A 144,179-nucleotide genomic window follows, 5' to 3' on the forward strand; every position below is an offset into this window, starting at 1 on the left:
TTACTGTAAGTGTTGCCGTTGTTTTTTAATAATTTTTTTTTATTTTGATAATTTTTTTTAGAAAAATGCCCCTCCCACCTAAACGGGGGGAGATAGACCCCCCTCCCAAAGAAAAAAAATGTTTGTATTCAGCTCCTCTACAAAAACCCTTCATCAAATCCTGGCGCCCAACTTATCCTACTACGTGCCGAAACAACATTTTTGTTCTATACCTAAAAGTTCGAATTTCTGTATCTGGGTTGAAATCGAAAATTTTTTTTTTCTAAGCCAATATTGAAGTGATTTTCATAAAAAATACTTCGATCAATTGGAAAATAGATATAGTTTTAGAATATATTTTTTAAATAGCATGTTGTTTTGAAAACATATACTTTAAATTGATGCCGAAGTTGGGCAAATGACAAAAAAAATTGAATTTTTGAACTTTGACATCTTATAAATTCTAAGTGGTTTAACCGAGTTACATGTTTTATACATTGTTAAAAAGGTATATTTATCTTCTATCAGAAACTGTAAAAAAATCGAAAATGGGTAAAAAATTGTCGAAGCTAGAATTTTTTCAATGGGCGAAGGTCCAAAAAACCGTTTTTTGCCCGTAACTCCAGATTTTGGGGGTGTTAGGGGATTTTTAAATACCGTTTCGTATTCAGTGCGACTAGCTCTACAAAACCTGATAGGTCTCCGCCCGCGTATTTTTTGAGTGTTACACCGTGTAATTATTATACCTACCGCTTACTTTTTGAAATTTGGTATGCATGATGCGTTGTAAAAGTTATAAAAAAAAAAACATAAGCATTTAAAAATTATTATGTTTTGACAGTAATCTAAAGGGGCTACCATAATAATGAAAAAAGTAAACACCACAACAAATATCTAAAAATTCGTAGTCAGGGCCGTCTTTAACTATCCTGGGGCCCTTGGGCACACATGAATTTGGGGCCCTTTTGGTAAGTAAAATAAGTACAATGGTTGGCTTAAACCTTAAAGGCAATGGTTATGGTTAAAAAGGGGTGCCAATATATCGTTTCATATAAAGTAAAGGGGCTGCCAATAATACGTGCATCGAGACATCAATCGTTGCCACTACCAATAATTGTACCCTGTATCCGTTATAAGTTTCAGTTTGAAGAATTGGAAAAAGGAGCTCAAACGGATTGATAGATTTGCTAAAAACTCGGTACATACGATTTCTACGTAATTTTCAAGAGCCGTTTTTTTATTTTTTGCCTTTTTATTTTAATGTCTCTTTTTCAACGGATATCTCCAATATAAAGTTTTCGAGATATTGCAATTTTCTCAAAAACGGATAACGATTTTGCTTTGAAAAAAAAATATGTTTTGCTGCAAATAAGGCTGCACTTTGGAAAGAAGAAAAATATTTTTTGGACCGTTATTAACGGTACCTACTTGCCATAGAACGATTTCTTAATGAAAACGACACAACCGATTTTAATGAAAATTTTTACATAAAAAGGTTTATACTGATATTAAAACTAAGAAAACTTAAAAAAAAAAATTATTTTGGAAATTTTTTTTTTGTGTGCCGGGGATGACAGCAACATGTCGCGACAGTGCCAGCACACAAAAAAAAAGTTGTATGTACTAGGAACCAGACCTATCTTTCTAGTGCTTGGACCCGCTGAATCCGAATTTCAAGTACGTTTTTCTCGGTCACCCTCCAGTTTTGAGAAAAATGCAACAATGACCCCAAAAAAGGTAAAAAAAACTTCCTTTTTTTGAGTTTTTTGCATTTTACTCAAAACTGGAGGGTGACAGGGCCAAACAGACTTGAAATTCCAATTCATAGAACATATAGAAAGATAGGTCTGGTTCCTGGTACATGACACTTTTTTTTGTGTGCCGGTGTTATTTTTGGATTTAAAAAATAAATTTTTTTTTTTTTTGAAAAACAATTTTTTTAAAAGTTATTTAATGAATTTTATGTGTCAATCTTTAAATACGAGAGCAATTCGCAATTCAAATTAAAACCATTGTACCATGGCGTTTTCCATTGAACCAAAACATTGATGTACCGTCGACGAGCCGACAATAGTTTTTTCGTAAACATTTTCCAACGGAAAATGTATTGATGTTTTTTTGCCGACGAATTGATTCTTTTTCGTCTTTTAATACGAATTACTCATATTTTTACACTGATTTTAACACGCACTACAAATTTGACAGTTTTGCAAACTTCAAACGAAATTATTATTTAAGGAAAAAGATAATGGAAGAGAATTCGTTGTTTTTATTAATAAATAATAAATAATCTTACCTACAGTGGAAAAAAAGGTATTTTTCTTGTTTTTTGAAAATATTATTGTCTTATTTTTTTTTTGAAAATTGAATTTGGGTTTGGTGGTTTGGATTTAAAATTTTGTCCGCATACAACGCCACATAGTTTGTTTTCTTTTTGAAAACATATATTTTCCGTATAGGTGTAGAAAAAAATTTATTTGATTGTTTGGTTGCCATATAAAAACTAAAATTTTTTGGTAGATGGTCTGACCGACAAAAATGTTTTGAGAATATAATATTCGTTCCTTCGGGGCCCCCCTGAGAATGGGGGCCCTGGGCACGGGCCCCGTGTGCCCTTATGGTAAAGACGGCATTGTTCGTAGTGAAATATTATGTTCACTTCAATACCTACTTAAACCACCTGAACGTTTTACTAATTAAACAAAATCGATGTGGCTCGGTGTATTGTGTGTTATTCCACACTTTCGTCCATATTCGAAAAAGTAAATATTTATATACTTACCATTATTATCTCTGTTGAGAGATCTTTAACAGGTAGGTACTTTAAGTTTGTTTTCATTGCATGACAATATTGTTGATAAACGACTGAACAGTATAATTTAATTTAGCCATTGATTGTAGATATAAATCGTTTTTGCATAAATCAAGCCGCAATGAGCTTTACGTGCTTCTTTCAATATTTTGTTTGTTTGTATTTTTTTTTTTTCTAAGAAATATGCGGTCTTGTCTGATTTTTTAAAACAAAAACTGAACTGATTAATTTGACAGATTTGAACAGAGCTTGAAATAATGATCAACGAATACTTGTTTTCAGGAATATTTTGTTACACATTCGCATAGCAATAAATAAAATGGTATAATTGATAAAAATGTAGTTAATTCATGAATAAATAACCACTTAACAAAAGAGTAAGTGAGAGGGGAAAAAAGAATAATAATTTCGTCATTCGGACAACGCCAAAGTAAGACTTACATATATATGAACCAATATTACAAGCTGAAATAATGATGATCCAAATTTGGACGATTGAAAAATATAACTTTTATATAGTAGTAAAAAAAATCAATGCACATTAAATATTATTTGTTTAATATTTGTCCAATTTCTTATAATTTTGATTATTTGGCTTTATATACATTTGCTTCAATGTATATAGCTAATATAGGATCTAAAACCTAGTACGCTGCTGAAGCGAAACGAAAAATGTTTAAGTCTCCAAAGTCAACAGCGAACCTGTTAACAAAAATACCATCGGGTATTATAGCAAAGTAAAAATAATAAATGTACAAATCGAAAAATTCAAGAAAAACCATCAGAAAATAATAAATTTAATTTCGTTCAAGATTTCGTTAAAGAAATTTTGTATGGAAAATTTCGTTTCGCTTCAGCTGCGTACTAGGCTTGATAGTGAAAATGTATAAAACTCGACGAATATTAAAAAAAAAATTAATGCACGCATTTTGTTTTGATTTTTTTTTTTCAATACAGAAATTTTTAAAATTTTAGAATGGATTTTTTGAATTTATATTTTACAAACCTTATTGGAATAATAACCGTTGGTGCAGATGGACTATCGGGCGATGTATTTAAATCTAGTGGGACGTCCGTCGGCTAGTCAGGAAAAGTGCTACCCTCCTACATTTTGGGTACCTACTTTCTCTTATGGTTAAAATTTCTTATGTCCAATTTCAAAAGAAACAGTAAAAGCACTTTTATCAATATAATCTTCTAAAAATTACCTTGAACCTTTTTGGTTACACGAATCTGTGAAAGGAACATTTTAGAGATTTTTTTTCTTAAAATTATTTTCTCTTCACATCCAGAGAAAAATAAATTGTGTTTTTTTTTCTTTGAGCAAAATGCAAAATTTTACAAGCTTCAAAAAAAAAAAAAAAAGAAATCGTATGTTATTTTTAAGAAATTGAAACATTAAATAAAAAAAAATTCAAAAAAAAAAAATTAACCAGTTTTTCAAAAACTGATTTTTCAAAAAAAAAGCCCTTTGATTTGAAATTATGAGCTTAGCTTCTCAATACAATGGGTAACAGTCAGGGGCGGATCCAGGATTTTTTTCTGGGGGGGCACAAGGGATGGATTGGCAAAAAAAATTAGCAATAACAGTTAGAAATAAAGTGAAGTATCATACGACTGACTAACAAGCAGAAAATTTTAACGACCCACAGTGGTCTAAAACCTGGCCATAAATATTTAGGCACATTTCCCACATCAAATAGGTACCAAATGACCAAAAAGTTATTCGGAAGGAAAAATTTTCATTTTCTTGTTACAGTAAAAACCACTTAAGTGCTTACCCACTTACCCCTGGATTAGCCGGGAGAAAAAAAATATAAAAAATCAGAAAATGCACTTACAATCCTGTGCTATATTAAAGTTAGTAATCTATTCTTTATTTTATTTTTTGACTTAAGTTGTTTCATCAAGTAGTTTTTGAGAAATTAAGTTTTAAAGATGAAATTTTGAAAAAAAAAATGTTTATGTTTTTTAATTGATTTTGTATAAAATTTTGCAATATTATGTACATAATTATACCATTAGGTAATGACCTAGTAGTTTTTAGTCAAATACTAAAGACTTCATTCTAATAAATATTAAAGTTCCTAAGAATAACAAAAAAAACTGAATCATACTTTTTTGCTGGGAAACGTAGTTTTGTTTTTTTTATTTGCATTAACCTATTGTAACCCAAGGTCGTAAATTTAAAAATTAATAAGTCAATCGATTGGCCTTTATCTTTAATAAAACACGTATTTTTTAAAAATTCAATAAAGTCATTATTTACTTAGTTATTTTGATATTTAGGGAGTAAAAAAAAGTTTAAATAATTTATTTTTATATAAAAATGCAAAAATTCAGGCAAAAAACTATCTAATATTAATTTTTAGGCACTTTCCTAAAATCCAAAAATAAAATAAAATAAAATAAACTAATAAAAACTTTTTTTTCTGAATTTCGTAGTTTTACACAAATTAGCTTATTTTCAAAAAAAGCCCAACTTTCAACATTAACTGTCAATTAAAAACTATTGGTGCTATTTATTAGAAATTTGAAGTACTATTTCGATAAAGCAATACTTAAAGATTATATTAGAAGCTTCAAAAGAAAAAAAAATAGTTTGTAGAGCTTTTATGCAATCTTTTTCGGTTTGTTATACAGAAATGTCACATGGGGCTACAAGGGGTTAAATTGTTTTATATCTCAACAATATTGTGTTCAAATTGTAGGTCTCTTGGAGCCAAATTGACCAATTTCTGAGTATTTTAATACTTCCCTTAGGAACGTTTTAGTCTTTTAGTCCAGAGTTCAAAACTTTAAATCGTTATCCCCACAACTAATGTTTTCAACGCCTGTGCTCCTCATAACTTCAAAACTACTGCACCGATTCTTTTAAAATTTGAAACACTATTTTTTTTACATATTTTTAAAGGTATCCCTGGAGAAATTTTCTCAATACAATAATATTTATAAAAATCTATAAGTAAGGGTCGCTTTTGAGAAGTTTTTTTCAAGGGGTCTTTATTTTCAGGGTGCAAACTTAAGCAAACTTCTAAAATGCAAGTTTGTTCTACATATCCAGTAGTTCTATAAAATATAGTTTATGCAATGTTGTGGCGTGTTCCGCTATTTTGAAAACACTAATGTTAAAAAAAAAACAACGAGAAAAGTGCAAATTTTTTAACCCCTCCGTATGAAAAAATAGAGTTGCATATACAATAATTTTTTTTTTATTCAATGTCATTCGATGTCCGTCCATATCAAAATTTTTCACCAAAATCACTTTGAAAATTCACTTTTTTTTAAATCGAAAAAAAATTCGTGTGTACCCAACAAATAGCCGTTTATTTATTTGTGAAGTGGAGCTTTTCATGGGAAAGGGATGCAACAAACAATAAAATTCGCATTTTCAGCCAGAAATAGACAAGAGTTTCACTCAAGTTCTTTCTGTTATTATTCATATATTTTAAAAACTCTTATAGTTTGATTTCCTTTAAGTATGAACTTTAAGTTCTGGGGGGGGGGGGCACGTGCCCCCGTGCCCCCCCCCCCCTGGATCCGCCGTTTATTCGTGAAAATTAGGCTTGAAAGTTGGTTCATTTCAACAGCTGATAGAAATATGAAGTCCTATTTTAATTTTCGTATGAATTCGGTTGACGATTAAAAACACTACGTAGCTTTTGATGTCGAAATTTTTTTTTAATAATTACTCTATATTTGAAGGTTAAGAACCTCAATTAATATTAAATTATCACCATTGCAACTATTAAAAAAAAAAAATAAATTCTGTCAGAATTTTTGAAAATTAAAAAAAAAATTATTGTAGTTTTTCAAATAGAGTTAAAGTTATTTTTTCCCCATTTTTCCGGCCTAAAACTACTTAATTATTATTTTTTGTAGTGTTCTTACTAATGTTGTTTTTGATTGGTTTCACTCAAGGATTCACTCATTTTGAAATCCAATAAAACAGTTTGAATCGCTTCCACTCAATTTTGTTTTTTTTTTTTGTTTATGTTTGTTTTTATTTGAAATTCAAAATGTCAAATATGGCATAGGATTTGAAAAATAATTTATATTAAAAGAAAATTGTGCCTAATGTTCAACAAATTAATGTGGAATTCGTTTTTTAAGCGTTTTTAAAATATTTTTAAAGCATAATTGAATTGTTTGAAAGTAAATTAACAAATTAATTTCAAAAAATAAAAAAAAAAGTGAATGAAAAACAATAAAAAACATGATTGAGTGTTTATTTGACATGTGAGTATATATGTATTAGTGCTTTTTGATTGAATTCTGTTTTGAAATCGAGAAGAGAATTTCTCTTCTCAGAAGCGTTCTGTCTGTCAGTTTTGTGCGAATAAAACACTTTCAGAAGGCTTCTGAATGATTCCGGACGCTTCCGGAGAGCCAATCGAAAACGCCATAAGATTAGCTATTAACATATTTTGCGTTTTCTCGACCGCCATACAACTTTTTTCACTTTTCAAAATGATATAAAAAAAAAAAACAAATTTTCGAAACATGTGTCAAAAAAGCCAAATTAGATCGAAAAGACAGCTTTTTTATTGGGCAAGTATGTATATCATCTTTGGAACATTTTTAAAGATAAAAAAAAATTAAAAACATATATGTATAATATACATATATATATATATATATACATTGTATATGTATATAAAAGTTTTGTGCTTCAAGTTAAGCGAAAAAAAACAGCAAAAAAAGGTGGAAGACACATTGGACCGCTCTTTCTACATGAATTTCATCTTGCTTGACCAATATTATGTGGTGTCTAAATAAACAAAAACAGTAGATAGTTGCAACGCTGAGAATTTTGAAAATTTTAAGACATTTAAAAAAAAGCTTTTGTCTAAAAATTTTCATTTAAATCGGTTAGGAGTTAGTCAGAAACGAAGAAAACGGTTCTATGACATTTACCGTTAATTATGGTCCAAAAAATATTTTTATTATAAAAGAAGTCCCTTTTGTTCGGCATTACACCTATTTTTTCAAAGTTTACGTATCTTTTGTTGGACAAAAAATATGACAGTGGACAAGTCTAAAGAATTTGGAAATGGAACCGTTTTGTGCAATTGTACATGCTCCATTTTATGTCTTACCTTTCATTAAAGACACCAGTAATTTTTGATGTTTAGAAGTCTGATGTTTATATGCCTAAAGGTGATTACGCTGCAAGAATTTACCAATTCAATTCTCCATTGAAACTTAAGCTCAAGATAAACTATTTTGTCATACCTAAAATAATGTAGGTAGGTACCTTTTAAATATATCCCAATTTAGTTCTATCATAATTTTCATAAATTCATAGGCAACAAATCGTCATCCCTCCATCAATTCCATTCTATTTATTAATCGTCATATCCTTCAAAAATTTAACGGAAATTCTATCACACCTTGTTCCAACCAAAAGTCATTATCTTCGAAATGAAATTTTCCCTATCCGACCATTTTCTATAAAGAGCCTCTCATTTTTCAACACTTAAATCACAAATTTTCCTAATTTCCCGGGGAAATAATTCAACGAGAACAAGTTCAGCAATTTTAATAAATCTTCTCTTATAATGTAGTCCAAAATGTCCATTGTTGCGCATCCTTCCCTCTCTGTTTTATTGTCCTTGTTCCATGTGCTCAATTTCTTCTTCAGCTTGTTCTTGTTCTCTACCTCTATACTCCTTTTTCTTTTGTCAATTTCAATTTTTCTATAGAATATACAACTTCCTTCGACTGCTACAAACCAAAATAAAAAATAGATATAAAAAATAAAATACAAAGTTCAAGAAAACTGCCAAACAACACAAACCTGTCGAGTGGCAGTGGTGTGGTGATGTTAAGAATGAAAAAGCGTCCTGTACGCGTATGTTTGTAAGTTGTTTCGTTTCATGTTTCCGTTTGTTTGTCTATGTAGCCAGTTGTGTGTTGGTCGGTAGTTTGTAGACTTCGACTTTGTGTTTCATTGTCTCATCTACACCCTCACTCCCTATGCAGCAATTCCCCCACCTCAAAAAATAATGTATATGAACATATACAGACATATAAATATATTTATTTGGCGAAAGTGCCACCCAACAAGCTTCGCTCCGACAACAAGCTGCTTGTTTGAAAGTCAATTTAACTTTTCAATTCGGGCGAAAACTTTGGGAACTATTCATTTGTGGCGTGTTATCCTAAATATTCGTCCTTGGTGTCCTCAACTCTCATTCCTATATATACATTTTGCCAGTTGCCTACGGTGTACAATGTACAAACATTTATATCTACGTTTATCTTTCGATATACAACTTTAAACCAAATGATCGTACTTGCAACATAAGAAAAATTATTTAGATATTGCCAACTGAGTCTAAATTATTGAATTTTATTGCATTCAGAATAATATGACCATGAAATTCAATATAAACAAATCGTACAGGGGTTGCCACCCCACTTCTTTGCATATTTATTAAAAATTAGTGGAGTGGTTTGAAAGTAGTTAGAAAGTGGTTTTAAAGTGGTTTTAAAGTGGTTTGGAAGTGGTTTAGAAGTCGGTCAATAGTGGTTTGGAAGTGCTTTGAAGATTGGTTGGAAAATGTTTTGAAAATGAATTGGAAGTAGGTAGTTTGGAATTGGATTGAAAGTGGACTGAGAGTGGATTGGAAGTGGTTTTTAAGTCACTTGAAAGTGGACTAGAAATGGTTTGGAAGTGGTTTGATAGTGGTTTGAAACTGTTTTGGAATTAAATTGGAAGTGGTTTGAGAGCAGCTTGAGGATAGCTTGAGAAGGGTTTGGAAGTGGTTTCGAAATCGTTTGAAAGTTGTTTAAAAATGGCTTGGAAGTTGCCTGAAAGTGAATTGAAAATACATATTTAAAAAATATATAAGAATAGTTTCCGAGTAGTGGGATTGTTTTCATTGTTAAAGTTGAGAGTGGTTTGAAGAAGCTTTGCAAATGGTTTGTTTTTAGTTTGCGAATCGTTTTTGAGTGAAAAAAGTATTAACACCTTTTACAACATTAAAAAAACTTTTGAAAAATCAATTTTCAATGTTTCTTCGTGAAATTTGTAAAAGTTAAGAGCATATTTTTCGCAAATTTTAATTTTTCAAAAAGTTATTTTATTTATATCTTAAATTTCGTTGGCAGCATTGTTATCATAGCCTTTGAATTATGTTTACGTCGTCTATCTATTTAAGGTGCTTGCTTAAATATGCTTTTTCATCAGTGGAATTGGTTCAGCCGCAAGGATTATCATTGTACAGAGAAAAGTACAATAGCTCTAGCATGGACGAACGCACACTAACAGTCGAGTCGTCGAGAGAATGCGACTGAAAGAGAATCCAATATAATCTTCTTTTCCCTTTCGATGCAAAACACATAAAATCAAGGAAAACCGTTGAGAAAGCCATAGAACATAGGACTAGGACATCAAGTAGGTTTGGTAGATTTTTTGGGTATTAAAAATACCTACCTTATTGGATAGACATCGTTCCGCCTCTACCACAAATCTGCTTAGATTAGATTTCGTGTTACGTTTGCGGTATTTAAATTAACTAGGTGTTTCAATTAAAATGCAGAATTTCTGTTTTTGTTTGAAATCATTTTTAAAAAAGATTTTGAAATAAATAAGAGGCAAATTTGTTAAATAAGATTTGGAAAAAAAATAGGCCCAAAACAAACTTTGGGAGTATTAACGAAAAATTTGAGTATGCAGATTTATAGCCTTATGCACTTTTATAACGAATTCAAAAGTCTGACAGCTTTAAATCGTGGATTTATATGGTTTTTTGGAGGTTAAACAACGCGAGTTCTCCAAATAATATTGAGGGCTGATGCTCTGTCATTTACCCTGAAGGCATTATTCTTGACGATGCAATCAATAGAACTAAAAATATTTTACATTAAAATTCTATAGACACAAATGTTACGTATACGCCGCAGAGCACTGTGGATAGATTTGAGTTTGCTAATTTTCTTTAAACAAAAATAAAAACTCTTTATTTCAAAATAAAAATACGAATTATCTTTGTGGTAGAATTAAGTGAAATTTTGAAATAATATTCACGTTGCACTCATAACAGGGGATTTTAACATACATTATACATATGCTTCAAATACTTACTGGCTATTTTTAATAGCCTGTTTTCGCACACAATTACTTTATTTCAAAATCGATATCCTCGCCTGAAAAGTTTATATTTTATTTTTATTCCAATTGAAACAATATTTCTCTTAAACTCAATTTCGATAAGCTCCTGACTGAAAATAATAATACGAAAAAAAAAAAAAAATAAAACTTTGACCTGTAGGTAGGTACCTGACGATTGCATTTTAATGGCGCCACTTGCAACACTTTTAATGCCTCTCTTGGCTGCCTGATTGCAGGCAGTTTTTTAATATCTTTATATTATTTTTATTCAGTAGGATATTTTTTTTGTATCTCTTATAAAATACATATTTAACTTGCATATGAATGAAAGGCTTGAGGTATAACTGTATAGGTATACACTGTGTTGTATTATGAGAAGGCTCGTAAAAGTTTTATATTGCACAGAATGTCAGAAGGAGAAATGGAATGGAGATGAGGTAAAGATTATTATTACGTGGTTTTAACCATTTACTCCACGTACACGTATACGTAGACACACAAACACACGCACACACGAAAAAAAAACACGCATAGTAACTAAGATGAGGTTACGAGAAAATCACCTCCTACCATATACAATGTCCTTAAAAATTTACCCCACAAATGCCGAGTGGTAGCGGTATCGGTGGCGGCGGCAAATCAGGGCTTTTAACTTTTTCGATTAAATTCTAAAATAAACACACCTGAACGCAATTTTCCAACATTTACATTATTTATACTTTCACGCAGTGTAACGCGCTCCAGCTCCGCCAAAGAAGAGTATTCCCAATGTGTCCTTGTTATAATGAGTATGGTATGCCAGGATCACCAAACCACCACCATCAGGACGAGGGCATTCCTTTGCAACTTTGAGGCTGTTGTTCTACTTTTCATTTTATACGTACCTATATGAGGTTGGGCTAAGGATTCATATGAATAAATACACTGCTGTGCGGAAAGCAAAGTAAAAAATTAAAAAAATTTTTAATGATTTAAACGCAATTTGTTTTTGGTTATAAAAATAGATGTTTTAAAAAATTTTGAAATGTTGAAAAAAAAGGTATATGGGGAATAAATACTAACTGGCTGTTTAACTGCGACTATCGAAAAATTGGCCCTTAATAAGACATTTCTTCTTCAAAATTTTGTTTTTGATATATTTTTTGGCTTTAAAAAAATTAATCCAAAAAAACTTCTAAAAAAAAACACTTAATTCAAGGTTTGAACTAGATCGACATAGCCGTTTAGGGTATACCTTCTTATACTGATAGACAAGTAGACAGGCAAGCTGATTCGTAACGTAGTGTCGACATTAGAGCTAATTTCATCATTCATAACATCCCTTTGAGCAATTTTGCTTCTATAATACTTTACAGAAGCAACAGTAGCATCTTTAAAGCGTCATAGAATCAAAATTGTTTGTCGGGATAGTAGTAGTTCTAATGTTAAGTTTTTTATAAAAAAAATTAGCAAATAGATATTACTTATACAATAGCCCCGTATCAAAATTTGGTGTTACAAAATGGTCATAAGTAGGTACCAATAGGGCCACTGTGGCGTATGTGTAACTTTCTTTATTTGACAATTTTAACGGCTAATGCGTATTGTTGAAGGTACATTGTCCAGGGTATTTATAATTTTACCCAGCAGTTTTTTTTCCACCCCCCTCCCCCATTCATCCCCCCTTATTTTTTTTTCTCATTTTTTAAAGAATTCGCTCAATATCATAACTCAGAATTTTCGCACTACTGAAATTCACCTTTTGACCGCCATCTTTGATATTAGTTTTTATTAAATATCTCGACTTATGTTCACGGTGGGCAGGAAGCATCGATAGGTATCACAAAAATGTCGACAAAAACTGCAAGTTGGATTGTATTCGTTGATGATTATACGTCCAAAATCCGTTGGAATTGAAATCCTAGCTGCTCCTTTTCAAAAGTTATTCATATTTTTGTATTTCTAATCGGGACAATTTGGAATAAAAATCTTGGGGAGAGTACGATAACTAAGGCGACAAGAATTGATAACTGTATTTTGTAGAGGAGTTTAATGCAATAATTTTTTACTATGGGAGGGAGGGGTCCATCTCGCCCCGTTTATCCGGGAGGGGCAATTTTCTAAAATATCACGTTAAATACAAAAAAAAATATTTAAAAACAACGGCAACACTTACAGTTATGAATGATACCTTTTTCAAAAGCCAGAATTGTACACTGGATTCTTATTTTTAAGTCAAATTATTGCAATTAACTGTTCTCGAAATAATCAACTTCAAAGTCAAACTTTGGGAAAAAAGTTGAAAAAAAAACACGTTAAATACAATTTTTACCAAGATTGTAAATTTAAATATGAAATAAATCAATAAAATAAACTGCCTCAATCAATTTCTTATCAAATACTAAAAACCATATGCTTCTATGCCCTATAATTTCCGAGAAAATTGAAAATAAGAAAATTACCTTTTTATCAGATTTTCATTTTCTTAACTATTTTCACCAATATGAACACATGAACAGCTTTTTAACTTAAAAGTATCATGCCTGGCTCACTTCGCGGGTTCTCAGGATTCAAATTTTTTTTTTTGTCCTCTGTCCCGCTAAGACAACTTCGTTGCTTCGCTTAGGCCATTTGAAATTGGTCCTAAGAATCTCGCGTTTTTTTTATAAAATAAAAATGGTTAAGATATGAAGTTCAAATCGTATCAAAGTGAGATGGCTAAGCGGGGGGGGGGGGGATTGTTGCTCCCCTGCAACCCCCCAGCTTGGGTAAACTATAGGATTGATTTGAGGTGGGGTCAAGGTAGGGTATGTACAAAGTTTCTTTTGAATTCGAAACAAACTTTTAAATTCTGAAGAAAATTTGCCTTCACCCAAACTCGCACCCACCCCAAATCCTATAAAAGTGAGCTCAACCAGGGGGGTTGTAAGGGGGCATACTGCTTGCAAGCATTATGTTTATGTAAACAAGAAAACAGCTAAAAAATAGAAATCCGATAAAAAGGAAGTTTTTTAATTTCCAATTTTCTCAAAAACTAGAAAGCATAGAAGCATATAATTTTTAGAATTTGATTATAAATTGATTGATGCAGTTTATTTCATTGATTTATTTCGTATTTAAATTCACATTCTTGGTAAAAATAGTATTTAAAGTGTTTTTTTTTCAACTTTTTTCCCAAATTTTGACTTTGAAGTTGATTATTTCGAGAACAATTAATTGCAATAATTTGATTTAAAAATTAGAATTAAGTGTACAATTCTGGCTTTTGAAAAAGGTATCATTCATAACTGTAAGTGTTGCCGTTGTTTTTAAATAATTTTTTTTTTTTGTATTAAAAGTGATATTTTAGAAAATAGCCCCTCCCGCCTAAACGGGGTGAGATGGACCCCCCCTCCTATAGTAAAAAATTATTGCATTAAACTCCTCTACAAAATACAGTTATCAATTCTTGTCGCCTAAGTTATCGTACTCTCCCCAAGATTTTTATTCCAAATTGTCCCGATTAGAAATACAAAAATATGAATAACTTTTGAAAAGGAGCAGCTAGGATTTCAATTCCAAAGGATTTTGGACGTATAATCACCAACGAATACAACCCAACTTGTAGTTTTTGTCGACATTTTTGTGATACCTATCGATGCTTCCTGCACACCGTGTGTTCATCTTAGGTACCTAATAACAGAGGCGGATTTACCAGAAGGCTGAGCCTAGGGCGGCAGATTTTAGGGGCGGCAAATTTGGGGACCGATCTGTTCACCTCATAGAAGTCAAAAAAATTTTTCCATGACGACTTTCTGATGTCTTGCAGATGGAATTCTGTAAATAATTCCATATCGTTCCTCGCAATTGTTGCCAACCCAAAAATCACATGTCATAGCTTAACATTACTTTAGAATTCGTAACTCTAGTTTTTCGTAACTTCGGTTTCACGTAACTTTGACGGCCGTAACTCTGTCGCGCGTAACTCTGTTATTCGTAACTCCGTTACCATTTCCTAAAAAAAAGTGCACTAAAAAAACTGAACAATTACACGTAACAAATCATATTTTAACCTTCGTGTGATTATAATCACGTTCCTTAGAAGTTTTCACGTGAGAATGAGAAGGACTAATGAAGCTATCATATATGTACATATTTAAAAAGTTGAGGTGATTTTACTTGGGAAAAACATGGTTGTACATAAAAAACCAGCGATTTACCAAAGGTATCAGTGTTTTACTGGCGAAAATACAGCAAAGATTCGGGTGAAAACCGTGACTTTTAAAGAGGAATCACGTGATTTTAAGGGGGCAACCAAATCATTAATTTAACCGAACTAACCCTACCATTGGTTTAAGTGGCCAACCCGTGCTTTAAACGACACGTTCCATGATTTATTTTTTTCCCGGCTACCGAAGATTTTGCCAAAGCAATACGTAATTTGAAGATGATTTTAGCAAAAAAAAAAACACAATCGTACAGCAGCGACCTATTCTTTAGGTGTAGAGATTATGTAATTTTTCCAAAGTAATTCGAGATGTTTTCGGAGTGATCCGTTTATCACGGAAACCCGTGATTTTACTGACGCGACATTGTGATTTTATACAAGATTTTCATGATGTTAAGAACAAACCTGTGGTTTAACCGAACTGACTCCTGGTTTTCGGGCAACCCATCATTTTATTGCGGAACTCAAACTCATTGAAATAAAATGCCGTTTTTTCTAAAATTTTAATATTATTTTTATCTAAACGCTTTTGCATAAAAATTTTCGTTGAAATCGGGTTAATTTTGTACGAGATATTCAGAAACAAAAATAACCGTTCTATGACAGGTACCGTTAATAACGGTACAAAAAATATTTTTATTATTTCAAAAGTTGGCTTCTATGTATAATACTATACAAAAAAAATTTAATCAAAATCGTTAGAGCCGTTTTTGAAAAAAAAAATTACTTTTCTATTTTACCGTTAGTTTTGGTCATACAACAAATTTCAATTTCCTCTCTAGGGAATCACCAAAAACTGCTAACAACCAAATTTGAAGAAAATCACTTCACTCGTTTAGGCTGTAGCTCGAGGTATATACAGACAGACAGAATTGCCGGCACTTTTTTGGCATTCTCTATCATCGTAATGTCATGTAAAATTGTTATCTCGAGTTCGATTTTTTTTACGAATCCTAAGCAAGGGCGGCAAAAACTGAAAAGCCTATACCTTGAAAATTTGTAAATCCGCCTCTGCCTAATAGTTGGTTATAACAACATAGTAGACAGTTAAATTTCCCGTCTTTTATGTTAAGTACCTACATTTGTTCGATATTCTAATTTTCACAAAAACACATTTTTGGTTTAGAAAAAAAAAAATTTTTTTGGGAATAGGTATCATTTTTTGGGAATGGATTGATATTTTTTGAAACCTTGTTTTAATATGTATATTATTAATTTAAAAAATAGAAAATTCAAATCTAGTATCAAAACTTGAGCAAGGTTTAACTCAATTAAGATATGTCATTAGTTTGGTCAAAAAGTGTTTCGTTTCAAATTGTCATTTTTTCGAAAAAAATTTTCCCCCATAAGATTCAATGGTAGAGTACTTACTTTAACTTGTTATATCTCCGACTTCACTTTTTGTGACTTGGTTCGCTTCAGCTCTTAGCCCTTCATATAAAACAGTGTTTTAATATTTTTTTTTAAATTGGTGTATCGTTTTTTCCTAATTGGTTTTAATTTTTGGATGAATTGATAAATTTGATAAATTTGCCTTTCAAAAGGTAAAATTATTCCAATTTTGTACATGCTTATGGTCTTTCGGATAAAAGAGCGTAAAAAAATTAGAGCCAGAGGAGGACATGTAACAGTTGCACCTTCTTTTGAAGGTGCCTATAATATCGCCTTTTGGTCGAATTCCAGGTTATACCTACACTGAGGGAAAAAACGCAACGTAAAATGTAATATGTTCAACGTTGATTTAATGTTGAAAAAACTAACATGAAACATCTTTAAAATAAAATTGAAACAACGTAATTTTTTTTATTTATTTTTGTCGGACATTAGCTTTTGTTGCATTTTATCACCCTTATTTCCAACAGTGATCCGATATTTAAAACAGTAGGTTCGATCCCCAGCGGCTGCCAATTTTTTCTTTTTTTTTTAACAAATTGATGCTTTTTTTTCAAAGTTGAAACAACTTTGATTTAAAGATGTTTTATAACGGAAAACCACTTTAAACTAACGATGTTCTACTTTGATTTTAAAATTTTCGTCTTCAACGCAAAATCATTCCGAAAAATAGTTGGATCAAAGTGGTTTTCGTTGATTTTAAATTGTTTTTTCCCTTAGTGTATGTACTAGTACTATAGTAAAAATTGCATTTAACAACCTTCTTTTCGTTTTTTTTTACAGCAAAAGTTATGCATTTTCCCTCGACAAACAACGTGATGAATTGTTTACACTTTTTTTTTATATTAAATCTAAATATTTTGCACAACATTGTATTAATAATTTTTCTTCCTTTTAGTTTTAACTTTTTTTTTTTAATATTATACTTTCTTTGTTCGTACCCTTTCGTTTTATTATAATTTTGCATATCTATAGCCTTTACAGAAACAACAACAACAACAACACATTGCTGTTGTTTCACATGCTTCAAACTGTTTGTGCCTGCGGCAATACCATTTATATCGAGGTAAATAAAAACCAATTTCATTGCAGTCACTGATTGAAGGGATATGCCTGACAGGGATGGTAGCTGGGCTGGCTGTAGCTATATAGCTGGTTAAAAAAGGTGGGTGGTTAGACGATGAAATTACGCATTTGATTGAGGGTTGTTGATGACGACTATAAGGATAACTGGGTTTTCTGAACTGAAGTGCTCCTTCATTCATCGATGTGTTTTTTTGTTTCACCGCTCGTTTTTGTTGTTGTTGTTTTTCTCATTATTGTCTTTTTATTATTTTTTTGGAAATATACCTATGCGATGCCTTCATCATTTTGGGGTGCCGAAAGGTACACTTTTGGAGTATATGGTTATGGTATCGTATTTGTTGCGCCTGAATCTGGCATAAATTTACAGCTATATGAAGGCATAACTGTTAAAACAGTTTTAATATTTTATGAACGAAATAAATCTACGGAGGTTTTCGCATCCTGTGAGTTTTTGTTTTATGAGTTTGTAGAGGATTTCGACAATCAACAATAAAATATTCGCTAAAAGTTTAAAAAAGAGCAGAGGAGGCTTTTGGTGTGCTCATATAAAAGGTAAAAACGTTCGAAAACTTAACAAATGAAAATATCGTTGCTAGTGAAAGCAAGGCCGTAGTCGAAATGATGTTAATAGATCTCTTATCTCCCTTTGAATGGGTACTCTATACAAAAGTGAATACTAATTGCGGCAAAAAGTGTACGTTTATCTGCTTTATGACAGTGTATAGTACAATCAGGCTATATCGTACTATGAAAATATAGTAGAAAATAGCATCAGATTCACACTAATTTGATTAAGCAACGAAAAAATTGTTGTAAATTACTTGTAGGGCTCTATTGAAGCAACCATTTATTTAAGAAGAACCTGAGACTGAATTTTGGGCTCTAATTATAATTCTATATAAGGTGAGTAGCAGAGGCATACCTTGGATCTCAGGGGCAATTAGGTAAAAAAAATAAATTTTTTCTTTTTTAATTGTTTTGGAGAAAAAAATAAAGTATTTTAAAAAATTACCTCCAAATTCATCAAGTGGGATATCAAAAGAAATGTCTCTTCATAACTGAAAACTAAAAATTTCTTGGAAGTCTTCTTGCTGAAGAATTATTTTCTTGCTGAATTATTTTCCCTCGATAATGTGAACTAATTAAAACAATTCGTTTTCGGATTTTAGAGGGATTCACATTACTGGAACTTTTGCCAATTGCCATTTAACTGATTAAAACATTCTTAAAACCAATCAATATTACAGTTATTTTTAGCTCAGTTTAAGCCTTTACTGAATAAAGAGAAAAATCAATTAAAGGTAAACTCCATTTCAAAAACTGAAAAAAAAAAAAAATCATAAGAATCCTTGAAATCAATTCTTCATAAAAAAAACGTTAAAAAACTTTGTATAAAAAGATGTAAAATGTTAGCACATAAATCTCCAGACTGCAGCTGCAATTAGGGTGGGTCAAAATACAATTTTTTGGATTTTCAAAAAGGCTCAGCGATTAAAAGGTGCTAAATGGTTCGGTTAGCTTATAAGTAAAATTTGATTTCATTATTTTAAGCCTAAGTGCCTCCGGATTGTGGTTTCATTTTTGAAAAAGCTGATTTTTGATTTTCAAATCACACATGCTTTGCTTAATTTATTATTATCTCATTTCTTATACAAGCTAATTCAGGGGGATGGGCCAAAAAGCTTAAGCGTGTAGGTTGGGTCGGGACAAGACAAAAATCGTATTGGAGGGGGTTAATATTCGCCCCCGTTTAGCCAAGAGGGGCAATTTTCTAAAAAAAAATGATTTAATTAGGAAAAAATATTATTAAAAATCAACGGTTATACCTACAACAACATGTTATACCTTTTTGTTAAGCCCAAAATCTCTGTTTTATTTTGCTTTCAAATAAAGCTGTTTTATAAAACAGTTTTTGAAATGTTAATTTTCAAAATCAAAATTTGAAAAAAAAAAAAAAATTTTATTTGGGAACTAATTTTTCTTCAAAATTGTATGTGATTAAGTACTATTTAAGCTTTCAAAATTCAATTCTCTTATTTGTTTTTAATCAAAAACAGAAAACCCAATGCAAAAATGTTTTGTCGTTTTTGAGAAATTAAAAAAAAATAACAAAACTACATTTTTCTAAGACTTGTTAATTAATTTATGAAACATTATATCTTTCTTTCATTATTTTCTAGGGGATACCACGCCTCCAAGGTAAAAAAAACTTGAGTTTGAATATGTTTCCTTTGCATTAACTACAATTCTACCAAGTTTCAAGATTTTAGGGTATTCAGAAGTATACTTTTTAATAATTGATATTAATTCTACCAAAATGGGCGGTTACCACGCCCCCTGAATGTAAAATCTCAATTTTTCGATTTTTTTCTTTTTATGTACTTCAAGATCCATCACCATAACAAGTTTCTATGAAAACTAGAAGTTTGCCATAAATTTTAGCATATGTTAGTTAGTGTGCTGAGAAAACACCTCAACAACATTGGCCTGGCAGACAGTGCCACCTGTAGATTCTGCAACAATAATGAAGAGACACCAGAACACATACTGGGCAACTGTGAAGCACTAATGCACAATCGACACAGATACCTGGGCCAGCACCAGGTAACAAGTAAAGATCTACCGTCGATAGAAATACTCCAGTTAATAAAATACCTAAAAAGTATCAAACTGGAGACTGTACTGTAAGTAGTTAATTGCAGCCAAATTTGGGGGCACAATAGACCTTTAAGGTCGCAGTGCAACTTTCCCTCACAACACATTCATTCATTCAATTAGTGTGTTAGTGAGTAAATCAGCTACTCTTTTGCGATTTTTGAAGGCCTTTTTCTCAGAAACTACTAATCCTACGTAGCTGAAAGTTTTTGAGGAGCTTAATTTTGGCTATGTTAACAAATTAAAAGAGTTTGAAATGTTTGACATTATTGAAATAAAAGTTAGAATGGTTTGAAAAAGGCCTGAGTTGTTTCCTAAGGGAGTAGGACCAAAGTTCATAGAGAACTTGGCTGGGCAACCGGAGGCAGAAGATAAAGTCTGATTATAACCAAACTTTATAATATTATTGTTCTATTCACAGTTTGGCACCTTTTCATCACTGTGCCCGTAAAAAAATCAGCAAAAAAAAATGTCTCCATACATTTGTGACCCAGCCTAAGCTGCATTCAATATCTTAAGAAATGGCAAGACAAATAACAGTTATCCACTTTTCAGACCTATACAAAGATTGCGTGCACGAACGAGAAAAACATGCAAGCTTTTGCAAAGGAAATTCACATTATAGAGCCTAAAAAATTCACATTACAGAGATAACAATGAAATTTTTTGGCGATTCATATTTTAGAGAAATTCCCATTATCGGTAATTCACATTATCGAGGGACTACTGTATTTTGTTTCTTATTTTTTTCACATTCGGAACCAGATATTTTCGGATCAAAGTCTCCAAACAAGTTTTGGTTTACAGATATGAGTTCCCAATGAACAGCCCTATCCATTTAGGTCAAAAAATTAAAAGTTTATTCTTTTTCACATTTTCAATCCACCCCTTGCTAAAAAAAAATCATTTAAAAAAATTTCTTATACATAAATTCATCGAGTTACACATCAAAAGAAAAGTCTCTTTAAGTTCTATTCATAACTGAAAACCCAAAGTTTCTTGGAGGTTTGGGTGCTGATTTATTTGCAGCCAAACATTTCTCCCATTTATTTGGAGGCAGATATTTGCCAACCAAGGTCTCAAAACAAGTTTTGGTTTGCAAATATGAGTTCACAATGAACAGGGTTATATAATTCAGTAAAAGAATTAAAGATTTATTTTTTTTTTCAGATTTTGGTAAAAAATCCAAGGTTTGCCTCTAGCCAAAAAAATGCACTTTAAAAAATGTCTTCCATATTCATCCAATGAGAGTCGAAAAAAGGGGTCTTAAAGTGTTTTCCATTAATGAAACCCAAGTTTCTTTGGGACCTGCTATGTTGTATTTTATTTATCTACATATGTACATTAGAGTGGGCCGAAAAACACTTTTTTTCGAATTTCAAATCGCAATAGCGCGAAAAAGTTGCGAATGGTGAAGACTAATAAGGGTTTAAAAAATAATCAAAATCAGTTCATATCTTCCGGTCGCGCATCGGCTCTGAAGTATGAAAAAAATTTTAAAAAATGGTATTTTTCCCAAAAAAAAAATTTACCACCCTAACATATTATATTTTGAACATAATAGCTTTAGAAAACTTTCATATGAGCTAAATATTAAGTAGAAAATTGTCTCAAATTGGTTAAGGACTTCGGTGGCGCATGTGTTCAAATTTTTTTTAAAAATGACAAAAATCATATTTTTACGATATTTGTTTTCTTTTTTATAAACGTTTTGTAAATTTATTATTTTTACCAAATAAGAATTAAAAATGAAGTTGACACAATCAGTTAAAGCCATGAAGTCGCTGAAGTTATAAAAATCTTTCGGTCAAGAACGCTTTGGCTATTTATTATTCTCTTTGTCGCACAGTGGTGCCTTTGGTGCTTTTTGGCTTCAAAAATCATTTTCACGGCCATTTCTTGATGAAAAGTAATGAAATTTAGTACACTGAAGTGTATAAGTATAAGAAATACGAAAAAGCTACCAACTTTTTTTTTACTCAAAATGGTGGTCCTAAAATGGTGGTCAGAATAAGCGTTTATAGAATCTTATTGTACATTGTACATATATACCTAAACTACATACCTAACTTCTCTTAGGGTCCTGGCATCCGTTGGGTGCCTCGGGGAACTAAGTCGGCTGCCCCAATGGTATGTATGCCCCTGTTTAGAAATGGATAACTTAACATACAGAAACATTTACTCAAGTAAAAATTGGAATAGAATCTAAGCAGTCTATTATATAGCAATCACAGGTCAAAATTTGGCACTGGTGAATTTTACTTTTATTGCCTTTGAAAAATAGATTATTTTTTTCTCAATTTTCAATCTAAAATAAACTAATGTATATTTGTTATTTTATTTCATATAACTTTCCTTATTATTATTCAAGTGTTCATCGTTTTACTTTTTTTTCTATTTTCAATCCTAGATGTTACCAATTTTCCATTAATTGCATGGACCTCTGCCAAACTTATAGGCCGATGTTTAAAATTATATCGAGCAGGAAAGTCCTTTTGTAGCTTTATAAAACGATTCCCATTGCCATACCATAGGGGCAGAGTTCTAAAGTTCAAACGACTTTTTTGCCACTTATTAAAATTATTATTTTCTCTTCGTTGGTTATTCTCTGCAATCTTTAATAATTCCACATCACGCCAGTAGAATATTGTTGTAGGACCATTCAGTTCTTGGTTTGTGAATTTCTTTTTCCAAGTTTTGTTTGGGATTCGACACGTTTTCTCCCAGGGATTAAGCACTTCTGTATAGAAATCAGGATATCTTGTTTCGTAAAATCGCATTGCAAGATAATAGGAAATATTATGATTGTTGTTCAAAATAAAATCTAAAGTAATTTCTGATGGTATTTTTTTTTTTTTTTTTTTTTTATTTGAAAAAGAGATTAATTTTGAGTTTTTTAAACCGAAATAATATTTTAAATTTTGAAGACTGTTTAAAATGAAATAAAATAAAAAATAAACTTAAAACTCAAAGTTTTTAGTATTTAAAAAACTGAAAAGAAAAGTACTTTTATGTTCTTATTCATGATAGTCTCTTGTGAAGATGAAGAGGAAGATATAATAGTGACTTTTAAGAAAAAACCTGGACGGAAAGCTATGTTATAAATGAGTTGAAAATGATAACCGTCGCACTAGAGTAATATTTCAAATCTGATGGAATTCCAACGAGGTTCAATAATCTCGGTTTTTAATTAATATTACTGTTGTTGTGCTATATAGTTCGCTTCTGTAACAAAAAGGAAACTAACATTCGATTGCTCAAGTCAATTCAAGTCGTGGTGGTTTCAAAAACTTGCCTAAGATTTTAAAATATTTCAAAAATAAGATTTTAGTATTATTATTAACCCTCTGTAGGCACACCTCTTTTTTGTTACGTGATAGGCACACGGGTGCGAATTTGGTTTATACTTTTTCATGTCGCTAGAACTTTTTCCGGTCAAAATATTTTATAGAGAATCAAGTATGAAATTGATGTAGAATATTCCGAGGAATTCGAATATTGTATTCACAATTCCGAAAAAAAATATTTTCACCCTTATAAAGAGACTTTTTTGTGACCACATTTTTGAAAAATCGTAATTTTTTTAATTTTGTCCTGCCATATTCGCACCCGTGTGCCGACAGAGGGTTAATCCATTATTTTTAGAAGATGGGATTTAAAGTGGGCATCATCTTATTTGTAGGTGCGTATTTTTCTCCGTGTACAGGCAAAATTGTTATTCGAGACATTCGCACCAAAACCGCACCTCCTTCTCCCAATAGTGGGATACAAAATATTCCTTTTTCTATTTAGTTTTTTTGATATTACATATTTTTTGAGACAAATTATTCAGAAATTTGCAAAAAAATATGACAAATATGACCAGTTTGTATATGAAATTCATGTTTTAGCAGTTTCCATTAAAGGCAAAATTGTGTAGTTATGCCTTAAAAAGTAGATTTCACTAAAAATAAAATGCACGACTGGGTAGCACGAACTTGCTCTTAGAGTAAAAGTTGCTTAAATTTTTTAAATTTTTTAAATAGAATTTTGGAAAAAAAATAAAATTCGTTAAAAAAAAAAAAATAAAATAAAATCTGAAATCAAATTGCCCTCCAAAACAAGTATGCAGTTTTGATTGATATATTAAGATGCATTTTTACAAAAAAAACTAATTTTTTATAAATAATTTTTTGTAAAAAAATTTAAAATAAAATTGGTATTCCATTTTGTAGAAATAAACATTTAAAAACAAAATTTCAAAAAAATTCAATGTCATGATTTCGAAATTTTTTTAAAAATCCAAAAAAGATTTTTTTTTTTAATTTTATTTATATGATAACGAAGAAAAAAATAACAAAAATAATAAAAAATTATTAAAATTATTTTAATTTTAAGTGGAGTGATTGAATATAATTCAATATAAGTTCAAGTGACTTCAACTCCAAACGCTTTATAAATTTTTGGAGTTGAGGTCACTTGAACTTATATTGAATTTTATTTATATGGTTTATATTTAAATTATATAAATGCTTCTTCACAAAAAGTTTCGTTGAAATCGAATAAGCAGTTTCGGAGACAATCGGATTAAAAAAAAAAAAAACGGTTCTATGGCAGGCACCGTTAATAATGATTTTCGAATAAAAATTAAGTAGAGATGAAATGTTAGCTTTGAATGAATTGCGCAGAAAAGAGAACATACTCATTCTATCTGCTGATAAAGGTAACGCAACGGTCGTATTAAATCGTTGGGATTACACGGTACTACACTGAAAATACACCCGACGAATTATATAGTGTAGGCTGTTCGTATGGTCGAATAATGCATACAAATATTTTTGTGATATTTTTGGAACTATCCATTTTTGAAAGTGATTAAATTTAAATTTTTAATACACATAGGTACTACGCTTATTTGTGAATAAAAATGTATGTTTTTTAATTTTTTGGCATTAAAAGTGTAAAAAGCGATTTTTTAAAAAGTCTGAAAAAATGACTTTTTTAACCCTTTGCTCCCGGCAAAAAAAACAAATATTTTGAAAAAAAGTTTTGATATTTTCTAATTACACACTAAAATGAAAAAATAATGATTGTACTAGTAATAACATTGTCTATGGAATGTTTTTAGCTGAGAGTACAAAAGAAGAAGTCCATTTTTAGTAAAAAAAAACTATCAAAGTAATTAATAGGTGGTTTCATGCTGAAACCACTAGGAAGCAAAGGGTTAACAAGCTAAATCTCTAAAATTATAACAATTAAAAATCTGAAAAATGTTCACATGATAGCTACACTTATTAAATTTGAGCCTGTAAAGTTTTAAATTTATTGAGCAAATGGTTTGGCTGGAATTTAAGATTGATCGAACAAGGTCCAAGAGACCCCATGTTATTCCCATAAGAAACTTCAACCGCGGCACGGGTTAGAATTAAGTTAGAGACTTGAAACTTGGGGAATTTTTTTTTTAGTTTATTTCCAACCATATAAGGTCCTAGGAGCATAGAAATTCTTATTATTTTAAAATAACGAACACCCTATTGTGCAGCTTGCAATTCATATCATGAAAAGCCACATTTTCTATTTACGAAAAAGTAGCATAGATTCCGCAGTTGGGTCAAATTCAATACGCCAATTTGTGCTTAAATGTATATTATTTCAGAATATAACCTTACTTTATTTTTTTGTTTGGTTTATTTTCCAAAAAAAATTGGGTAAAGTTAAAAAAATTGAGAAAAAACTCACTTTTTCAAGATTTTTGGGATAAAAAAATACACTTAATTCAAAAGGTCTGGAAATCCTCTTTCCAAAAACATATAACATATTGAGAATTGTTGAAAAAATGACTTAGATATTGATAGATTACATCGTAAAGTCTGTAAAAATGGTTTTTTGTAAATTAAAAAAAAATGGAGGGTTCCAAAAATAGCCTACACTATGTAATTTCTCGGGTGTATTTTTATTTTGTAGCACAGTGTTATTTGTCAAAAATGAATGTTTTGGTAGGAGTAAATATTTGTTTACCTGTTAATTACGACCCAACAGCGCGTGTTTTAAGAAAAGAGACAAAATTGATTATTGAAAATAAAGCGATTTTACCACCCAAACGATTTATTCCATCAAGTACGCAGCCACCCAAGTTGTATGGGTTACCAAAAATACATAAAAATGGGAATTCAATGCGGCCAATTTTGAGTCAAACATAAATTCACCTTGTTATCTGATATCAAGGCATTTAGTTGACGTTTTTAAACCTTTGGTTGGCTCGTCTGAACATCACATAAAGGATTCCGCATGACAATTTAAATACTTTTATGGACTTGAAGACTAAATTTTAAATAATGCACTCCTACAAGGTATAATAATTTAAAAAAACGTTTCGTTAGAGTATTCCAATCGAAACCTCATTATCATGACATCATGCCAAAACACCAACTGGGGAAAAAATGTTATTCGATTCATCTGTCAGGTGTATGGACGCGGATAATTCTATAATTAGGGTAAATTAGGGCATTATGGCATACCTAAGCACAAACTCAAATAACTTTACTACGGACTACAATTTTTACTTCAATCATTTTTTTTAATTAAATTTCATAAAAACGTAACATGAATAAATTATTTAAGAATAAAAATTCAAGCTTTTTAACAAAAAATAAATTAAATTAAAAATAGTCCAAAAAAAACCATATTGCCCTATGTACGGGCAATATGGCGAACCCCATTTACTTCGGAACCCTTTACTTTTTTTACGTATATTCAGCATTTCTGAAATATAATTGTAAATAAGTTTCATAAAATTAACGTTAAATTGAGGTTATTTTCAAATTTAAAAAAATGCAGAGATACTTTTGAAATTAGTTTTACATAAGGGCATTATGGCGCAGTCGGGTATAATATAGCGCCATAATGCCCTTATTACATCTGCGCCATATTGCAAAATATATACATATTCACAAAACTCCAAAAACTAAACACAATTCTTACTTCAGTTAAAATATAACAAGTGATATAACCAAACCAAAACTGTACTCTGCATTCCACTCTTCACAACAAACACGTGCACTGTATAGTTACCGAGATACACACAAACAAAAACAAAGCGATATTATATTGGAACCCAGAACCAGTATATTTTTTTTGTTTTCTTTTTTGTTTGGCACAAAAATAATAGCACTGACCTGCGATCTTCACAAGGCTAGTGTTCGACGAAGGCCAAAGTTTCTGCATTGGTTTTATTTAAATGCGAGTATTGGAAGTATGGTAGTTGAGAGGTGCGCCATAATGCCCGGTGCGCCATAATGCCCGAAGTTACCCTAGTGAAAGGATTCAATTTTATTTGAGTGGCTTAGAAAAATTTTACATTTGATGGATTTTTTCGTTATCACAATGAATGGGACTAACATATATTAATGAATTACCTCTCACGCAAAAAAAAACTGCTGCCAGCCCTCGGTCAGTAAAAAATAATGAAATTAACAAGTTTTATTTTTTTTAATTACTCTCTCAGCCTGCGTCTTCTTTTTTTTTCAAATTCTTACTTTTGAATTTAAGATTTCAAAACAATAGCATCGAAAGCCGCAGTCATACTATATTTTATTTATTTATTATTTATTAACTTTATTTATTCATACCATTCTCAAGTATATTGAAGGCAATGACCGTTGATGTCATTTGCACAAGATGGTCGCTCCTCTACGAACAAAAAAAAAAAAACAATTGAAAAACAAAACAAAAACTAACAAACAAAAAACGAAGTGGTTAGATCCACATTCAAAGAAGTGTTATCCTTAAATCCCTCTTCTTTCTAAAATGTTCTTTGCACTTCTTCCCAATTCGCATTCGCCTAAGCCGTCGAAAATACCCATTCAAATTGTTCACAGAATACCTAACCTATGCTTCCTAATGATCCCCAAAAATGTCTGTTCTTACCGCTTCACTCAGCCACAATCTTTCACTTCCAAAACTAACTTATCGTTTTGCGGTTCTTTCAAATGCAGTCGGAACTTTCGTTCTATTTTTCTATGACAAAGTAGGAATCTATAGGTATCCCCTCAAATTCATGTTGATGCTTTCAAAAACAGACACAGAGTCAATTCTAAATCCTTCAATCCCGCCCAACTCTGGATAAAGTCCGTCAAAAAATAAAGAGGGTAACAGTATTGAAGGAGATTCAAAAATGTTTAAAGCTACATCTACTCTAACCATACACTATATGACTAGACTAGCTATATATCTTAACTTTTACTCTTGCCATATAAAGTCAAACCTTTATTTGGGCCATGGAGAAAAGTTTCAACATTCAAGATCCTTGCGAAACGTTGTCCATTTAAATATGGGAAACTTGGTCCTCCTTTTCCTTTCCTTTCGGCTCGTTTTTGTGTTTACTATTTTCAACACACTCGGTCGTAAAGAGGCAAACAGTGCAATTGAATTTTGAGTTTGCGGTTCCTTTGCCGGGCCACGAAAATGGATTCGCTCCATATATCATACGATGGTACACACAAGTGCATCCAAAAGGCACCCATACTCCATACCATTGATGGACTAGGTATGTGTACCATAAATATATGTATGTCAATATCCTTGAAATCGATGAGACGTGGATGCTGCTAGCGTTGGGCACATCATGAAAAACGATTGCAACGTAAATGCGGCACTCAGATCGACTCAGAATGTGCCTTGCAGCTTTGGACAGGCCATATATGTTTTGATGGCCGATTCGGGGTCCAAATTGATTGGTTTTTGAGTTGCATTTGCACAAGGACACACTTAGTCTTTTCTTAATAGCTCAGGGCGCCATATGAAAGGGCAAAGAGAGTAAATATTTGAGTTGAAATGAGAGAATAAAATTCAGGGCTGTATTAGGAATCACCGGATTTCTAGGCGCAGTAATATATAATTGTAATTGTAATTGTAATTGTAATTGTAATTGTAATTGTAATTGTAATTGTAATTGTAATTGTAATTGTAATTGTAATTGTAATTGTAATTGTAATTGTAATTGTAATTGTAATTGTAATTGTAATTGTAATTGTAATTGTAATTGTAATTGTAATTGTAATTGTAATTGTAATTGTAATTGTAATTGTAATTGTAATTGTAATTGTAATTGTAATTGTAATTGTAATTGTAATTGTAATTGTAATTGTAATTGTAATTGTAATTGTAATTGTAATTGTAATTGTAATTGTAATTGTAATTGTAATTGTAATTGTAATTGTAATTGTAATTGTAATTGTAATTGTAATTGTAATTGTAATTGTAATTGTAATTGTAATTGTAATTGTAATTGTAATTGTAATTGTAATTGTAATTGTAATTGTAATTGTAATTGTAATTGTAATTGTAATTGTAATTGTAATTGTAATTGTAATTGTAATTGTAATTGTAATTGTAATTGTAATTGTAATTGTAATTGTAATTGTAATTGTAATTGTAATTGTAATTGTAATTGTAATTGTAATTGTAATTGTAATTGTAATTGTAATTGTAATTGTAATTGTAATTGTAATTGTAATTGTAATTGTAATTGTAATTGTAATTGTAATTGTAATTGTAATTGTAATTGTAATTGTAATTGTAATTGTAATTGTAATTGTAATTGTAATTGTAATTGTAATTGTAATTGTAATTGTAATTGTAATTGTAATTGTAATTGTAATTGTAATTGTAATTGTAATTGTAATTGTAATTGTAATTGTAATTGTAATTGTAATTGTAATTGTAATTGTAATTGTAATTGTAATTGTAATTGTAATTGTAATTGTAATTGTAATTGTAATTGTAATTGTAATTGTAATTGTAATTGTAATTGTAATTGTAATTGTAACTGTAATTGTAAGTGTTACCGTAAGCTGTAGCCTAAAAGGACTCTGCATAGGTCGTATAAGCATATTCCCTAATCATAACGCCTCGGGGTACCACGAGAAACTTGCAGCCCTCTTCATGTATAATGTTAATATAATATTTAAACATGGTATAATTTAAACATATATAAGCCATAAAAATACAAATTCCGAAAGTTCAAAATTAAATGCAAAATGAAAATAAAAAAAGTTGAGTTAACTAGGTTTTTGCATGCTCGTTTATAAAAAAAAACTTGTTTAAGTTTATAACCACACAACAATATTCTCCAAAAAAAAAAATTCCACAAACTCTTAATGAGTCGTCTACAAAATCCATCCTTGTGTTGTCTCTACATACTCAAATAGCAACTATATTATTATTTCGTTTGTGGTCTCTTATGTATGTATGCGTCGATATGTGTGCAAGTATGAGTGGTATAACTTGGTGGCTGCGAGGATATGTCAATTGATTGCCTCGAACAAACGGACGTGCGGTCTGATGTTTTTTGGGGCTCGGCCGATTGTGCGGTGTTTCCTAAATTGGTTAGTCAACTTTTTCTGCAGACATCAAAGCCACCCTTCAAAAAAGGCTTGGCCCGGGATATTCCGTTTCGTTCATCTAGATCCGGTAACATGCCAAAGCCACCCCCCAATGCGTTGTACCACACCCAATTGATGTTATTTTTGAGGAAGCTCTTTCCAAAAGTTAGCTTAGAAACTTTTCCGGTGTTTGACCAGCACTTCGCCTGGCTATATCTCATATGGAACATACTACATTCATGTGATGTCTCATGCTCATGCACTACGATGACACTCTGTGGTGGCAACGAAGCATTGGTAGCGCGCAATGGTGATGGCAGTGGTTCTTGTTGGTGGCAATGGTGTGGCCCGCTGTCAATATTGAATCCTCGATGGTTTATTAGGCTCTTGTCAGATGTGATTTAGATTTCGCAGAGAGATACCGTTTTCTGAGCAGTAATTGGGCGGAATTAAATTTTGAATAGTGGTTTAGTTTTGGCTCGATATGGCAGAGCAGCTTTGTCTTCGTTGAATGTGGCGGTCATTTTGTGGTTTAATGATTTTTTATTTGCAAGAAATACGATACCTCTGTCGAGAAAATATAAATTTGTTATTTTTCTTAATACTTATAAAAAAGTTAATTGATGAATGGCTGGTGTCTAGCTTAAAAATGTATTTAATGTTATAAATAAAACGTTTATCCAAATGAATTGAATAATACGAATGCACTAAATAAATTCTTTCACTTGATTGATTTGTATAGACTTTAATTTAATGACCTATACATTTACGAGAAAAGAGAAAAAAATAGAATCTTCAATACTATAATAGCCTTTTCAGAATAATGTGTACGAAAAGGTTTAAGGCCTTGCCACAGAAAGAGCGTTTTTGACGTCAAGTCTAGATTTTTGTTCCTTTTGGGAAGGATTATTTGTACGTAAAGTTCTAACTTTTGAATTGGACCATTGCTAAATTGTTAATTTCAATTTATTAAAGCTCCCATACGTTACGGTAACTGAATGTCACATGAATATAAACTTACTGAAAAAAAAAGTACCTACTGATTTTTTTTTTAAATTTTCCTACGGTTTTTGGGCATAGGCAATTTGTCGTTAAAAAAATTGATTTATAGAAGAGTAACTAAAGCAAATTATTAGGGAACCCGGCCGAACAGCTCTGATTTTAACGATTTTTTTTTTTCAAACGTAGGTAATTAAAAATACTTTAAAGTCTATAGATTAAAAATTGCCGATGTTGCCGTATTGTTTTTTAAAATTAAAATTAAATTTTTTTTTCAACAAAACCATTTTTTTTGCTTAAATTTCATAAAACAAATGATGGCAAAAGATTCTCTAGGGAATTTAAGGAAAAAAAATATAAAGTAAGCGATAAATGCAATTTTCTAACATTCTGACTTCAAACACAAAAAAAATATTTTGAAAACAACGGCAACACCTACAATATTTTAAAATACATTTCTAAAAAGCCAGAAGCTCATTCTTATCTCTTAAATTTATATCTACTAAATTTAATTAAGAGTTTTTGAAAAAATCGTCCTCAAACTCAGAATTAAAAAAAAAAATGTTATTAAAAAAATTTAAAATGACTTTTTTCCAAACTTTTTCTAAAAAAATGTGAATTAATTTTAAAAAAATTTTTGGCCATAAATACTATCAGTTGAATTCCGAAGCAGAAAAGGTAATATATATCACACTTTTGAAAAAAAAAATTAAAAATTACTTCAATTTCAATGGGTTTTTTTTTTAATAAAAAATGAAAAAATAATTAATTTTCTCAAAGATTTTGGTAAATAAGAACTTAAAATTTTTGCTTTTAACTTTCAACAGTAAGAGTTATTAAATGAATAAAAAATAATTTTTTTGTGTTGATGTTGAACATTAAAAAAAATAAGTTAAATTTGTTTTCAAAACTTTTATTAAAAAAAGTTCTTCGAAAATGAAATACTTTTTAATTTTTTTCATAAACCGTAATACATATTGACATTTCCTTTGTTAGTTTCAAATCATAATAAATGTGGCCAAAAAAAATTGAAAATAAATGCATTTTATGTTACTGACTTCAGTTACCATTCTTTCAAAAGCCCTTAATTCAATTAACTTAATTTTAATTTTAAAAATATGACTAGGCTTCCAGCTTTTTAAAAATGTATATTTTAATATTGTAGGTTTGTGTTGCCGTTGTGTTCAAATATTTTTTTTTGTGTTTGAAGTCAATTAATAAGAAAAGTGCATCTATCGCTTGAACGATGGAAGATTGTCTCTCACTCCCATATATTTTTTTCCTTGAATTGCCTAGACAATCTTCTGGCTTTATTAAATTTATGAAATTTAAGAAAAATTTTTGAAAAAAAAATTTTTTTGTTCACAAAAATCTTCAACTAAATTTAAAAATTCAAAACGGCAACACCGGCAATTTTTAATCTATAGACTTTAAAGTATTTTTAATTACCGACGTTTAAAAAAAAAAGATTAGCAAAATCTAAGCTGTTCGGCCGGGTTCCCTAATATTGCCAATTTTTGAGCTTTAGTTACTCCACTATTAGGCCTCTCTCTTCTTTCGATTTTGTAAAAAAGCTCACTTAATAATAATTATACTCCAAATACAAAATAATTGTAGAAAAAAAAAACAAGTTTTTTTAGTAGGCATCCCTGACGTTTTTAAAGATTTTTCGTAGGTATTCATAATTATTCGTTTTCTCTTTGTTCGCTCGATATTATTTAAATTAATTTTAAAGAAATAATAATTTCAACATGTATTAAAAGTTATAATAATATTGCATACAGAAACAGGCACGCCAATTTAAAACATTCTATATTTCAATTAGTGTTACCATGCGCAAAACTTAAATGAATTTGGTCAACTCATTAAGCGAAGAGAATCTAAAAGAAAAATTGAAACATGTAACATGTCAGGTAAGAGATATTTGATATTGGAAAACCAAATTTGTCTTATCGACAATATGTTATGATTTTAGGTTTAGATACTCTTATTTCCCAAACCTTTTTCAATTAAAACCTTATGACAAGATATTTGCACTAATTTTCAAAGGATTAAGTTCTGGCTGATTTCAAGTTTAAGAATCAGCACAAAGAAGTGAAAGTTAATATATTCCATACTATCATCTGCTATGAGTCATAAAATTCATCATTCTGATTCTTAGAAAAGGAATCAGAAAAAATAAATCATTTTCATTAGAAAGGTACTGGGATTTTTTTTGCCGATTACATGTGTCATTTCTTCAATGATTAAATTCAGGTGATATCACTGGCTCTAATTAAGAAAAATAGCTCAAGGCTTAATTAGTGTGCCCTTGCGTATTTGTTATATTAATTAAAATACAAAATAATACTCGGAACTTGGTCGCAAAAACTTGTTATTCTTTCCTAAATAGCTTCAGCCCCTGCCGAATGGAAATTGTTGTTTAACAGTGTGTAGCCCTTGAGCAAGTCTCAATATCCTAAAACTCTTGAAGTACTGATTTTGTATAAATCCTTCAAGAAACTTAAGAATTTAGGTATTACATAAAACTTTATTTGATAAAATTAACTCAAATGAAAAAGTAGAGAGCTTACATAATGTTAAATATTTAAGTTTCGTTTCAGCAAATGACTCTAAATCATTTGTTTTTTTTTTTTTTCAAGCCAATACTTAGTCCTCGCAGTATGTATCATTTTTCAGGCCCATGTTAACAAAGTTGTAATTCAATTAGATAAAAATCAATTTTAACCACAGTCAATCTTAATATGATTACAAATTGAATGACTAACTTGAAGTTTTAATTTATCATCAGTTCAAAGTTGTTGTCACCTCAAATTAATTAATTGTATAGGTACTTTTATAATTCAAATTCTATTTCTGGTTGATTAATAATAATGTGAACCATGCACATTGGACACGTAGGTCCGTTTTGGTTACATTAACGTGACTACATGGAGACAATTTTGTATGATCAAGGGGCACGGTAGTGCCCAGCCAAGTTCTCTAGCAACTTTGGCACTACACCCTTATTTACAGGAAACAACTCAGGCCATTTTCGACCCCCCTCTAACTTCCACACCAAAGATGCTAGAAATTTCAAACTCGCTACATTTATTGAGCTTGTCAAAACCATACTCCTCACAAAATTTCAGCCTTTTACGATGAGTAGTTTCTGAGATATAGGGCTTCAAAAATCGCAAAAACCGTAACTGACTGACTGACTGACTGACTGACTCACTCACTCACTCACTGACAGATCATCAAAATTATGGAGAACTTCTTGTTAACGTAGAAACTTGAAATTTTACACGGTGATAGGGCTTGTGGTGTATACAAAGGGAAAAATCGAAAATTTGAGATTTTCAATTCAGGGGGCGTGGCATCCGCCCATTTCCGCTGAATTATCATCAAATATTATAGAGCACTTCTGATTATCGTAGAATCTTGAAATTTGGTAGAATGGTAGAGATAATAGTTTATACAAAGGAAAAAATTTAAAATTTAAGAATTTCAGCCAGGGGGCGTGGCATCCGCCCATTTCCGCTGAATTTTCATTAAATATAATAGAGCACTTCTGATTATCGTAGAATCTTGAAATTTGGTAGAATGGTAGAGATGGTAGTTTATACAAAGGAAAAAATTTAAAATTTGGGAATTTCAGCCAGGGGGCGTGGCAACCGCCCATTTCCGCTGAATTTTCATTAATTATAAAAGAGCACTTCTGATTATCGTAGAATCTTGAAATTTGGTAGAATGGTAGAGATGGTAGTTTATACAAAGGAAAAAATTTAAAATTTGAGAATTTCAGCCAGGGGGCGTGGCAACCGCCCATTTCCGCTGAATTTTCATTAAATATAAAAGAGCACTTCTGATTATCGTAGAATCTTGAAATTTGGTAGAATGGTAGAGATGGTAGTTTATACAAAGGAAAAAATTTTAAGTTTGAGAGTTTCAGCCAGGGGGCGTGGCAACCGCCCATTTTCACTGAATTTTCATCAAATATACCTAGAGATTTTCAATTCTACAGCCATACCTTGCAAAAAGTAGTGAAATCACAACAAAAACATTACTGTTAAAAAAGGAGCCAAGTTCTCCTATGTTGAAATTATGCTGGCACAAAAAGTACTGAGATGTAAAAGTGTACCAAGTTCTAAAGTTTGGGTTCAAATTCGTATCAATAAAATTTTGATTGTTTACTTGGCAATTTTTGAAATAACTTTAAAAATCGGTAATTAAAAGAAAAATTGTCAAGAGAACAATCAAAATTTTATTGATACGAATTTGAACCCAAACTTTAGAACTTGGTACACTTTTACATCTCAGTACTTTTTGTGCCAGCATAATTTCAACATAGGAGAACTTGGCTCCTTTTTTAACAGTAATGTTTTTGTTGTGATTTCTTTTTCTAAGAAAAATGTATAAAATACAACAACTCATCGTTCTTGGTAATGTTTTAAGACACTCCTGGCCAACTACTTCACTAAATTGTGATTAACAGGATATATCAACTGCTTTTATAAATTGTTTAGTAAGTTCCATATAAAAAGGAATCTGGGCGTTCAGAAGTTGTATCTAAACCTGGATGATTAATATAGAAAGATCTCTAACTATTCGATCAAAACCATATCAAATAATCTACTCGAGTAAAGCTATCTTATCGTGTTTGACGGGAATGCACAATATTTGACAAAGAAGCTTCAACAAAGGACTATCCAATCTGTCATCTTTTTAGTCGAGATATGTCTTATATAATAATGATATCTTAAGCATTTCCTCAAGTGAATCCTTAGAGCCCCCGAACACTACAAACTTTCTATCGACCGACAGTTTAGTCGGTCTCTTAATGAGTATGAAAATGTATGACAAATCAGTCAAATTTTATTGTGTGTTTGATTATAGTTAAGCTTGCATTTAATCCTAACTATTTAATATTTTTTTTCAATCAATTTTAAAAATGTTGCCAAATTGTCTATATAAAAATTAAAACTATAACTGATATTAAAACAATTCTTGATAAATTACCATACGTTCCTTTTGTCAATCTTTGGTCATTTCACTTAATGAATTGACAAAAATATCAGCACTTTTTTTTTTTGGGAGCTGGTCAAAATTCTGATTTACAAAATTCTGCTTTTTTTCAAGAAAATTCTGCTTTTTTTCTATTCTATTTTCTATAATTCTGACAGCATTTTTTTAACAAAAAAATTCTGCTAATTCTGATTTCTTTTCATAGTATAATGCGTTTACTTTACCAAAATACATCTCATTAATGTTTTCTTAGGTTAGTATTTTTTTAACTGCTTGCTGTTTAACCATCACATAATTAACATTATAATTAACTATAAATAATTTTCAAACTGCTTAGAGTACTGACTTTCTTATAACTCACATCTATACGAGTATACCGTGTTGAAAACTAATAATAAAAACGATTTTATGTGATAAAGTACATATATTCGTTTTCTTATTCAATGTTTTGAATATCAATTTTTATTTGACTAATTAAATAATGTTGAATTATTATTTTTCGAATATATTTACCATAAAAACCTTTTCTCAATATTTTTAAATTTATTGATTTAACAAAAAATATAAATATTACAAAACGTATTGTAATCAAGTTATTTCAAATAGGCAGCAAAATCAGCTAGAAGATGATTTTACAAAATTCTGCCAAAAATTAAAAAATGATAAAAAGCGCGCGCTTTTTAACATTTTCCAAATCCTTTTTTAATTTTTGGCAGAATTTTGTAAAACAGAATTATTAAAAACTTTAAAAAGCAAAATTTTGAAAAGCAGAATTTTGAAAGCAGAATTTTGACAAAATAATTTTGACCCCGGCAGAATTTTGACCCCAACCCTTTTTTTTATTTTAATTACTTTTTAGTTTTTTTTTTTTTGTTTATTAGTTTTAAGTTGTATATACGTTTGTGTATATATCTTATAGTTTTAAGAAAACCTACACATTTTGTAAATTCTGTAAGTGCCTTTGAGCAGCACTAAAATTGTTCCTATTAATATATAAGTTTCTTACCATAACATATTATAGAATTAACAAGTCTATTAATTGAAATATTCAAACGTTAAAGCTAGACCAATTCTTAGTCAGTTTTTTTTTTTAATACTAAGGTATTTTAAATATAAGTACCTACTTTATTATAATCCAAAATAAGTCTCAATAAATCTAATTTTGAATTTAAATTTGATTAAGAAAAAACTATTATCGAGATCAGTTTTAAATCAATTTATAGCGAGTGATATGAATGAATTTTCGGAGAAAAAAAAATACAAAAGTGATAGAAATCCCTTTAAAATAAAATGCATTACATACTTACTCGAATAATAAAAATACCTAAAAAACTTAAAATTTTTCAATAATGAAGTAGGTACCTTAGGGTGGGTCAAAAAAATGGAAATTCGTTTTTTTGATTTGTTACTTCGAAAACTCGATTGCTAGACACCTCTAGAATATACTCACCAAATATGAGCTCTTTATCTTAATAGGAAGTTCCTCCGCTTTTCAATTTTCCATTTTTACATCAAGCTTCTACCAAAAAAAATATTTTTTTTATTAATTGACTTTTTAGCCAATTTTTTTTACATATTCTTGTAGAAAATTGAACGCTCTACAAAAAAGGTTAAATACACTTTTTTGAATTATCTAACCGTTTAGTAGATATTTGAGGTCCAAAAATCGAGAAAATCTTTAAAAATTCCTTTTTTTTCCTTAATTTTGTAACAAATTGAAAAATTATAATAATCAAACGCGTATGACATATTCTTGTAGGAAACAGATTGCTCCACAAAAAAGGTTTTAATAATTTTTTTCAATAATCTAACCATTCTAAAGATATTCGAGGTCAAAGTTAAAAAAAAATATGAAAACATTTTTTATTTCAAAATTTTCTAATTCACTGAAAATTCAATATTTTCAAATTAGCAAGATGTTTTCTTGTAGGGACTTAAACGTTCTATAAAAAGTTCCTTGGCAGCAAATTAATTGCTTTAACCGTTTAGAAGATAATCGTATTCAAATCGCAATGCATACGGGTCATAAGAAAACTATTGAAATCAGTGGGCATTGGTTTGGATACAAATATCTTCTTAACGGTTAAAGCAATTAATTTGCTGCCAAGGAACTTTTTATAGAACGTTTAAGTCCCTACAAGAAAACATATTGCTAATTTGAAAATATTGAATTTTCAGTGAATTAGAAAATTTTGAAAAGTAAAAAATGTTTTCATATTTTTTTTTAACTTTGACCTCGAATATCTTTAGAATGGTTAGATTATTGAAAAAAATTATTAAGACCTTTTTTTGTGGAGCAATCTGTTTCCTACAAGAATATGTCATACGCGTTTGATTATTATAATTTTTCAATTTGTTACAAAATTAAGAACAAAAAACGAATTTTTAAAGATTTTCTCGATTTTTGGACCTCAAATATCTACTAAATGGTTAGATAAACGAAAAAAGAGTATGAAGTCTTTTTTGTAGAGCGTTCAGTTTCCTACAAGAATAGCATAGAAATTTGCAAAAAAGTCGATTTATAAAAAAAATAATTTTTTTTTGTAGAAGCTTGATGCAAAAATGGAAAATTTAAAAGCGGAGGACCTTCCCATTAATATAAAGAGCTCATATTTGGTGTGTATATTCTAGAGGTGTCTAGCAATCGATTTTTTATAGTACGAAATCAAAAAAAAGAATTTCGATTTTTTTGACCCACCCTAAGGTACCTATTCATAAATGAACATTTTTAATACATTTATTTAATTACAAATTTAAAAATAAAAAAAGAGTGTGTGTACATGTACACGCGACTGATGTTATACTTCTCACTCAGTATATTAAATGAATTTCATTTGATATTTTAAATATTTTTGTTTTATATTATTATTAAAATAATCAAACAGCGTATTTTTTTAACAATCTCAGTTTATGGTATTCTCTGGAAAATTTTTTATGCTATCTCCGTACCTTAACCCAAGACAATCTGACTTCCCTGAACATAGTTATGCATGAAAAAATCTTTATAATTGGAAATTAAGAATCTTCATACCAATTTTCGTTGCTAAATTTTTGAGCAAAAAAAATTAAATTGATGGCCTTTATATCAATACAAGTTTAGTTTTAGTCTATGTTGTTTTCTTTTCCTTTTATTTATGAGTATTTACCTTTTTGTTTTTTTGTGTTAAGTTGCATATATGGCAAGTTGCCACAAAAAACAAAGCATGTGGCAAGTTGCCACATGCCACTTGCCACACGCAACTTGCCACATGCAACTTGCCACATGCAACTTGCCACATGCTACTTGCTACATGCAACTTGCCACATGCAACTTGCGACATGAATTCTGCCACATGATACTTGCCAAACGCAACTTCCCACATAGAACTTGCCACATTTTACATACTGAATGCCACATGCCTCGTGCTACTTGCCACATGACACATGCAACTTGCGACATGAAATATGCAACTTGCCACGTATTGTGTGTTTTTTTTTATCGTACTGCGGCGTACTGCATTTTTTAATACTAAAGTACTATCAACTCTAAAGGTAAAACGACAGCTCTGCTGCCCAATTGTCTCGGAGATGGCGATCGCGTCATAATCCCTTTGACATTCTTGTCAAAAAAACAAATTTTCATACCCACCGTCCCATAAGAAGTATAACTTCAAAAATTATCATGGTTCAGAAAAAATCATCTGAGCAACCAATCCAAATTTTGCTGACTTTTAATATTTGTTTACTCAATTATTGCTAAAAATATTAAAAGCACATCTCAAGTTTCAACCCGAGTAGTTAATGATAGGTGAAATAACGTGTCACACACGTCTAATAAATGTTGAATACAGGTTTCTTTTAAAATAATACTCTTTAAATAATTGTTAAGAAACTTCTTTAACCGAGTTTTCAATCCAAAACATTAAATTAAGGTAGATTTACAAGAAATTGTTATCAAACCATTGCGTTCATGTTAATATCATGTGGAAGAAGGTGATAAATTACCAAGAACAAAGGGCTTTACATTATACCTATAGTGTATCTCGATTGTAAAATCCACATCAAATCGACCAAGCGTTTACATTAAACCAGTCATCCGAATCGACAAGCTGTCATCGAGTAAATAGCCGTTCAAAGGTACCTACTGATGATGGCGCAATGTTGTTCCGAGATCAATATTAATTGACCAACACTGTGTAGTACGAGTTTTGTTGTAGGTATACACCTTTGACTGTTAAGAGCTATTAGCTGCTGTTACTGTTGTGTTTTGGAATGATGATAGTATCTTTCTTGGAAGTAAACACATTTCGAACAAACAGGACCTTTATGACATCGGCTATTACACATGTTCTATTCCGTTTATATAACACATTAGATACAGATAGGTATAGAGAGTGCATCAGTGGCAGTGTTTTGTAGTAACAACTAACAACTTTACAAGTTTACTCAGCTGTAATTTTGTGTGAAACAAGTTGAGATTTAATTGCAATCAATTGTGTTGAAAAGTATTATAGCCAGGTTAACAATGTAAGGTGCTTTCGTCAATTTATCAAGATCAAGGTCGTTTTTACGTTTGTTTGTCTAATTTGAAGAAACAATGAGTGATTGACACGTTTTTATATTTGATTAGAACTTAGATGCTTAATTTTTCAAATCAAGTATCGTTAAATATGGTGATAATTAGTATAATCAGATGTACTGAAATGAAATAGTATTTAACATTAGTAGTAGGGGAGCCCAGGAAGGGATTTCGCGCGTTACTCGAGCGCGTCAGAAAATCATATGGGGAGAAAGCTTGTACTTAGTAATGTACTCCTACCAAATATAAAAGCTTGATACAGTGGTCTGTGTTCTGGGCAGCCCGTCAGACTAGTAAAAAAAAATCGATCCTCGGAAATACTCGAGCGCGTCAGATTAAGAAATGGTAGGTTAAGTACGTCCAGAAAAGTGTTTATTTCAATAATCTGACAATTTGAGTGAGGCATAAGAAAATGGCGGAGGCACGAAGTTGTAAAAAAAAACGTCACCTCGAAATACTCGAGCGCGATTAATTTTTTTTTTATTCTGAAGGGAATTTTATCAGGAACACGAAAAACATATAATCTGACGGTTTTCATGGGGCAATATAGCAAAAATTATCGATAAAGCATGAAGGTACAGTAAAAAAAAAAATACAATTTTTTTGTTCATAATGCCGAGTTTTTAAGGTTTTTGTCGAAATATCTTAATTTTTTTATCTAATTTACCTACACTTATTATGTGGATACAGATTGACATAAAAAAATCATACAGAATTCATTAAAGTTGATAAAAAATAACGTGCCAAAGGGAATAAGCCCCAAAAGACATTTTATATGTAATTCACTATCGGAAAATTTCCAAACCGGTCCAACACTCAAATTTGTGTATCGAGGAATAACGTGACATTCTAAACTTTATAGCAAAAGCCCCATCTTTAATAAATATAGAAGCTCTGATCGTCTGGTCATTACGTAATGTTCTTAGACTCGGGGTATTTTTTTCTTTCGTTAACCAGACGAGCAAAACTTACCTATGACTTTAATTACGTTTACTTTTTAATAATAATTTATCGTTCGAAGGAAAGATTATCAAGTAAGTATCATAACCATTTTTGCTTACAGAAACACGAGATGACGACAAAGTTGAAAAACAACCTGGAAGACGAATCCAGTGATTATCAATATTAAATTATTGATTTACCTTTGTAGGTATATAATATGTATATAATATAAATTTTGTGTAACATCCAGTAGGTAATAACCAGAAGAAACGAAAATATTGTTTTATATTCAAAAACTGTCTAATTTTTTTTTTTTAATTGTCAGATTAGCAATACACCTTAACATAATTGTCAGATTATCATTTAGGGTGACTCTGACATCGAGCTGAACTTACAGTAGAAAAATCTGACGCGCTCGAGTAACTTAAGTTAACAATTTTTTTTTACATTTTCAAAAATAATTTATAAGTGTAGGACACGTCCAAATCGTCAGTTATTCAAATTGAACACTATTTGGAGTTTACTGAACGTACCCTCTCAAAATCTGACACGCTCGAATAACTTTTTTTTTTTAATTTTTTCTACCGCTTTTTGTAGCCACCCACCACTGTCTTATCGTCAGATTAATATATATCGGTTATCACAAAGCCAATGCGAGTATACCCTATTAATATCTGACGCGCTCGAGTATTTCAATGCGACAGTTTTTTTTTACATTTCCTTAACGTGTTTATAAGCTCTTATCCCCACTTAAATGAAAAACTTCCATATACTTTTTTTCGTTTTAGAACCTAATCTTCGCAATCCAATAGGTCCCCATGGCGCTCGAGTAACTGCAAATTTAGTATCTCGGGCTCCCCTACTATAGTACAAAAAGTTTGACGCAAGCTTGAAAAGCACGCAGGGTTAATTTTTATTTAGTTAAAATGCTTCAACGATAATTCAGCATCAAAGATGCAAAATTAGAAAATAATTGGAAAATATTATATAGTCTGGGTTATTATTTTCAATAGTACGGATAACCTTTACGTATAACATAATCAATGTCCTGATGACAGGACCCTGGACCTGGCAATAGGGGAGTAGTGAAAAGTTTCCGCTTTAAGGTATTTTCTAAATATGTAAGTATTTGAAAACCAAGCAAATGACGGAAAATCATATTTTACAAAATAAATGCGAATCCCTTAGTGTCTCAACCATATAAAAGCAAGCTACTCAGTAGAGTATATATTCTATTTCATCAATAGCCCCATTTAAAGTTTGTCATAATAGCAATACCTTATTAAACCTTGGTTAAATTTCTTATCTAAACATGTGTATGTCTAGTAATTATAGATTGATTTATTTCTATTTATCGGTCAACCTCAAATGTATTTGATTGACTGGAGCAGAATAATAATTTTGATATGTTTTAAGAAACATTATTCAGATCAGGTAAATTGTTCCTCAAAGGGAAGTTATATGTGTTAAATTATATGCGAGTAAAATAAGTAAGAAAAATTCTGATTAACTTCAATAATTTTTTGACTTAGGAAGAAGATTGTATATCACGTCATTTCTGTATTTTGTATGACATCAATTTACATATTTCCGGATATTTTTATCAGATTAGTAAATTAGATACTTATTAATTTTTTTTTAGAATTATTCACTGTAAAAGTGTAGGTACGTCAAAAAATAATCCATCCATCTCCAAAAGCCATATTGCTGAGAAAAAAATATAACTATTACAAAAGTGGTTTATTATGATGATACACACAATTTTTTTAAGAAAAATTATTTTAATTAAATAAAATGCACAACTGGATTGCACATACTTCTCATATAGAAAAAAAAAATGTTTGGAATTTGGAATATTAAAGCGTGATATGTAAAAATTTACAAAACAAATAATAAAATAAAGAAAACTTGTTTTTAAAATTGCAAAAACCTTCTTTTGAACTGTTTAGACCTACAAATTTAGTATATAATTTAATTTTTTGTATAACAAAGAATTAATTTTTTTTTGGGAAAATCGTTAGAGTCGTTTTTTAAAAAATTGTTTTTTTGTTAATTAAAATTTTCAAAATTAAAAAAAAATTGAATGCAATTCTTTGGAAATAATTTCTTTGACAAATTGAAAAAAAAAAAAATTAAGAACATCGGAGCGTTTTAAAAAATTTGTAAAAAAAAATTTGATAAATCTGTTAAATATCAAAAAAAAAAAAGTTAATACTACAGCTACTCAACCGCTTTTGTATATCCTCACAGAAAAATTCTCGATGAAATCATTAAAGTTATTTAGAAAAAAGTCAGATATCAAGAAACGGTTTTCAGATAGGTAACGTTAAAGTGGAATTTTATTTGCCAAAACCCACTGACTTTTTTAATCTAAATTATTAGAGATGTTTTCGAGAAAAAAGTTTTTTCTATTTTAGTCATATGGCAGGTACATTTAATTTTGGTCCAAAAAATTATATTTCCATTTCACTTTATGGAATCAGCACCAAGTTTGAACAAAATTGCTTCAGTAGTATTTGGTCTGTAGCTCTAAATAGAGACAGAGGCACAGACACACAGAATTGCGGAACCCATTTTTTTCACAATTTCATATGATCATAATGTCAAGCCTGATTAATATCGAGTGCGATGTTTTTTAAGAATCGAAACAATCCTCTAAAGTACTTACCTTTTTGGTAAGTAAAAAAAGTAAGTATACGCCCCAGTGAATGTATTCTTCTAATTTTTTTAGTTTTTTTTTATATTTATGCCTTGACGTTTCTCACATCAACAAGGATTTGTCCTATGACACATTTTCTCTCTTTCATTTCAAATCGCCTTTTTTCCATAAAAGCTAGCCACAGTGAGCCTGAACAAGTTTAAGGTTGACCTAAAATGACGACAAAAACCAAAGATGAGGCTTTGTTCCTAAAGGCCTCAGCAATAATAATCCGTTTTTAATAAAATCGGATTAGCTTCCTTTTTCGAGATACCCCCCGTAAACTGTTTTTTTTTTTTCGAGAAAAATTCATATCAACGCAAGGCTCGAGTACGATAACTTAGCCAAGAGTTGAAAACGGTTTTTAGTAGAGGTATTCAATACAATCATTTTTTGTTATGGGAAGGAGGTTCTATGCCCCCCCCCCACCCCTTAAGGCGGGAGGGGCAATTTTCTAAAAAATCATACAAAAAATTATTAAAAAACAATGGCAACACTTACAGTTATGAATGATACTTTTTTCAAAAGCTAGAATTGTACACTTAATTATAGTTTTTAAATCAAGTTATTTTAATCAGTTGTTTTTGAAATAATCGATTTTAAAGTCAACAATTGTGAAAAAGAAGCTTAAAAAAATACATTGAATACTATTTTTGTCAAGACTTTGGGTTTCATTACGGGATAAATTGATAAAGTAAACTACCTCAATAAATTCCTTATCAAATACTGAAAACCATATGTTTCTATGCCTTCTAGTTTTTGAGAAAATTGAAAAATAGGAAAACTACTTTCTTATTTGTTTTTAAGCGCCTACAATTTTCATCTCACATGAGATAAATTTTAGACTGTACTAGCTATCAAGTTTAAACAAAATTACTTCAGTGATTATGTACTAATATACTGGTTGTTTTTATGTATTGAAAAAGACTAGCAGAAATAATGATGTATATCTTTTTTATCAAAAAACAAAACCGACTTCCATGGATCAAAACAATGTTTTATGGTTTTTCTATAATAGTTTTTTTTTTTGCTTGCAAGACTTGTTTTATTAATAGGTACATTATCGGAAGTAAAAAATACACTAGTAAATTAATGTCAAAATTTACAACTAGTTTGCCTGTCGCATTTGTGCATATACCTACATAAATGTTTTTCTGTCCCACTGTAACTTTTATTAATAAAATTAAAGCAGAAAAAACTACCGTATTTTTTTTTTAAATTATGGGTTCAATGCAAGTTATTAGTCTTTGTGTTGATATTTCTTTATGCGTGTAAAATGCAACACAATATGGTAACTATTTGTTTTGAAAAAGCTCTATGCCTACCTCAACTCTTATGAATATATGAAGGTACGTATTGTAGAAAACTTGTGCATTTCTAGTAAAAAAAAATATGTATAGCTAATAAAAATATTAATCACGACCACGTGAAAACGAAAGTGAAATAAATAACAACATGACAATAATTTTTTTCTCTCCTCAAAAAACATCGACAAAACACACAACAAAACTCACAAAATTCCACATCAATATTCTACAACCAGCACACATGTAACCGAAAAGAATTATCTAGTAAAACGAAGAGAACTTATTTGTAGCCTCAGTTACTCAAAGCCTCTCAAGATTGACAGTCGAGTCATAACTCTGTCGTATTTGTCCCCACCAACACCGAACATACTTCAAAGTCAATTTAACAACTAGACAACACTAGCTACCCCTATCGATCGCCCCTCAAACTCGAAGTCAATATATAACCTTTTTATTTGTGTTCTTCAATCTAGTTTTCTTAAGCTTATATGTCGGCCTTTCCGGAAACAACAAACCGGATACACCGTGAAGATATAAATATTAACCCATGTTTTGTATCGAACTTATGTGGTGTAAAACAGTATCAAGTTGTAAGCACAAATTGCCGAACAACAACTATCACATCAATTAAGCTTAATCGCAGCTAAACAACGGTTAGATACTTCAACACGCCCGCGAACAAGATTCAAGCGTCAGAATACGAGTCAAAGCTGCAAGCATATTAAAAAAAAAAAAAAAACTACAAATATACCTACCTACTTGTGAATGCTAATTGACTTTGGCCGTAGTTGTTTTTAGTTGATGTCAGTTTTGTATCGTTTTCATTGTCGTCGCTACGACCTACGAGCATGATGTTCTTGCTATTGCTTGTGGTGCTTCTACACTAATCCGCGCGACTACAACGACCCCTGATACAATTTTTTTTTTTTTGAGATACCTACCTACTAGTTTATTTTTTATTTTTATATTTTTAGTTCTATTAAAGTTAAAAGTGTTTAATAGTGAAAAAGCCTAGTGCCAGTTACAAAAATAGCAGCAACTTACAAAAGTAGCTATCATTTACGGTCCGTATCAACAATAATAAAACGCCGGCTTCCATTTCGTATCAAGAATCCGTCAAGTCGATCGGTCAGTCTTATTTATATTGAAATGTCTTCTAGTTTGTTGTTGCTGAGTGCATTAGTGAGTTGTTTTTTAGCGGTCTTCGTTAATGGCAGCCTTGAAATGGTGCATAATTTCAGGTTAGTAGATATCTAATAGATACAACACTATCCCATAGATAGTCAGAGCTAACGACAATGCAATCGGTATATTTAGCATTTCGATGATTTATTGAACCTTGTACACACTTAATTCTAAGTGCAAATGTTTTCAAAATATGCGTGCGCGTGTTTATACAAATTGGAGGTGGCACAGCGGTGATGGTGACGACTATTCTGTGGCGGTAGTGGAGCTTTTCAGATTCTGTTTCTGCAGTTTTGATAAGAATAAAACCTCTGGTTGGTTTGGTGCGTGCCATGACTATCAATCAGAAACAGAAATTTTGTTTATTTTGGGTTTTCTGGTGATGCACATTTTGCATGTGATGGTGGTTGTTGCGTCTGTTTGGTGAGAATCTGTCCATAAATGAACTAGGTATATTGGTCATTTACAGAAGGCGCCATCATAGTTACTATACTTGCCATCAGTCACCGAACTTTATCTATTATATGTTTTTGGATATATTTAAACCGTTTTGTATTTGACAGTTTTATGTATGTTGTGTATAGGCTAACTCTGGCAAGCAGGAAATATTTCATTTTCAAATTGATTCTCATAGATATTTGCATATTTTTGTATGTGGGCGTTGCACTGGTGATGGAGGGGGTAGTTTAGTCTTTTGAAATTTTGTTTTCGTTTGAATAAGTAACTATACACTAGCAAGTAGTGTTTTTTTTTTTTTTATTCTTAGAATCGCATTGAAAAGAGGGGTGACAGTAATGAACAACACAACATATTAATCCAATTATTTAAGTTGAAATTTGTGTCAAGTGTGTGTGATATACTCATTTGATTAATCAATTTATAGTCACTTGTGACCTCTATATTGCTATTTCTTTAAACGGGTACACATTTAAGTTAATTTTAAGTGCATACTACGGAGAAAAAGAACATCTAAAAACAAGTGGATTTCTGCATGGTTTTTTGGATTGACTTCCGTTTTAAATTAAGTGGAAATCCGCTTAGTTTAAGATGAAAATCTATGTATATTTTCACATAAAAATGAGATGATTTTCATCTTAAATTTTCGCTTAATTTAAGACGGAATCCAATTGTTTTTAGGTGGAATTTTTTCTCCGTGTACGAACCAAAACAGATCTAATTTTTTGTTTTGTTCACATACGATTTTGTAATTTTCGGGTGAAGAATTTAAATTATTAAAATATTAAAATTATTCGTGACTAAAAACTGAGTCCCACTCTTGGCTCTTAAGTCTTAAGGTTATACAATCACTTTTTAAGTAATAATTGGTTTATCAACATTATAAGTCCAAATAAACGTGTTTTTTTTTAAGAGGCTTTTAATTAAATAAATGCATAGAATATTATATATGTACTTGTACATATTGTCGGAAAATAAAATGTAAGTAACATTTGTAAGTTTTTCGTATTTTTAGTCAATTTTTAAAATAATTTTTATGTAGGTTATAGTTAGCAGGTTTACTCTCTAGGACGATAATATAGCGAATTTAATGAATTTAAAGAATCCGCGATGAAATAATAAATATTTTGGGTTCCGTTGTTAATGTAGTTTGTAATAGATACCTATCCTAAGGGAGCTACACAAAAATGGTGCCGTGAAATAACGCCGAGCGAAATAAGGCCGAATTCCAAAATTCGGCGTTATTTCACTTTACAAAAGCGAAATAACGCCGAATTTCAACATTCGGCCTTATTGCGCTTTGTCAAAGTGAAATAACGCCGAGTCCCAAGTGAGAAATAAGGGCGAATGCAAGAAAAGTGAGCATAGAAGTGGACCTAAGTTAACCCGTATATTAAAATGCTAACCTTTTTTATTTTCAAAGGCATATAAGGCCCTAATTTATTAAGGCAGAATGGCCCCAATACCAATTTGGGACTTATGTCCATCCAATCGAGGTATACGTTCCAAAAAAGTTTTTTGTCTTATTTATTCATTAACAGATTAGTCTCAAGAAGATACAAAAACATGTCGCAGGGACAAAAGGCCCAGGGATATAGCACCCACTTTTTATTTATGGGAGTTATGTTCCACTTGAGTGGGTTGACATTTAATTTAAGAATTATATCCCACTTGAGCGGGACATAAGCTCCATATATTTTTCATTTAAGTGGGACATAAGCCCCACACTTTTCGAAATATAAAACAATAATGAACAATTATAACTTTTGTTATATTTATAAATGCAAAAGAAAATTTGAATAAGATAATGATAAGAAACAAATAGATCCCACCAGTTTTAATTGGTGGAAAGCAAAGCGGAAAAAAATTTCTAACATGAGAATCTATTTAATTTTTGGAACCCAAACGCGAAGCTGAAAAAAATTTTGCCCACGGGAAAATCAATTTTGAGGTGTGAAAATAAAAATTCGCGCGAATTTTATTAAAATTACTTAAAGAAAAGAAAAGGGCTTAATTTCGAGTTAAATTAGATTAAAAAATTTTTCCTCGCGTACGTTTTTGTCGGTATCAAGTACTTAGAAGATATTTGTTCGCGCGAATTTTTATTTTCACACCTCAAAATTGATTCTCCCGTGGGCAAAATTTTTTTCAGCTTCGCGTTTGGGTTCCAAAAATTAAATAGATTCTCATGTTAGAAATTTTTTTCCGCTTCGCGTTTGCCAAGTTATAACACAAACATATCTTTGTTGTTTGGTATACACATAAATAAAACAATAAAACCCAGGACTTAGGTTTATAAACAGTGAAATATGTTTGGAGGCTGGGAGCATGCTGCTCTGCTGCAATCCCCTTGATTGGATACACTATTGAATCGGCTTATTTGCCAATAAGGTGGGAGATAAGTGCAAAATCGAATTATGTAACTATCCCAAATACAGTTATCCAGTCCCACATTTAATTTGGAACTTATGTCTCACTCAAGCGGGACGTAAGCCCCACAAATAAATAGTGGCTGTTATTCCATGGGCCTTATGTCCCTGTGCCACAAATATGGCATTTCAATACCAAACTGACTGCAGGTGGTTACATAGAAATTTTTCCTTAGCTCCACTTAGCAGGATTTGCCTCACTGAAAAAGTGAAATAACGCCGAATCGGCGTAATTTCACTTTATCATTGTGAAATAAGGCCGAATGTTGAAATTCGGCGTTATTTCGCTTTTGTAAAGTGAAATAACGCCGAATTGTGGAATTCGGCCTTATTTCGCTCGGCGTTATTTCACGGCACCCACAAAAATATGTCTAGATGTGAGAAAGTGATCTCTGATCCAAACTATTTGAAGTAAAAATAAACAAAAGATTCCTTTTTAACAAAGATGAATAGGTACAAGTAATGATCGATGGAATAGTCTTGGAAATTTTTTTGACAAAATAGCGGCTTCCCGAAGAAAAAAATAGTTTTTTTTAAGAAGATTTACATTTGTAAGTGCAGTCACGTTTTGCGCAAAAATTGAGTGAAAACACACCAATTTTTTTATCATTCAAAACATGCAAAAAAAAAAATTGATCTTTTAGACTACAAATGAATATAACCCCTCAAAAGGAATTTTAAGCGAAATATAAAGGTATGGAAAAAAAATATTATTTTTTTTTTTTTTTTTGAATCATTTATTAAGGTCATAAGGCCGGTTTCTTAATTGACTTTTTCATAAAGAATGAAAGGGATTTAAACGAGAACTATTGTCAGCAAATGCTTTAGAGATCTTAATGTTAAAATACAAAAAAAAACTTGGATTACAAAAAAAATTTAATTTGTTTTTTGGAACAATCAATTTTTTGAAAAACCAACGAATTTTGTACAATCTTAAGAGAAATTTTTTGCCAAAAAATAGGAAAAATCAGGGTTCTTAAAAAAAAAAAATCATGTGTGCAATTCACACGTGGTAGAAGTGAAACCTTTTTTTTTAACACCTTCAAATCCATGTTTTTTATATGACAACCTATATAATTTTTTATATCATCTGAAAGCTTATTGTCTAAGCTCAAAATATATACATATATTGATCAAGTCTATGAGACATCTACAAAAAGAGTTAGAATTTTTTGAACTCGATCAGTTTCCATCAAGAAAAGCGAAAAACACGTATTTTTATCTTCTCACGCTATTAAATCCATTTTCTTCCCTAACAACCTATAACAACCTACACCATCTGAGCGCTTATTGTCTTAGCTCAAAATATATATATCGATCAAGTCTATGAGACATCTACAAAAAGAGCTAGAACTCGATGAAATTTCATCAAAAAAAGCAAAAAAAACATTTATTTTTATGTTCTCATGCTATTAATTCAATTTTTTTGTTTGACAACCTATAAAAAATTTTATACCTTGTGAAAGCTTATTGTTTCACCTTGTATAATGATGCATAAATCTTATTTCAAAGATGTCTACAAGAGAAGTTAGAATTTTTTAAAGTCAACCATGTCGAATTTCCAGACTGAGATTACGATACTTCCTACACTGGTGGCCACAGGTGTTTTGAGGTATTTTTCAATTTTTTCAATTTAAGATTGTGTAACTTGTAGAGCAAGTACCGTTATGTGTGATATATCAAATAAAAGGTTATGTTATCAAGATGCATATTAAAGTTAAATCAAATTTGTATGTGCACTAGATCAAAAGATATAACGTGTGTTGGAAAAGAACATCTTTTTACCGTTATCTCCGAATTTTGAATATGAAATTAATTGAAATTTTGTACAATTATAATTTATTTAATTACCTATCTACAGTACAAATTTCATTCATCTATCTATTAAAACAAAGTTATAACAAGTTGAAGTCGTGTCGCGTTTTTGTTTCATCTTGTTTCAAATCACTACGATAAAAGAAGTTTTCACTTCAAAAAAAAATTTCTTGAACCATTTAAAATAAATGTAAGCAAACGTTATATGGATCTTAAAATTAAATTTTTTATTATTATTTTTTTTTTATTTCGTGTGTTTTTTCATTAAATAATCTTTGTTGAATGATGATGCGAACCATCTATAATTTAAAATTATGTGGTGAACTCAGTACAATAATTGACAGACAACGTCACCAGGATTCATGTTCAGCTTTTCTGAATTTTAAGTTCTTAGAGTCAAAACAAAGACATGAAATGTTGAATAGTTCTTAGGCTTTTTACTTAATCCGAACCGGTATAATTTTTCGGGAATTTTGGGTTTTCTGGATTTTTGGATTTCTGATGGGTTTCTGAGACTTTGGGTTTTCGAGATTATGGATTTTCGGGTTTTCTGGATTTAATAAAGCGTACAACTTACTTTGTCGGATTGAAAGACCAAACCGTAATGCAAAAAGAAAAAGGGATGTGAACTTTTTTCCATCGACTTTTTTTGAACCGTAAAAAGACTATAAATATCATTTTTATAGAGAATTCCTCAGACTGTATAGTGTTATTTGATCCAATTATGTGGGTTCGGTACTGTTCCTTTTTTTAAATCCCAGTTACTTTGGAGCCTTTGTTAAAATAATCCGGTTTTTTTATTAAATCTGGCTTCTTATAAACATGTCTCTTAAAATTCCGTTTGTTTAATCTCGGAATGAGAAAATAAGAAAACAAATATCTTCTTAGTATTTGATACCGACAAAAACGTACGCGAGGAAAGATTTTTTAATCTAATTTAACTCGAAATTAAGCCCTTTTCTTTTTTTAAGTAATTTACACTTACAAATTTTAAATTAATTAAAAAAATATACATTTAAAAATGGTTGCTAGCTTATACATAGAATCGGTGATTGTTAAAACAACATAAGTAACATTTTTATTTTATTTTTTTCAGGAGAGACAAAAAACTCTGTAATTTTGACGACGCGGCCGCATTGACAATTTTAACTTTAAATTCAGTTTAGAGGCCTTGTTGAGAGTTGAAACTAACTAAAAGTTTTTAAAAAATATCTTTATCAAAGAAGATTTAACAAAAAATAAATAAATTTTATATGTTGTTTTAACACCCAACGTTTTGTTGGGCGTCAAAACAACTTTATTACTTGAAGATAATGTTGTTTTGACACTAATTTTACATCCAAAGTAATAGCCAATTTAATGGAAATGAATAAAAGGCCATTATAATTCAGCAATTTTATTAATACATATATTAAAAAACAAGAACATTAAACAAAAAGGCGAGAGTGGACGTTCCACGGACAAAAATGAATTTGTTATTTTTTGACGTAGTTAAGTCTTACTACTATTGTGCAAAAGTTTTATTATTGTGACGTACCTACTTCAAAAACGGATAAAATGCATTTTTGCATTTTACACTTTTTATTGATTGCCTCAATGTTGTCAAAATTTTAATGTTTATTTGGAGTGCAAAATATCATGGTTTGTATTTTTCCATGAGTTTGAAGACCTTGATCTTGAATATAAAACCAAGAGAACCCAAAATAGAAGCCTTTTAAGACAAGATTTACGATTTTTTTTGTATAGTTTGCATTTTCAATTCTTTGCTGATATTAATAGCTTGAAATCTCTATAACAAAATGTCAAAGTTAATGGCTCAGGGAAAATAATAGAGCATCATATTTTATATTAAAAATAAAATTTAAATTCAAAATGTCCTTCACACAGTGCAATTGCATTACCATTACTAATATTGCAATATCTTAGATTCTTAATCCATATGCAGTGAAAAATTCATAGTAAAACTTTTTCCTAAGATATAGTTTTTTTCATTTGATACCAATTTAATTTATTAACAAGATACAAGAACATTTTGAAAGATGCAATTCCACTCGAACGACCACAAACAACTGACTGACACCAAATCATCGAAAAACTGTAAGAAACAACAGTTTACTTACTTCGTTTTTCCAGCGTTGAATGTAAAAAAACAAATTAACATGAAGTACCTACTTAAGGTGTTTTAACGCTCAATTTCAAAATTGGCAAAAGAGATATGTTGTTTTAGCACTCAATGCGTATTTTAACCTCGAAATTTTATATGATCCAAATATCAAATCATGTTGGTTTTGCTCTCAACGCTAGGTGTACCCATAAGCAATGCAAAACAGTTATAATAGTGGTTTCAAAAAATTTGTCACTTATGTTGTTTTAACAATCACCGATTCAAGTATGGCGAAGTTTAGCTATGAAACTCGTTTGACATTGCGACAAGAGGCAAGCTAATAACTATAAAAAAAAATACTATTTACGAGTTCTCTAATAGGACGTAAGAAACCTACATCTTTTTTAATTGTTTTTATTTTGTTTATTTATGTCGCTGGCTAATTTTACAGTAAATACGTGCATTTTCGTCTTCTTTCTCTTCCCAAAACAAATTCAATCCTCTGTAATTATATTTCACACCACTCTTATCAAATTCGACCAAAAGACCATTAATATTTTCATCAAACACAAAACAAAACGTGCAAATACAAAATTCCTTAATTTGATTGAATCATTCCTACAGGTTTCCTTATATACCTACTATTACCTTCTCAGCTACATGCTGGAAATTCTTTGTTTTATTTTGATTATTCTTATAATTACATTTTTCCTTAATCAAAGACCCACCATTTTGTTCATGACTTGAACAACGGTTTATTTTGTTCCATAAACCCAATACGAAAAATGAACGCACAAGTCCTCAATGCAAAAACATATCCGAGCTTATCTCTCATCTGTTGGGAGCTTAATTGCAGGAAATACTACACTTTTTCCCCATTTTTCTTTTCATGGAATGGCAATTAAATTGATAACCATAACCGCACTTAAACAGGCTTTGAGCTGTCCCATACAAAAAATTATGATTTCTAGACACGCAACTCATTCCGCCTCCAATTGCCATCAAACCAGACACCCATCATATCCACCCACGCTTCCCGCCCGTACCTTACCCCATTTACCTAACTCAAGATAAACAAATTTATTGTCTAGCAATGTTTGTTCGACTCGACAGTCAACACCCCTTCCGTATTCAGATTTCCATTGTATACATTCCTCGTTCCTCGTACGTCAACCCTTACAGTCGTCGTCGTCGGTAAATATTATCCAAAGTGTGAAAAAAGCTTCTCCCAAAAATGGGCTTGTTTATCAATTTATGCTCAGTAGCTCCTGTAGTTGAAATGATTTTACGATTTCTTTGCGTGCCTAGAGAATTGACAGTGTTCTTTAAAAAGAGGGTGATTTTTGTATATCTTTGTCATTCACAATAAAGGAGTTGGGGGAAATTTTTGTGGCAAAAAAGTGCTGCAAAAGCGGATAAATAAAATTACAGATCAATTTGGATATAGAGAGGATAAGGAAGACTTATTTATTTTTTGTTCATTCATTTATTGCTATTAACTTTGTTCGCCCTCTCGCCAAAGGCCACTTTAGGCACGGCAGCGCACACTTTTGTGTCAGCCTTATCATCTGATGCCACTTTGTTCAGAAGTGGGATAATATCACTTTGAAACAGGTGACAAAAAGTGTATATTTTGACTTGTCAGTGTGGTGTGCTTCCCAGCCAGCAAAAAGAGGGTATATACAGAAATGTTCTATATTTATCCTTGACACACACACACAGACTTGAGGGAGGGGATGAAAATCGTTTCAAAAAAAGAAAATATAAAAATGGGGCATTTCTGAAGTGTGGAACGTGATTACGTTTAAATGCCGAGACAGCAATCAGCATTCAAATTAAAGTCGTAATGGGAGAGGAGTAGAGTGGGTTTGTAGGTGAGTATATTTCAGTGTCAGGAACAGCAACATACGAAAATTGTAAGAGATAATCTTAATTTGGTCTTCTTTTTAATTCTTGGAAAAAGGTTTTCAGGTGATTTTTTTTTTAATAACATTCAGACCAAAAACAGAAGTAGGTCAAGAACTTGAATTTTTTAAGTTCTGTAAATATTTGAACATGTTTAGTAAGGAAACAAAAAATATGATTTAGCTAATTGGGCATATTTTGGACAGTGGAAAATATTTTAATTAAAGGTAGGTCAATATGGACGACACATGAGGAAGCATAAAATTAGCAGCAAAAGAAGTATGCTTAGCTTCGTAAGGTGCTAATCAGATGTTACCTACTTTGAAAATGTTTAGCGTGGTTTGCATATGAGCTATTAAACAACAAACAATGGACACTTAGTAGTTCAGTAACCTTATAAGAACACCAGACCCCTCGTCTTATTTGTCCAGAGTACTTGTACCATTTTAGGGAGCAACATCAATTTCAGTATGCTGTAAGTACCTATTTTGTTCGACGTCTATCTACAGCCTGAATGCATTCAAATATATACAGTATACCGCTGGTTGTTCTACTAGACTGGTGGGAGATAGGTTGGTGAACCTTAATAATAAGGTGAGCTGAGAAAGAAGGCCAGGGTTGATGGTGTTCTTGGATAGGATAGTTTCAGTTAGACAAATGGAACAAACGATTGTGGAGAATCGTTGATATTCAACCAGTCAGCTTGGGACAGTTCGGTGGCTATGAATAAAAGTTGTCTGTTTAATGGAAATGTCTGCAGACAAACAAGCCTATAGTTTTCAAGCAATGAGGCACTGCCGAAAATCCATACACCGAAAAAAAAACCAATATCAATTTAACATTTTTACTTGCGATATAGGTACTATAGGGCAAGTTTAGGATTCGTAAAAAAAATCGAACTCGAGATAACAATTTTACATGACATTACGATGATGGAGAATGCCAAAAAAGTGGGTCCGGCAATTCTGTCTGTCTGTCTGTCTGTCTGTGTGTCTGTCTCTATCTGGAGCTGCAGCCTAAACGAGCGAAGTGATTTTCTTCAAACTTGGTGGTTAGCAGTTTTTGGTGATTCCCTAGAGGGGAAATTGAAATTTTTTTTTATGACCAAAACTAACGGTACCTGCCATATAACGGAAATAGAAAAGTTAATTTTTTTCAAAAACGGCTCTAACGATTTTGATTAAAATTTTTGTGTGTAGTACTACACATAATAGCCAACTTTTTAAATAAAAAAAATATTTTTTGTACCGTTATTAACGGTACCTGTCATAGAACGGTTTTTTTCGTTTCTGAATATCTCGTACAACATTATCCCGATTTAAATGAAAATTTTTATACAAAAGTGTGTAAGTAAAGATAATATTAAAATTTTAGAAAATTTTCAAAAAACGCATTTTTGGTTTTTTTAAAAATATTTCAAAATTTTTTTTTGAAAAATCAATTTTTTGAAAACGAATCAATGAAAAATTTTGAAATTTAGTTTTTATGTGTAAATTAATTATTTCTTCAAAATGGCATATTAACTTTTTTTTTGAAAAATGTTAAAAAATTTTTATATATAAAAAATTGTTTTTTTTTTAAAAACGGCTCCTACAATTTTCGAAATTTTTTTTCTAAAAATACCTTTTTATACAAGAAATAAAATGGCATATTTTTTATTTTTTTTAAGATAATTTAAAACGGAGTTTAATTAATTATAGCTGCGTTCCTTTGGAAATATTTATCTACTTTTTAGTACTTAAAACTACTTTGATCTACTTTGCTATACTGAAAAAGTAGTTCAAAGCAGCTTTAAGTACTAAAAAGTAGATAAATATTTAAAAAGGAACGCAGCTTATAAAAACAGATTTAATTTTTTTATACTACTTATGAAATTTCTTCAAAATATCAAATTTTAAATTTCTTGAATGAAAAGCTTTAACATTATAGTTACTTTAAGCATAAGAGCAAGTACGTGCGACCCCAGTCGTGCAATTTATTTAAATATCAAATTAACATTTTTTAAATATCAGCTAAAAATGCTCTATAAAATGTGTTTCATCTTTCATGATATTTAAAATGTTAAAACAACATTTTTATTATCAGGATGATATTTAAATGTCACATTTTGGAAATTTTTTTTTGATATTTTATCATCATTTTTTCATATCATTTTCTCATTCCAAATTATTGAAAAATATTAAATAAAAAATTCTTAATGTGTACTAATTTAAAGGCGCTTTGTGTTTTTTCGAAGTAAAATGTATGATTTACTGAGAAAATTTGATCGGCACTAAGATTTTACTTCACATAGTTTGGGAGAAAATAACAAAACAATTATATCACCTTTAATAGAAATAAAAAGGTATTTTTAGAAAAAATTTTTCGAAAATTGTAGGAGCCGTTTTTTAAAAAAATAGTTTTTTATATATAAAAAATTTTTAACATTTTTCAAAAAAAAAGTTGGGATGCCATTTTGAAGAAATAATTAATTTACACATAAAAACTAAATTTCAAAATTTTTCATTAATCCGTTTTCAAAAAATTGATTTTTCAAAAAAAAATTTTGAAATATTTTTTAAAAAACCAAAAATGCGTTTTTTGAAAATTTTCTAAAATTTTAATATTATCTTTACTTACACACTTTTGTATAAAAATTTTCATTTGAATCGGGTTAATGTTGTACGAGATATTCAGAAACGAAAAAAACCGTTCTATGACAGGTACCGTTAATAACGGTACAAAAAATATTTTTTTTATTTAAAAAGTTGGCTCTTATGTGTTGTACTACACACAAAAATTTTAATCAAAATCGTTAGAGCCGTTTTTGAAAAAAATTAACTTTTCTATTTCCGTTATATGGCAGGTACCGTTAGTTTTGGTCATAAAAAAAAAATTTCAATTTCCCCTCTAGGGAATCACCAAAAACTGCTAACTACCAAGTTTGAAGAAAATCACTTCACTCGTTTAGGCTGCAGCTCCAGATAGAGACAGACAGACAGACAGACAGACAGACAGAATTGCCGGACCCACTTTTTTGGCATTCTCCATCATCGTAATGTCATGTAAAATTGTTATCTCGAGTTCGATTTTTTTTACGAATCCTAAACTTGCCCTATAGTACCTATATCGCAAGTAAAAATAATATCACCATTATTTTGTAAAGAATATTCCCTCTCAGTAATGTTTTGAAAAAAGAAAGAAAATTCTTAAAATAATAAAAAATAATAAAAATGAAAAGGAAAGAAATAGGTTTCATTATAATAAACTAAAACGTAAAATCTAGTCAACATTGATATTTTAATTGTCAAAGTGAAATTTCCACTATCCACTTAAACTTAAAAAAATGTCAAAATGATATTTTAATTGTCAAAGTGAAATTTTCACTATTCCACCTGAAAGTAAAAAATGTCAAAATGATATGATAAAATATCAAAATTGATATTTTAATTGTTGGACGACTTTTGTCACTGAAAAATGTTAATTTGATAGCTGTTATTATCAATTTTTTTTTCGGTGTACGTGATTCTTAGAAGATTCCGTTGAAAGTTTGCAGATCGCTTTTAATTTTTCTGACGTTGGAAATTGGTACTTGAAATAAACGCTTTATTTTCTCTCATGTTTAAGTTAATGGCGATGATGGTTTTGCTGGTGGTTGGTTTTTCTTTGGCAAATAAAATATTGCTATCCATTTACCGTTCTCCGATTTATCCTGTCAATAACTGTTGAATACTTGAATATCGATGTATAGTTTCTCCATGCCACGTTGTTTTTGTGCTGCATTATTTTGAAGTTAAAAGGACTTGATACAGTTTTATCATTTTTGAAGCAATATAAATGCATTAGAGTCAATTAACACAAATAAACTCTTGTCAAAAATTATGTGCTTGTTTTTTGTGTTTGCCTTATTTTTTCGAAACGTAAGACATTTGATATTCACCTTAACCATTTTTTATCTACAAATGAACGCAAATGTTCTTTGTTTAATTTTTTCAAACATAAGTCGTATGATACATTTTTGCCCATATTAATATAACGCCAATGCACTTTTGTTAAAATGTTTTCTTGTGTTTCATTTTTCGATGTTAGAGGGGGTTTGATCTAAAAACAGGCAATACATTTACTTACCAGCTTTAGAATGGAATTCTATTAACAGAACGATTTTTGTTCACTAAATAGTAAAAAACAAGCCTACACTTTGCTTCCCTTAGCTAGCCTTTATTATGTCTTGTAATGTTTTATTCAAAACAATGATCTGATCTCGATCACGAGGAAAATAAAACACAGCTAGTATTCATCAGAAAAAATGAAACTTTCAATGCCATACTTTGTGATGTTGATGTATAGGTTACCAGTTACTGGTAACACCTTTAACTACTGTATGAGTAGTTTACCAGTATATTTCCGGCAAAACACTCAATATTTCACATACTTTAGGAAATGAGAGATTTCAGAGTTGATTTCATCAGGAGAAATTGATTGATCTTTAACTTTACTATAGGTACTATTTTTTGAATGAACTTATGAAAATCTACTCTTGTGAAATCAACAGTTTTGAAATAACTAAGTAATTATAAAGCGGTTTTTAACTCCTTATTTCTACTTTAAGTAACATGTTAAAGAAAACGTATAAATTGGTTTTTACATAATTATTTTGTTGAAGTTTTCATATTTGTATAGGTTTGCATAATATTCAATCACATACTAGCTACCCAGCCTTCTATTATATTTGTACGACCTATTTTATCTATAGTTTTAACATTCTACATTATTGGTTTTTACTTTATAACCCTTCTTTTACTGCTCAATGTCCTTCCAACGCCCATTTGTTTTTACTGTCTATATGTCGAGTGTACCATATCCAAATGAAGAGTAAAATTTCAAAGTTAAAATTTTAAATTATCATCAATCACTACACCCCCACCCTCTAAACCTTCCAATTCTACAAACTATAAAATCACAGTGGATCATATATAAGAAATTTGACTACGTTTTCAAACCAGAGGTGTATAGTTGTTGCCCAAATGTTCAACATTGATACCTCACTCTATTTGAAATTTCGGTTTCATGAACACAAAGTCATCAATTTCCAACATCATCCTGCCTGTCGTTCACTTCCGTAAATTCATATATCTACCGAACTCAATTAAATTCTCAAAGAACATCAACACCAAACCACCAACAGGCTGTCCTGTCCTGCTGCCATGCTCTATGCTTTGCTTCCAAAATTTTGGGAGAATGCTTAAATCCTTTTTCTGAGATTTAATCAAATCCTCTGCCAGAAATAAAATCGACATATGTTAGAGAATCATCCATACAGCTTGAGTGCAATAGTAGTTTTAGAAATAGAACATACACACGTTCCTCTTTATGCTATATCCACCCACTCATTGTTTCCATTTTCTGTCTCTTTAAAGCCAGAATGAGAACCATCAACTAACAAGCTCTCAGCTTCCGTTAGATCCGATGAGGGTTATTAGAGACGGTGGAACGAAAGTCAATAATGACATAGTCCAGCTCTTCGTACAATCAATGAACACATCTGCATCAATGGTTACAACAGGAACATCAGCAGCAGCAGCAGCAGGAAAGCCATCATCAACGTTGTTCGAAAACGACCATCATCGCCAACTGCGGCGATTACGACGAGATGACAATGTGAAGCCAGATCCGAACCCGATGACAGATGATGAGGATGCCACCACCAACACCAGTTCCAGTTCTAGCTTTTCATCGGATGAAGTTGGTTGGTCGAACATAAACGAAGAAGTCGATATGGTAATTCCAATGGTATTAGCACATTTGCAAGAGCTTGGCCTAGCGCATCTCGACTTGCCCGACATGCAGGAGAGTCTATCTGTGGTATGTATTGTATATATGGATGATGGATTCAAATAGTTATCTTTCTATGTATGTTTTAATATATAAATGTTCCAATACATATATTGATAAGATTAATGAGAGTTAAGCTTTTGTGTCGTCTTCCTGCTTGTTCCCGTTTTTACAGAGACCCCTCTTCATTACCTATTCAGCAGGATTATTCCTCAATAACGGTCTAGTGTACAATCTAGGTGGCATTCAGAGGAATGGGAACGCATTGATGACATATTCCGATAGGTCATTTGTATGCCGATTTTATCTGCTCATCAAGAGCCTTCAGGTAAGTTTGAACACTTAGCGTTTGCATGTGGATGTATGTATTTATGTTTGGTTTAATTTAGGTATACATAATCTTTGTTAGCATACTTTTTTGCAAGCATTATTGCGTTTTGGTTTTTTTTATGTTGATCTTGTTTGTTTTAAACTTAAAAAAAAATCAAATTAGATTTTTAGCCAAGAAAATTTTTGGCAAAAATTGTTTGTTTTTAAATGAGACAGACACAATCCCCGAATTCTGAATCCACAAACCCCAGAATCTATAAAATGCAATGTAACTAAAACCCGGAATCCCGAAAATCCAAAACCCTGAAACCACAGATTTTGCAAAATCCAAGATCCAGAACCCCAACACTTTATTGTTTATACCCACTTAATTTTTCACTTAGGATAATTTTTTCCGAAATCGAAATCTCGAAAAGTTATATAAAATGAAAAACTTTAGGAATTTCGTCAAATCGGGATTTTGGTTTCTTGGGAGGAGGGGTTTTCGAAATTTTGTTTTGTCTGGATTTTGCATGTTCGAGATAAGTGGCTTTCGGGATTAAGAATTTACTGGACTGCGAGTTTTCTGGATTTTGGATTTTCGGAATTTTTGGTTGTTTAAAACGGGATACTACATTTTAAAATAAAAGAATCTAGAATATAGAAAAATGTTCTATAGCAAATAGTTCATAAAATATTGGCTTTTTTTTGCTTCAATATTCTTAACCATTGAAGAACGAAATTCCAGCTAAAAAAATTATGAAATTTCGGTAACTTTTCAGTTGGAAGTTATTTTTTCAGAATAGGCCTGATTATGACGATTACAACTCAACTTCAACTTTTTGAATCGTTATACCTAAGAAACGGTGGGTCTTAGAAAAAAAAGTGTCGTGACACTTTTTATATACAATAATCTGGTCTACAATTCTTGCATTGAAAATTTTTTGATAAGACCTACCATTTTGCTGAATATCATGAAAAAAACAGTTTTTGTGACCTATGACCCCAAGTAAATTTTTTCCAGTTCTCGGATCGATGAGGACTTTTTAGATTTAATTTATGATGGTGTTTCCAACAATCCTACCAATTTTCAGCTTGTTGGGAATTAATGTAACCTCGGATGTCTAAATTGACCGGACTAAGTAACTCACATTAACGCATATAGTCATAGTCTCAGTATAAAATACACTTTTAAATTATGTATTTCGTCAGATTACTTGCTAGCTTGATCAAGCGTCTTCTGTTCCCCCACATACAGTTAAAGAAAATTTAATAAATAAATACAAAAAAGAGCACGTATACACCACAGTGTACGTGGACAACGTTCCAATAATGTGAATTACAACTTTGGACTAGGTGCCAACACATCCAATATTAAATATATTAAATAACACTTTTACTTATTAAATGAACAAAATCTTGATCCTCTTTGTAGACCTTGACAGTATTGATAAATAAACCGAAAAACTAAATCCTTTGAAATAAGACCTTGTTTGAAATATTGTTTTTTTTTTTTTCTGGTAAAACTTCTGAGCTTCATTCCTATTAGGTATATTATTTCTCTATGTTCTTGATCGCTCTTTCTTAAAAGTTAGTCTCCGATCAATAAAAGCTTCTCTTTAATGAAGCTGTAGTCAAAATCAACATGCATAGTTTTCAGGTCGTACTTCGGCCTTCAGGCGCACACCCTACCTGTTCTTCAGAAGATCACAGTTTGCTCTTCGTTGGGGCATCTTTATCCTCTCTTCAGGCGTGGGCACAGATCAATGTATTGTGTTGAAGTTTTCTGATATGTGGATTGTGATTCTCGTTTATAATAAAACCTCTATTTGTCTTATTATTTTTTACAAAGCTCATGGATTTGCTTCACTTAAGGTGGGTTTACCATATAGAAATCAAGCTCCTGAATCATAGTGTTATTTCGTCGTTCCATTAAATAATATATAGCAACTCCTTAGGTTTTATTGTTGTTGTTAATTCTATTGAAGTGTATACCTAATGAATATTAAATTATACCACAGAGTGAATTTGCCTCAAACTATCCAATAGGCTAAATCAGATATGAGGCGGCTTCCCTTGGGAGCTGTGTTCACAATAATTAGTTAATACTTTGATTACTGATTGCATTGTTATATCCATACTTGGAGAAATTCGTATTTATCGATGATGATAATGTTGTCGATAGTATCATATCATATCTTTATTGAATACATCTATTGCTGGGAACGACGACGACGACGACGACGACGACGACGACGACGACGACGACGACGACGACGACGACGACGACGACGACGACGACGACGACGACGACGACGACGGCACAAAGACGTCCATGGTCAGTATATGAGTATGTTGTTCAGGGAATTGGACATCAATGTACAATATCCAAAGGAAGGATTATTTTGTTGAGAATTTATTAGAATGCCTCGTTTATGTTCCACTTTCAATATATTCATTCATGACATTTATACCAGATAGAAGAAATGTTTATATAAATTTTGTGTCGGATTAAGGTTTCTTATTGATATTTATATTATTATAACTACTTATGTGGCTTTTTGTGGATGAGATATTATTCTTTTTTTTTTTTTTTTTCTTTGTCTTAAATACTCTATATTGTCGGTCGTTATGTCAATTAAAAGAGAATTATATTGATATATAAATATTTATTGAACGATTTTGATATTTATTCACATACAAAACAAATAAATAAAGATTTTCTTACTTTATGCGAAAACTACTCATGTTTAAATATTCTTGATATTTTGATTAAAATTGAAGAATTTTGTAAATGAGATTGTTTTGCTTTTCGGGAAATTATAAAATAAAGTTAAGTTATAGGTTACTTTTAGTATTTTGGATACATTTTAATGTAAAATAATAATAAACAACACTACTGGTACTTCAAAAGATGGGAAAAGCTAAAAAGTAAAAAGCTTAGATGTGGAAACGTGTTTTCCCCTTTTTTTCTAAAGGAGAGAAACGACACCAAAACTAGTCAAGAAACAGGCCTAAATCAGATTAGAAATACTCCACAACCAGACCAGAACCAGACCAGAACCAAACCAGAACCAGACCAGTACCAGACCAGAACCAGACCAGAACCAGACCAGAACCAGACCAGAACCAGACCAGAACCAGACCAGAACCAGACCAGAACCAGACCAGAACCAGACCAGAACCAGACCAGAACCAGACCAGAACCAGACCAGAACCAGACCAGAACCAGACCAGAACCAGACCAGAACCAGACCAGAACCAGACCAGAACCAGACCAGAACCAGGCCAGAACCAGACCAGAACCAGACCAGAACCAGACCAGAACCAGACCAGAACCATTTTCTACTTTCAATTATTAAACAATGAGAATCCTTTATTTTTGTATAAGTAATAAGTATGCATCAGAACTTAATCTTATAGCACATACCTTATCCATCACATACATATATACCGTGATTACTATATTAATTTATAACAAAATTTATATCAAAACACCATCTTCGTTTCGTGCAGTATATTGTGTGTATTCTAAACATCACCATTACTTTGCATTCTTTACATTCACTTAAGCAGCTTATTAAAAAGCAACAAAAACAAAAACTTGTTGATGTCCTTAAAATTCCAAAACAATCTGCTGCACCATCAATGAAGCACATCCATCCCGATCACAAGACCCAAGGACTTCGATTCACTGCATAATGCTCTATAACAGAAAACGACACTGCCATTAAAATTGATTCGTATCTTCCCGCCCGTCCATCGTGCTATTTAATGACCTTTTACAAAAAAATGCCAAACAACTAGCGCATTCTTGGAAGTTCCTTTTTCAATTTTTTTCTGTTTTTCATCTTTTTCATCTACTTTGCATAATATTTTAAAATATTAAATTCCTAACTCTTGAGGAAACTTAAAATACACAACAACAAAAACAACAACAACAAAACATAAGCTATAAGTTTAAAATTAAATCCTTGTTAGACGATGAGTAAGAATGATGGCTGTTTTATCATCATCATCATCTTACTGAAAATCGATTTGGAACTGTGAAGCTAATTTTAAAAAGAAAATCACACAATGTCAAATAGAATCATGTGAAACGGTGAATAGAAAAAAAAGTATATATAAAAAAACTAAAAACAAAAACATAAATTAACGTAGAAAGACAATATTTAAGAATTTCTGCAGTGAGTTTTATGATAAAATTAGAAGTCGAACAATTTTTTGGAAATAAAGAATTAATAATGAGCAATGATTTCTGATCGATACAAAATAGTTGTCAGCATTATAATAATGGAAAATGAAAATTGTTGGCTTCAATGTCCTGTCAATACCCACGTTGAAAGACTGTTCGAGAATTCACAACTTATTTGAATAAATGCAGCATTAGTCTGGCAATTCGAAATCTCCAAAAAAAAACATAACAGTAGAAATAAATTGCACGACTGGGGTCGCACGTACTTGCTCTTATGCTTAAAGTAACTATAATGTTAAAGCTTTTTATTCAAGAAATTTAAAATTCGATATTTTGAAGAAATTTCATAAGTAGTATAAAAAATTAAATCTGTTTTTATAATTTTTAAAAATCCCTTTTAAAATATCTTAAAAAAAAAAAACAAATATGCCATTTTATTTCTCGTATAAAAAGGTGTATTTAGAAAAAAAAATTTGAAAATTGTAGGAGCCGTTTTTTAAAAAAATAATTTTTTATATATACAATTTTTTAACATTTTTCAAAAAAAAAGTTGGTATGCCATTTTGAAGAAATAATTAATTTACACATAAAAACTAAGTTTCAAAATTTTTCATTGATCCGTTTTCAAAAAATTGATTTTTCAAAAAAAAATTTTGAAATATTTTTTAAAACACCAAAAATGCGTTTTTTGAAAATTTTCTAAAATTTTAATATTATCTTTACTTACACACTTTTGTATAAAAATTTTCATTTAAATCGGGTTAATTTTGTACGAGATATTCAGAAACGAAAAAAACCGTTCTATGACAGGTACCGTTAATAACGGTACAAAAAATATTTTTTTTATTTAAAAAGTTGGCCCTTATGTGTAGTATTACACACAAAAATTTTAATCAAAATCGTTAGAGCCGTTTTTGAAAAAAATTAAATTTTCTATTTCCGTTATATGGCAGGTACCGTTAGTTTTGGTCATAAAAAAAAATTTCAATTTCCCCTCTAGGGAATCACCAAAAACTGCTAACTACCAAGTTTGAAGAAAATCACTTCACTCGTTTAGGCTGCAGCTCCAGATAGAGACAGACGGACAGACAGACAGACAGACAGACAGACAGACAGAATTGCCGGACCCACTTTTTTGGCATTCTCCATCATCGTAATGTCATGTAAAATTGTTATCTCGAGTTCGATTTTTTTTACGAATCCTAAACTTGCCCTATAGTACCTATATCGCAAGTAAAAAGGAGTCTAGTTCTTTTATATTTGAACTAAGTCTGGCACAAAAAGCTTAGACGATACATGGTGACTAACAGTTAGATATGCTTGTGTAGAAATTATGGGTGTGCTAAAGAGCGATTTTTAAAGAGCATTGATTGCAGTGAGCAACATTTTAAAAGAGTAGTTAATAATAGCTGCTATTTAATCACTCTTTGAATAGCAGTTAACGCAGCAAATCACTCTTTAAATTTCTTCCTGATTTAAAATATGATTGGAATATGGAATAAAAAAAAAAGCGTGTGTGTACACATGTACACGCGATTGAAGTTATACTTCTGTCTCACAGAAATTCACTAAGGGTCAGACCATAATTGATTTACTGATTTACTTTGATATTTCTTGTTAAAAAGTAAATGTTTGGTCGCGACGCGTCGTAAAAGAAATATAACTTCAAAAAGGCAAAATCCACAAGATCATATCCCTGCACTATCAAATATGGCAATGTTATATCACCCTTAGCTTAATGGTAGGTCAGCTATTACATGAAGCCTCAAGAGGCGCGCCTCTTTTCAAAACTAATGAGTGCAAAAGAGAAAGAAGATAAAACGAAAAATTATCCGACCGGAGAGTCGTGGGCCAAAATTCTGAGACTCTTTTTTGACGTTTCTTTTTCCACTCTTTCTTTCTTCAACATTCCCTTTCATTTCTTTTTGCTTCTTGTAGAATACAACAACAACAATACTTAAATCAAAAGAGAAATGTCAAATTTGAGTCTTTGACTCAAGAGGCATCGTGTAATAGTACGCGCCTCACAGAATGATTATCAAAAGAAAATTCGAAAAAAGAGTCAAGCCTCTTGAGGCTTCATGTAATAGCTGACTAGGAAATAAAATAAGGATGATGTAAAAAAAAATGTCTTATTACATAATTTCTAAAGAAGCAAATGTCGGTGGTTTTTCGTTTTGTGGAAAATTAATTATTAAATTATAAAAATTGAATAATAAATGTGATCGATAAGTGTGCCCATGATTATGAAAGTGGACTAAGTCACTTTTTGCATTGTTTAAAGAAAAACTTACATAATAATTTTCTTATAACGATTTAATTATGTTTCTTTTATAAAATCACTAGAGGAGCAATAAAGAAGTTTATTTACTGCAATTATGCTTTCAAATAAACTTTACCCCTTAAATAATAATTATTTTAAGGCTAGATTTGAGACCATTTTTGAAAGTGACTTAGTCCACTTTCATAATTAAGGGCACAAGTGAAAAATATTATGTATTTAAAGTGTTAAAATGTTTTTTTTTTTTGTGTGTGAACATTGTTAAATGTTGTGTTCCATTGGCTATTTTGTTGTTTTTCATTTTTTGTTTTCAGAAACATTTAGGCTTGCCATGTGAATTAGTGCTGATTAAATTGCGTTTGTGTGAATCTTGAAAAAAAATTCGGGCTTTATACTTTATTTGTAAAATTTAAAAATTCGTAGGTATTCCATTTCAAGACAGACTTTGTATTTTTTGTTCAATATTCACACAACAACAATTAAATCAGCATCAGCACTGATTCCCATGGCAAGCCTGAATGGTTCTGAAAACAAATAATGAAAAACAAAATAAAAAAGCCAATGGAAACAACATTTTACAATGTTGACACACACAAAAAAAAACATTTTAACACTTTGAATAATATTTTTCACTAGCACAACACTTATCATTCAGTTTTATTATTTAATTGTTATTATCTAAAACTAACTTTCCACAAAACGAAAAACCACCGACATTTTTTTTTATCTTGTGCGATAAATAATGCCCTCTCCCTTCCAAAAAATTTAAACTTCTACAGGTACAGGCTAAATGAAAGAAAAAAGAAGTGTGTTGTGTGAATGACAAATTTGAGTGAAGTTGGTGGAGGTTGAATGATTGAATGATGGAATTTAAACGAATGGAACATGAAACAGGTTGAATTGAATCCCAAAATGCAAGGTGCAAACACAATGCCCTTGAGGCGATTACACTTTGCATTTTCTTTTTCGATACTTTTTTTACGTAGTTGAGCTTAGTTTAAACGTAGTTCAACAAATATATAAATCAGGTTTGAAATATATCAAAAAGTAGGAATATTATATATTCCTGTGTATTTTGTCTTCAAAAAGTGTAGTTAATCGAAAGAAAACAACAACAAATACAATAAAAAATAAAGAAACTATTTTGGTATAATTGTGTTCAAAATTTTTGCAAATAAAAACAAAAAAAAAGAAATTGGCACTCGAATTTCGAAGGCTGGGTCGGCTTGTACATACAAATGCACAAGCACATACATAAATCTTGAAAAACTCACTTTTCTCACTTTTCTTCGGAGATTTCTGAGACGAACATTTTTTGGATTCATTTCTCAGTTTTCTTTCCCTTTCTTTAAATTGTTTCCTTTTTGTTTTGACGTTTGTTTTTAGGTGGTGTGCAGTTATAAAAGTGTTAAAAACATGAAAAAATTTAAGAAAATGTTATTATTTTGCGCATGATTCACGAAATACTTTATTTTGAAATAATTTTTATCACAAATGAGTGTTTAAACAAACTTTGCATTTTTGTGAAGTTTGAGTTGAAGTGTTGGATTAGAAAAATATTGGATTCATTCTAGAAACTTGTCTCACAAAATTATTTTGTTTCAAAATGACATTTAGCCCTCAGAGATTTTTTCTTGGTGGGACGCGCCTATTCTATAAATATTTATACAATTTACAAACTTCCACCAACACCAAGTGTGAATTATATTTTTATGTTTACATTCACTAACAATTTTTTTTCATCATCATCAATTAATAGTCAAAAATATTGAGTTTCCCTAATACACACTCATAAGTTATAACTACATTGGCTCAAAAAGTGAAAAAGTACAAAAGTGAAAATTTTCAAATGCAATTTTGTATAGTTTTTCCTACTCGAAAATTAAAACAAATGATGCAGAAAGCTTTTTTTTTTGTCTGAAAAACAATTTGCATACTCTTTTTTACAAACAAATTACGCTACCCAGAAAAAAAATCTTTTCACTTTTGTACTTTTTCAAAAAGTGGCCAATGTAGTTAAGGCTATACTGTTGTATTTACTTTCCTAATTTTCTTTCTTTATTTTCAGTTTTTGATTATTATTTTTATCAAAAAAAAAAAAAAACATAAAGGCTTGGCCACACCGGAGGGTATACAATGTATACTATACATACGGTAGCGGTACGGGTATTTATATGAAAAAAAGAGTGTGTGTACACATGTACACGCGACTGAAGTTATACTTCGCATTCAGTATATGTAAATGAATTTCATTTGATATTTTTAATTTCTATTATTAAATTAATTAATCCACACTTCGTTTTTTTACATTTTTATCAAGTGAACAATAAATTAATTCTTTCATCCTCCTGGCGTCCATGTAGTTTTCAATTTATTCTGTGAAATTTACTCATGTTGTGCGGTTCAGAACGTACGGTATATGCTTAACGAAAGTAAATGAATTGCGCATAAAATGTGCGATATGGTAATTTTATGAGAATTGTGTGTGCTTCAGCACTAGTAGTAGCAATATGGAACTTGCAGGGTTGCTACAAAGCTCAAAAGTGAGCTGAGCTCAGCTCACAGCTCAGCTCAAATTTTGAGCTGAGCTGAAAGTGAGCTGAGCTGATGGTTGAGCTGAGCTGTTGGGTGAGCTCAGCTGTCGGTGAGCTGAGCTGTTGGGTGAGCTAAGGTAAAGTGAGCTGAGCTGTGATGGGTGAGAGGATACATTGATTTTTATTTGGAAAGTATAATGAAATATAAAGATATTTTAAACTTTTATAAAACACCATAGCTTAAGATGTTTGGTTCTAGTTATTAATGGAATTATTTTAACACATGGATATTTTTATAAATAAAACAGATAATTTTTCGTGATCTTTTCTCTTAGTTTTTTTTAATAGTAAATATTATATCTATTTTTTTTAGAGCCAATTTTTCAATCTTCTAATAAACAGTCAGTTAACTGTTCGACGAATAAAGTTATTAGGCTCATAAACAATCAGATAAAAACATTGAATTTTTCAATCAAAAATAATTTTTTCTACAGAATAACAAACAAAAATTGTCAAATTCAAAAATATTTAAAATTAAACGTCATTTTTATTCATGATTGTTTTTGTTTTCTTGTGTTCCACTGTATTTTTTTTAAAAATTCTTTCAAAACAGCTTTGACAACTGACACAATATTTTTGTTGAGACTATTCCTTAGAATAATTTTTATTCGTCTCTGAAAGAAGCAGATAGTTTTATTCTTAGAAATAAGCTATATCTGCTTGTTGAAAAATTGATTTTTTCTCTATCCTTAGGAATAAGTACTAACTGACTGTTTAACTGACTGTTGAAAAATTGGCCCTTAGTAAAATATTTCTTTTTTTATCATAAAAAAAATTCCGGTACAATCCGGTTTTTCGACTTTTTTCAAAATTCCGAGAAAATCGCGTTTGAAAGTTGGGGTAAATTTTTTTTTTTTCGAAAAATCCCCGAATCTTTGAACGCTCCTGGAAGCTAAACCGCTTGAGAGCAATTTTTGGGAGTGATGCCAAATGATAGCTTGTGTCATGGGCCTACGCTTTGCACATTATCAGATTTTTAAAAAATCGCCTTCCATGTGAAACCGGCACATCATGCCTTTTTTCAGAATCGTGCCTTTTTTTTTTACTTTTAAGTTCTCCCGGTTTGAGAACGCGTGGACCTAGAGGGATGAGAGTTGTACAAAAATGTAGGTTAGAGTCCCCCCTACCTTTTGGCATCAAACATTTTTTTTCATTTTCTTCAAAATTCCGCGATATAGGCGTTGGAACGCTTTGATCTGGAGACAGGGGAGTGGTGCCATATGAAAGCTTATATTCTCAGCTACCCGATAGTGGTATAATCCGGTTTTTCGATTTTTTTTTCAAAATTCCGAGAAAATCGCGTTTGAAAGTTGGGGTAAAATTTTTTTTCGAAAAATCCCCGAATCTTTGAACGCTCCTGGAAGCTAAACCGCTTGAGAGCAATTTTTGGGAGTGATGCTAAATGATAGCTTGTGTCATGGGCCCACGCTTTGCACCTTGCCAGATTTTTAAAAAATCGCCTTCCATGTTAAACCGCCACATCATGCCTATTTTTTCAGAATCATGCCTATTTTTTTTTTACTCTTAAGTTCTCCCGGTTTGAGAACGCGTGGACCTACAGGGATGGGAGTTGTACCCAAATGTAGGTTAGAGTCCCCGCTACCTTTTGGCATCAAAACATTTTTTTTTCATTTGCTTCAAAATTCCGAGATATAGGCGTTGGAAGTGGGGGCGCTCACTTTCAGCTCAGCTGAAAGTGAGCAACTTGCCACATGTAACTTTCCACATGCAACTTGCCACACGCAACTTGCCACATGCAATTTGCCACACGCAACTTGCCACACGCAACTTGCCACATACAACCTGCCACATGCAACTTGCCACATGCAACTTGCCACATACAACTTGCCACATGCAACTTGCCACATGAAACATGTAACTTGTTGTGTGTTTTATGTTTGCCGTACTGCGGCGTACTGCATTTTTAAATACTAAAGTACTGCCTACTCTAAAGGTGAAACGACGGCCCTGCTACCCAGGGTGATCGCGTCATAATCCCTTTGACATTCTTGTCAAAAAGTAAATTTTCATACCCACCCTCCCATAAGAAGTATAACTTCAAAAATCCACATCTGAACGTTGATGTGTCAGTTTGGAATTTTTTTCATACACCTACCCGTACCGCTACCGCATGTACCCTCCGGTCTCCGGTGTGGCCAAGCCTTAAATCCTTCTGCAAAAAAATTATCCTCTGAACATAAAAACTTAACCGCGTCCCAGAGCAGGGTAACTTTTTAACAGCTGCATTTTTTTTATTAACCACAATAGTGTCACAAACTTAGCCTCGGCTAAATATTTAACCCGATTCACACACTGCCTTAAATCGCAGTGTGTAATGAACACTAGAAATTTTTTCAAATGCGTTTACAGCTTAATCATTGAAACATCCAGATGTTCTTATCACGCACCCTTTGTTCCATATTCCATATTAGTCCATGGGGTTTCCAACTTTTGCATCTAGATGGCGCACCTAATTAGATAATCCCTTTGACAGTTCTTGTCAAAAAGAAAATTTTTATACCCACCCTCGCAAAAGAAGTATAACTTCAAAAATAAAGAAAATGTTTATTTCCGATTTCTTAAATAAGAAATGGTTGAACTTCTCCGTTTCATCATCATGGTAAACTTTTCTCTAAGTCTTTACTATTTTCAAAGTTAATCAAATCATTAGATATGAAGAACAGAATGCTCTTAAAAAGCAATGAAATTTTAAAGAACCGAGGTTATTTTCTGAAGAAAAGCAGTTAGATTGCAAAGAACAGAGAGCAGTTTTGCTTACTAGAGCAGTTAAGTCATTAAGAGCATAGAACATTTTACTGTTCTCCCTGTTTACTTTATCGGTTCATGTTCAATGTTCACCATTGTATAGGAAAAAAATAAGATAGCAAATTCGATTGGTTGGAATTTTTGTAAGGATGAGGACTGAGCAGTGAGCAGCTAACTGTTGTCTGCTCAGTGGAAAAACAGAGTGATTGAAAGCAGCTATCAAAATAGCAGCCTCAGCCCTAGTAGAAATTTCAGAACAATTTACAAGTTAGTGCTACAGAAAAAATTTAACAAATTTCAACCTCCAAACTAAGTATGTATTTATTGTACCTATAACAAAGAATTGTTAAAATTTTGTTTTGAAAATTTTAGGAGTTGTTTAAAAAAAATAATTTATTGTAGGTATACAAATTTTCAAAAATATTAAACAAAACCACATTCTGAAGAGATTTTTAAACCACACCTTAAAATTATTGATTCGTTTTGATTTTTGTTTTTTTTTTTTTATTTTTTTTTTTTTTGTTATCTAAAATTGATATTGTTAAAAAATTTAAATTAGGACTTCTAAATAGTTTTTTTTTTATTTCGTTGAAATCGGTTAGATGTCTTTCGAGAAAGTCAGAGAACACAAAAGATTTTTTTAAAATCAAAATCATAACAGCCGTTTTTGAGCCAAATGAGGTTTTCAATTTTGGTCATATGGTGTATACTGTTAAAAATTTAGCACTAAATATCGGTCCCGAACAGTTTGTGGCAGAATAAAAAAAATTAATTTCCAGTAATTGTAGCTAATTTAATGCTTAATCAAAAACTTGTATATCTCGCATGATTTTTGTGTTATTGAATTTTTCGCCAAAATGATTCTGAAGTTAGCAACGTTTAAAAACAAAAGGTTTTTCTGACATCCATATTTGTAGTTTTTAAATGCTTTTCAATTCCACAAAATTTTATTTTATCAATTTCGTTCTTTAAAATGTTTTTAAAATCAGTTTTTTTCTTACGAACCAGAGGTTTCACGTCCGTTAAAAGTTCTCGTTTAGAATGCAACTCAAATTGCATACTAGCAACAGACTAGCTACATGGTTTTCTTAAAAGAACTCAGGAACACTTGTGTTTCTAGATTTCTTGAAGGCATAACTCTAGTTTGAAAATTTATGCAGTTCCTTTTTCTATATTATGTTCAAAAACTAGTATAACAGTTCCAAAAGTTGAATTTGCTGAAAAACGTTTTCTCAGTTCTTGTCAAAGAGTAAAGAGGGTCTCTTACGTCCTCAATAAGATGCTTGTCTAATGTCATTACTTTAATATTTATTGCACACTTTTTGAAATTAAATAGACAATAGTGTAAAATCTATTGTCCATGTGATTTGTGTTTTAATGATCTATTTTTATCCCCAATATTGATTAAGTCCTTTTAAGTCTAGTATTCTACATTTGATATGTTTTAGCGTATACAAAAAAATCCGAATTTAAATAAAAGTACTTTGCAAAACATAAAGATTGAAAAAGTTTATTCAATTAACAGGATGAAAAATCTCAGAAAAAGTATAGGTAACCCTGTCAGCTTTTACCTATATTGAAAATTTTAGTGTAAATATTCTAAGAATACAGTAAAAGGGCATCACAATCTTTAAATTAAAGAAATTGCATACATTAAAACTAGAACTAATTCTGTTCACACAAATAAGGATTATGGAATAAGCTCTTACTCAGTTTAACACAGCTTTATACTTTTCCATCGGTGAAATATACCTTTCATAAGCTTTATTAATAAATATTCGTTATTTGTGCCATTTTTCAAATGAGTACCGTATACACACGTAGCTTCTCCGACAAGACAATTGGACATCCTACACTTGTACTAAATTCCACTTCGTGAAAGAAGTAGAGCGTACTAGAGACTTATATAGTATATGGTATCCTGCCACACACACACACTACCCCCTTCGCTTTGCCTCTTCATTATTCTTCTTGATGATTTCGGTAGAAAGAAGAAAAATTGAAAAATGCCTTTTGTATGTATAATACCCCCAATTTCAGGTCTCTCTGTTATATTAAATGTACACATCATACACAGAGAAAGAATTTGCATTTTTGTTTTCATATTCATAATTGCGTTTGTATATATGTATCTATATATGAGTTACTAGGACAGCCACACAGCAGTCAGGACTAGTTGTGTGATGGTTAAAAGCTAAAAGGAAGATGAGCTACATTCCCCCGGCTTCCAGTGATAGGCAGAAATATGCTAAGTAAAGCTACCTCCTATACAGCTCTTAGAAGGGTTTTCACCTGAAATGTAGGTATCTCTACTATACCTATAGATATGAAGAACATCCTTAGACCTCACATGCATGTTGCAGGATTTGCTCTTAATTAAGTTCCATGAATCGAGGTACTTCGGTTATGTTGGTGGCATCAAGAAGAAAAAAAAAAAAAAACACACAAACAAAATACATATAGAATGATAGTTGAGTTGAATTCAGGGAAGCCACGATAGCACACAGGTAGGTAAAGAGGACTTGATTAAGTGGTCTCTTGGAGGTTCGTATTTTTTTTTTCTATATTTTTTTTATATTCCTGTATTTATTTATTTTCTCCATTTTGCCTCCAATGTAGGTAATGCATGTTAAAATGCGTTTTCAACTTAAGTTACTCCTGAATATTCAAGTTGGGGTGGCATCCTTTGAATCGTTGTTGTTGAGTTAAGCGTCGAATGCATGGGAAAATAGTGATCCTCCTTTCGGCGTAGGTATAAAAAAAAAAAAACGGTTTACAAAACAGTTTATGTAAATAACGATAAATGAGAGCAAGAACGCCCCGTTGTCGTTCGTCGACAACGACGTCTAATAGTCATAGTATAGTCAGTCGTCGTCGTTGCTCTCAAGAAGGGGCTGGTGCTCTTCTGACGCTATGGCTGGATGCTCCTGGATTTTGAGTGTTTGATAGAACTGAATTATATACACTCACTACTATGTGTATAGTGTTTTTTTTAATCCGCTTAATTGCAGGTAAACTAGGTGGTATACAAAACCTTACACTTGAAGTGACGACTAATTGGTTTAGAGGCTTTTGCCAACAAGCTTTTTGAGTGCTGCTTCTTTTGGGGAGAAAATTCAAACGTTTTGCAAAATTACTTCTGAGCTCTTTATTTTATTCAAGTTTAAAATAAGTTATAAAAAAAGACTGTCACTTGGAACCTATAGTAATTACGTAATTGAGAACACTGTGAACGCTAATTTCGTTGAAGAGAACAGCAATCCTATAAAATAAAACCGAAGAGTTGTCAGTTTTTGTAATATTGTAAATTTTATTTTCTTACTATAATAGTTAAAAAAAAAACTAAAATATGCTTTTATTACGCACTAAAAACTATTAAATAATTTATCATATAGTTAAATCAAAAAGAGTCGAATACTTTGTTTAAACTTTATCAAAGTTCACACAACTAAAAGTCGCTCTTCGCTTTTTTATCTAACCATTTGATATAAATCAGATAAATTATTTTATAGTTTTTAGTGCGTGATAGATTTTTTTTAAAACCGTGGTTTGTTTGCCCAAAGATAGCCCAACTTTATTTTTACTATCCTACCCTTAGTGTTAAACATATAGCAACATTATTTTTTTTGTTCAGTGTAAAAATCGTTGGTTTGTCACTGTGGCTCTTTTGCCCAAGTTATGTTCAGGCTAAACCACCATTTATTTTGGACATCCCAACTTAAGTTAGTTACTAAGGACAACTAATTTCATTATTTTTTTTTAGAAAAAAAAAAATAGTGCGTATACACCACAGTGACCTTTTTAAATCATAATTTGAAAAAAAGTAAATCCACTTGTGTGGGCACTGCGCCTCAAATGTTTTTTGTTTGAATTAGAATTCTTACTTGATTGAATGTAGTCCATAATAACATTCTGTTAAGAAGCTTAGGTTGATTTGTTTTATTTTAACATAAAAACCACAAAATACAAATCATTTTTTCAAGTGTAAAATCATTGATTATTTTGGTTTGCCATATGAGTACCTAGAAAGACTACATTCTTAGTATAATCCATCCAAACATTTTTAAAATTTTAAAATTAACAGCAAATATAAAATGGTATCTATGTGATGTGATTTCGTTTTTAGTACATGAATAGTACTTTTTAAACTAAAAAAGTTTAATATTTTAATAAAGTATAATTAATTTTGTTCAATGCGACATCTTTTATTAGTAATACAGTAAAATAAGTAGAAAAAAGGGGTAAATCTCGGAATGAATATTAGTAGACATTTTTTTTGATCAATATCTTCCTTTTGCCATTCTATAACATATCTCAAAAGTCTAGAAAAATCTCATGTCCGCTTGTCGCGATTTCAAGGTCAAATCGCGAAATGGAGATTTTCAAAATTAGAAAAAATAGGCTATGGTATCATATACACATATGATTTCAAGGTATTTTTTAATGCTGATTCGAAAAAATCTAAAATCAAGACAATCTGACGTCTCTGGAAAAAGTTATACCTGTTTTTCATCTTTCAAACCATATTATTATAACAGTTGCTAACTTACTACCGAATAACCCTTAAAAGTAATGGTAGCGGAATCATATTTTGCATGAAGGTTTTCATATCCATTATCATTAAGAATCAAAACAATGCAATGCAAAAAAAAAACATTTATATCTATGACAAAATGGTATTTTTTGAGAAAAGGAGAAATTTTGGGATGTGCACTAAAAAACATCCTGGTACAATCTTGGAATTAGTGCTAATAGGCTAATTTTTTTGTTTCTATCTTTGTTTGGATATTCTATAACTTATGTCAAAAATCTAAAAAATCTCATGTCCGCAAGTTCTAATTTTCCAGGTTAAACTAAGTTAGGTGCAGATTTAAGAAAAATAATAAGAAAACTTTAGATTCTTATATGTATACCAACATAACCCATATCATTTCAAGATATTTTTTAACGCTGATTCTAACAAAACCCACAAACAAATCAATATGACCATCCCTGAAAAGTAATGTACCGTATTCATGTTGATCTGACACAAATATCTGAAGAGCAGTTTTTCAATTTTTTCAAATCTGCACCTTATCTTCAAACCAAGAAAATTAGGACTTGCGGACATGAGATTTTTTTAGATTTTTGAGGGTAGTTAAAGAATATCCAAACAAAGATTAAAATGAAAAAATTAGCCTATTAGCACCTATTCTTAAGATGAACAAGAATCTTCTTTAGTGCATATCCTAAAATTTGCCCCTCCATCAAAAAATACCATTATTTCGTAGGTATATATATTTTTTGTAATGGATTGTTTTGATTTTTAATAAAGATGGATTCTAAAATCTTCATGCAAAATTTGGTTCATCTACCATAACTTTTAAGGGTTTTTCGGCAGTAAGTTTGCAACTGTTATAATAATATGATTTGATATATGAAAAAACAGGTATAACTTTTTCCAAAGACGTCAGATTGTCTTGATTTTAGATTTTTTGGAATCAGCATTAAAAAATACCTTGAAATCATGTATCATATGTGTATATGATACCATAGCCTATTTTTGTTAATTTTGAAAATCTCCATTTCGCGATTTGACCTTGAAATCGCGACAAGCGGACATGAGATTTTTCTAGACTTTTGAGATATGTTATAGAATGGCAAAAGGAAGATATTGAGCAAAAAAAATTTCTACTAACATTCATTCCGAGGTTAAACCCTTATTTGACTGGATTATAGGTAATAAATCAAACGAATAATAATTATTTACACAAAATTTACAGACAAATAAACTGAATATTTATTAAGAAATGACAAAATGTATCATTTAGTACTATTTAGTACAAACTTTGACATTTATCATTTTATCATTTGACATAAAATAAAAACTCTCTGTGAAAACTGAAATGATAAATGTTTTATCATTTCACAGTTTAACAGGTTGGGCATTGATCTTCAGTAAAAAGGGATTATTTTTAGGGAAAAAATTAGGTCCTTTTAAATTTTTTTTTCTTTTATTTAAAAAAGAGTATTTTTAAGATAAAAACTATCAACAAACTTGAAGCTAACCATATTTTACAAAAAAAAATTGCCATACTAAGGTTTTCTTCTTACACCCACCATTTAGAAATTTCAGCATAAAATAATATTAATTTAAAAAAAGAGTGTGTGTACAGTAGGGCGTTCGTTTTTAAGGTTTTTTTTTCGAGAATAAAGTTCCTAAGGGCCAATTTTTCAACAGTCAGTTAAACAGTCAGTTAGTACTTATTCTCCTGATAGAGAAAAAATCATTTTTTCAACAGGCAGATTTAGCTTATTCCTATGAATAAAACTATCTGCTTCTTTCAGAGACGAATAAAAATTATTCTAAGGAATAATATCAATAAAAATACTGTGTCAATTGTCAAAGCTGCTTTGAAATAATTTTGACAAAGAATACAGAGGAACACAAGAAAACAAAAACAATTATAAATAAAAAAGACGTTTAGTTTTGAATATTATTTAATTTGACAATTTTTTTTTGTTATTCTGTAGAATAAATTATTTTTGATTGAAAAATTCAATGTTGTTATCCGATTGTTTATGAGCCTAATAAATTTATTAGTCGAACAGTTAACTGACTGTTTATTAGAAGATGGAAAAATCGGCTCTAAGTGGAAAAACTGTTTCTAAATAATAAAAAAAAAAATCCTCTAATTATTTCATTTTTTTTTTACACTAGATGGCGCCCCAAGAAGGTTAAAGTTTTTTTATTATTTGAAATACATAGGTATGTGTTGACTGACTAAACCCCTGGTCCTAGAAAAATGATTTATACCTTTTTGAAAACCTTGTTTAATGTAGACAAAAATTTCATCAAAAAGTCTATATTTAAAAAAAATGGAGCATCAGTCAACACATACCTATTTTAAATGAGAAGAAAGAAATGCCCTAGTGTACAGGTTTACACATGTGCACGCGATTGAAGTTATACTTCTACTCACATAAATTAAATTAGCACAAGATACAAAAACGGTTTTACAAGATGGTTCTAATATCGTTCGTTAATCCCTTTGACATAATTGTCAAAAAATAAATTTTCACTCTGGACAAATGCCGAAAAAGAACTATAACTTCAAAAAGCATGTGAAAGTTTCAATTGATACAATGTGTCCTTCTATAGCATGACTGAACCGTTAACGAGAACTCCAATTTTTCAATGAAAGTATAAACTTGTGGAAACCTTCTAATTTTTGCATTAAAAACCTGAAAAATGTAAAAAAAATGCATTTAATTCCATTAGCTATGCATAATATGCATCCATGACATATGCAATGCATTATAATATGCGTCTACTATTTCCCTATTTCATAAAACACAAAAAAAAAAAACTCCTTAATCCGACACACAAGGACAAGGACCCAACCATTAATCCTTAAAGTTTATTTAAAAACAAAATGGCATCATCACTCACTTGTTGTCACTCCCAAGCGAAACGACAAAAAGATGGAAATGAAAACTTTATCAAATTTTTCTTCACAATCTTTTCATTTCTTAATACTGCGTGTTTTTTGTTTTTTTTTGTCTCCCAATTCTTAGAAGTCCTCTTATATATTCCTTCTGTCTCTGTTGCTTCGAAAGCAAATTGAAGGTAATCTTTTATATGGAAATCTCAGCGACTTTCTACTCTGTAATTCGTAACGATAGATATTAAAAAAAAAAAAAATAATAAAAATTCAAGATAAGTATAAAGCTTGCAGCAGTGAGTTTTGAGTATATGTATTTGCAGTAGTATGTTCAGTAAGAGTTTACTAAAAGTTCTTCACTCTTTCTCTCTATAAGAATAGGAAGGAAGGAAGGAAACACATTTTTTTTTGCATTTTTTATCAGTCACCATACTACTCTACCTATCACCACCTTCACCCTTTTATATCCATGCCATTTGCTGCACCAAAGTTGTTCCAAAGTCGTGAAGGACAAAAATAATCTTTCCATGAGAATTTTTTTTTTTTGCAAACATAATGCTCTACTCTGCTCCTTCCAGGAACCATACTTACGCCATCGTTTGTTGGTTGGCGTTTTGCATTACACACTCAATTTCCCATTTTGCTTTTTAAAAAAGGACAAAGTCCTTAAAAAAATGGACACTATAAGAAATGAGTTTTTTTCCAGGAATAGGTAAGTAAGTATGTAACCAAAAGCTACAATATTGTTTTAATAATATTTTTTTATCTTTGTCGTAGATTCTTAGAAATTAATCTAATCAAATAAAATATTATTTTTAGAATTTTTTAGAAAAAAAAACATTTTTCCTCTTGTTGTTTTCAAATCTGGCCTATGTCTCCCGCTTGTAATTTCTGTGAAACTGTTCAGTTTTCTATTTGTAAGTGAAATAGCCTGTGGCACCTTGACAAACACAAATCTTTCCCCAAGTTATTTCTTAAACAGGTGTTTAAAATGTATTTATTAATGTGTAATGACTTTTTTCCTTACTCGAAGTTTTGATTTGTATATGCACAACTTTTGCATTATACAGATTAGGTTGTCAGTTTCATATACGTTAACCTACGTAATGGGTAGATTTAACGCAATGCAAACCCAAGTGACCATTTGTAAACATACACAATCAAAAGTATATCACAACAACAAAAAATCAGAATAGTATACATATTTTATTTGAAAAAAAGTCAGTATATGCATTTCAAAAAATATTTGGGACACTTAAATAAAAAAATTTAGGAAAGAACCAATGTTGAACTACATTAATGAGGTGTATTTTTCTTTAGCCAGCGCATATGCTATAAAAAAAAAACAGAATTAGCAGAATTTTTTTGTTCAAATATAGGTAATGCTGGCAGAATTTTGAAAAGCAGAATTTTAAAAAGCAGAATAGAAAAAAAGCAGAATTTTGAAAAACAGAATTTTCGCTGAAAAAGCAGAATTTTGAAGCCAGAATTTTGACCCGATCCCGATTTGGATATGTCGAAATCCCTTAGCAAACAGAAGTAACTTAGTTGCAAACTCTCAGAAGTGTCTCACTCCATGAAAAAATGATTACCAAATATGAATATACATATACACGCAAAATTTCTAGTTTAAATGGTAATTTTGATTTTATACACAAAGAGTTACGTATACGCCACAGTGACCAATCTTGAAATATAAAATTATATAGGTACAGTAAACAAAATATCTAAACAGATTTGCCACTTACCTGTCATGTCAATAAATGCAAAACAAAGCAGAAAAATAAAATAAAAATAACTTTTTTGAAAAATGTCGACCAAACAATTTCAAAATTCTTCATAGCCTTAAGGTCCGGAAATGAACAGTGTAATCAAGGACAGAGAGTATAGTTGGAATATGAGATTTTTTTTTTTGAAATTTGAAAAATCTAAAAAAAATTTCAAATCCTATGAAATAATACTTACTTTTTTTAATCCACATCTCGAAACTTCTGTCATCCACATATGTTCCACAAGTTTCTCAGGGTTTTTTTTGGGTATGACTTAGACCTTTTTGAAAAGGTTTCAAAGAGATCTTTGTATTATTACCATTCGCTTGGTTGTGCTGTTTTATTAAGTATAGGTACTGTTACGATTTAAGTGGAAATCAAAAAATGGCAATATATAAGGGAACCAGGCCGAAAGGCTCCGATTTTGATGATCTTTTTTTCAAACGTCGGTAATTAAAAATACTTTAACCTCTACGAATTAAAAATTTGTGTTGCTTTTTTAAATTTTATTGAAGTCTTTTGGGAACAAAAATTAAATGACACCAAAAGATTGTGTTGGTTGTTTAAGGGAACAAATCATTAAAGCGATAACAGATGCAATATTCTCACAAATTTACATCAAACAAAAAAAAAAAAAAATATTTGACCATGAAAACATTTTTAAAAAGCTAGAAGCTTATTTTTATTTCTTAAATTAAAATTATGTAAATGAATGAAATGTTTTTGAAAAACTATTCCTCAAACTCAGAATTAAAAAAAAAAAAAAACGTGTTGAAGAAATTTTAACTTTTCTTAGAAAAAAAAAATCCTAGTAAAATAATAATTAATTTTTAATTTTTTTATAGTTTCTTCAGTGTATTACAGTTAATAAGAAATAATTAAAAAATTGTTTAATTTTCAAAAACCTTTAAGTTAATGTTTAACATTGAAACATAAAGTTATTTTTTCATTTTGAGAAAATTTTAAGGTCTTGTTTGTCAAAATCTTAGAGAAAATCAATTAAAAAATAAATCCAATCAAATTGAAGTAATTTTTATTCTTCTTCAAAACTGTAATATATACCGTTTTATCTTCTGAATTCAAACAACAATTTTTAAAGATAAATTCATAATTTTGTTAAAAATACGTTTGAAAAAAATCATCTAAAATGTTATTAATAATTCTTTAAATTTTTTAATTTTACTAATAGCTTTTCAAAAATATTAATTTTTTAAGTGTTGCCGTTGTGTTCAAAATATTTTGTTTGTGTTTGAAGTCAATTTTTGATAAAATTACATAAGCTTGCGTTGTGTTCGTTTCATAAGCTAGCCTAGGAGACTTTAGGAGTAAATCTTCACAGAATTCAGAGACTGCTTCTATTTTTAAGCTTAAATATGACGGATGTTTTAAACTCTGTAAAGTTACGAGGATCTATATCTTTTTTTAGAGTATTTTTTTTATTGATTAACTTAGGTGCAGGGAACTAAGTCCACGGGAACTAAGTCCACTGAGGGACTTCGTTCTCATTGAGTGGGAACGAAATCCACTTTAGTGAAGTGGTTTTCTTTCCCATTCAATGTGGGATTGAATTCCACTCTCTAATGGGAACCTAGTACACACTCAAAAAAATAAAAGAGAATTTATTTCCAACAACGATTTAATAACGAAAAACGAAAGTAATTAAATAAGCATGATTGTTCGTAAAAGTACTTTTTAGTAAAAAAAAACGCGCAACGGCATGAGTCCCGATTTTTCGGAATTTATGTCCCACTTTACTAGAATCCAATTCGGGATTATGTCTCTACTGAGACATAAGTCCCAAAAAAACAATTTCGGCACTCATTTCCCACATGTACTTTTTTTTTTACTTTTGCGTATAAGTACCTGAAGAGACAAGTTAATATGACCACTGCTGATGAAATAGTAGAACTGAAATAGTAGAACCGGTCTTGATTCATTTTTGTCGGTAGTACCTAGTCCAATGCAAAGCACAATTACAAGATGTTGAAAAACAAAAAAGAAGTTGGCAAACTTAATGGTTAGTCCAAATAGCATCGTGACAAAATAAGATCATGGAAAGTGAAAGTCTTTTCGAAAATATTTTTGATATGTATTCTTTTTGAGTTAATAACAGGGTGAAGTGAAAAAACTTTTGCTCACATGAGAATCTTTTTAATTTGTAAAGTTTGTTGTACAAATTAAAAAGATTCTCATGTTAGCAAATGTTTTTCCACTTCCCGTTTGTCAAATTATAACACTTCACTAACATACAAACATTTGCGTCTGCCTGGCGATCTAACATTACCTAAACAGAGGAACGAACTAGCGTTAGCGGCCATTGTTGGCTGCTTTTTAACTAACTGAAACCTTGCCTGGGTCGCTTCATGGGTTCTCAGTATTTTCAATCCCTTTTAGGGTTCTCTGTCCCGCTCACGTAACTTCGTTGCTCCGCTAAGGGTATGTAAAGTCGCCAGCCAATAACAACACTTTTTTAACTAAAATTGTGCCTCGTCCCGTGGATGTTAATTCCAAATTAAATGGAACTAACATCCAATTGGGTTAGTTCCGTGGGTGTTACACTCTTTTCAGTTTCTTGAAAACTGGATCTCAAAATGAAAAAGTCAAATTAAAAACTCGCGACTCTTTTTCTTCTTATTTAACTTCTTCTTGGTGAAATGGGAATTAAGTTAACATTCAGAGGGAACGAAAACCACACGTTTTTTTCCGAAATTAGATTCCCACCTATCATGGGAACTTACTTCACTTTACTAAAGTGGGTTTCGTTCCCACTGAGTGGGAACTAACTACTTCAGTGGACTTAGTTCCCGTGGACTTAGTTCCCCGCACCATTAACTTAATAGTTATCTTTAAATTTAGCCCGAAAATAATTCAACGATTTATTTTTTTATTTCAGAATTAAAATAAACATCCATCGGAAAGATTTTAACGTGGATTAAGTTCTCCATCTATTTTTATTTTCCTTTTAAAATGTTTTTTTTTTTTTTTTTTTTGATGAGTTCTTAAGGTTTTCTATGTGTATTATTTCCCCTGCAATTCATATTTGGATGAAATTTAGTTTTCATTTTTTTAGAACGTGTTCCAACAATCAAGGTTTACCCATCCAACTCCGTATAATAAGTGCAGAGTAGGGTACCAACAACTGCTTATCTTTTGTTGGTAAGCGATCCGTCTAACATTTGTCCATATTCTCATTATCCTTGGGTGTGTTCCTTTCAAAACCAAAAACCTAAGTGCCAAACTAGAATAGATGAATGTACAGTATTGTGTTGCGGTGCACATTTACTGTATATGGAGTAAGATACTCCTCCTGCTAACTGCTAGTAGCAGTGCACTTGGGTTGTCCGCAGTGCACTTGTCCTTTGTAGTAGGTGGTATATGTCTGGGATTTGTTTTCAAGCGAAGAAGAAAAAACCAAAGTATATATTCAAGGAATAGCTTTTAGCATTTTTAAGAATAAGTAAAGTCTTTTCTTTTAATGGCTTCAGCCATCTCTAAAGGGTAGCATATATGGATAAAATTTCATTGTTTTAATCCTTGAAAGGTAGAAAGAAAGGTGCACACAGTTCAGGTTAGAGAACAATACTCTTAAGTATGGGCTTTAAGAAACATGTTCATTATCAACTTTACAAAGCTACTATAGGTGTAATATAATGGAAAAGACTTGCTATCGTGAAACTGAAAGTAACAAAAGATTTTTTATTTTATTTTTGTGTAAAGATATGCGCCTTTGCAATTTTATATGAAGACAATCAGTCAGTGTCAATCTGGGGACATAAACAAGACGCCGTTGACGTCGAATCGATCAATTTAATGCTACTTCTCTCACACACACACACAAAGTTGTTCACAAGGAAGGATACCTACCGCATCAATCAGAAGAAGGAAGGAATCATTGGGGATTTTGTATTGCGTTCTTTTAAATAGGGAAAAGTACTCGACACTTGTCAATGTGGTAAAGTAATGAAAGACGTGTGTTAGTGTGGTTGGTTGTATGGCGGCTGGATGACTGTTCTGTTTGACAAGTGAATTGTGTAAATAGAGTAAAATTTGATTTGGCTTGGTAGATTGCACACAGCAGAAGAATCCTTGTTTACAACTTGAATGCGTTTGTCATGTTTTTGAGTTAAAAAGTTAAACTAGTTTTATGCACAAAAGAAGATTAGGAGAAAATTAAAGTTTTCCAGACTATCTACAAAGAAAGGGAGATTGAAACCAGAGATTTTATGTTGTTGACATTTTTGAGATATTTCATTGAAGTTTAAGAAAAAAAATTGTTCATATTTTGGTTGTTTTGGAAATCATTTGAGATTTCACAGGAACAACTTTAAGTAAAAAAGGAGTTAAGAGTAGGGTCAACAACTTTTTGGAATAAATTGTAGACACAAAAATTAAAAAATTGCATAGTGAAATTTATTGCAGGTTTAGTAGACCATTCTCCCAAAACAAAGAGGCTATTATAGCAATTATGGAGTTTTTTTTTCGTGGTTAGGTGTTGAAATCTTCAAAATATTCTATGAGAACCGGACACGCAGGCTCATAGATATGTGGGACTCTTATCATACTAATGCAGCGGATTGCTGCATTAAATTAAGCAGATTTTCGCTTGGTTTTATTCCAAGATGACTTCCGGCTTAAATTAAGGGGACAAATTGTCTTTATTTAATTTTTTAAATGTGATAGGAAATATTTCTTTGATTATTAAAATTCACAGTATGTTCATGCGAAATGCTTTTGAGTAAAGGTCACTATATTCAATCACTCTACTTAAAATAAAAATATTCAAAATCCATTTAATTTAAAAAGAAAATCATTTTATTTTTATGTGAAAACACTTTAATTTAAAAAAAAAACAATGGCAGGGTAGCGATCCTACAACTGTTGGGTCACTAAGCGGGAGCTTAACCCTCAGAATATCACACTGTTGGAAATAAGTAGGTATAATAAACTGCAACTAAAGCTGAAGTCTGACTATAATTTTTAAATATTTATTTTTGGTCGTTTTTTATTTTTAAGATAAAAATTCATACTAAAATTCTCACCAAAATTGACAGAATTTAAGCGGATTCCTCTTGTTTTAAGCGGGAACGGGAATCGTGTTGTTACAAGAAGACTGAATTTAAAAAGGTCATCATCTTATTTTACCGTGTCTCTTTATCTCCGTGTATAATTTGATTATAAATCAAAAATATAATTTTGAAAAAAACTAACTTTAGGATTTAAAAAAATAATAATTAATATTTTTTTTTTTTTTGAAAAATCAAGTTTTCGAAAGTGCGCTCATTGAATAAAAATACAAATAGGTACCTAATTTTTTTTAGATTTTCGAAAAAAAATCCATTTTAAAAAAATTCCCCCAAATTTTTCCAGCAAGACATAAAAAAAGTCATGCCATTTTTATGAAAAAGAAGCATCGCAAAAAAATGGTCCACCATATTTGAATGTATTTTTTGGAACACATTTTTGGGTGTATTTATCATTAGGATATGAAAATGCAGAAAAAAAATAACACTGGTCTGCAAGGAAATTTTCCTTTAAATAAATCTATACTTTTATAAAGGATTTTTGTATGCTGATTCCGAATCCGAAGTCAGAATTGACCTAGCACGTCACGTTTTTTAGTTATTCCCGTTAGAACATCTGAAAAAGCTATTTTTTTTTGCTGTTTTCTAAGAAATATTTTGGCATAGTATAATCTTCTTCAATTAAAATTGTTACGGTTTATGAAAGAACTTATTTTTTTCTTTCAAATTCAGTTTCAATCTTCTCAATATCTCTTTTCATCTCCGAGATATCTTAATTTAAGTAAGTTTAGTAGGTTTGGCATATCTTACCATAAAAAAACTGATCTCTTAAAATTAATATATCTTTCTCCTTAGAACAAAAGTATACTTTTCTAATGGACATTAGTGTGCTGATTTTGAATCCGTACTTAAAAAATTTCGGTCAGCTCTGGTTTTTGAGATATAGTAGTTTTTTTTGTTGAGATTTTATAAAAAAAACTTGATTTTGTGATTTGTGAATATCTCAAAATCCTGACGTGATAGAATTTTTTTGACTTTGGATTCTAACTCAGCACAAAAATTATAAGAAAAATATACTTTTGTTTCTAGGAGAAACAAATCTGAAGCCTTACAAGTCAGTTTATTGAATAATTTATTACAAATAACATATTTCTAAATAGAAAAATAGTATATAAAATTACAAAACACGTAAAAATTTTGTTTAATGTATTTTATTATGGTTTTCTTTACATATTTGACTTTTTAAATATAATGGGCATTGATATTTTACATTTTCCTTAATTAGGGTGCTTTTTTTCATGTAGGATTTACTAAAAAGTGAAGGCATTCGATATTTCTGCTTTTTTTGTCAATCAGTATTTTAAAATATGAGTAAACATTAATGTAAAAGGACATATTTGGTTTCAATCGATAGGTTATATTATGATGAATAAGTCCTCCAAATTTGAGCTCAATGTGACAAATAGTTTTAATTTTATACAAGTTCAAATGAATCTAAAAGGGTAATTTTTTAGAAACTACCCACATTATTCAAAAATCATTTTTACAAAAATGGTACCTGATAGAATTTTTCTTAAACCAGATTTAGATTCCGGAAAGTCTAATCTTTAATAATATCGAAAAATTATTTGAAGGAGAAAAAAAAGTTAAATTTTGCAGACCAGTGTAATCAGTCTTTTAAAATATTTTTCGTTTAAAAAATTAATTGCTATTGAACTACTGTTAAATTTTGTTGTTTAATGTTCATAGACCAATTCCATGTTGAACAACTAAACTGAATACAAAATTGTTAAAAGATCATGGTAATTGCTAGGTATAAAGGTCGACTCGGTACGTGGTTTTAGTAGTTCACTGGAACTTTTTTACATTTATGATTATTTTTACCTAAGATATATATTTACTATTCAAATTGTTTTATAACTATAAATAACTTTTAAACCTATCTTTATTTACAGTTTGATTATGACTTCGTACTTAAACTTATGGCTGTGGTTGGTTATGGCAAAGTGAATGGATCCTTAGACGATACTGTTATATATGCAGATCTTTCAATCAACGTAGAAGATACTCGACTACGTTTGAATGATTTCCGGATAATTAAATTTCGGTAAGTGTCTAAAATCAATCCTTAAGTTCTTCCGTTTTATAGTTTACATATATAAATTCTCTCTCTTTATTTGTGACTTAAACCCACTACACTATAATCTATCTTTCTTATCCTTAAATAACAATCGTATTGAAAGCCCAGGAATTGAACAAATCATGTTGCTTGATTTCTTCTGATCTCTAGACATTTTCATATAAATGATGATGAATGCATATTTTGGTTTAACGACAAAGTTTGTTATTTACCAAATGAAAATGCTCACTCTCTGACTCTGTACTATATCTATCTACTATCGAAAAGGATAACAAAATCTCAATAAAATGTATGTATACGAGTATATAGAAAGACAAATTCACATAGCTTCTTGAGAGAGTAGCAAAATCATTCTTCAAAATAGGAAGTTTTCCAAGTCAATGCAGGATAATCGAATCATTTCCCAATTTTCCTTCGTAACCACAAAGCCATTCAATAATGTACCAACAAAAAAAAAAAAAAAAAACAAAAAAACAACTACTAACAAAACACAAACCTCTTTTTCGTCATGAGGTTGGCAAAATGTCCTTCAGATAACCCAGTCAAACTTGTAGGTACATTATTGTGTCACCTGGTGGAGAGGTTTTCCTGGGTCTTTTGAACGACTGAATAAACGAGTTTCCTTTTCCTGCTGCACCTCTTCTACGTACATACTTTATGCCTGCTTTCAAATCATCCAAACTACACTACATATATATCGATATCTAAAAAAAAAAAAACTCTGTAATCTATTGTATGTCCCATGATGAATAATGAATATTATACGTATGTATCCTTCCAGAAATATCCAAGTTCAATTGAGTCAAAGGAGATTCATTCAAGAGCTGACCGGAGTCATTTTGAGTCCAATTACGAATCTGTTTCGAGACAGAATAACAACATCCATTTCAGATGGACTCAAGGAACAAATGCAAGGAGTAATGGACGATTTCAATAACAAGGATCCTTTGGAACTGAGGACATTTGCAAAACAAATGTTGGCCGGTCTAACTGGTCAAAGTTAGAAATAAGACCAATCGGAGTTAACTAGATTTGTGTGCCAAATATTTATAAATGTATGAAAGAGGGTTGGGAAATAGAAAGAGGGGGGATGAAGAAATAAAGTGATTTAGATTGTCTACTCTATTGTTAAATAATAAAACAAAACAAAAAAAAAATAAAAAACTCATCCTTTAATAGTCCTTAAATGATGACAAATGTAAGATTTCAAGCGAAGTGAGACAATTGACCGTCCATAATGTCCTGCAACACTTTGACGTTAAACGAAGGATACTTTTGAGGACTTGAAAAGATAAAAGGAAATCCAAACAATAGGTGCTGCACTTTGGGCGAAAGATAATGAGAAAGTATCCTCCTGCAGCTGGTTTTCTATAGAGATACTTTATATCCTACTGCAGTTCAGAATGAATGAAATTGTGTGAGTGTGTTTGTCCAGTATTTCAGAATGAGATTTGCCAGAAGGACCATGGTTTTGTTGGTTCGATTAAATGTGGTTTGATGGTAGATGAAAGCACGTCTGTCTGAGCTTTTTGTTGTTGCCGCTTAAGGCAGTGAGACATTTTGTTTACTTGCGCTAACAAAATGTGGTTGCACAGTATAGTAAAGTGAGTATACATATGTGTGTGTGGGGGAGTACCTATAGAAGTGAATGGGAGAGTAAGTTTCCTCCGGCTACCAGCAAAAGTACACAAACTGTTTTTCAGAACGATCACCAACAATGACGACGACCGCAACGCCATGGATTAATATTCTGCGATATTTATCTTTTTTTTCATAGATGTGTGCGTCATTTGATTGCCCTTAATGACAAAGAAGATAAGGATGTGCAAAATTGAAAAGGATACTTTATTTTTTTTTTTTGCTTAACCCTCTGTGTGTGTGAAGATAGGTACACAAAGAGTTAAAAGTTTTGAATCCCATAGCAAAATGACTTAAATATGGTATGGTAGCTAGAACTTAGGGTCTGGAAAAGATACCCTAAGTCTAGACTTTATAGGTAGTCAAAGGTTTTATTTAAAAGATTATCCACCCGTGAATGGTAGGTATTTATAAAGTCAAAACTTTTTACAATCCACATTTATGTATTCTGTCTGAATGTAGGTAATGGAAATAAACTTACTTCAAAGGGATTGTTACTTGTTACTGATTGTTTTTTAACAGAAGATTAAAAGTTACAAGCATTTTTAATATCACAAGAAAAACCAATGCTTTGGATAAGGTTTTCATCTTACCTTGATTTTTCATAGAGTATTGGAATATAAGAATCATTTTAATCGACTTGTGTCCTTGAAATCATAAAAGGACCAGTTCTTCAAGTTGGTTTCTTCTGTCACTAAAGTAGCTGCCCGACTAGTTACGGGTATGTACCAATAAAAAGTTTAGTATAAAAATGGATGATTCAAATATTGACGAATAATGGAAGAAGAAGGACAAAGAAACTTGAGGCTAAAATCACTACGTGCATCCGAAATATTAGTGAAGAACATTGATAACTGGAATGGAGAGTGCATGCAGGAGAAGATACAGCTACAATTTCGTTCTGAGCGCAAAGGGAATAAGGGCCTTCAGACCTTAGCAACTACCTTTTCACCACCAACGAAATTAAAAACATTACACTCACCTTTGCCCAAATAACAACTAAAAACAGAGATAAAAACTGATCCAAAAGGATGCTTACAAACTTCTTCTCTTCTTCTATGAATGATGCTCGAAGTGTAACATGAAGATACATCTATAATATTAGGTATAGTGGAAAGATGGGTATATTTACTTTGACGGTTGGAAAACCATAACCAAATTTGGTACTAGACTCAGGGAGATCAATCCAGCGAGCGAAATTTCTAGCACTGAATTTCCACACATCAATCATCATCAGGAGCCTTGCCAGTTATCAGGCCAGGGAATTTTTAGAAAATTTAATTTTATAGTGCTCGAACATTTCTGGAGGAACATTGTTGTACCAGAATACTTTACTTTAAGGCTATATATAAAAAAATTGTCTCATAGGTAGACATATACCTATTTCGAATGAGAAAAAACTTTAACCCTATTGGGGCGCTTTCTAGCGTCAGAAAAAAAAAATCTGAAAATATTAGTTAATTTTTTTTATTATTTAGAAACTGTTTTTCAAAAAAACAGTGATTCAAAAATAACACTGGTCAGCAACGAAAATAGAGCTAGAACCAAACCATACTTGTGTGCTGAGTCCGAATCCGAAGTCAAAATTTCACTGGCACATAACGTTTTTGAAATACTTGAATATTAACAGGTCAAAAACGCGCGTCAAATTACACCCCCGTAAAATTATTATTTTTTTTCAAATCTTCTTATGCAATCTGAAAACGCAATATTTTATCGTCCTTAAAATATTTAAATTTTTTTCAAAATTAATTTTTTTTTCTCAAAGATATTGGAAAAAGAAACTTATGATATCTCAAAATCAGTATTATCTTAATGAATGGTTCTTTTTGATCCAAATTCCAGTTTGCGACTTCTGATTTGTATTTTAAAAAGCGACATAATAAGAAATAAAGTAATTTTTTTGATTTAACATTAAAAAGAACTTCATTGAAAATTAGTTTTTGAGAATTTATAGTGAAAAAAGTTATGAGTATAGCTCAAAAATTAGATGTGATAGAACAAAACTGTAAACAGTTTGGAATTCAGCACACTAAAGTCAATCAAAATCTCCTTACAAAGTTCTTGCTCAAGACTTTTTTTTATTTTTGCCGACCAGTGTAAAGAGCTAGTGAGTTTTTCACACCTGCACCGCAGGAGGAATAATAAATAGTGACTTTCTAGTCTTGATTGCATCCTTGAATCATCTGGAGTGAGTTTCTCAGAAAACCAGGTGTAAATTCTGGCTCCGTCTTAGATATCCTCCACAACTTCAAGTTTAACGCCTGACTAAATTTTCCCTAGACCGTTAAGGCATCGCATTTCTTTTTCTGGTAAAAATTAAAAAAAAATGAATATATTTTTCTTTAAAACAAGTCGCGTTGTCAAAATTAGTATCTATTTACGATTATTTAACTATGTAAATGTAAGTATATTTCCGTACCTAATATAAAAGTACATTTTGTTAGTTAACATATCCTTAAAAATGTCTATTCCTAATTCATGAGCTTCCCTCAACAAGTAGCCCAATAAAACCTTATCCCATATTGTTTTGGGGTTAGAAAATTTTATTACTGATGATATTAACCTTAACTAAACACCTTAAAAATACATTCTTACATTCCTAGCCAAAGACAAAATCCAAGAAAATTTTCCTTCCTTGTGGATGTAATTTTATATATAGCAAAAAGCAATGAAATCCAAGTACTTGACATTCCCAAAGTACCTAATAAAATTACTCTGACAGATCGAGTTAATTTTGTAATTTCGAAGGCTGATGAATTCTTTTTGAAAAGAAGAATCCCCTTGTGACACATACTCAGTTTCATTTCATACTGACATGGGTTTGATAGTATGAAGTCGAGTTGGCCCGTATTAAATATTCATTAGAATGTTTTACTTTATTTTTTTTTTTTGTTTCTTTTCTTTTCTTTTTTTGTATCTATCTATCGTTTGGTATTTTTTTTATTTTTTGGTTTCTCATTCTGGACTATTGCCTTTGTTGTCGAATTCGTTACAAAGTTTTCTATTCAACAAAATTTTTACCTCTACCTATGTTTTTCGGTGACAGTCAAGTTTCAAATTCACCCTCATCTCAGGTAAAAGGTACCTTATACATATACAATATCTATCAAACAAAAACATTTTATGAGCTGTGATAGACTAGGGCAAACACCTTGATTTACATGCACGAGACTGTTACGATGTGGTTGGTTGATGCTCCTCTGGATTAGTACACCTAAGGGCGCAATGCAATCAAGAGACTTCTTTCATTTTCTTCCTGCCCTGGTTTTTTGTTTAACTTCTTCTTTACTTTGTCATTTATCATCAGACCGATTTGAGGGGGTTCGAAGCATAAACCACGACATAAAGGACATAAATTACCTGGTAAGTTTGAAAAGTCGGGATATCCTATTTTGAAACCCACACCTAGGGGTTTATTTCCGTTTTTTTTTTTGTTTTTTTCTTGTTTAATGTCAAAATTTCCTTTGACTGTACACCTTTGATTGAATGTATATTTGAGCATTTACATAGACAAATTACCATATGTAAAACAAAGAAGTAAATTGGGTGGCGATGGAAATGATTCTTTTGAGTATGATGATGAATTATTTGCATTCCTTTGGTTTTGGTTAAGCGGGATATGCTCAAGGGTTGACATAAATACAGTTTCATGAAAAAGAAGTGTAGTTGACATTTAGAAGAATACTTAATTAGAGTTAAAAGTAAATTTTTTTGTACAGATCTTTTCTCTCTGAAAACATTCTAGACCAGGGTCGATAATTTTTGAAACCAAAAAAAATCATAGTAGGATGAAACTCATTGGAAAAGGAGGTGAATATGATAAAAATTAAAGGAAAAATAAATTACGGGCGATCCGAGTTCAGGAAGTTTGTAGGTTGAGTTTTTAATGGTAAAAAATGGTATATCTCGATTTCCGGCAAAACTACAAGTTCTATGAAAAAAAGTTGTATGGCAAAGTTGTAGGTAATAAAAAGATCTACAACTTATGCATTCACAATTTTTTCACATATGATGAAATATGATAATTTATATGAAAATTAAAAAAACCGAGTTTTTGGTTTTTCTAAAATTTTTTTATCATTATTTACAATTTTGGCATATTTATTAAAATTTACAATTTAACTACTCAAAAACCAATAGATTTATCAATGTCACTTAAAATCTAATGGTTTTTGAGTAACTAAAGTGTAAATTTTAATAAATAAGCCAAAATTGTTAATAATGATAAAAAAAAAATTTTCGAATTTAAGCTTTTTTCATTTTTTGCATTTTCCGAAAATATGTACTATGGTATACTAATGTAAATTTATGTTAACACCATCAGAAAGTAGAGATTTTAACGAACAAATTACAAACCGATTTTTTGAAAAAAAAAACTGATATTTTGACACGTGAATTTTCGATTGAAAATTAGGGTGTCAAAATAAGGTTAAAAAATTAATATTTTAAATCAAATAAATTGCTGTGTATTTGAGACATAATAAGGTAGGTTTTCACAAAATTTCGTACAAAAAAACATCTTTTTGAAAAAGATAAAAATAAAAAACCAAAAACTCGGTTTTTTTAATTTTTGTATAAATCGAGATAAACCATTTTTTACCATTAAAAAACTCAACCCACCCACTTTCCGAACTCGGCTCCCTCGTAATTTATTTTTTATTTAATTTTTATCACATCCTGCTATGATTTATTCTTACTTTTTAATGTTTTTGAAGGCTTCGGCACTGGTCTATTCGGGGACTGAAAAAATTAAAAAGATCCAGCTATTTCTATTCTAGGAAATTTATAAAAATTTACCAGAAATCCGATTTCGGATTTCAAGACGTGCTTCGACGGATTACAGCGTTTTGTCAATAAAGCTGCTTTTCTTACTGACATGGGAATTTTCAATTTGGTGAAATATCTCCTTGATTATATGCGATATCACCCCCCAAAACAATGTGTCCTTGGGACACGAGACATGTCTCCTTTGAACATGAGACATTTCTCCATAGCATATGAGACATGTCTCCTTGGGACAAGGGACTAGACCCTAGAAACTAGTTTTGGGACATGGGATATTTTTTTATTGAGGTATGGGATATGGGCCTTTGGGACACAAGACGTGTCCTCTTTCTACTTGGGACATACATATGACATTTCCCTTTGGGACATGGGGCTGCCCTTGGGTCATACGACATGTCCTGTTAAGACTTACCACATTTCACATATCTTCTTTGGGCATGCGACATGTCCTCTTGGGACATACGACATGGTTTCCTTGGGACACAGAAGAGATATAGTATTGCATGTCCCCCTTAGACATAGGACATTTTTTCTCGAGATATTCAACAAGTTCCCATGGGACATGCACCCTTGGGACATATGACATATCCAGCATTTATTTTATTTTGTATTAAGTTAATGATCTTAGACATTTTAAACAACTTTAACCAGAAGAGTACATAACAATGTCCAAACTAGAAGATCTTTATGTATATTTTTTTAAACTTTTTGTAGCCATTCTAAATCTTATTTTTTCAAAACATAAAAAATGACCACCAGCAACACTGCTGCAAGAAAACAGTTTAAATCAACTCTTAAACATTTTTTACTAAAAAAAGTTCATCTAAGAGCCCTCGAGGTTTAAGGATTAGTTACGGTTTCCAAAACATCGACATTCTCCAAAGAAATGATTGTAAATGACTCCAAGTTAATCCTTTATCCTGTCAATATCTAAAGATTCCCTTTAAACTGGAACAGCAGTTGACGGCTGCTGGTAGTAATTAGCCAACAAAATGAACTTCACCTAAAACTTATCCCTTCTCTAGATTTTCCTTGACAATTTCAAAGTATGTATGTACTGTTATATTATATATAAATGTATGGTGCATTAATACCTATCCAGCGAAATATAGGTATTTGTTTGTCGGGGAAAAGTGTCACAGTTTACTGTTCATCGGACACGTTGAGCGGAAGCGTGAACTTACTTTAGATTTTGTTTGGCTGGCTGGCTGGTTGGCATTAGCATTTTGTGGCAATGGCTGTGGTAATGGTGACGGTGATGGTGGATCTTATGAATGCTCACTTGGCGACAGATTGTTCACAAGGATATGCGAGGTTTAAAAAGTTTCTCTTCGTTGTGTGCGCGGAGTTAGATACAGGGAAAGTGGAGAGGGTAAACAAAATTTTGTCGTTGTAGCGATAATTTGAAATTAAATAAGGACACGTCGGATACTCTGTGAAAGTTTCACTGACAAATTTGTGCAACTGAGTAGCATAGTTGATCTAAAATGAAAAGATGGATGAGCTATACTGAAACTGACTATTGCCTAGAGAAGTTGTTTATTTTAAGGAAATTGGTGTTCAAACTTTGACACCGCATTTCATACTTAGGGAATTGTTTTGAAAAGTTTATCTATACTGTACATATATAAGGTCAAACACAATAATAAAGTTGCTTGAAATAGCTTTTGTTTGATTTTGAGTTGATTTCTGATGAATTAACACAAATCCCAGTCACATATTTTTTCTTAACTTTTGTGATTTCATATGAAAATATCTTTCTCGCTTTCTCGGTACCCTAAAGAATTTCTGGTCTGAATAAAAAGTGATTTGTTTAAAAGTTGTTTGTTACTCTTTAGAAGTTTTAACACTTCCGTTAATTTATAAGATGGTTAAAAAAAGAAGAATTTTTGATACTTTTTTTTAATGAAAGAAATAAGTATTTATTGCAAACAAAAAAACTTTAATTTCAAAAAAAAGTATTTATTGCTACTGAAAAAAATTGCATTAAAAAAAATGCTGTCGCAACTGAAAAATATTTGCATTTAAAAAAATTAAATTTTTATTGCAAATAACTAAAAATATTTTGAATGAAAACAAAAATTTTATTGCAAATAAAAAAAAATTCAGTGCAAAATATGTGCATTAAATATTTTTTTTTTAATACTTATTCGTCGAACTTCTTGCAATTTTATTTATTTGACCATAAATTATATTTCAACTATAATATTGAACCAAATGTAAGGCCAAATAGTCAAAATTAAAAGAAATTTGACGAATATAAAAAAAAAATATTTAATGGACACATTTTGTATTGATTTTATTTTTAATGCAGAAAATTTTTTATTTCCAATACACATTTTTTTTAATGCAAAATATTATTATTTGCAATAAAAATTTTATTTTCAATGCAAATATTTTTTAGTTGCGATAAATATTTTTTGCAACAAATATTTTTTTTTTTAACGAAATTTTTTTCCTGTTGCAATAAATATCTTTATTTTAATTTAAAATGCATTTTTTGTATTGATATTTTTACAACTCTGGCTCAGATATCAAATTTTCAATAACTCAATTGATTTTTTTAATTGTGTGTTATAAAACTTCAAAATTTACCATTTAGTGGAAGTAACTTTCAATTTAAAAAAAAAAAATATTACACATACACCAGAGTGACCCGATTTGATAATAGTTAAGTATTCAACAAAATGCTTCAGTATGTAAATTGGTCGAATAAAAAACAAAACGATTGTAATAAAGAGACAAGAAGGCTAACAGTCTTTGTCTCTTAGTCAAGGAATAAAAAATAAGTATTAGAAAAATAGCAAAAATAAAAATACTAAAAAAAAAACTACTTTAAGTCCGTAAATTTCTTATTTATTACTAAAATCAGTGGTCAGTACCCATTAAAGTCCAATCATCCAGTGATCTATTAGTTATGAAGATTATGAAACCTTTAATGATTGGGAAATCTAACAGATTTTGATTCGGTGTGAAAATGATCTTATTATTAGAAACAATCTCATCACATTGTAACTAAAAAAGATTTAATACAGCAATTTGTAGACTAATTTTTTCAAAAGTGTAGAAAAAGTTTTTGACTAAAACTTTAAAAAAACATTGAACAATATAGGTGTTGAAGATGAACTTTTTGACTGAAAAAAAAAAAAAACATTGATTTGTCCTGAGTAAAGAAAACGAAATTTTATTTTTTTCATTTATTTCAAAAGAACTCTACACATCTCATAGGAATATCATGTGAGTCCGAATATTGTCCATCACCAAATATATGGAAAGGTACTTCAATATCCTATATACAAACTACTCAATCCCCAGTACAAGGAACATCTTGGACTAAAATGTTTCAAATCGAATCATCCAGCAGCATGACCCCTTGGAGAATTTCAATTCGAAAAGGGCCTTGACGAGAAATATATATATATAAGGTGAATAAACTGAATAAGAATGAATGCAACTTCAATGATCCTTATTTAAGTCAATAAAATTCCCATCAAGATATGCTGACAGGTTGTGTTAGGTTTGGCTTGGTTGAACTGAGTTGAGGCTTATAACGTTAGTGTTCTTTATTCACTCTGAACAAATGCCCGTTCTATGCTTATGCATAAGGTAAAGTAAATGTCTTTGTATGTGTGTGTGTAAGAGTATAGGTAGTTGTTTATTTGTTTTTTACAAATGAAACTCTCTTGCAAGAGATCCTTTTTCTCGCAGAACAGAAAGACATGGGCGGATTTATTATTTTCTTTATTCTGCATTCCGTCCAACCACATCGCTCGAAGCACCACTTCCACACTTGGTGCGGTGAAGGCGCAGCAAATTTTTTCTTATAAAATGATTTAGACGTGGTGCGGCAGTGGTGCGGTGGTTAAACATTTTTTTTTATCATTGTGCGGACGTGGTGCGGTGGTACAGTGGAATAGATATTTTTGATAATGGTGCGGACATGGTGCAGCGGTGGTGCGGCAGTCAAAAAGCCGTGTTGCGAAGGAATTCCTTTTTTGCTTGGGTTACCAAATTCTAAATTATCATAAAATGACCTTTAACTATTTACAGTTTGGATTTGACTACCTATTAGTTTTTGAAAGCTGTCTTTTCCGTTTTTGCAAGTGCTCTACTCAGCCCTTTTTAGATTTAAATGCACAAACAGTAGATAACTACAGCAAAATTATTATGGTTGCTCATGTTTTTATGGTCTTAAATAATACAGGATTGCCCCATCTAGTATTTCGCCCTTTTTTGTCTAAACTGTATGGAATGACAAGTCCCTTATAAGCAAGAGTGTAAAAAAAACAGCTTCGTTCAGCCTGTAAAAGTGATGAAACTCATTCCTATGAGTATAGATTTAAAAAGAAGAGTACGTACACTCAAACTGAGTTCCTGTCAATGTTGTTTATTGTTTGGTTCAGGTCAACACACCTGCACCACTGTTTTCATGTGTATTTTTCATCAGGTGATGCTGTGACCTGCAGTGCAATTGTTATTGTGTTACAGATAATATCAAACGTAATTTTCATTGTATAGTTTTAGGATGACAATTCACTAGGATAGATAATCTCAATTTAAATCTAAAGATAGATAATGTATGTAGGTGGCAATGTATATTCAAGAGAGTTTAGATTCAAATTAGATGCATGAACAAATACCTACTCATTGCAAGATAATTTGACAAAAGAAAACATTTTAACAAAAAAACATGATCTATAAAAAATATCTCAAAAAACAAAAATCACAAAAGTAAAAGCATTATTTTTTTCACAAAGTGGTTTGTTTGTTTTGTACTTCAAGATGAAATCTAAGGTTTCTGCATCAATTTTGTTAGTTTTTCAGGCGGAAAAAGTATCATAAAATCAGTTTGAAAATTATTAGTTTAGCTCTTTTTCACTTTTTTGGGTCTATATGTGGTTAAGCATTTGAAATGATAAAAAAAACTTCTAAAGTAAGTTTGAACCAATGAAAAGTATATTATTATAAGAAATGTAGAAAAAATATAAAAAGATAGTTTTTGAATATAGAAAACATATTTTGCAATTATTAAACAAAGTACCTATGCCTCTTCATTTCTTACAAAATAAAGACATTTTAGAATTTGTCATTAAATCAGCCCTATTTGAAAATATTTGTTTACATATCAACATACTCATACATACAAATAAACAAATTTTCAAAACAAAATTTAAAAAAAGGTAGGTATTCCGTTGAAATAGAAATATTATTCAATATAATTTACGTTCCTTTGGGAATATAACTACTTTTTCAATATAAGCAAAAGTAGTTCAAAGTAGTTTTAAGTACTAAGCAGTAGATAAATGTTTCTAAAGGAACGCAGCTATACAACAAACCTAAAAATAAAGTTTCAAACAAATTTTTAACATTAAAATTATTAAAAACTTCTCGCACAATAATCTTCGTTGAAATCGGTTGCCGTTCTATTGCAGGTACCGTTAATAACGGTTAAGAGAATATTGTAACGAATTACTGAACTTCTATTAAGATAAACATCTGAACACACTAACTACAACTGTGAAGATAAACATCTCAACGCACCTTTAGTAATAAGTGTGAACATGCCTTTAAATTTCTGAACACACCCCCGGACATCCAAAATATTCCACTGGAAGTATGAAGCGCCCCCTCTCGGAAAGGAAGTTTCGAGAAACAAAGACGACAAAGGGTGCATATTATAAAAAAGAAAGAACAAAACAAAGTGAACCACCCGACAAACAATTTTGGTTCTATAAAGCTTTACAGATGCAATTGTTGCTTCTGTAAAGCATTATAGAAGCAAAATTGTTAGTAGGGCAGATCAGAGCAACCGGAGCTCTGTCTCGCAATTCTGTCTGTCATTATCTCAAGCTACATACTAAACCACTGAAGCGATTTGCTTCAAGCTTGGTAGGTAGTTATTTGTTTGGTAGATTTCCCAATGGGATCTTAATTGCCGTATGACCAAATTGGAAAAGTTGCTTTTCTCAAAAGCGGTTGTGTCGATTTTGAGTAAGAAAATTAAGGGTCTGTGGCATATTAGGTCCTACTTTTGAAACAAAAATAATATTTTTGGGATCGTTTTCCTGATTTCTGACTTTCTCGTAAACTATTTATTCGATTTCAACGAAAATGTTTTTGTAAAATTGAATTTGTTTAAATATCGTCGGCGTAAAGCAAAATTGTTCTAAATCCACTTTTTTTAATAAGGGTATTCACGTAACGAGATAATTTGCTACTTTGCAGAAAAATAGCAAATTCCGCAAAAGGTTTAAATGAACACCCCAGGAGAAAATAATTGCGTAAACAAGGGAAACAAACAGCTGTTTGTTAAACGTCAAATTGAACTTATAAAATTTGTTTAATTAATAAAATTAAGTCAAGCTAATTTTGCAAATACTATGCAACAATAAAAAAAAATGTAATTTGCTCAAATAAAATAATATTCTGTTTTCAATATTAACATATTTTATTTGTGGTTATCTGAATAGTAAGACATAAATCGCGTTCAAAAAGATATTCCACATACGGGGATCCCAGATAGCCTATCCGATAGGTGATTGAACACACCCAAAGTTTATCAGATTTTATTTTCTACGGTTTCTGCTTCAAATTTGTGAGATAAAATTCTATGATTTGCGGAATATTTTTCCCATACAAATTTTGACAGCTCATTTCTACCGATAGAAAATTCTACGGTTTCTACGGTTTCTATGGGTTTTCCGCGTTTACGTGAATACCAGTAATGATGTAGTTTTACTAATTTGAGGGTGCTCTTTCCAAACTGAAAACCGTTTTTTTTTTCAAAAAAATTTCATTCCGCAGAGAATATAATTTAATGGGACATAGAGCAATAAAAACAGTGAAGTAGCCTTTTTAAAATGAGCCCGAGTATCTATTCTTGATTGTTCTAAGTCCCATCATATTTTGTTCTAAGTCCACTTTTTATTTAAGAAAAAAACGTACTTGTACTAGGAATTGTTCTATGTCCAATTTTTTGTTTTTGTTTTAAAACCTAAGGAGATTGATCTGCTGCATTAACCAACCAAACTATTTTTTGTTTGCTTCTTTTTGCAACGTTTGCTATCCACTTTAAGGCATGTTTCATTACATGAGAAGGTCAAATGGACCAAATAATTTTGGTTATTTAAAATTATTTTGTCAGCAAAAGTGGAAAGATAACCGAAACGCAAAGTTTCAATTCAATTAAAAAGTGAAAATTTATTTTTTAGTCAGTTTGTGTGAAAAAAAACGAATTAGTAGTTTAGTGAAATAATCCGATATTGTAACAAACTAATATGAAAAATTTTTAGTGTTTTTTTCAACATTGTACTATAAACTATGTATAGAAATATGCTATAATAACATTATTTCCATTCTGTTTGCATTTGAGAAATTAAATGACTAATTATTTTCGTTTCCATGTCATCATCATCATCATCGTCATGAAATCTTTTTTTGTTAAACAGCTTTTTTGTTTTACATAAATTTAAAAACTTTATTACATTTTCACTGCAATAATCAAGCTCCCAAATTCTACACAAATCTGTCAAAACTTCTATAAAATTAATTTTCCAATTTACCCTCATAACATTTTCCGTTTTCAAATTCTCGCTTAATTAACTCTTAATAATTCGCACGCATTCAACATTTAAATCCTTGAAAACATTTTCCAATTTCAATAAATCTCCGCTATAGGTTGGTTGTATGGATAATGTGGCGGTGATGGCGGTGATGGCGGTGGTGGTGGTGGTGGTGTGGCGGCTTTGGTTGTGGTAGTGAATGCTGACGGTGTGAAACTATGAATAGCAGCACTTTGCTACTACTACAGCTGCTGTACGAACCTTCAATTTTAACACCCTCACGTTTCGCCTGAACAAGAGAACAGGAGTAAGTGTCAAAGTTTCAGAATTAATTCACAAAACGGTGCGCATACCGTTTATCCCAGACACCATCATAGCACACAAAGCAAAACATTATAGCTAGCTGCGGAGCAGTAGCAGGGGCCAAACAAAACAGAAAATAGTGAAGGCAGAAGTGAAAAATGAGGAATAATAAAATAAAGGATTCAAAGACAGATAAATATCACGCTTGTTTTATGGTCGTACCCATCATCATTAAAACATCGTCATTTTCTTCAGTCGACTCGACTCGGTTTTGTCACAAGCGTGCATAACCCGGAGAACCAAGCATCGAAAAGCAAATCAAACTTAAACAGAACAGAAATTATCATAATGAGATAAGGTCCTGTCTTTCACTCATATATCATCGCTTTAATGGCCCACCACTGCCATCCTATCTGGAGTGTTACGAATAAGTTCGTGGTGGGTTATGGTTTGAATCTTAGGTTAGAGAGGATATTATTTGCACAGATACTCTAGGTGGGTATATGACGCTGCCGCCATGCCAAATAATGATGAAAAACGAGTACGACACATTGCGATAAAGGGATAGAAGCGAGGAATCGCTAGCTCGGCGAACCAATATTGACTTTGAATATGCTCCATGATAATGATGATGATGACGAGTAACGTAAGGATTACTATGATGGATGGCAGAGCCTTTGCTTTCAATTTGAATGAGAGAGAGACAAATAAAAGAGTTAAGACTTCATTGTGTCCGTTCATTGCTGTCGCTGTGTCGCTGGCTGATGCTTTAGTCGTCATAGTCATAGTCGTTGTTGTCTCATCCAAGCGTCAAATTGAAATTCCAATCGACAAAGAATGAAACTCGATGCGAGAAAAAGGGGAGAGATGTAGTAAAATAAATGATTTTCTGTTTACCCAAAACGCATCCAACCGATCCAACACAGACACACGGCCAAATACATCACCATCAGTATTTACAATACCATAGCCATGATTGCTGCATGCTCCTTAGTATTTTCCTCCTAGTTTGGTGTTTACTTTGGTATCTGATTCCATTTGGTTGCCTGCAGCACAGATAACCAAACCATAGATCTTCTCTGCATCTTCTCTGTATTCTTGCTTGCCATTGCTGCTACTATGGTTTATCCTTGGCTCGAGGCTCTTTGGTGGGCAGCAGCAGAAGCTTCATCTATACAGAAAAGAGGTGGAGAAGCATCCATATATCACGTAATTGAATAATATTTTCTTGATAATAAAATCAAACAAAAGAAGGAACAAGAAGATGAAAAAGAAGAAAGCATATAGCATCCTTGTTAGAGAATTTCGGTCGCGAGGAAAGTTTCAATCGAAATGGTGGCCATTTGGGAATTTCCAGTAGGTACGTATTTTTGGTTGAGTTGTCTAAGTTTCGACAAAAATACAATCTACATTATTTGGTTTCTCCTAAGGTATATAATGTATTTATATACCTATATATAAAAATACAGTGCTGTATGAAGAAAAATGGTCAAATTTTTCTGTGCAACCATCATAGTCGAATCTATCGGCAGATTGGTTTCTTTGCCTTGGTAGATCTTAGTTTTCTGTACAAAAAAAAAACAAACCATCAAAGGAAATGTGAATGATCAGTATGTAACAAAACTCATAACTAAAAATTGGGTGGTAACACACAAAAGTTGTTGTTGTTCATCATGTATAAAAAGACAAAGTATGATCATTAGAGCCGCCATCTTACAAAATGGGGTAGTAAGGTTTTGAAGTTTAAATTTTGGCAAAGTCAAAAGCAACAACAATTTCCAAAGACAAATTTGTTTGCAACAACAATTTCAATGGGCAGCTGTCAAAACCTTAAGTAGCCATTGTTAAGTTTTGACAGTTCTCTATACAGAGTTTTTTCTAATGATCATACGTCATACCTTCTCTTTTTATATAATGGTTCATTCAAATCCTTTAATATAAATTAATTACACAGGCAGCATCACTGGCCACTGCTAGTATAAAAAAAAACATACACAAACCCCTTCTAAAGAATACCTCGTTCCACAAGAGAAAAAATAAAAAATAGCTGAAAGGGCAAGATTTTCAAAAAAAAAAGTTGAACTCGAGATAACATGATACATACCATTACGATGATAGAAAATGCTAAAAAAGTCAGAAAATTTTTGTTTTTTTTTTTGTTAAGAAAAAAACTAATTTTTAAAAAAACGGTTCCTACAATTTTCAAAAAAAAAAAAAAAAAAAAAAAAAAAATTCTCTGTTATACATATCAAAATCATTCAAAAAGGTATTTTTGTTGCTTTAAAACAATTTTCAATACTTTTTTACAATTCTTATAAAATTAATGACAAAGTTTTGTATCTTTACATATCTTTTTAATTTGTTCATACATAAAAAAATATATTCAGGTTTAAATTATTTTCTTTAAAATAACTAACATAAAAAAATTAAAACATCGAAGATTTGTAGGGTTTTGAGTTTTTCTTTCAGAAAGAATTTTTTTCTGTAAAATTGCCATTAAAATTCGACTTTTTTTTAAAGTATTTTCATTCATTGGATCTCGAAAACGTATCCCTTCTCATTTGTTTTTAATGTGATTTCTTAGTCCTGAGGTAAAACAATGTTTTAAAATTGAAACTAAAAGATTACACAAAAATAAAAGAATGTTCAGCTAAGTTTAAAAGAATTCTTTTAATTCAATTTTGTTTGGGCAAACATTTTACACCGTAGATGCTTTGTTTAGGTACATGTAATTAAAAAAACTTGTCCGCTTATATTAAAACGGCAATTTTCTTGGCAAAAAAACTATACAGGAATGCAGATTCAAAATAAATAACCCAAATATTTTTCAATTTAAAAATTAGTAACAAAATTTATTGAAAACAATCAGCAAAACTTTTTAGGAATATGTCAGGATATAGGATTCAACATATTAAAAACTCTCCTGTTTCAACTTCCCCTCATATTGATCATAACCAAACCTTGAACTAAAATGTAAGATTTTGACTTATCATTGAATTATTTTATTTTAAGTCAATAATACATTTTTGTATTATTATCCCAGGGACACTCTGGTGTATGCGTTATTTTTTTTTTTCATCTTTCCTAAAGAGTTTGAACAAAATTGTGAAAAAAGTATTCATTTCTTGGTACACTGAGGGAAAAAACGCAACGTTAAATGTAAAATTTTCAACGTTGATTTAATGTTATTTTGCTTGGAAGCTATGTTTTACTTCAGAAATGGATCCCCTTCACTTTTAGAGACATTTTTCTAATGTTAACATCATTTCCAGCGGCGTAACCACAAAAATTTTAGGGGGAGAGGGGCTCACCTATAATATTTTTCAGTCATTTTATTACTTTTTAGTTTTTGTAAGATCTGGGAGTGGCTGAAAATGTTGGAGCAAGATTTACTTCGACAGTGGAAAGAATGTGAACCAGAAAAAATATATATAACGGACAAAAACAAATTGCTTTTCTCGGTTCCATGTCTTAAAATGAGCCAAATTTGAATTAAATCTTAACCTTTTGTAATGCAAGGTATTTATTTTACTTTATTTTGTTTTTAAATGATAAATATTTATCTTTTGATATTTTTAATTGTATTCTTTACATAATCTGAATAAGTAATATTAGTAAAATTTCTTACCCCTTAATGCATACGAAGCCAAATTTGGCTTATAAACAAATTTTTTAAACAAATTAATTTAAACAAATTTTTTAATGAAAACCGTTTTAAAACAACCCAAAGCATACCTATGTAAAGCATTTTTTAATTTTTTCGTCCGCTAATATTAATTTATGCAGTAGAGAGTTTTAAATAAATTTATGCTTTTTTTTCAAAGTTGAAACAACTTTGATTTATAATAATATAATAATAATAATTTTAAATATATGCCTGTAAGACCTAAGGTCTTTTAAATGCATACTACACGGCACTAGTTAGAAGGAATAGAAAGATAGGAAAGAATTTTTTTTTTTGTTAAAAATGTTTTATAACCACTTTAAACTAACGATATTCTACTTTGATTTTAAAATTTTCGTCTTCAACGAAAAATAGTTAAATCAACGTGGTTTTCGTTGATTTTAAGTTGTTTTTTCCCTCAGTGTAGTCTAAAACCCACAGCAAAATTTTGGGACTGGTCACAGTATACAGCCAAAATGTGAGTAGGTATGCACCTTTTAGGAATTATGCGTTATTATATCGAATTTTAAAGTCTGGCAGTTTTTAATTGTGGCTTTATATTGATTTTAGGGGGTTGAAAAACATGAGTTTTCCAATTCATTTGAGTAGACTAGATTCACACTATTTCATATTCTAAATATTCTAAAGGCTAACAACTCCCAACCATTCTTGTGTGCTTGTGTTGAAAAAAAAAACACTAATGTAGTTAAACGCATCGCTTCATTTATATGAATGTCTAAGCTTGTTTTATGACGGTTTAGGGTAAAGGCACCAGTATCCGGACAGTGTTAGTATCCGGACACTTTGTGATTTTTTTGCGATTAATAGGTAAATCATCCTAATAAGTTCGAATAAAAGCACAAATAAACTTTCTCTGATGTATTTCACATATAATTGCAAAGTTTCAAGCAGATCCCCTGAATGGTTTAAGAGATATACTTCAGTTAAGTGTTCGACATCAGGGGTGAGGTTTTGAAAATGATTTTGTGTAAGAAAAAAATAGGGGAAGCATTTGCAAAAACTAAGAAAATTGAGACCTGTTTATTGATTTTATTATAAAAGGAAATTGTTAGTTTTAAGTAAATATGATACATTTTGATAATTTATTAATAAAATAGTGAAAAAGTTTTTTTTTAATTATATTTTTTAGTGTCCGGATACTAAAACTAAAATTAAAGACTTTTTTTAGTTCCCGGACACAGTGTCCGGATACTGAAAATATGAGGGAAAAGGAAAAATCGTTTTTTTAGGCTCTAAAATTGTAGTTTGGAACATATTTTGGGTTTTAATGCAAGAGAATTGCATTTTTCTCTCAATGTTTCAGTATTCGGACAGGGTTTCCTTAGTTAAAATATGTGTGTCCGGATACTGAAAAACTGGATTCAGTTTCCGGACACCCTTGCTTTTAATGTAATTTTAAGTGTTTTTGTACTTTTAAATTTGTTATCTGATAAGGAATGAATTAAAAAAAGCATATCAAAGACCATAGAGGATACAAGGATTTATATAAATCCAATTCTAGCTTTGAGAGAAGCTGAAAACATTAGTAGGCAAGGAACAGCAGTTTTTAGACAAGAAAGCATTTTAAAATGGTTTGAATAGCTCTAAAATTATTTGAAAAGTGGTGGCCAGGAACATATTTCCATTTATGACTCGAGTATGATATAAAATGGCGATGAAACCCGGGGTCGAATCACGGCACACGATTACGATCATACCTACGTTAATATTTTGACTATTTCTGTCTCTATTTAATTAGTAGAAAAAAAGAGGGACACATAGCTCCCATACGTTAACGAGCATGTGCCGTAATTCGACCCCAGCTTTTGTCTCTACCCAAATACTAGCAAAATTATATCACGGAAAAAAAACATAACTTCTGGTATATTTAATCATAATATAGTTAAATATATTAGAAATTAGTAAAATGTACCAGAAATAAAGTTAAATATACCAGAAGTAAAGTTATCCCTTCTTTATTTTCTCTGTATAGCCTCCTTAGGCTACATAAATATTTATCAGACCACTACTGGATGAGGAGCGAAACCTTTTTTGATTATGTTGCAAACTGCGGACACAAACGCTTGCTTGATGAGAAAGTGGAACATCCTGTGATGGACATAAGTCACATTTAACACTAAAGTTGAGTGAATTTTGTTCCAAAAATCTAGTTATTTTGTACGCATTGCCACCGAAGACAACCCACATCATCCTGTCGGCTGACGTTAGTGTCTTTAAATCCCCCTAATCTGATTGGGAGATAACAGTTCATGATTAGGGTGCAAAAAATGTAGGCCAAGCACCTCCAAACTGAATTTTTCACCACTTTTAAATGAAGCAAAAATGAAAAATATGGCTATGGTGGTAACAATGTGATGTTATTGAGAAATGAGGACCCCTTCAGTAATTATGAATTCTGGAAATATTCGTTTCGTGCTTCAATCTATCTCTAAGCCTACCAATTTTGACAATTCCTTCGATTCCGAACGAAGTTTCAATTTCATCCCAAGAACCTCGTTTTAACATAAACTTACCTAAGTCCTTATTTATAATAGTTTTAACGAAAAGTTTGCCAAGAAAAGTGGATTGTTACCCTTATTATAAGAACAATTTTTCGTTTGTTTTGTAGGTACCCAATGAAAAAAGTACCTACCTATCTATGTGCCTGGCTACACAGTGATTTTTCAATCGATTGAAAAATCACATGCGGTGGCTACACACTGTTGTGCCCAATCACGTTCCACTTTTACATTTTCTAGGAACAAACGTCAAAAAGAGGAACAATTTAGCAATGGAACTGTACTACCCTCAGAAAATTCAATTCTCTTCGTGAGCATCTTCCCCCTTCAATCCTCATCCCTCTTGCCTACAAACTCACTGCTTAGGCGATTGAAAAATCACCGTGTAGCCAGGCACTATAGGATTTTTTTAAAACTAAAATGAATTATTATTAATTCTTTTAACAAATATATATGCTGTTAGTGTGTCCTTTTTGTTAATTGATTAGTGATAACTTTTATTAAAAACAATTTTAACCTTAAAAAGTACCTACCAAACAGTTTTTTTTCAACAATTAATTTTTTTAATAAACTTTTTTGTATATTAAAGTTATATGTTCATATTTTTTTCAAAAACAAAAGATGTTTTATTTCATAAAAACGAAAAAAGAACCATAAATTCATATAAAATTATCGTGTCCGGATACTAAAATAAATTTGTCCGGAAACTAAATTTTGCGTCCGGACACTAGTGCAAATCGAACTTTTTTTATTATTTTTATTTTTAAATACTAAAATGTTTTATTTAAAAATTATGTGAATGTAACATTATTACAAAAATGCCAAACTTTAAGAAACTACCAAAATATTTGCTAAAGCTTGAAAAACAATAAAACTATTCGACGTCAAAGTTCAAAAGTACCTTAACTGTCCGGATACTAGTGCCTTTACCCTACATAATGTCATGTTTATGACCAGACAAAAAGCATTGCAAATCCTGAGCAATGATTTTAAATTTTTGTTTAGGTCTCTAAAGTGGGCCCATCAAATGTTTTAAGTGTGAAAAAGTTGATAGATTGGTTAGTATTTCTAATAAGATGAGAAAGAGTCATGAAAATATTGAAAAGAAACATTGCTGACATATTAATAATAACGTAGAAAAAAGGAATATTGTTGAAAAAAAAAAAAAAAAAAAAAACAAAATCATTCTTAAAAGGAGCGAATAAAAATTGTGAATTGAAAGGGCAATCAATCATTGCATGTAATTTATTATTCTTTACTTGCTCCGTTCTTTATTGATATTTTTTTTATTTTACGAAACTTGTCCCTCCAGCTTCCCCTCCAGCAAATTTATCTTATTGATATTTTGATAAAAACGCTTAAAATGGCTTAATACTAAGTCTCGTGAATTAAATGGTAAATTAAAATGAAATACAAAGAAATTAATTAGATTACAACATAAATGATAAATGTGTTGGAAAGCGGAAATTATGAAGTCTGGTTTAAGGCTGTTATTAAGTGCTGACTAAGCCTAAAAATATGAATTTTCTACGAGCATTTGTGCATCGCATAGATTGTCATGGATTTCTGAAATTTTTAGAGTCAGAACAAGACTTAATATCGAAAATAGCTATTCAGGAAGGATGTCTTTAAGTCGACTGCCATCCAAAGTTTTTGTTTTATTTTTTTTTTTCAAGTGCGATTCGCAACGCACTTCGTGCATCAATTTCATGCAATAATACTTTCTTTGTCACGTTTCCATTCGAAGAATAGTTTTTGATGAATTGTTTTCGATTCGATTTTAATTTTTTTTTTCGGCTGTGTTCTAAGAATTGTTTTCTATGAATTTTACGGAAATCTGAAACCTTTTTGTGAAAGAGATAGACTTTTCTTAGAAAGTGCTTAAATTTTTTTTGCACAAACCTGTACTATCCCAAAAGAAAAGAAAATCTCAAAAGCGTAATGGACTGCAATTGATTGTGGGTCAGAGGGGGAGAGAATGGGACAATCATGGAGTGCAGACAAACTAAAATGTCCCCAATGTTCGTTCTGTGACTTATAATCCATAGCAATCGGTTGTAAAGTTTGTCATCGTGAGTTGTTGGATAAACAGAATGCGACCCCAACATCGAATCTATATGAAAATAGAGTAATAGGGTTGGATATCTTCTTCTTACTATTCTAAAGACAGAGAGTATATATACACAAAGGGGAAAGCAAAAGTTAAGTTTGTTAGTAAATCAATTGTAAATAACTTGCAGCACAGTAAAACCAAAACAAGGAGCAGCAACAGCAGCAGCAGTGTGTTCTCAAATGCTTTGTGGCGACGACGACGACGAGAAGTGATAAGGAACAGAATCTTAGGTTGCTAAAATTTAATGTTAAGGGCATTAGGGGTTATATGATCCGTTTTTCCTTTTTAATTTTTCTATATAAACACAACCAATAAGGTACGAGTATTATGGGATAGATTTCATTTAAGTGAATACGAGATATAGCTCAAACAGACATCGTTTTATATTGAAATAAGAGATTATTGCGAGCAAAAAGGGTCAGTAAAAAGGGCAAACATATCACTGGGGCAGGGGATGCTTTGTGATATTGGCACCCCCATATGCAATTTTTTCTTTTTTCAAACCAGCCTGGTTCGATTGCCCCAGGTCAGCCCAGAATAGCCCAAGATTATTTTTTGCCAGCCAAACATTATTTCTTAAATTATAATTGAACTATTTTTTTTTTTTTTCAGCTCAAAAATCATACAAAAATTATTTTTTTTATTCCGTGTAAAAATTGTTTGTTTTGTACTGTGCTCTGGTTCGTTTTCCCAACGTTAGTCCAGGTTAGCCCAACATTTTTTTTCTTTATTCCACTATTTTTTCAAAAGATACAACACTAAAAATTTTTTCATATCAGAAACCGAAAAAATTTTAATTTTTTTCCTGTGAAAAAATCGTTATTTTAAAAACGTGGTTTGTTTGCCCAAGTTTAGCCTAGGATAGCCTAACTTTTATTTTCGCTATTCTACGGTTAGTGTAAAAATTATAGAAGCATTAGTTTTTATTCACAACTCACACAAAAAAAAAAAAAAAAAAAAACAAAAAAATAGCACGCAGTACACTAGGGTGCTTCTTATACGGTCGAAAAAATCTTTTTTTCGATTTTTTAAAGGGACACCCCTGCATTATGTTCTACCATATAAGCATAGTGTATGGTATTTTTTTTCCGATTTTAATATTAAAATTTAGGGGTTGCTACCATTCACTAAAGATTTAAGTAAAAAAAAAAAGATCAATTTCAAAAAAAAATTTTTTGTTACAATACAAAGTACGTTTAAGACCCGATTTTTCAATCTTCTAATAAACAGTCAGTTAACTGTCTGTCGAATAAAGATATTAGGCTCATAAACAATCAGATAAAATCATTGAATTTTTCAATTAAGCTATTCTACAGAATAACACAAAAAAATGTCAAATTCAAAAATATTCAAAATTAAACTTCATTTTTATTCCGCTGTATTTTTTTCAAAACTTCTTTCAAAACAGTTAAAGATTTAATATAAAGTACTTCATTCTGATTACAAATTTTTAAATTTTCTGAGAAAAAAAAAACAAAATTTGGTGTATTTTTCAAAACTTTGAGTTGTGGTAGCGACCCCTAGAACGTGTTTAAACTGGACCAAATTTTACCCAATTTATATTTAAGGCAGGAAGAACAAAATGAAAGGGTGTCCCATTAAAATTTCGAAAATTGATTTTTAAGAAGCACCCTACAGTACACATACATAGAACTTTTTAGACCTTTCTCAATAACCTGGGTAATTCCAACAAATTGTATAAAGTTTTTCGGTAGTCCATCTTTAGTTCAAAAATTATGACTAAAAAACTTTTTTTCAAATTACCAACCTCTTAAAAATCAAAATTTGGCAAACAAAAAAAAATTATGTAATTTGTTGGAATTACCATAAGGTTAGTTGAGAAAGGTCTAAAAAGTTGTATTCGTGTACTGAAAAAGAAATCACCTCACGCACTATTTTATATTTTGTTGATACTTTTAAAAATTGTTTGGATAGATTTTATTAAGTATGTAGCTTTTCTATGTGCTTTTATGGCAAACCAAAAAAATCAATTATTTTTACACTTGAAAAATATATTTTTTATTTTGTAGTTTTTAAGGTGAATTGAAATCAAATTAGAATTCTTAGTCAAATAAAACATATTTGAGGCGCAATGCCCACAAAAGTGGATTTTCTTTTTCTAAATTATAAATTTAAAAAGGTCACTGTGGTGTATGCGTACTATTTTTTTTTTTTTTTTTTTTTTTTTTTTGTGAGGTGAATAAACACAAATCGTCGGTTTCATAAGGAAACCTCGTAACTCCCAAAATCCAAATTTTACAGGAGAGACGGAAGAGTAAACAAACAACAGAGTAGTTGGGAAGAAACCTGCTGTGCAAAATTTGAATTTAAGTCTATTAAGAGTTTTCGGAATGACCCCAAATTTTCTGGGTTGCTCCGCTGACATATTTTCTAAAAAATGGCATTCAAAAGTCATTTTAGAAAAACAAGTGAAGTTACGAGGTTTCCTTATGAGATTGACGTAATGCTTCTATAATTTTTAAACTAAGAGCAGGATAGCGAAAACAAAAAATGGGCTATCCTGGGCAAACAAACCACTGTTTTTCTCAGGAAAAAATCACAATTTTGTCGGTCTCTGATATGAAAAAAAAGTTTTTTGTTGTATCTTTTGAAAAAATAGTTGAATAAAAAAAAAGTTGACCAATCATGGGCTAACGTTGGGCAAACGAACCACAGTGCAAAACCAACAATTTTTACACGGAATAAAAAAAATTATTTTTTGTGATTTTTGAGGTAAAAATAAATTCAGTTATAATTTTAGAACTAAGGGTGGGCTAGCGAAAAAAAAACTTGGACTATCTTGGGCTAACCTTGGACAATCGAACCAGCCAGGTTTGAAAAAAAATTGAGGGGTGCTGACTTCACATAGCAGTCAGGTGAGGCAATGATTTAAGGCCCTAAATAAAAATGGAATTTTTACATACCGTTTTGCAAAAAGCTTTACAAAATCTTTATCTAGGTTCAAGTATTTTTTTTGTTTTACTCATTGTTTATTGTAAAAAAATATTAAAAAATTTAATGTCTTTTAGGCTTTGAGAAAGTCGAAAATTCATTATCGGAGTGATAAACTTCCATAATAATGATCTTTGAACATTATTAACAGCATCATAATCAATTTTATACCTTTTCTTAAAGCGAATTGCGTATATACATTATTTAAAAACATAAACTGCATTGTCTTTTAAATACATTAAACTTCACTACATAGAAAAAAAAAATAACAAAAAACTTGGATAAATCTATTTGCACAAACTTAACCATCATAGTGTAGCAGCCTCCGGTTCTCAACTAGGCATATAATTTTTCTCCATCCCTGATGTTGAAAATTTTCGCCCCAAAGGTATAAAATTTCCAGCCACACCAACAAGTTTTTCGTATACTTAGTTTAACGTCAACAAAAAAAAAACTTTCTCCTTCTAAAAAATTGAGAAACAAAGAAAATTTGCGAACTTTGCCGCAGAGGCTGTACTTTTGCGTACAAAATAACAAGAAAAAAATAAAAACTAAATATAAAAAAAAAAAAAACTATGAAAGTGAAACAATAAAATTTGTGTCTGCCAATTAAGTTCCTGATGATAGACTCTGTTGACCTACTTTAAAAACTTTTTTTTTTTTAAATTATATACCCTTAGGTTATTTAAAAGTTAGGTATAATAACAAACAACAAACAAACAAAAAAACAGGGAAATATTATACTTTAAACTTGAATGAACTTGACATTTGATTCTAAGAAAATCTAACTTCAGCTACCAAGTTTCTTAGTGCGAGTCTCCAGCGGCCCTTAAGTGCTAGTTTCTTATGCTTTTTGAAAGAAACAGAAGGCCTTCATCGATACAACACTGTTTACAAATTTTTCAGTTAGACTTTTGCTCACATGCTGAGTGCTCATGCTTTATAAAAAAAGCATGAAATGCAACAAAAGGCTAGACCGTGTAGGATATATCTCAAAAAAAAAATAACTGTTCAAAAAAAGGAACCAAAGTTTGAACTAAGTGTGCAAAAAAAATGCACTAAGATATCAAAGATAACCAAGTTTAAGATTTGGTATTAAATTTTTATCGATATAATTTTGGAAATTATTCCCAAAAGAAAGCATTTTTTGTCGCAAAACTTCGTTTGAAATTTAAAGCGTATCTCCAATTCGGTACTTGCCCACTGAAGTTTCTAACGAATATGTCAACCCGTAGTTTTAGTCACCAGGAGTATGACTATATTGTATAATGTTTTGTTTTGTGTCATGTTTCCTATGTTAATGAATCACATATGATTCAAAATTTTAACTAAACGGAAGTTATTTTAAGTGCCTGTAAAAAATTTAATTATGTAATGGAAGATCATAGTGTAAAAGATCCCAAATCAGGACAACACGACTTTGTACACCCCGACTCACGACAGCCCGATTCAATCCATAGCCCGACTCAAGATAACCCGACTCATCGCAACTCGACTCAGGTAAGAACTCGACCTGAGTCGAGTTGCGATGAGTCGGGTTATCTTGAGTCGGGCTATGGGTTGAATCGGGCTGTCGTGAGTCGGGGTGTACAAAGTCGTGTTGTAATGAGTCGGGCTCCCATTTTCGCTTAATGGCTCCGAAATCTAAGCATCCCATTTGCAAAGTTTTGACATTTATTGAATAGTCAACAAAATTGAACTTGTGTAATTGTTTAGTCAGCTATAAATTTGTTTTAATTATTTTATTTGCATTCTAAATGCGGGTCACTGTGGCGTATGTGTAACTTTCTTATATTGAAAAATCTTATTGTAATAGTTGTAAAATATGGTAAGTAATTTTTGTATTTGTCAATTACATTTTTTAAGAACCTTTTATAGTTAAAAATGCCAACAAATAATTTTGATCACGTTTTTGGGTCAAATACTCCTATGTGCATAGCGACGATTTTGAATCAATTTTTTTCAAAACTTTATTGAGAATATTTCGCCTGGTCCAACAAAAACACACTCAAGAAGCAAGTCTGCTGTAGTTACAGTTACAGGCCCTCCTTCTTCGCTTCTCTCATGCATTTAATGTATTTCACTTCCATGTGTGACTTTTTATCTGTGTATAATTATTTGAGGGCCAATTCGACCATGTTTCGAAAGTCATTTTCTTTCTATGAACTTATAAGTTACTTAGCATCATTATTCCATCACTTAACATGTTACCTCATTTTGAAGCAAGCACATGTAGTGTAGATAAGGCAAAAACGCATTCACAGCAACAGATAGGTAACTTCAGATGGCACCCAATAAAATGATTGACAGTTTAAAAACTTTTAATACATTTTTTTGTCGGCGTTCGGCAGACAACCTTACATTTAAATCTATAAAGTTAATAATGAAACTAAATGAGAGTGAGACAAAAACTCACCTGATCCTAATGGGAAATCCAATTCATGGAGAAACCCTAGAAAATTTGTAAACTACACAAATAAAGTGAACCACACAAAACTTTTAACAAGGTTGATGTAAGGTGGAACCTTTTAACCTTCAAACTTCATGTAAAATAACATGAAACGAAATTCTATCTTTTGCTCAATTCAAAAACGCATTTGAAATAAAATTTAAAAAAAAAAAAAGTAATTCTATTTGCGTTGATGGCCTTAAGCATCTATTATACAGAGAAAAGCCATATGACCGAGTCCTTGTTGTTTCGCATGAACTGCATAATTTTCTCTTGTTAACGTTGCTTTGTCTTCACTTTTCTTATTTAATAAACTGAAAAAACTTAAATAGCAAAAGCAACAAACAACACCCTCATTGTGATTCCATAAATAGAAGAAGAAGAAGCAAAAAAAAAAAAAACAGTTGTGAACGCAGAATAAAATATCAAAAGGCCACTGAGACAATCCTTCATATTGTGTATGTAGTTATGTGTAGGGTTTTTTGTTTGTTAAGCAAAAACCATTCACGTAGAGAGCGCAAAAGGGTCCTTGGTCCTTGCTATCTAAACAAACACACTCTCACACACACATGATTTGGCAAATGGTTGAATGAACAAACAAAGTACAATCAAAGCAAACAACATTAACGCACTTGCTGCTCTCGCTGTCATTATCCTGAGCGAAGCAACATACTCGGGCAACCCACATCCTGCCTGAAACACGCGTAAGATAGAATAAATGGCAATGGCATTTTGGTCGGGCTATTCCGTTGCTGCCGAGAGGAGATCACACATTCTCCACGTGTGATGGCCGTTGTCCTTGTTGTGAAGATTTTATCAGGCATCCGCTGTCAAGCTCCGGGTTTGAGATCCAAGAGAAAAATCTTGCTGCGAGCTGATGTCCGTCATGCGCTATAAAAGTTACCTTCCACAATCCTGCATGAAGAGAGTTTTTTGCGTTGCGATGTTTTTTTCTCCAACAATCCAAAAATATTTTCTATGTTTATTTTTAGGAGAAGAGTTTCTAATTTAGGTGTACCTAAGGTTACTGACATGATTTGTTTTTATCATTCCGAGTGGGAGTTGATGTTGTCTATACAAGACGAAGATGTAGAAGAAGAAGAACAAGAGAAGAAAATATTCAACTTGACCATGATAAAGAAGTTGATAGATTGCCGATCAGAGATATCCAAGCACGAGCAATCTTAACTTACTTTTGTGTGCCTGGTGATGCTGTGCTTCGTCGTCGTCGTCGTGAAAGAAAGAAAGATTTTTCGTTTCAGGGTTCAGCTTTTGCAGCATAGAGATAAACGGATTCCTGGCAATGACAGAAGCTCATTAATCATTGACCATCTTGCATAGTGTTCTTCTTGAATTTAACGGCAAAATATAGGTATTTGTAGCGTTTGGACGAAGTCATTTATTTTAGGATGGTTATCATGGGTTTGGTTTATTGGAGTGTATTTTTGCTAAACGGGACTAAGAAAAGGCTGCTTTTGTTTACGAAAAGAAAAGTATGTAAATATTTAGGTAGTTTTTTTTTTTTTTGGTATTGTGAACTTTAAATGGCTATACACAACTTAATAGTCTTAAAGGTCTGGACAAAAAACAATGGCCGATAAATTAATATTAATGATGGAGTCAATTAATAGAGTAGGTGTATACATAGACTGTTGCAAGAAATTGAACTGATTAAAGATTTACTTTAATTAGAAATTATATTTTACGTTGTAGACGGCGAAGATTGTTGATGTTTCTTCTTTCTTTGATTCCATCATACTTTGAATTATGTAAGCTGGGTTAAATGGTAGGTTTGTATTCTCTATATGGCAATTTCTTAAATTGAATATGCATGTTGCATTAAACAATGTTGCTGATGTATTTTATCGAACGAAGACTTATTCCCTTATCAAGTTATTTTTTATTGTGAACATTTTTGTTATGATTCAAAAAGTTAGAATTGCCAATTTTGCAGGGATTTTATTTAAAGTTTATATAGATAGAAAATATTGCTAGATATTTCTTGTTATTAATAGCAGCATTAATTTAAAATTTGAGAGAAACATATTATACATACAGTTGAGTTGTTGTTTACGGAAAACGGAAACAAACCTACAAAATTGTATAACTATGAAAAATGTTCTTATACCAGTCAATTTGCCTCGAGGTTATGACATTTCAGAATTTTGAATTTTCATCTTTGGCTGTATTTATGTTTTTGAAAAAGCTAAACGCCCTGTGGATAAATGAAAATTTAACTTGAAAAGTTTTTTTGTAAACTACAAACAAAAATAAAAATAAATTTGTATTCTTCTTGTTCGAATTAAGATACAGAATTAATAAATTAATAATTTAATGTTAATTGAGTCGATTTGTTAAATGCTCTCCCTTTGTATTCTCAGAAAATGTTTCAAATGTTTTGGAGTTGCTATCATAATTTAAGCTTTTAAAGCCACAGCCTTAAAGTGAGGGTGAAATTGACCTGGCTCAGATGGAGATAAAGGCTAAACAAAATTTTATTTATACACTCGGATTCGGAACAATTAATTAAAATTGAACCTTATTCACCATAAACACATTCGGAACACGTTCGTTACACGATCGGGACACGTTCGGGACACGTTCTAAACACGTTCGGGACACATTCGGGACACATTCGGAACACATTCGGGACATTTTCGGGACACGTTTGGGACACGTTCTGGACACATTCGGGACTCATTCGGGACACGTTTGGGACACGTTCGGGACACATTCGGGACATGTTTGGGACACATTCGGGACACATCCAGGACACATTAAGGACACGTTCGGGACACGTGAGAGAAAAAAATTATTTTTTTTTTTTACCTGCCTATTACAAGAAATTTTTTTCCAATTACACTGAAAAAAAAAATTGAAAATAACAGCCATCAAAATAACATTTTTGAGTGACAAAAGTCATCCAACAATTAAAATATAATTTTGATACGATTACACGGTGTAACACTCAAAATATACGCGGGCGGAGACCTATCAGGTTTTGTAGAGCTAGTCGCACTGAATACGAAACGGTATTTGAAAATCCAATAACACCCCCAAAATCTAGAGTTAAAAATTATATTCTAAAACTATATCTATTTTTCATTCAATCGGGGTATTTTTTATGAAAATCACTTCAAAATTGGCTTAGAAAAAAAAATTTTTTCGATTTCAACCCAGATACAGAAATTCGAACTTTTAGGTATAGAACAAAAATGTTATTTCGGCACGTAGTAAGATAACTTGGGCGTCAGGATTTGATAATGGGTTTTTGTAGAGGAGCTCAATACAAACATTTTTTTCTTTGGGAGGGGGGTCTATCTCCCCCCGTTTAGATGGGAGGGGCAGTTTTCTAAAAACAAATTATCAAAATAAAAAAAAATTATTAAAAAACAACGGCAACACTTACAGTTATAAATGATACGATTTCCGAAAGGCTAAATTGTACATTTAATTTTAATTTTTAAATCAATATATTTTAACCAATAGTTTTTGAAATAATCGATTTCAAAGTTAAAAATAGGCGAAAGAAATTTTTTTAAATAGCACTATTATATTATAGATTTAACGTTTCAGTTTAGGTATTATAATTATATTTCTTTATTTTTCTTTTTTATTCTTTTTTATTTATTAAAGTATTTTCTTTTGTTTTTCTTTAAAATCAAGTAAAATATTACTGAAAGTGAATATTCTTTTTAAATATAATTATGGTGATATTATTTACTCTATTCTAAGAGATATAATTGTTTTATTATTTTCTTCCAAACTATGTGAAAATATTTAAATTTCAAAAATTTGATACTTTGCTCGTATGGACACATGGAAGCATCATTAAGGAATTTTCAAAGCCAGCGTTATCATATTTGATAAACTTTGGTTAAGTCCTGCTCTAAACTTAACTTGATTTTTAAAACAACAATGAATACTCATCTTAATTGTTAAACACAAATCTACTTCAATATGAGTTTGGCTAAGTTTCTTCCTAATTTCTTTGAAGTGTTACATTAATTTCAATTAGCTATGTGTCTCCAATAACATTGGTTAAATAAAAAACATCCTCCTTGCATTAAAAAAGGTGCGCGGTAATAACCTCCTGTGTTGTTTTCAAAAACGAATTTTTAAAATAATTATACCTGCCATGTTTCAGCAAACTGTCTCAAATGACTTCGCTTTAATGTGATAAAGCCACAGGTGACAGGTGGAATTGTTATACCAAGAGTTGAAAACTTCTACAATTATACCTGTCTGATCCTTGTGTACTTATTCTTTGTTTTAATTCATTAAAAACAAAAATAACAAAACAAATCCCTGGGGAGAGATTTCAAGAAAAACCTAGAACAATAATAAAAAGTACATAAATTATTTTTGAATAAAATACAGATTATCTATTTACTTTTTGTAATTTTTGTGTTTTTGTTTGCTCTGCATGTGGTTTTCCAAAAAAGTGCCTAAAGCTTATTATAATCTAATTTATTTATGAAAGTCCCAACAAAAATTGCTTTATTTACTGCTGTGGAATCGGTCAACCAATATTGTGAAGATAATAAAAAATTCAACAATGAATATTAATAATAATTAAAATAATTGTACTTTTGTTTTGTTTTGGAATTGTTGTCACACAAATTAAAATTTATTTGTTTTAATTTGGAAAAAATAGTGGGAGAGAACGCCCTTCCAAGTTTTAACAGTAAATTTATTAAATCGTTAGCTTGCGGCAGAAAATCTTAATAAAAACTTTATTGATGTATAGTATAAAGGTAGAAAAGAGCATAGAAATATGTTAATGTTAATGTTAATGTTAATGTTAATGTTAATGTTAATGTTAATGTTAATGTTAATGTTAATGTTAATGTTAATGTTAATGTTAATGTTAATGTTAATGTTAATGTTAATGTTAATGTTAATGTTAATGTTAATGTTAATGTTAATGTTAATGTTAATGTTAATGTTAATGTTAATGTTAATGTTAATGTTAATGTTAATGTTAATGTTAATGTTAATGTTAATGTTAATGTTAATGTTAATGTTAATGTTAATGTTAATGTTAATGTTAATGTTAATGTTAATGTTAATGTTAATGTTAATGTTAATGTTAATGTTAATGTTAATGTTAATGTTAATGTTAATGTTAATGTTAATGTTAATGTTAATGTTAATGTTAATGTTAATGTTAATGTTAATGTTAATGTTAATGTTAATGTTAATGTTAATGTTAATGTTAATGTTAATGTTAATGTTAATGTTAATGTTAATGTTAATGTTAATGTTAATGTTAATGTTAATGTTAATGTTAATGTTAATGTTAATGTTAATGTTAATGTTAATGTTAATGTTAATGTTAATGTTAATGTTAATGTTAATGTTAATGTTAATGTTAATGTTAATGTTAATGTTAATGTTAATGTTAATGTTAATGTTAATGTTAATGTTAATGTTAATGTTAATGTTAATGTTAATGTTAATGTTAATGTTAATGTTAATGTTAATGTTAATGTTAATGTTAATGTTAATGTTAATGTTAATGTTAATGTTAATGTTAATGTTAATGTTAATGTTAATGTTAATGTTAATGTTAATGTTAATGTTAATGTTAATGTTAATGTTAATGTTAATGTTAATGTTAATGTTAATGTTAATGTTAATGTTAATGTTAATGTTAATGTTAATGTTAATGTTAATGTTAATGTTAATGTTAATGTTAATGTTAATGTTAATGTTAATGTTAATGTTAATGTTAATGTTAATGTTAATGTTAATGTTAATGTTAATGTTAATGTTAATGTTAATGTTAGTGTTAATATTCTTAAATTAAAAAAATATTGGTTGATGTAATGTTAATGTTAGCTCCGTACAACATAACCCAACAAAAACGTACGTATTATGTATCTACTTTTCAATGAGATTTTCGTTAAATTTAAAAACTAAATTTTTTTCAGAACATTATAACATTTACAGAGTCAACCAAATTAAACACATCCACACATGAACACAAACAGAACCCTAGAAAACCTCTGATATAGATTGTTATGAATGCAATATATCCTGCATCATATTGAATGCAATAAATTTTATTTTTCACTAACGAAAAACTCCTGCAAAACTGCAAACAAATGATTGCTTCCGCAGAGCATTGTTGTTATATTTGCCATCATGCTTCCGAAAATTGGACAGAGGGAGGGATTGTTGAAAATACTCAGATGTTTGCCGAGATTTTTGGTTTGAGAGGAAAACGCACTTCGTTTAGAATATTTACAGTCATTATGAAAAGAAAGTTTTCATTCCTCATATCAAACATTAAAGATGTTAGTTGGGTTTTTTTTTTTTTGTTGAAACTCAGAATAATTATGTATTTCATAATATCGTCGCCTGAGAATTGTTTTGTCGTATACGCCAATTTTGGAATTTTGGGAAATCGCATTTTAAGGTTTGAGCTTTTATAAAAAAAAAAACTGGCCGATAGATTTTTTTCAATTTTTAATAGAATATTTTGTGCGATATTTTCTTCATATTTATGTTGTCAAAATTGTCACATCTATTTTAGTTTTCAAATTATCAAGGTTTTTATCCAAAATCAGTTTGTCGTAAACGCCACCAAAATCAACTTTTTTTTCCATCCCATACACGTACGACAAAGTAGACGCACGTACGACATTCCAATATTAAAAAATAAATAAAAACATTTTCACAGTTCGTTTTTATTTATTAATTAAACATTTAAAAAAATAGTTTCTTATTACATAGAAGTAGTATTGGTTTGACTTAGAGGCTCAATTATTAAAATAAATAGATAAATAAAGAAAAACCAAAAAATATGACCATAAACATAAAAAAAAAAATTGAAAAAATGTCAACAAAAAATAAAAGTCATCCTATGGCTATGAAATATGAAAGAAATAAAATAAAAATAAACCAAGTTTGGTTAAATTAATAAATTAATATATGGTCATAAATAAAAGTAAATTAAATAAATATCAAACTAAAGAATTTATTCTAATTTTTTGAATTGAATAACGCTTCATAATATTCTTGGTCTGATTTAGGCATAAATATGAAAAGGCTTTTAAATCAATAATCTTATCCTTAGTTATCGAGTTAGATTTTTTAGTAATTTGAAGACATTGGCTGAACAAATTTACAGGAGTTGCTATGGTAGACTTTTTATATGTTTTAAATATTGATGAGCTTTTATATTCCACTTTTCTACCGCTCGCTTTATAAAATAGTGTAAAAGTATCAACAGTATCATCAATTTGCAAAACAATAACGCAAATTTAGCGAAGAACAATGGCGCCTTAAAAAAATAATTTTCGACCAGCAGGTGTTTTTTGCGAGCGGGTGCAATAACAAAACTCACAGCAACCCTTTTTCGCTTCGTTCACGACAACGCGCGTGAACGAAGAGGCGCCAAGGGCTCGGCGCCCACGACTACAGTCGACTTGTTGATCTTGTGTGTTCGATACAAGATCAATAAGTATACAGCCATAAAACAGCAACCTTTTTTCACTTTACTTCGTTGAAGACAGCGCGCGCGAACGAAGTGACAAGATCAATAAGTGTACAACAATAAAACAATAAAACTGCAACCTTTTTTCACTTCGCTCAAGACAACGCGCTTGAACGAAGCGGCGCCCGCGACCGACGGTCGACTTCTTGATCTTGTGTTCGATAGAAGATCAACAAGTGTACATATTTATAAGCGGTACATGCGACCGAGGATGAGGTCAAGTATCTAGCGGCAGGAACAAACGACAAGAACCATGACAAAATATACAACATTTGAGATGTCTCTCAGATGCACTTTTTTCTTCCTTGCACCACTAGGAATAGTGCGAAACCTTAAGTAGCGCAAAGCTTAATGCAGCCCTTAGTTTTTAAATTCGTTGTCCTTATAGCACATGAAGTCCTTATTTTCAATAAATATTATATTTATTATATTTGTTTATATTCTATTTGGGTCATATACCTACATACATGTAAGACAAAACAAGTTCGAAATTTTCTACCGTATCTGTTTTGTACGACGTACGACAAACCAATACTGAAGAAAAAAAAGCTGAAAAATACATAGAATTTTTGTCGTAAACGCCAAAAGTTGGCGCTTACGACAAACCAACGCTAATCCGATGCTTATTATGTGGATATACGACAAAATGAACACTAATTATCTCAGTAACGGTAAACGATAGGACAAATCTGATAACAGAAATGAAAAGAGAACGTTCTAAAACCTATTACTACATATCCAGTTTAAAAAAGTGCATTTTGGCGTTTACGACAAAACAACTCTCGGGCGACGATATCTTTTTTTAAAGCTCTTCTTCAAAGAAGCTGGAATGCTTAAGACATAGTTTCCGGTCTGTGAGGAATGAAACCTCGGTTCCCAGCTTTTATTATGCTGTCAATCCGTGAGGAGCATGTTAATTGCGAGAGAAAACGTGTTCTGGGATTTTAATACGTATATGAGTTTCTAGGTCTCCACCACAATCTAAAAGACAGCCATGTTGACTAATATCATTCATTTCCGTGGTGTGACCGATTTTATCATACATTCATAATATGGTTCACTTTTTCTGATGGTTGGCTCTCACAAATCGAACACTATTTATAGTATTGAAATGGAAACGGTATCAAGAAAACCAACCGCTGGCTTTTTCATATATCCCAATGAATGCATTAAGGTAAGATACACATATGGCTCAAAAACTTGACCTTCTTCCGAAATGCGAAGAAGTAGATAACTAATTCGATTTCGCATTTTTGTTAAATGTAACCTCTCTTCTTATGAGACTGTACATAAGAGCGCACAAAAACAAATAATATTATTTTCTGAAAAAAAAACATGCACACATATAAAAAATGAAGGGCATCATGTAGGTAGGTATATATGTATAGGTATATGGGAATGAACCTAGTTTCTTTAACATTCCTTAGAAAATTGTCAGCGTGATAAATAGCTACCGCCATTGGGGTCCTTTGTCCTTTACCTCTCTCTCTCTCATTACGTAAGTGTGTTTATGTGTCTGCACATGTGACCGGAATACTATATTTTTTTTTTCACCTACTTGTATTCTGCCTTTTCCCAAAAATCAGAACACATATATGAATAAAGCTCAACTCAAATGGCATTTTCCATAAATGCCTTTTCAACCATAAGGAAGGCCAACAAGGACAAAAAAAAACAAGGCGAAAACGCAACAAAAAAAACTGTCCTGAAATTTGTACGTGTCGTCCCATCGCAGGACTATTTTCATATACATAATGATTTATTAAAAGAGCTCTTTTGTGCATTTTTTCCATCGTCCTGGGAGAAGTTTTTGCAACCGTGCAATATCGGAGCCGTCAGGAACACAAATTGTAGCCAATGGCAAAAAATCAGAAGGAAAAAAAAAAAAAATGTAACAAGACCCAGTGCCAGTATCCCTGCCTTGTTGAGGTTTTTTTTGCGATTTTTTTTTTTTTTTTTTGTAAGAAGATTGTCGTTCACAATTTCATTTTTAAGGGTTTTGTGGTTTTTCAGACGAAAAAAAAAGATGCAGAAGGTGAGTGTTACAATGTTTGTAGGTACATTCTTTGGTGGCAGAATATTGTTTTTCTGTCGTATGTTAAATGTGATAACACCAGGAAGGAATATTCAGTTGCAAAACTACGATTTGATTTTCATAAAATGTTCATAAGAACTAAAGAATTGATTTTGGAAATCATTTTCTTGGATGTGGATAAAAAAAAAGGTTAAAACAATTTCGAAATCGACTTAAGTTTGGTAACAAATTGAGCGGAAATCAGAATCACAAGAAGGACAAAGGAATCAGAAGCGGATTTCAGCTGCTGGCTGGCGCCATTGTTCAATCGAAACAAATCATATTTTTTTACGGTTCAATAGAAGCTAGGTATAATTCAACCAAATTATTTTCATACTAATAGAATTCATGGAACTCATATTACGAGTAACGTATGTGTGACAGTTACCTCTAGTTCGATTTTGTTTACGAATCCTAAATTTTGCTTAAATTTTACGTAGTTCCAAGTATATTGCATTTAAATTAATGGCGCATTCTTTCCTGAAAACCTTAAACCGAAAAATGGAAAAGGATTTCGGAAAAGCTGGTGAGATAATATCATGTATGCATATTCACCAAAAAACTATATTCAAAATGAAAACTGTTTATAGGTATATAGATTTGTGGAAAGCGACCCGTTTTTAATTACTGGGAAGAATCTAATTTAAAAACAAGGTTGTAAACAATTTCCTAGAATTTTATTGGTTCTTTAACGCTCAAAAAATTAAATCTGTATTTTTCAAAACTTGGTTATTGTGTGAGACATGTGTGTTAAGTATAACAATATTATGAATAGACGGCAGGCTAGCGGTAAATTTACCTTTCTTATTTTAGCAAAATTTAATTTCGGTCATTAAAAAAATTTAAAGAAAACAAATACAACAATGCAGTTCTAACAATCTGATTAACTCAATGAGATTTTGGGTTTAATGCTTCATAATGAAAATTATAAGTTTCTTTCATCTTTGGTTTTAAAGATCAAGGTGGCTCAGCTGATTTAGGTACAAAATTACGAGCGTCTTACAGAAAGTGAAGACTTCTTTGATATAACTTAAGACTTTAGAATTTAATATACATAGTACCTAAATCAAATTTAGAGCTACCAATGAGCTCTACAAAAATGCAACACGAAAAAAACGCAATAAGAAAATAAACGGATGTGGTAGTTAGACTGACTTTCGGAAGTTTTACCAGAATGTAAATATCTCAAATTTAAGAACCTCGGACTGAAGCCTCCTACAAAGACAAACAATTGATGATCGTACACTGAGGGAAAAAACGCAACGTAAAATGTTCAACGTTGATTTAATGTTGAAAAAATTAACATGAAACTTCTTCAAAATAAAATTGAAACAATTAAAGAAATTTTTTTATTTTTGTCGGACTTCAACTTTTGTTTCTTTTTATCACTCTAATTTTCAACAGTAAGATAGCACGTTGGTAAAGCATTCGCCTAGTAACCAAAGTGTTGAAGGTTCGATCCCCAGCGGCTGCCCATCTTTTCTTTTTTTTTAATAAATTGATGCTTTTTTTTTTAAGTTGTAAGAACTTTGATTTGAAGATGTTTTATAGCGGTAAACCAATTTAAACTAACGATGTTCTACTTTGATTTTAAAATTTTCGTCTTCAAAGCAAAATCATTCCAAAAAATAGTTGAATCAACGTGGTTTTCGTTGATTTTAAGTTGATTTTTCCCTCAGTGTAGTGAAGTCGCAAGTAGTGATTTTGAAGACTCTTGGAGTTATATCTTTTTCTACCTCTAAACTGGCGATAACGATACTTGAACCCTCTTCCCTGCACGATCTACAGCGGTATAAGTCCTCTAAACATTACCTATAAGATCCTCTTTGCCGTAAAACCAAAGAAAATTTTTTTACTTTTGCAACAAAAAATCGAAGACGAGATAAATTTAGACATGAATTTCGATGATAGAGAATACAAAAAAGTGGGTTTCACTATTCTGTCTGTCTGTCTGTCTGCCTAGAGTCGAACGGGGTAAGTGTTCGCAGCGGGGAAGTGTACGCAGAGTGAGTTTCATGCAAATGACAAAAATTATTAATAATCCAGTCAAATAAGGGTTTAACCTCGGAATGAATGTTAGTAGAAATTTTTTTTGCTCAATATCTTCCTTTTGCCATTCTATAACATATCTCAAAAGTCTAGAAAAATCTCATGTCCGCTTGTCGCGATTTCAAGGTCAAATCGCGAAATGGAGATTTTCAAAATTAGCAAAAATAGGCTATGGTATTATATACACATATGATACATGATTTCAAGGTATTTTTTAATGCTGATTCCAAAAAATCTAAAATCAAGACAATCTGACGTCTCTGGAAAAAGTTATACCTGTTTTTCATCTGTCAACTCATATTATTATAACAGTTGCAAACTTACTGCCGAAAAACCCTTAAAAGTTATGGTAGATGAACCAAATTTTGCATGAAGATTTTAGAATCCATCATTATTAAAAATCGAAACAATCCATTACAAAAAATATATATGCCTACGAAATAATGGTATTTTTTGATGGAGGGGCAAATTTTAGGATATGCACTAAAGAAGATTCTTGTTCATCTTAGGAATAAGTGCTAATAGGCTAATTTTTTCATTTTAATCTTTGTTTGGATATTCTTGAACTACCCTCAAAAATCTAAAAAAATCTCATGTCCGCAAGTCCTAATTTTCTTGGTTTGAAAATAAGGTGCAGATTTTAAAAAATTAATAAGAAAAGTTTAAATTTTTATATGTATACCAACATAAGCGACATGATTTAAAGGTATTTTTTAACACTTATTCCAACAAAACTCACAAACAAGTCAACCTGACCGTCCCTGAAAAGTAATGCACCTTATTCATGTTGATCTGACACAAATATCTGAAGTGTAGTTTTTCAATTTTTTAAAATCTGCACCTTATCTTTTAATTACCGATTTTAAAAGTTATTTCAAAAATTGCCAAGTAAACAATCAAAATTTTATTGATACGAATTTTAAACCCAATCTTTAGAACTTGTTACACTTTTACATCTCAGTACTTTTTGTGCCAGCATTATTTCAACATAGGAGAATTTGGCTACTTTTTTAACAGTAATGTTTTTGTTGTGATTTCACTACTTTTTGCAAGGTATGACTGTAGAATTGAAAATCTCTATATTTGATTAAAATTCAGTGAAAATGGGTGGTTGTCACGCCCCCTGGCTGAAATTCTCAATTTTTAAATTTTTTCTTTGTATAAACTACCATCTCTACCATTCTACCAAATTTCAAGATTCTACGATAATTAGAAGTGCTCTATTATATTTAATGAAAATTCAGCGGAAATGGGCGGATGCCACGCCTCCTGGCTGAAATTCTCAAATTTTAAATTTTTTCCTTTGTATAAACTACCAGCTCTACCATTCTACCAAATTTCAAGATTCTACGATAATCAGAAGTGCTCTATTATATTTAATGAAAATTCAGCGGAAATGGGCGGATGCCACGCCCCCTGAATTGAAAATCTCAAATTTTCGATTTTTCCCTTTGTATACACCACAAGCCCTATCACCGTGTAAAATTTCAAGTTTCTACGTTAACGGGAAAATCTCCATAATTTTGATGATCTGTCAGTGAGTGAGTGAGTGAGTCAGTCAGTTACGGTTTTTGCGATTTTTGAAGCCCTATATCTCAGAAAATACTAATCGTAAAAAGCTGAAATTTTGTGAGGAGTTTTGTTTTGACAAGCTCAATAAATGTAGCGAGTTTTAAATTTCTAGCATCTTTGGTGTGGAAGTTAGAGGGGGGTCGAAAATGGCCTGAGTTGTTTCCTGTAAATAAGGGTGTAGTGCCAAAGTTGCTAGAGAACTTGGCTGGGCACTACCGTGCCCCTTGATTATTTATTGAATATATTATATAACCATAGTATTTGAGTGAAAATTGTATTGGATTTGTTGCTAATTTATTCAAAATAAACAAAATATTGAAAAAAGTGCGATGGGGGTAAGTGTGCGCAAATATTTGGGGAAAGTGTGCGCACACTTTCACTTGAAATAACACTTGAAATTACATGTAAATTCTGTCAAAAATATATTTTTTTGGCTTAAGTCTTAAAAGGCTAATGACAAATGATTTTTTTTTTTTTGTTTAAAATCATTTTTATTTGAAATACAATTACAACAATATTTAAAGTGCCCTCGTTGATTTTCTCTGTATGATTACGCCCGTCTTTGGAATTAAAGAACTTTTAGTGCGTTAAAAAAATCCATTTACATTTAAAACTATATGAAATTCGATTTTGCGGTTTCTATATGAAATAAACTATTTAATTTTTTAAATTACTAATAAATAATAAAACCTTGTAAAATAAGTGTCAAATAGCGTTCGTACACTTACCCCGACCCATGCGTACACTTACCCCTATGTAGGGGCAAGTGTGCGCAATTTGACTTGCTTTAGTTATTCATTAATAATGTAATTAAAATGAAAAAATAATAGTTTTTTTTGATGTAATGAGTAGCTTTGCAATTTGATAAAGCTCTGTATTATATTATATCTTCTATATTTCGATTCGAATCGTGCTTCAAAGTCGAAAGTGCGAGCACTTACCCCGTCCGACTCTAATGGAAACTCAAATAAGAAAAAAAAAGTGTGTTTTTTCCATAAGCAGACAGTCGGTACTCGTATATAGTTTGCATAAAAACCACAGTCAAGAGTACCTACAAATTTGTATCTAACCAAACTACAAAATTAAAATAATAATTTTCCATTAACATTCATACATATAGGAGGTACAATGTTTAACAAGTTGCCAGTAACCCTGATTAAGAGTCGTTTTAGGAGTAGAAAACTTTAAATTTGTATTGAAAAGTTAAATTTTAATATGAAAAGTCAGGAGGCAACATTATAGTCTAATTCATCCATTTACTCAACATAGCTCAAAGCTTATATACAATAACGTTTAGAAATAAACTTTGCAATTGCGGTTACATACAACAATGGCTAGTTTCATAAATGGAATTTGAAAAAAAAGCTTGGAATATGAAGTATTTAAAAGTAAAACTATAACAAAACAATTTTAGTTGGTTCAAGAGATGATTTAAATACATTTGGAAAAATTAAAAGCATTTTATAAAAATAAAATGTTTTCATTCTAATCAATATTATAAAAAAAAGGAAAATGTTTCTTGTTCACTATTGCTTATGTTCTATGTTGACAAACTCTAAACTCTAGCATTATACTTGTTCCAGATCGAATAAAGTTTTTCTTTAAAGAAGTTCCAACTAATCGCTAACCCTTACCTTGGACTCTTCTTGATTTAGCGGTTTTCCATCATCAACTTTGTCAACTTTGAAATGTTATGTTGTAGTTTCTTTCCAGGGTTATCCTTAATTGAGAGCATAATCTCAAAAAAAAAAAAACATACAATTAATTGACAGAAAAACTTTGGATAGAAAACTTTTCGAAAGAAAGTAAAATTAAGTCTTTAGTGGATAGAAGAGTCTCAATGACTTTTTATTGGACTAAGTTAAGTATAGCAAATTTTTTTTTGGGTTGAAAGTCATACTTGCGATGGGTATACTTTATAAATAAATGATTAATTATTCAATATAAAACAGCCCCCACAGACAATTGAGAGAGTTGGTACTGACAAGGCTTTAGGTATGTATGATCAAAATTCTATGCTTTTTTTTCTCTACACTTGCACGAATGAGCTGCACGTATACTTTCTTTTATGGTTCAATGCCTTACTGTGGCAAGGCATTGATGGTAGAGCTAGCTATTGGTTCATTAATTTAATGAAATATATTTGAAGAGAAAGCGTGAACAAAATCAAAGTACAAATGGCATTGATTTCTAATTATTCCAATTTCGTGACCTTTATTTTTTTAAATTTAAGTTGGATTTTTTTAAATTTCCGGTTGAATTTGCTTGCAAAAACGCACAAGTTATATATTTTGTTACCTCCACTTTAAGCGTTGTCTTCCAGGCTTAGATCCTAGAAGTATCAAAAGCGGCTATCACATCTGATATCACTTTTTACATTGCAAGTCAAGCGGGGTAGAGGTAGTAGCAACGAAAAAGCAAATAGAGGGATAACCATTACAGTTTTTGTCACGCTGCACACTGGGGAAATTTGTATGGGAGTGCGGAAAAAACTCAATAAAAACTGAACCACTGAATCGATTTGGATGAAATTTTCAGGAATGACAGCTTAAGTCGTAAGAAATCATTATTATTCATTTGCACCCACTGCCACGCCCTTTTGAAAATATTGTAAGAGTAATAAAGGATCCAGATATTGTTCTTAGAAAATCTAAAAACTGCTATTTACAATTTACTTGTACCTAAAGCATTTTTTTTATTTGTTTGTATTATTGAAACATTACATTAAATGGAAACGAATAACTCATTATACTGTTGTCTAGGTCCACGTCCACGCAAAATGAAAAACCCGAATTATAGTTAAAAAATACTCAAAAAACCACTTCTATCACATTTTATACAATTTAAAATATATTGGCATCACACATTTATTCTGTTAAGAGAGCCATTACTCACTTAAATGACTCTGATTCTTCTTAGTAAAGGCATCTATTCTGTGACATTCCATGAGCTTTCTGCTTAGATCTTCGTATGAAATGCTAAAAAATGCCATTATTATAAAACATTTAAGCTACATAGGTACCTACCTATGTATAACGAAAATCATTTTTCTGAAGCAAGGTCAGCAAATTAAATGTAATTTTTATGAAGTAGATTTTAAAAAAAAATTATGTGTGAAATTCACACGTGGTAGAAATGAAACCTTAAAAAATCATTTTTCTTGGAAAAACAAAATGGAAAACATCTAACTTTTTTTCCCATCACCTTTAAATCCATTTTTTTAAATGACAACTTATAATAAATATTTATCATCTGAAATCTTATTATTGTATCTTTTATATGACGCTTCAATCATATTTTTACGAAACCTACAAAAAAAAAAGTAAGAATTTTTTAAATCCAAAGCCAACCATGTCAAAATTCCAAACTTAGATTACGGTACTTCCTACACTGGTGGCTGGTCATCGGCAACAGATCTCCACAGGTGTTTTGAGGTATTTTTTAAGTTTTTCAGTTTTAGATTGTGTAACTAGTAGAACACATACCGTTATGTGTGATATATATATATTAAACGAAAGGTAAAATTATTAGCATGCGTATTAAAGTTAAATCAAATTTTCTATATCTATAAAAACAAAAAAGTTATAATCAATTGATTTTTCCTGTCGCTTTTTCGTTTCATCGTGTTTCAAATCACTACGATACTAAAGAAGTTTTCACTTCAAAAAGTGTTGCGAATTAATTTTACTTTCTCCATTTGTCTTTTCGGATAAGGATCTCTAGCCTGCAGGCAAAAAAATAAAAATCTGACAAAAAGGAGATTTTCTACTTTTCAATTTTCTCGAAAACTAGAAGACATAGAAACATATGGTTTTCAGTGTTTGGTAAGGAATCAATTAAGGCAGTTTTTTTTATGATTCAATTTTGTATTCAAATCCCCAGTCTTGACAAAAATAGTATTGGACGTGTTTTTTTTTAATTTTTTTTTTCAAAATTTTGACATTGAAATCGATTATTTCAAAAACAATTAACTTTAAGAACTTAATTTAAAAGCTAGAATTAAGAATAATGTTCTGTCTTTTAAAAAAGGTATCATTTATAACTGTAAGTGTTACCATTGATTTTTAATATTTTTTTTGTTATTTTAAGTAATTTTTAAGAAAATCATTTTTGCGACCAAATGAAGTTTTCAATTGCCAGTAAAAAACGCAGTGCAGTGGCACCTGGTGGCACCTAAATTTGGCCTCTATCGAAAGGTAATTTCATAAGGAATTTGTTTTTAATAGTCTCTAACTGTAGGCAAGTGTAGCTAAAATTATATATACAAAAATATGAAAAAATCAAGCCATTTTTTTCTCTTTTCTTTAAATAGTTATATAAAATAATTAACATCTTTAAAATTAATAATATATTCGATTCACAATAGACAAATTATGGCATCTTTACGGAAAAATAAAAGTGTATGAGTCGGCTCAAGCAAAAAAAAATTACACAACTTTAATTTCAGGGTATTTTCACTTCGTTTTTTATACTTTCAGAAACTTGTCCCTTTACAAAGCTCTAAAAAGTAAACTACATTTCCGATTTTAGTAATCCTTTCTGATTTTGATTCAGATTTTATTCTAGAACTTAGAAATAGTATTGAAAATGTTCTTCGAGGTACTTAAAATTTTTGACTTTTTTCCGCAAAATCCCCAGTGTGCGCTGCTGCTGCCAAGCCTAAGATACAAATTCCACGGAAAAACAGTTCTTGAAAGACTTAAGGCCCATCACTAAGTAATTCGTTCGATTTTGACATAAGTCTATACGAGCTCATAACTGTTATCGTTGGGTCTTTAGAGAAATACTGGATACTCAGAGGTACAGTAGTTGTTTTGAATAGATTAGGACCTAATTGGTTTGTTTTATCTGTCAAGTCTTAATCCAACTTTTCTCTTTTCCTTCTATGTATTTATTGGTTTGAATTACATGTTTAATTTGCTTTATGGTACATATATTAAAGATTCAACTTATAATAACTTGTCATTTTGTAGGTACTAATCAAGGGGCACGGTAGTGCCCAGCCAAGTTCTCTAGCAACTTTGGCACTACACCCTTATTTACAGGAAACAACTCAGGCCATTTTCGACCCTCCTCTAACTTCCACACCAAAGATGCTAGAAATTTCAAACTCACTACATTTGTTGAGCTCGTAAAAACCAAACTCCTCACAAAATTTCAGCCTCCTACGATTCGTATCAATAAAATTTTGATTGTTTACTTGGCAATTTTTGAAATAACTTTAAAAATCGATAATTAAGAAAAATTGTCAAGAGAACAATCAAAATTTTATTGATACGAATTTGAACCCAAACTTTAGAACTTGGTACACTTTTACATCTCAGTACTTTTTGTGCCAGCATAATTTCAACATAGGAGAACTTGGCTCTTTTTTTAACAGTAATGTTTTTGTTGTGATTTTATTATCAACAAAGAACATATCATATCAGTCTTTGTTTAAAAATGTTAAACAATACATTTTCACCTGATAGCTAAATAGGTCTAGTAGACTGTCTCTGTCATATATGAACATTTTGACAAGAAACAAGCTATTATGTTCTAAATAATCGAAACAATGTTCAACATTGTTTTGCTGTGTGTAATAATAATTGTTTCTTAAAAACTCTCGTCTGGGCTTAATTTTTCAAACAAAAGACTACAAACTTAAGAACGTGGAAAATAATAATCAGCCCAAGATAAAAACTAAAAACTGCACAACAGCAACACCAACATCAAACCTCAACATTTACACTATTGTCATCATTCGAATTCTTGGAGCGGGAATTCTAAGAATGCTCTTTGTCTGGAAACATCTGTGTCATCGTCCTTGAAGTTGCAAGAAAAGTTTATATATCTTTTTGTTTTGTCACATCAGACAGAATGTGTTAGCAAGAGGTGTGAAGGTGTGCGAGGAATGACTGGCTATGGTGATAATATGAAAAAGACGTTGCGTCCCATAGTAATTTGTCGCTCTTTTTTATTTGTCTATCATGCAATAAAATAGCAGATGGTAGTCTCTGTCTTTATCGTCGAAAATAATGTTTTCTGGAAAATCACTTTCATTAATTATATCAAACAATTACAGCAAAGGATTTACTCGCATAAAGCAACTCCAGCAACACTATACCGACTTATGGAAGTTTCAAGGCAAAACACATCAAACAATAATTTAAGATTTTCATCGTATCGGGTGGTAGTCCTCGCTACTGCCCGAGCTATAAGAATAAGAAACTCTTTGCTAAAGAAATAATATCTTCATTGCCAAGTTGAAAGAAAACTTTTGTAAGGAAAAAGCTTAACATATGTATGTAATGTATATAATATAGTATATTGTACTTCTACACTTATATATCTACAACTATCTATTTCTGAAGTTGCTTGATAATGAAGTCCTTGAAACTTCTACGCATCATCAAACAAGTAACTTAAGTTTACTTGCCGCCTTTATAGTGTTTATTTGACTAACATACATAAATTACCTAACAAACATAAGCGCGAAAACTTTTTGAAGAAGAAAAATTGTGCTTGAAAATCACAGTAGATTTGTACCTTTAATAAAAATTAAGAAAGGAAAACCATTTTTGAAGTTATACTTCTTATGGGACGGTGGGTATGAAAATTTTCTTTATGACAAGAATGTCAAAGGAATTATGACGCGAGCGACAACTGGGCAGCAGGGCTGTCGTTTCATATTTTAGAGTTGGCAGTACTTTAGTATTTAAAAACGCAGTACGCCGTAGTACAAAAAAAAAACACACACACAACACGTGGCAAGTTGCATGTTTCATGTCTCAAGTTGCGTGTGGCAAGTACCATGTGGCATGAAGCATATTGCAGGTGCGTATTGCATGTGGCAAGTTGTATGTGGAAAATTGCATGTGGTAAGTTGAAAGTGGCAAGTTGATTGTGGCAAGTTGAAATTTCACAGAATAAATTGAAAAAAACAACATGGACGGAAAGAGGGTGAAAGAATTAATTTAGTGTTTACTTGATAAAAATGTAAAAAACGAATTGCGGATTAATTATTTTACTATGAGTGAGAAGTATAACTTCAGCCGCGTGTACATGTGTGCTGTACACACACTCTTTTTTATCGTAAAATAAGCGCCTGTTTTTTTTTATTACCTACTTATTTGTTTTGTTAAAAACCCAAGTTCAGTAAGAGGTTGTTGATAATAGAATATTGAGACCCACTTTAGAGTTTATAAAGAAACATAATTTAGATAAATAAAAAACATTCTTTTTCTTTTAAGTGAGACATCAACATAGAAGTTTCTTTAAGCTCTATTTATTGAAAACCAAAAGTTTCTTGGAGGTCTGAGTTTTTTTTTTGCATCCAAACATAATTTTTCTTAGATTGCAGGCATACATATATGGAGATATCTCCGGACCAAAGTCTCGAAACATGTTTTGGTTAACAGATATGAATTTAGAGAGAAGAAAGAGGCTTAAACATTTAGTCCGAAAAATCACAAATCTATTTTTTTTTTTTTTTTTTCAGATTGTAGAAACAATTTCAAGGGTTACCCTTTGCCGAAAAAAATGCATTAAATCAAATTTTCTCCATATTTATCGAGTGAGATATCAAAAGAAAGATCTCTTTAGGCTATTTTCATGACTGAAAACTAAAAGTTGCTTGTAGATCTGAGTTATTTGCATCCAAACATTTTTTTCTTCTTTTATTCGAAACAGGGTTGTAAAAAAATCAATTTAAAAAATATGCATTTGAAATTAAAAAAAAAATATATATTTATTGCAAATATAAAAAATTTGCATTAAAAAAAATATTTGTTGCAACTGAAAAATATTTGCATTGAAAAAAAAAATATTTATTGCAACTAAAATATCACTGGTCAACAAGGTTTTTTCTATAAGAACCAAAATATACTTTTCTATAGGTTTTTGATGTGCTGAACTCGAATCTGAAGTCAAAAATGACGTTTTTTAGAATTTTATAACGGTAATATTTCAAAACCGGAGGCCAATCAATTTTTTTTTGACTTCAGATTCGAGTTCTGCACATCAAAAACCTTTAGCACCTTTCTTGTGCAAATAAAAATATTTTGCATTGAAAAAAATTTTGTATTGCAAATAAAAAAATTTCAATGCAAAATGTATGCATTAAATATTTTTTTTTTAATACCTACTCATCGAATTTCGTACAAATTTGGCTATTTGACCATACATAAACTTTTTTAACTATATTGGAAGATAATATAAGGTCAAGAAGTCAAATTTGTAAGAAATAGGTACCACGAGTATTAAAAAATATTTAGTGCACACATTTTGCATTGAATATTTTTTCAATGCATACCTACATTTATTTATTTGCAATAAAAATTTTTTTCAATGCAAAATATTTTTATTTGCGATTAAAATTTTATTTTCAATGCAATTTTTTTTTATGCAAAATATTTTTAGTTGCAACAAATATTTTTTAAGATTTTTCCAAAAAAAAAAAAACTCATGGGTTCCTACATATTCATCGAGTGAGACATCAAAAGAAAGGTCTCTTTAAGCTTTATTAAACTTACTTAGAGTTTCTTTGAAATATGGTTGCTGAGTTATATTTTTCTATGTAAATAGGATTCATTAATACATAATAATGTTTTTGGGGGCCTGGCATACATTGGAGGCCCCGGGGCACTGCTTCGACTGCCTTAATAATAATGGTGAATGTTAATGTCATTTGTTTCATGAGATATATAAAAAAAAATTGTTAACTTTTATTATTTTTGAAATCCAGGTAGGTACTGGAAAATGCATTTTGTATTAATATTATATTATATTTAATAAATAGTTAATAAACCCTGATTATGAGAATTCCCATCGAGACGACTTTTTTATTTTCAATTCAATTAAGATTTTTCAAAAACAAAGGACAAAACCAATAAAAAAATAAATAAGATTATATAAGATTCATTAATACCTAGAAATCGGAAATAGAAATCACAAATTAAAGCCTTAAACAATTTAATTTATTTCGAAACAAAGAAAAAACGTGTTCAAAGCTCAACAAACTAATGATTCACATTAAATAAGAATACACGAAATACGGAACGAAAATTTTATTCTTCTTCCAGATAAATGATATTGAAGGTCAGTAGTCACGCAATTTTATTAAAATGGATAAAACAGATGCTAGCTTTGGAACAAAAAAAAAAAAAAAATGAGAGCCTCTTAGGTCTTAGCCTTTTTCCATTTTCAGTGCGTGTACGTGACATTTAAACATTTGATGGAGAGTCAAAGCTACAAGTTGTAAGTAGTTTTCTCCTTTAACTTAAATGGCAAATATGTGAGCCAGTTATAAAAAGAAAATGGAATTCAACCAACACGTACCACCTTATGAGCCTTGACCTTGTCGATTGAATTCAAATAAAAAATTTTTAAGCAATAACTTTAACTGACCATAAAATAAATAAATTGCTTTTGAATATTGCAAAATAATTTGAAAAAAAAAAAAAAAAAAACAGAAAAAGATTGAAAACATACCTAACCTAACCAAAAAAAAATTTGGTTTAGGTATGCAGAAAATCTTCAAATCTTGGTAACCCTCTGACCTCCACTTTTTTGCTAAGGCAAACGAGCTACCGTCCGTCATCGCAAAAAAAAAAATACATTTTTGTGCTCTCTGCGTCGATATCTTTCAGATAGGATAAAAATCTAGGCAAAATATTCACGTTTTTGGAAAATCACCTTTTGGACACTTCAAATGCGTTTCCTGGCTCTATTTATGCTCTAAATGACCCAAAAGTTGACAAATTCAAAAATCTCTAAAAACAAAACTACTTTCCCAAAACTTATAAAAAATACATTTTTGTGCTCTCTGCGTCGATATTTTTCAGATAGGATACAAATCTAGGCAAAATATTCACGTTTTTTGGAAAATCACCTTTTGGACACTTCAAATGCGTTTCCTGGCTCTATTTATGCTCTAAATGACCCAAAAGTTGACAAATATGTATAATTGGAAATGGCTTGTATTTTAAATCGTGGCAACCCAATTTGGTGCCGGAAATCGAAAGGCAACCCAGTTTTGCCGCTTTATTGTCATCATTTAGGTACTAACGATTCTTACCAGTTTTTTCATGGCGCCCGATGACAGAAAATATTTAAAAAATTTATTGAATGAACTAATTAAAAATTGCTATAAAACGCGGCAACCCTTTTTGGTTATATTTTTCATATCCAACAATATCTGTGGGATGAGGGAAGATCATGGAATGGCGGTATCTTTTGTACTTAAGTTTGAGTCTTTTGACAAACAAAAAGCCTATATATTATTATTATTCGGGCCCCAGATTTTTCTATTTTATTATGTTAATCCGCTCATGAGCTTCTGAATTATCTTACCACAAAATAATAAGTAATACCTTTCTAAAAAGAAAATCCAACAATCTCCAACTCCTAAGTTTATACCTTCTTGATATTTTTTTAGCTTAACTACCTTTAAAATTGTTGGTTTTAAATGTGTGCTTTGAAAAACAGAGAACATAGTTCTTAATACTTCCCCCTACCTACTCTACTTTCATGTTTTTTAGGATTTAAATGAAGTATTCCTGCTAATGGAATCGCATTAAAATTAAATTTTTACCTCGTAAGTATGCCTACAAGCAAAGAAACTGCATCCCATTAACATCAACTACCTACTTACTATCATCAACCCATATGCATATTCGGAGATAGAGAAAAAAGAGTGTAGAACGAGAGGCATAGTAAAATATCCTTGGGGATATTGTATGACGAAGCAATTAATGGTAATTTAAATATATCTACTAGGAGTGCTTAAAGTGCTTTTGCTCCAGACTCACATCCGGATTGTTATATGTGGTGGGAGCATCTCATGGGTTGCGACAACGACAACGACGACAATGACGATGACGGCAAGGACGTTTGAGTTCTTATTGGTGTGTTGTGGTGACGGCAGAGACGACGCGACGACGGCGGCGGTGACGCCGGCGACGCCTAATTAACCGTCATAATGCGCAATAAATTATTCGGTTGCGTGTGCGACATGCACCATCGAATTGAGTTTTCGTTTGCCACAATTGCCTGCAGGGCAGATAACCACCCACTCTGGCATAAGTAGACACACATTTGCACATCCATAATGGGGGATTAATGCTGGTTTGCCTTGCCGATTATATTCATGTAAAGTTTGTTCCCTTTCCTACTCCAGATGGCCTGGTATTATTCGTTTCCCATTTGTTTTTATTTTTATTTTCTTTCCGGATGTTGAAATCAGTAGCGGATTAAGATTGGCTTAATAATTCAGGTATTTAAACCTTATTATGAATTTTGTCTATCGCTCCATACATATATAATTTTTATTTTATTAAGGGCCAATTTTTCAATAGTCAGTTAAACAGTCAGTTAGTACTTATTCCCCAGATAAAGACAAAATCAATTTTTCAACAGTCAGATATAGGGGGTTTTCATAAACGTCTGCCTAACTTAGGCCTGCGTTAGTCGTGTTCATAAAGTCAGATCTGCGATCGGACTAACTTAGTCCAACTGCAGTTCTGCTGTTCATAAACGTCAGTATGCCGTCAACATCGTGCAGATTGCGCAGCCAAAATTTTATTGCTGCAGAACTCAAGAAGAAATTTATTTGACTCTTGATTCGATTTTTTTTTGTTTAAAAAAAAAAAATGAAAAGCAAACATATTAATTAGGGTGGTGCAAAAAATTTTCCATTTTTCGAAAAATTTAAATTTTAACGACACAGAAAATTTCGAAATCGTGTTTTTTGAGATAATGAGTTTATATTAAATTTTTTTCGTATTAGGGTGGCTCTAAAAAATGTTGTCTTCTACAGTTGCTTGAAGAATTCCAAAAAAATCAACGTGGATATTGTTTTGACCAAATTATCAAAGGAAAAAAAATTCCATTAGGGTGGTTCAAACTTTTTTTTTAATTAATTACAAAAATTATTTTTCATTGCAGAGAAAGTTTGTAAAACATGGTTTATGAAATAAAATGTAAAATTGGGGTAGGTATTTTCGAATTAGGGGGCTCAGAAAAATGGTACATTTAACATTTACGCTTGGAATTCAACCAAATTCAATTTAATTAATTCGGCATGAATTTAATATTGACATAGCAAAAACGCACTTAACAAACTTTCTGTGCACTAAAAATCATTTTTTTTTTCAAACGCATAAAAAAACTTTCTTGAACACCCTAATTAAAAATATTTTTTCAATAGATAATTTGTTTTAAATGTGAACTACTCGGTGTTTTTATTATTTTTTTTAGCCACCCTAATGTAACACGGTTACAAATTTTCCGCGTTATTAAAAACAATATTTTCGGGAACTGAAAAAGAAATATTTTTTTGCTTAAACAAAACTCATTCTGTGGTAATTTTTTTATATTTTTTTTCTGACGTTTATGAACACTCAGTGACTGCTGAAAATTGTACCAACGCAGGCCTGCAAACATTCTGCAGAATTGGTGTGTTCATTAATGCAGAAAAGCAGAAAGACGATTGGACTGACGCAGATTTCCGACGTTTATGAAAACACCCATAGCTTTTTCCTAGAATAAAACATTTAAAAGAGAACACGTCAGAAACGCGTCCAAAACGCGTCTAAAACGCTTCCGAAACGCGTTCGAAACGCGTCTTAAAAACGTCTAAAACGCGTTCAAAACGCGTCTAAAACGCGTCCAAAACGCACCTGAAACGCGTCCAAAACATGTCCGAAA

General features: G+C 30.9%; 1 protein-coding gene and 1 long non-coding RNA gene across 6 annotated transcripts in view; one reads left to right on the forward strand and one right to left on the reverse strand.

Annotated features, from left to right (window-relative positions):
• The window catches only part of LOC129913827 (uncharacterized), a 4,967-nt gene extending 1,941 nt beyond the window's left edge, over positions 1-3,026 (reverse strand). Inside the window, exon 1 of the long non-coding RNA XR_008772097.1 lies at positions 2,762-3,026. This is a non-coding gene — a long non-coding RNA (uncharacterized LOC129913827). The remainder of the gene's footprint in view (positions 1-2,761) is intronic.
• A 30,262-nt stretch (positions 3,027-33,288) lies between these two features.
• LOC129913831 (uncharacterized) lies at positions 33,289-91,444 on the forward strand. 5 transcript variants are annotated; one of them, XM_055992720.1, is made up of 5 exons: positions 33,289-33,502; positions 61,396-61,836; positions 61,982-62,134; positions 90,121-90,272; positions 91,087-91,443. In XM_055992720.1, the coding sequence occupies exons 1-5, from the start codon at positions 33,437-33,439 to the stop codon at positions 91,307-91,309; spliced, it is 1,035 nt and encodes a 344-aa protein (XP_055848695.1). In that variant the 5' UTR covers positions 33,289-33,436; the 3' UTR covers positions 91,310-91,443. The 5 variants fall into 5 exon arrangements, with proteins under 5 accessions (XP_055848695.1, XP_055848696.1, XP_055848698.1 ...); XM_055992721.1 differs by having other exon boundaries at positions 33,291-33,502; positions 61,392-61,836; positions 91,087-91,442; XM_055992718.1 differs by lacking the exon at positions 33,289-33,502 and adding an exon at positions 46,388-47,342 and having other exon boundaries at positions 61,392-61,836; positions 91,087-91,442.
• Positions 91,445-144,179: the final 52,735 nt, after the last annotated feature.

The sequence above is a fragment of the Episyrphus balteatus genome, chromosome 3, assembly GCF_945859705.1.
Source record: "Episyrphus balteatus chromosome 3, idEpiBalt1.1, whole genome shotgun sequence".
Lineage (NCBI taxonomy): Eukaryota > Metazoa > Arthropoda > Insecta > Diptera > Syrphidae > Episyrphus > Episyrphus balteatus.

Bases quoted from the DNA above. Each gene is read 5' to 3' on its own strand.
- LOC129913831 (XM_055992718.1), top strand. From the start codon at position 47,251: ATGTCTTCTAGTTTGTTGTTGCTGAGTGCATTAGTGAGTTGTTTTTTA. The intron at 47,343-61,391 runs GTTAGTAGATAT...GTCTCTTTAAAG, and splicing joins GAAATGGTGCATAATTTCAG to CCAGAATGAGAACCATCAAC. The intron at 62,135-90,120 runs GTAAGTTTGAAC...CTTTATTTACAG, and splicing joins TGCTCATCAAGAGCCTTCAG to TTTGATTATGACTTCGTACT.